The following is a 143,071-nucleotide window of genomic DNA, read 5'->3' on the forward strand; positions in this document are numbered from 1 at the left end:
TGGGGCAATCAGTGCTGGCTCCACTGCTTCAGGTAACTGAGGTCTCCTTCAGTTCTCCATTCAGCGAGATACAGAAACAGAAGCTGAAGGCATTGGCATGACTTTACAATAGTTTTAAATTTATTGCTGGTTTATAAAATCTACAACAAACCTGGGCAAAAATCTACAACAAAACCGAGTGGCAAAAGCCTGTTATCCCAAGTATTCCTAAGGACATAATGTTATGAATTATGCACGTGGGGGACCCCCAGCTGGCCAGACCAGGGTATCCCATGTCTGAGGGAAAACCTGCTGGGCAGATGCAGCGGGGGGTGGGGTGGGGTGGGGTGGGGTGGGGTGGGGTGGTGGGGGTGGGGTGGGGGGGGTGGGGGTGGCAGCGCGTGGAAAGTCATTCACCCAGGCGCTGCATCCACGTGGAGAGTTTATTATAATAAAGAGATGAAGAGAGATAGGGAAGAGAGAGAAGGAGGAAAGAGAAGGGAGAGAAAGCAAAGGTGTGCACACCTCCTGGGGATGGAAAAGGAGAGAGGGAGAGAGAGGAAGAGAAAGAGGGAGAGGGGAGAGAGAAGGGGAAAGGAGGGGGAGAGGGGAAGGGGAGGGAGAGGAGAGGGAGGGGAAGGGGTTTTTCCTTTACCTTAGGGTGCAGGGTGGCCCCAAGGGGCGGGTTTCCAAGGGGCGGGTCAGAATACTAACACATAAGATCCACCCCCAGAATAGTTACAGAATGGTTTTACATATTCTATATATGGTTGTATTTTTTTTTTTAAAGGAATCTAAAAACACACAAATACCCACAAAGAACCCACAAGGAACACGGTGATCTATAATATCAGCACTTGGGAGTCAATAAGATCGATGCAGGTTCAAGTTCAGCCTGGGCTACATAGTTTCAGGTCATTCTAGGCTACAGAGCGAAACCCTGTTTCAAACAAAGCAAAACAAAACCGAAAGGCATCTAAAAGAAACTGACTACCTCTGATTTTATTTCTATGTTGTTCAGGGTTCCTTAATGAAGACACTCATTTTTAGTAATACTTGTGAAATTTTCTATGAGGTGTGTGTAGGACAGTGGCAGACAGGGGAGTTGTTTTTTTCTTTTACTCCCCTCCCCCAGGAGCTATTTCGGCTAGATCAGCTGGCCACCCAGTCCCCAGGATCCCGGGAACTCACTCTGAGGACCAATCGGGCCTCTGACTTGAGGAATCCTTCGGCGTCAGCTTCCCAAGTGCGGGCTTTTCCAGGCAGGGCCCACCGCGCTTTGCTCTTTAGTTTTGTGAGTGACGATTCCTAAGAACGTTACAGAACGGCGGCGAATGTAAAGACGGGCTTACTGTGCCTGGACTGGAGATCTGAGGGGCTCTGACTAGGTCCTAACCCCTAGAGCTAGTCTGGAGAAGTTGATCTAACTGTATGCAATCCTCATTTGGAAAACGGGGAGAGGAGGGAGGTGGGAAGGACCCTTAGAGAGGGAAAGCACCAGAGACAAAACAACTCGATCTGGTCTTGTTCCTCTGATTGCGAAGACATCGCAGTCACTTCATTTTCTCGGTGAGAAATTCCCAGGGGCCGGGCGGTGGTGGCGCACGCCTTTAATCCCAGCACTCGGGAGGCAGAGCCAGGTGAATCTTTGTGAGTTCGAGGCCAGCCTGGGCTACCAAGTGAGCTCCAGGAAAGGCGCAAAGCTACACAGAGAAACCCTGTCTCCAAAAACCAAAAAAAAAAAAAAAAAGAAAAAGAAATTCCCAGGGAACCTGGAAAGCCCCGCCAGAACCGAGCTTCACAGTAAGGCGACTCCATGGCAGCCGGGAGGCGGGGCGGTCTGTTGCTCCCGCCCCTTTCCCCCGAATTCCGACAGCGATTGGTCGAGAGCGCGGCGAGCTGCGAATCCGGGGCGGGGCACGGGCAGGCTACTCCGCCATCTTGGGCTGTGCGAGCCGTCCGGAGGTTCCGGGCCGTTCCGCTGGACCCCGGGCTCCGGCGAGGGTCAGGTTGGAGCCGGGAGGCGTCGGGAGCAGCGGCGGCGGGGGCAGGATGAGCGCGGAGGCGGCAGACCGGGAGGCGGCCACCTCCAGCCGGCCCTGCACCCCGCCGCAGACCTGCTGGTTCGAGTTCCTGCTGGAGGAGTCGCTGTTGGAGAAGCATCTGCGCAAAGCCTGCCCGGGTAAGCGGGCTCCGGCGGGCGGCGGCGGGCGGCGGGCGGCGGCGGGCGACGGGCGACGGGCGGCGGGCGGGGTTGGCCACCCCGCTGCTCCCGGTCCCCGACGGCTGCGGCCTGGCAGGCGCGGCTGAGCCCACCTGGACCGGGCCCGGACCGCGGGCGTCGCCGCGGAGAGTCTGAGAAAAGGTCCAGACAAAAGCTTCCCCGTCTGCCGCGGTCCTCACAGCGTGGGGCGCCGACACCTGCCACGCGGGGTCCGGGTCGCTGGAGTCGCACGGCCCCCGGGGCTGGCTCCGGGAAGGGAGAGCGGGAGAAGCCAGCCGCTCCGTGCTGCGGAGCTTGCAGCCAGCCCCAGCCTTAGGTTTTTGTTTACTCGGGCAGGGCATTGTGTACTTCACTGTTGGACCCCGAATTAAAATAAAACCCCCGAAAGCAGGAACTGTTGAGCAATCGCCAGGTGGCTGTTGTGTAGGGATACCAATGCTCGCATGAATGTTACTGGGCAAGGACCATGCTATTTTGCTCTTTCCAGGCATTTCTGAAAAGATACAATGTAAGCTTTGGTTTGCTCAGCTCTAATCCAAATTTGGCCTTACTTGTAGGAGACTACTTTGTGAAAAGTTGGCATCATTAGGTAGGCAGTTTTATCACGTGTGTCTTAATGCTTGTAGCGCTTTCTTATTGGCACATTGTTTAGGGCTTGCAGGGTGCCAAGCCACTGTACTTAGCTCTTTATATCACTTACCTTACTTAATGAAGTCTTCATAATAGGTGATGTAAGGGGCATTAACCTCTACTTTTCATTGTGGGAAACAGCGGCAGACATAACTCAACAAAAGATCCTAATTGTCAAAACAATAGTTCTGCATCCTGCTTTTCTTTCCTCTAATTAGCACTGGTCCTATGGTGAACTGGGAACCTGTAATGGTTATTTCTTCCCTCTGAAAAGCTTTGTTCTGAGCTAATTATTTTGATCTCTCTCCGCCCACTAGCTCCTTCCAGTACTGGGAACTGAACTCAGGCAGCTTGCATATCAGGCCGGCTGGCACCCACGAGCGGCAACTATCTCATTTCCAGATGCTCCCCGCCCCACATGTACCATATTTTTTTTCAGGGTACCTCCATTACTGTTTGTATTCCTATGTGGTTAAAAAAAAAAAAAAATAGTACAGTATAGTGAATCATTTTTCTTTTTTGGTTTTTTGAGTCCTGGATGTCCTGGACTCACTCTGTAGACCAGGCTGGCTTCAAATTCACAGAGATCTGCCTGCCTCTGCAGGCCATACAATAGTAAAGGCCTGTGCCACCACTGCCTGCTACAGTGACTCCTTTTGAAGATTTATAAGGCAAACTTTAAGAATTTATTTTCTTTTAAATTTTAGATCCTGCTCCAGTTCAGCTTATAGTTCAGTTTTTGGAGCAGGCTTCCAAACCTTCAGTTAACGAGCAAAACCAAGTCCAGCCTCCACCTGATAACAAGAGAAACCGCATCCTAAAGCTTCTTGCTCTTAAGGTTGCTGCACACTTGAAGTGGGATTTAGACATATTGGAGAAAAGGTATGAAAGTTTAAATGTCATTCCATTCGGGGAACTGTTTAGATACTTTTGTTTCTGTGTATATGCTAATGATTTTCTGATAGTGTCGTAAATTATTTTTCTGCATGTTTATGGCAAAATATTCAACCATTTTAAGAAGGTATAAGAAAGTGTTTAAAACTAGAAGTGTGTGTAGTTGCAGCCTCTTGAGGCCGAGGCAGTAGATTCAGTAGAGCCCTCAGGTTAGAGACCAGTCTGGACAACATAGGGTTACTCAAACCATCCATCCCTAAACAAAGCAGGGACTACAGGATCATTTGAATAGTAGATAAATCACTTTTTAAAGTTTAAACTTTGTGGGAGCCCCTTCTCGGGTTCCTCATGGCTTTACCCAGCAGGTCCGAATAGAGGATGATCAGGACCACGGGCCTGAGTGCAGGTGTCTGAGATGGTCTGCACTTGGCTGTGCTGGGGGAGGAGGTCTTTTGCTCCACCCCTTGGCGTCTCTATAAAAACCCTGGGCCAGAGACAGTCCCGGCCCGTTGGAATAGGTTCCAGGCCCTCTCGAGGTTATCCTTTATTTTCTATCTGTTTATCTCCACGATATTCTCCGCAATAAATCCTTCTATCTAATATTTCCTCCTGATCGCACTCAAGAAAACTCTGGGGAACTGTGGGGGTGGTGGGTAAACGCCCCACAAAACTTTTTCCGTCAGAAATGAGGAAGCATTTCCCTCTCTCTTACTGAAAATTGAAGTCAGAGCCTCAGGCATCCTAGGCAGGGTTTTACTACTAGGCTGTAGACCAAGCTAATTAATATTACTTTAGGTGCTATAACAGGAGAAAATCCAGACTTCAAGTGCTTTAATTGTTTCAGAAAGTATTGGATGACAATGGATAAAAGTAGGTGATGGATGTAACGTATGATTTACTATTGAGTAATTCGCTTAATTTTTTTGGTCATCAGTCACTCCTTCCCCACACTGCTAATGTTACTGCTTGAATTGGCACTCATCTGCTTAAAAGCAGATACTTTCAAAGCTGTTCTTAGAGAGTTATTTGTTTTCATCCTTTCCCTTGTAATTTAAAACAGAAGGAAACACTGAGGAATTTAGAAAGACAGAAGTAAGGTTTTTGTGTGCTCTTTGTCCTGGTTTGCCCAGTGTTTTAACTTGTTTGCAGTGTCCAGAGACTGAACCTGAACCTCAGTGGCCACGCGTCAACCCTTCCTCCATTTTTATTTAGGAAAAAATTATTTATTTGTTTATATTTTGGTCTTTTTTTTTTTTTTTTTTTTTTTTTTTTCTTCGAGACAGGGTTTCTCTGTGTAGTTTTGTTCCTTGTCCTGGAACTCATTCTGTAAACCAGGCTGACCTCAAACTCACAGAGATCCATCTGTCTCTGCCTCCCATTGCTGGGAGTAAAGATGTATGCCACCACTGCCTGCTTGTTTAGAAAATTTATTTAAACTTTTTTTTTAGATTTACTTTATTTTATGGGTATGAATGTTTGGCCCATGCATGAACATACATATGTATGTGTACCATGTGAGTGGCTGGTGCCTTTATAGGTCAGAAGGTCAAGTTCCCTGAATTGGAGTTATAGATGGTTGTGAATCACCAAGTAAGTGCTGGGAATCCAACCCAGGTCCTCTGAATGTAATGTTCTGCCTCCAAGTGTGCCTGCATGCTGGAAGAGGGCACCAGATCTCATTACAGATGGTTGTGAACCACCATGTAGTTGCTGGGAATTAGCTCAGGAACCCTGGAAGAGCAGCCAGTGCTCTTAACCTCTGAGCCATCTCTCCAGCCCCTATTTTTAATTTTTTTGGTACCGGATCTTGTGTAACCCAAGCTGACCATGAACTGGCTATGTAACTGAGGAACATCTTTTTTTTTTTTTTTTTTTTTTTTTTTTAAGCTTTTAACTTTTTGATGAAGTGTTTGCTACATGTCAATTTCGCATTTTTCTTGGTCGAATTGATTATTCCTTCCTTCAGGCCATGAATATTTCCTATGTATGTATGTATGAGGAGGATCTTGAATTCCTGATTATCTTGACTTTACCCCCCCAAGTTGATGGGATCATTCATATCCAACTTCCTACATTTTTTTTTTTTTTTTTTTTTTTTTTTTTTTTTTTGGTTTTTCGAGACAGGGTTTCTCTGTGTAGCTTTGCGCCTTTCCTGGAACTCACTTGGTAGCCCAGGCTGGCCTCGAACTCACAGAGATCCGCCTGGCTCTGCCTCCCGAGTGCTGGGATTAAAGGCGTGCGCCACCACCGCCCGGCCCAACTTCCTACATTTTTAAATAATGTTATCATACCCTGTATAATGTTTTGATTTTTTTTTCACATAATGTAATATTAACTAGTTGGATATGGTGGTGTATAATCATAATCCCAGCACTTGGGAGGCTGAGGGAAGAAAACCAGTGGTTGAAGGTCAGCCTGAGCCTTATAGCAAGGACCAGTCTCAGTTCCCCACTCCCTACAGATCACCACACAGGGTCGCTAACTGTTCCTCCTTGACAGTAATGTAGTTTGTTGCCTCTGTGTGTGTGTGTTTTTGTGTGTATAGGTGGTTGTTGGTGTTTTTCAAGACAGGGTTTCTCTGTGTAGTCCTGGCTGTCCTGAAACTCATTCTGTAGACCAGGCTGACCTCAAACTCAAAGATCTGCCTACCTCTACCTCCCTGGAATTAAAGACCTCTGCCTCCCTGAGATTAAAGACATGTGTCACCACCACCTGTCCTTTTCATTAATGAATTTATTTTATGTATGTGGGTGTTTTGCCACCACATGTGTGCCTGGTGTCCTTGGAAGTCAGAAAAGGGCGTCAGATCCCCTGGACTAGAGTTACAGATGGTTGTGAACCACCACGTGGGTGCTGGGAACTGAACCTGGGTCCTCTGTAAGACTAGCCAGTGCTTTTAAAACCACTGACCCATCTCTCCATCCCCTGTTGCCAGTTTTTCGCCCTTTTAAACTCTAAGGTCTTAAATATTTTTACTGAAGCAGGAGTCCATTGGGTAGCCCAGGCTGTCTTCTCCTGTCTGCCTTGCAGTTGGATGTCACCACACCCAGCTTCTGAGAGTTTATACTTTAGTTAGCACAGTATTCCAAAATACTTTTCCACCATATGTTCTTCAGCATTAAATATAATTTTTAAAAAAAGTAAATTGAGGGACTGGAGAGATGGCTCAGCAGTTAAGAGCACTGGCTGCTCTTCCAGAGGTCCTGAGTTCAATTCCCAGCAACCACATAGTGGCTCACAATCATCTGTAATGAGATCTGGTGCCCTCTTCTGGTGGGCAGGGGTATATGTAAGCAGAACACTGCATACATAATAAATAAATAAATCTTAAAAAAAAGTAAATTGATTATTTTTTGGTTGTATGAGACATGATCTTTTGTAGCCCAGATTTGTCTCAAGCTAGGTAGTGGAGCATGGCCTTGGACTCCTGAGATCTTGCCTCTGCCTTCCGAGTGTTGGGATTAAGTGTGTGGTATCATGCCTGGCTTCCAGGATTTTTAATCCTGGCGGGGAGGGACCTGTAGGTTAATGGACTATAGAAACATATCTGCTCATGATCATGTATAGAGTGTTAAGGCTCATGTGGCTTATATGAAACAGTTGGAAAATTGAACACCTGCAGGATTTTTCTGGTGCTGGGAATTGAACCCATGATCTAATGCCTGCTAGAGAAGTAAGCTACCATTGGCTACATCTGGCAGAACCTCCAGTTGGTTATTTGATCATAATTAAATGTAAATTATTGATTTTTCTTTTTTTTTTTTTGGTGGGGTGATGGAGGTGTTGAGACAAGGTCTCACTCTGTAGACCCTGCTGTCTTCACTAAGAGATCCTCATGCCTCTGCCTCCATAGTACTAAGAAATTAAATTATTCCTCTGTGAAATTAATACTGTCATTTTGTTGAGAATTTACTTTTTGCACGTATGGTGGTATACACCTGTTAAGCTATCAGTTTGAGGCCAGCCTGGGTTGCCTGGGTTGTATTGTGTAAGTCCACAGTATAAAATGTCTTGGAATCTGCCAGGCAGATCTGCAGATGTGATCCTTGAACAATGTAGTTATTTTCCCTCATATTAGGGGTTTGTATTTTATGTGACTTGTGCAGCTAACATGCAGACATGCACCTTTGCTTTTCTTAAGCCTGTCTGTGCCGGTGTTGAACATGCTGCTGAATGAGCTGCTGTGCATCAGTAAAGTCCCTCCTGGGACCAAGCATGTGGACATGGACCTGGCAGCCCTTCCCCCAACCACGGCCATGGCTGTCCTCCTCTACAACAGATGGTGAGCCGCCTCCTTTACTTGCACATTAACTTTGGGGTCCTGCTTTTGAGGGTCTCCTTTTGCTCCAGGGATCTCTAGTATCTTTGGAACTGTGAGTCTGGAAGGGGACACATTTTATTTATGGCTGTGTAGATGAAAAGCGTGCTGCTGAAACTGTGGAGGGAACCTAACATTTGTTTAATTATTTTATTTATTATGGTTGAACTGACCTTTTTTTGTTTTCCTATCTTTTCTTTAGGGCAATTAGGACAATTGTTCAAAGTAGTTTTCCTGTCAAACAGGCAAAACCTGGACCCCCTCAACTAAATGTGTAAGTTGTAATGACCCTTCCTTGGGACGTTTTTCTCATTGTGGTCTAAGACAGCTCGTGTTACAGAGGTAGTGGAGCAGAGAGAGGACAGCGGGCCTGCACTGTCGTGAGTGGCTGTAAATGAAATTTGCTCACTCACACTTCAAGGAGAATAGACTTACTTATGGCACAGGTTTGCATGGTGAGCTGTGTCTTTGGGACTTAAGCCAAACTTCAGTTGTAGGAAGCTTCTTCAGGGCAGATGGTTCACGTCATGAGCCAGGATGTCAAGGAGAAAGGAGGGATGGTGCAGGGGCTAATAATGACCTCTGCGGCACCTCCCAGTGTTCTGCCCACATCCTGCTTGACCTCACTCCCCAGAGGTAACAGTACATCCCAGAAGAACCATCTGGGGAGCCTCCTGAGGAAACCGCCGGTATTCAAGTACTGGCAGCATGTTAGGACATAAAAAATAACACAGTTCTTTGTGGTATGACACATTCTCTATCGCTATTTTTTATTTTTACTTTTTGGTATTTTTGAATAGGATCTTACTTTGTAGCTCTGGCTGACTTGGTACTTAATAATGTAGACCAGGCTGGCCTTGAATTCAGAGATCCTCCTGGCATCCCCAGCTTCTATACCTATTTTTTTTAATATTTAATTTTATTTTATGCTGCTGAGAATTTTTCCTACATGTATGTAGTTGCACCATGTGTGTGCCTGATGCCTTAGGCCAGAAGGTCCAGATCCCCTGGAACTTGACTTAGAGTAGGTTGTGAGCCAGCATGGGGTGCGTGGAAGCGAACCCCAGTCTTCTAACCACTGTGCTCTCTCCAGCCCCCTTTGTGGCTCTTCTTCAAATAAATGAGCTTTTGTTGTCAGTTAGTTTATTGCTGTTTTTGTTGTGTTTTTTTCCTTTTTTCCCCTTTTCCTTTCTCCTTTCACTTTCTTTTTTTCCTCTTCCTCCTGCTTGTCCGACAGGATCTGATTTAGTTCAAAGTAGCCTCAGAACTCAGTTTGTAGTGTGATTGGTCTTGAAATTCTTAAACTTCCTGTCTCCAGGGCTCAAGTGCTGGGATTATAGGTGTGTTATGCCCAGCTAGCTTTACTTCGAAGTGGAAGTTTAAAGCAATTGAGAAGGTCCTGGTAAATTAATGATCATCATAATAATCTTGCTTTTATTTGTTTAAACAAAATAACCTGTTAACACAGTTTAAAAAAAAATGGTAAGCTCCATGCTGAAGAATAATAACCTTAAATCTAGACTTCTACAGTCTTATCTTGAGAGTTATATTTCAGTGATCTTGAATCATTTCTCTTTTTAGCATGAATCAGATGCAACAGGAAAAAGAACTAACAGAAAACATTTTGAAAGTGGTGAGTACAGTGTTAGGTTTTAGCATGGAGAAATCCATCTTCTAATCTTAGGTTTGTGAGTGTTACAAAGGTATAAGTACAGTGATGGAGTTCTGGTGTAAGCACGTGAGTCAAGTTTGTGTGTGTGTGTGTGTGTTTTGCTTTTATGAGATAGTCATAACATGAAGTGTAGCCCTGCTTGGCCTCAGATTTTCCATGTAGCCAAGATGTCTCTAATTCTTTATCTTCTTGCCTCTGCCTCACAAGTGACATGTGTTTCCATTACTTGGCCTAAATTGTACAGTTTTCAACACTGTTGGCACAATACTTTATTGTCAGTTTTTTTTTTTTTTTTTTTTTTGGTTTTTCGAGACAGGGTTTCTCTGTGTAGTTTTGGAGCCTGTCCTGGAACTCACTCTGTAGACCAGGCTGGCCTGGAACTCACAGAGATCCGCCTGCCTCTGCCTCCTGAGTGCTATTGTCAGTTCTTTTGTTGAATATTTCATGATATTTTAACAGACATTGTTCAGGACATGATTTTTTTTCCCCTAAGACAGGGTTTATATGTGCATCCCTGGCTGTTCTGGAACTCACTCTGTAGAGCAGGCAAAGACATGATTTTTACGGGACTGGTAGATGGGATGACTTAGTTGGTAAAGTGCTTGCTGTTGAAGCAAAGAACCGAGTTGGATCCTCAGCCGCCATCCATGTAAACACCAGATGTATCAGTGTACTTGCCTCTAATCCACCACTGGAGAAATGGAGACAGAAGGGTTCCTGGGGCTTACTGGCCAGTTTATCTGCCTGCATTGGTGAGCTCCAGGTTCAGTGACTGACTCATCAAAAACTAAGATGAGGAGTAATTGAGAGAGACTTCAAGCATTGCCCTCTGGCCTTGACATACTCACACTCCTGTGTGCATACAGTCATACATGCAGAGCCAAGTGTGGTTGTATACACTGAGCTCCCAGTACTCAGGAGGTGGAGGGAGGAAGATCTGGAATTTAAGGTCATTCTCAGGGATGTAGCAGGTTTGAGGCTAGCCTGGGCTACATGAGGCCTTGTCAACAAAACAAAACAGGGCTGAGGATATAGGTAAGTTGGTAGGGTGCTCGCCCAACCTGCACAAAGCCCTGGGTTTGATTCCCTAAGTACCTCATAAACCTAGTAGTGGTAGATATCTGTAGTCCTGGCACTGGGGAGGTAAAACCATGAGGATCAAAGTTTCAAGCTCACCCTCAACTACATAAGAAGGCCAACCTGGGCTAGAGACCCTGTCTTAAAAGAAAAGAAAAGAAAAGAAACTGTAAAAAAAAATCAAAAAGTTAAGTTTTAGGTGATATTATTATACTCTTTGTATTTCTTAAAAATTCACATCATGGCGGGAGGGACTGGGAGGAGAGGATGGAGGGGAAACTTTGGCAGGATTTAACAATAAATAAATTCACAGCAACTGTGTTTGAAAAACATAATTCTAGAACTCTTGACTGTGTGCATGTGTGTTTGCTAGGCTCAAGCCCAAGGCCTGCTCATGCTAGGCAGTGCTGGGCCGCTGAGCTCTGTGGTACCCCATAGGTGGGGTGGTTTTGTTTTTTGTAGGATTCTTACATTTTTACTGTTTTTCATTTGTTTGTGTGTATATCTGTTTGTCTGTGTCTGTGTGTGCATGAGTGCAGGTGTCTGCGAGAGGCCAGAGGGGTCAGATCCCCGTGGAGCTCGTTCCAGGTGTTGTAATCCACCTAATGTAGGTTCTGGGTCAAACTCAAGTCCCCTAGAAGAGCAATACATGCTTTTAACTGCTAAGCCAACTCTCCAGCACCCCATATTTATTTTTTAATCTCCTCAATGTAAAAGAAATGGGAGATTATCTGTAAATTACTTATAATCTCTGTAAGTATTTAACACCTACAGTGTTTTGGAGACAGGTAAGCTGTAAGTATTGAGGAGAAACAAATACACAGTGGGGTTTGTAGTATTTTGAATAGAGAAACACAAACCCTGTGTCATTTTATTGATGGAGTGCCTATTAACATGGCTCTGTTCAGTGAGGTCTACACAAATCCCTTGCATAATTAAAATGAAGGAGTGCAGGTCTTTCCTGTATTCTGTTTCTTTACAAAGGAACAGACTGTATTTTAATATTTAAGATCATTACTTCAACAAGTAATTGGACCTGTTAAATGTCTCCTAGTTTAGTACATAAAACTATTAAGTAATTTGTAAACATTTTTGTTGTTATATCCTGCTACTGTTGTTGCATTTTCATTTGTTTATTGAATTTTGTAGCTAAAAGAACAAGCTGCTGATTCTATTTTGGTCCTGGAAGCAGCCTTGAAGTTGAACAAGGATCTGTATGTTCACACTATGAGAACTCTAGACTTACTGGCCCTGGAACCAGGCATGGTGAATGGAGAAACCGAGAGTTCTGCAGCTGGGCTGAAAATCAAAACTGAGGAGATGCAGTGCCAGGTATTGACTTCTCACGGAACCAGTGCAGTGGGGAGTCTTGATGTCTTTAGTTAGATGTAGTTCTACTCTGGTTTCTGTGAATTAGAGTTGAGGGTCTTTTTTTTTTTTTTTTTTAAGAAATTTTTTTAAAGAAACACTTCTGCCAGGCAGTGGTGGCACACACCTTTAATCCCAGCACCCAGGAGGCAGAGGCCAGCCTGGTCTACACTGTGAGTTCCAGGACAGCCAGGGCTACACAGAAACCTTGTCTTGAAAAACCAAAACCAAAACAGAACAAACGAAACACTTCCATTAAATATAAAGGTTGGCCTGAAACTTGCTTTACTTTGTGACGAGGACTTTCCTTGAATGTGTGATCTTTCTTGCATCAACCTCCCAAGTGCTGGGGTTATTGGCATGCACCACCACCACATTGTCAGTTATATCTGAGAAGTTTTATAGGCCTTTACATGAGATTTTTCTAAAGAAAATGGAAGGAAAATTTTATGGAGCCTGTAATTTTTGAAGTAGTGTCTGAATTGATATGCAATATGTTCATATTAGGAATGTAATTAGATTCCCTCAAAGACAACAAAAACTAATATTGTGCTATGCTGAAATTAGGCTTCCAGAAAAAAATAACTGACATTTTAAGGGTCTTGTCTGTTTCTCTGACTTGGGACCATTAGTTCCTTTGACATTTTTCAGTTTTAGCCAGGTACGGTGTACGTGCCTTTAATCCCAGCACTAAGGAGGCAGAAGCAGAGGAAATTGAGGCTAGCATGGTCTACATAGTGAGTTCCAGGACAGCCAAGGCTATATAGAAAAACCCTGTCTCAACAAACCCTGTCTCAAACAAACACCCCTTGTTTGGTGCCATCCTGGGCAGGTGGTCCTGGGTTGTATAAGAAATTAGGTCGGGTGGTCGTGGCCCACACCTTTAATCCCAGCACTCGGGAGGCAGAGCCAGGCAGATCTCTGAGTTCGAGGCCAGCCTGGGCTACAGAGTGAGTTCCAGGAAAAGGCACAGAGCTACAAAGAGAAACCCTGTCTCGAAAAACCAAAAAAAAAAAAAAAAAAAGGAAAGTAGATTGTGGGCTGGAGAGTTGGCTCAGAGATAAGAGCACTGGCTGCTCTTCCAGAGGTCTTGAGTTCAATTCCCAGCAACCACATGGTGCCTCACAACCATCTATAATGAGATCTGATGCCCTCTTCTGGCATGCAGGCAGAACACTGTATACATAATAAATGAATCTTAGAAAAGAAAAGAAAAAGAAAGATGATTAAGCAAGCCAGTAGGCATCTTTCCTCCATGTTCTCTGCTTCAGTTCCTGCCTCCAGGTTCCTACTTTGAGTTCTACCCTGGATTCCTTCCTGATAGAGTATGGTAAGAAAGTTGTCAGATGAAATAAATACTTTTATCCCCTGGTTGCTTTTGGTTATAGTCTTTATTACTGCTATATAAGTCAAACTAAGACACTAGATTATAAAATACATTAGGTCTGTCTACCTACTGCAGCTTGTTTTTTAGTAAGAGCCTTGAGAACAATAGAAATTTTAAAACATTTATTGATTACCTTTTTAGGACCAAAATCCATTAGAGTACTATTTTTTTTTTTTGTTTGTTTGTTTGTTTTTCAAGACAGGGTTTTTCTGTGTAGTTTTGGTGCCTGTCCTGGATCTCACCAGGCTGGCCAGGCTGGCCTTGAACTCACAGAGATCCACTTGCCTTTGCCTCCCCAGTGCTGGGCTTACAGGCGTGTGCCACCACCGCCCCTGCTAGAGTACTATTTTTGTTCTTAAGATCTCTGTAGGTCTATGTAGCCCTGGCTGGAATGAAACTTACTATGTAGACCAGACTGGCCTCAAACTCACAAAAATATGCTTGTCTCTGCCTTCTAAGTGCTGGGATTAAAGGTGTGCACCACCATGCCTGCCTAGATGATAATTTTAAAGGCTGCTCTCTCTCTCTATGTGCACAAATAGTGTGCTTCTTTCCCCATTTGCTGTTCTGAAAAGAGGTGGAAATAGGACAGTGTTATAAAGCGTGTCTTTTCAGTTTTGGGAATAGCTGAAGTAATCATTTTTTCAAGATATGATGAAAATTTATGGGTTTAAGATATTAGCGTTTAAGCCTCAACTCTATGTCTCTGCTTTTTAACATCACTTCTCTGCCCACTGGTGTTCTAAGGGTAGCTTACTGGATTAAGTCTGGGCTTCTTTGAAGTCTATAGTGAGTTAAGGGCATCAGTCTAAGACAAGGTTCTGGGAGGCTGGTGATTCAGTTAAGTTGGTAGAGTGCTTGCCTCGCATGGATCAAAGTCCTAGATGTGAAAGTGGAATGTTGATGTACGTTTGTATCCCAGCACACAGATGTGGAAACAAAGTATCAACTTCAAGACTATTCTGAGCTACATACCAAATTCATATGTGCTTGATGGGGAACCGGGCACGGGAGGAGAGGTGTTCTGAATATGTACACATTCTACAGTTAGAAAATAACTAAAAAATCATTGTAATACTATAGTCCTTGCATGTCTCCTTTCAGTCTGTTAGGACAGACACCTGTCCCATCCCTTTTGTGGGCTGTTCCACCTCTGTGCAGCTGCACACTTTTTAGGTATTGCCTCTCTAGCTTTGTCTAGCTTGCAAGCAGGAGTGTTCCACAGGTGTATGGTAGACTTAGTTTAGACTGAATCAGGAGCTTATGAGTCAAGGAAGTGGAGTGGTACAGATCTGGCCAGCAGCAGCAGTGACAGGAAGTGTAGTTTCCAGGGCCAGTGATTGTATGGAGTGACGGAGCCTGTGGGGAACCCGCCTAAGCTATGGCATCTAGTGTGGAGACCGGCGACAGTGCTACTTGTACCCAGAGCAGGGTCGACCTGTTTTTTTCTTGTTCCTGTTCCTTATTTTTCCGACCTGATTATTTGGCCTCCAAATAATTTTGCGAGTTATCTGAAGTCTTTCATTACTTTTGTTTTTTTGCTTAAATCAAAGTTAATACCTATAACTATTTCTTTTGATGATGGTTTTTACTTGTCTTTTTTCTGTGTTTTCCTGCCATTATACATAAGCTTGAGCTAGGCATGCTGGGAAGCACCTTTAATCCCAGCACTCAGGAGGCAGAGGCAGGTGGATCTCTGTGAGTTTGAGGCTAGCCTGGTCTACAGAGCGAGTTCAGGACAGCCGGGGCTACACAGAGAAACCTTGTCTCAAAAAACAAGCAAAAAAGTTGATAAAACTCAAATTCATATATCCATTTATTTTGTTTGTTTTGAGACAGGGTTTTTCTGTATAGCCCTAGCTGTCCTGAACTCGATCTGTTCAGGCTGGCCTTGAACCCACAGAGATCTGTCTGCCTCTGCCTCCTGAGTGCTAGGATTAAAAATGTGTGCCATCACCATCTGCCCAATAATTCCTTAAGTTTATAAAAATTACTAAGCAAACTGGTATTTTGTTATCATTTCAGGTGTGTTACGATTTAGGTGCAGCGTACTTCCAGCAAGGCTCTACAAACTCAGCTGTCTATGAAAATGCCAGAGAAAAGTTTTTTAGAACTAAAGAATTAATTGCAGAGGTAAGTATGGTCATAAATGATACATAATATTTGGTCCCTTAAAAACTTAAAGAAAAGCTGTATTGAGTATCTGAGTGTAACTTGTTTGGTTTTTAAGATAGTTTCACTGTGTGGCTCTGGGTGGCCTGGACTCCCAATGTAGACAAGGCTGGCTCAAGTGCTGGGATTAAATGATATGTGACACTGAACCCATTTCGGGTGTATGGCATCATGGTAGAATGTGGTTTTAGCAAGCACAAGTCCTTTGGTTCAGTCCTGAGACCAACAAACCAATGTGCCTGTTGCAGAACATTTGGAAAGTTAAAAAGAAATAGTACAAACTAGTTTTTAAAGATGTGTATTATTTCCTCGTTATCTTAGTTTCTTTTCCTGTGGCTGTGATAAAATATCCAAAAGCAACTTGAGAGAACAAGGTTATTTTGGATAATAGTTTGATGTTCATTGTGCCAGGGAGTCACGGCAATAGGGACTGGAAGCAGCTGGTCATCTTGTGTCCCCTGTCACTAAGGAGAGTACTAGCCAAGTGTGTGTGCACACCTTTAGTTCCTGCCCTCAGGAGGGAGAGCCAGCCTGGTCTGTAGAACAAGCTTCTTAGGATTCAGATGATTGCATTTTAAAAAGAATGATTGCTTTGTTCAATTCTGGGTATGTGCACATGAGTCCTGGTTCACCAGGAGGCCAGCAGATGGTGTTTTGTCCCTTGGAGCTGTAGTTATAGGTGGTGGAGCTGTAGTTATAGGTGGTTGTGAGCCACCCAACATGGGTACTGGGGACCAAGCACATCCTCCGTGTGTGTCCTCTTAGGTACTGAGCCATCTCTCCAGCCTCAGATGATGGAATATTAAGTGTGTAACTATTTTTTTTTTAATTCTAAGAACATGGAATATTGTTTTCATTTCCTTTCCTCATTAGAAAATTAGTAGATACCCTCAAAGCTTAATTTATTCTCTATTCATCTATTTTTGTAATGCTAAGGCTTGACCCCATGGTTCAGTCTGGTAGCCAGGTGCTCTGCCAGGGAGCTGCATCTCTAGCCCTAGGCTTACTTGCTAGAGCTATTAGAAATTGCTAATTTTGTGGAATTTTAGGTGTAATTATTTAAGGCTCACTTGAAAATATCTTTAGAAATGTTTTTGGTAGTAACATTTCTAATATTTTTGAGAGAAGATTGTTCTTTTTACTATCTTTTAAATCTGCTTGCCGTATGGATTTTATGGTGTAAAGACTGGCTGTGAGCCTTGTCACTCACCCTAATGCCTTCCTTGTCACACTCACTGAGTGACAATAAAGAAGTAAGAGAAGTAAAGGGCCAAACAATAAATAGCATAGGTTTGGTGGACCACATTCAGACTCTCGGGGGTTTGTTCTTTTCAACCCTGACAAGCAAAAGCAGACCACAAATTGCACTTGGTCAGTGAACAGTGTTTTGCTGATCTTTTCTCAAAACATTTAACCTTGTCATTATTTGTGGTTCCTCTAGTTTTGAAATTTTCATTATCGTTTTCTTGTACTGTTAAAATGCACTAAGGAGTACTAGTCTGTTGTGTACATTTCATTAACGGATAATGATATATAACTCTTACTTTACAGATAGGTTCATTATCTCTTCATTGTACCATAGATGAGAAGCGGTTAGCCGGCTATTGTCAAGCGTGTGATGTTCTTGTACCTTCTTCTGATAATAACTCTCAGCAGTTGACTCCATATAGTCAAGTCCACATTTGTTTACGATCTGGCAACTATCAGGTAAGATGAAGTGGGATTATAGAGATGTAGTTGAAAAGTTTTAGAAACAAACTGAGTTCAAATCCTGCTACCACTGTTTGCCAGGTGTATGATGTAGAGTTAGTCACCTATGATGTCAGCCAGGCCTAAAAAATAATGTAATCCTTAATATTATTAGCTCATCTTTTAAGATGATCATGTGACTCGGGTGAGACATTATAATTAGTTGTACATGTATTCACTGTTACTAAGAGAAAAGCTTGCCAGTCTTAATCACTTCTCTAGGAAACTGTAGAACTCTCAAACCCAGAAAGCCAGGCTTTACAATCACAGATAGGGCGGGAGCTTTATTCTCACGGAACCCGGGGTCTTGTTTGTGTCTTAGCACAGCTCATCTACCATCTCAACCATAGAAGGAAGAATGTTACAGTTAGTGTCCCATTTGGGCACTTGTCCTTCGATATTTGTTTGTTTTGAGTCAGAGTGTCTGTTCTGTCTGAACTCACAGAGCCTGCATCTGCTGGGATTGAAGGCATATGCCACCACATCTGGCTTTCCTGTGCTTTTTAATGAAAGCCACTATCAATAAGAGTTTGTGGTGGTGAAGTCATTTTGAGAATGTTTTCATTCCAACAGTGTCAAGCTTAACTTGCACCAGTTTTTTTTTTTTTTTTTTTTTTTTTTTTCCAAGACAGGGTTTCTCTGTGTAGTTTTGCTGCCTGTCCTGGATCTCGCTCTGTAGACCAGGCTGGCCTTGAATTCACAGAGATCTGCCTGCTTCTGTCTCCTGAGTGCTGAGATTAAAAGCATGCACCACTACTGCCCAGCTCCCAGTTGAGTTTTTATCCCAGATTTATAATTTACTATCTTCATCTAAAATGTCATTTCTTTATCCAAAAATACATGAAGAGGAAGATTGTAACATGTATACTTTCTCCTTTTTCTCTTGTCCTTTTTGTTTTAAATCTGCTTTGTCTATGGGAGAAAATTAAATTTTGTGAGGTGAATGGATAGGTACTGGTGAGAATTAAAGTTGAGATATCTTTCAGTTCGATCTCAGCAACACAGGCTTATAGAGGGTTAGGCTCCAGTAGAGCGTGGCTCTCAACCTCTGGGTCTTGACTCTTTTGGGGAGTTGAACGACCCTTTCACAGGAGTCACATATCAGATATCCTGCGCATCAGTAATTTACATTGTAATTGATAATAGTAGTAAAATTACAGTTATGAAGTAACAACAAAAATAATTCTATGGTGAGGGTCACCACAACATGAGGGTCATAGTATTAGGAAGGGTGAAAACTACTGCTCCAGAGTAAAACAGGGATTATAACATGGCCCTTAAATTTTTTTAATTAAAAAAGATAATAAGGTCAGCTGGGTGTGGTGGCATGTACCTTTAATCTTAGCACTTGGAAGGCAGAGGCAGGTGGATCTCTGAGTTCAAGGCCAGCCAGATGTACATAGTTGCAGGCCAGCCGACTACGTATTAAAAGCCTGTTTCAGAAGCTCCTTCATGTGATAATAAGGTCTATGTAAATAAGACCTTCAGAATGCTCCTCCTGGCCACGTTCCTCTGACTGTGGATAGCGTCCACAGGATGGGTCGGGCGGCCGAGAAGGGGAGTGACCGTGGTGCAGCTCTGCAGTGGATGCGAGCTGCACCTATAGAAAGTTTGTATCCTTCAGATGTCGCATTTAGGGTCTGTTGGCTTTCCTTTGTTTATTTTCTTACTTATTTGCTTGTGGAGTCCAGGCTGGCCTTCACTTCTTTTTGCCTCAGCCTCCCAAGTGCTCAGTTAGAGGTGTATGATAGCACTCTTGGCTCAGGCTTGGTGTGGGTTCTGTTTTGTGTCTAGTTAGATGCAAAGGCTTCGTTAATTTGTTTCTCTCCTGTTTCTGTTTTGTGCTCCATGGTCTTTAACTTTGAAAAGGGGAACTATTTCTGTTCTTAATCTAATTTTAGAATTTTTCAAAGAAAATACCTTTCCAGTAAGATATTTGTATAATTTTCTTTAACTTAATGTATAGTTTAGGATGACATTGAGCTTCTAACTCTCCTGCCTCTACTCCCCAGTGCTGAGATGACAGGCATGTGCCGTCATCCCCCAGTTGTCTGTAGTCCCGGGCATTGGGCCCAAGGCTTTGTTGATGCTAGGCAAGCAAACATTTTGCCAACTGGAGCTACATCCTTACCCTGTAGAAAGTGTCTTAACGAAGCTGCCTTGGTTTTTACTTGGATGCAATTTTATATCTTTGTTCTAGGAGGTAGTGCAGATTTTCATTGAAGACAACGTAGCCTTCACTTTACCTGTTCAGTTCCGGCAGTCAGTATTAAGGGAGCTCTTGCAGAAAGCTCAACAGGGGTAAGTTGAAAAATTAGTGTTTATCTTTGAATAACAAGACAAGTGCTCTGTGAGTTATTAAATCACACTTGAAAAATGACATGTCACTCACATTATTTTCACTTTTGATATAAGGGACACATGGAGACATTTTTAAAAATTACTTGTTTTTATGTATATGGGTGTTTTCCTTGCATGGATGTCTGTGTATCTTGTACATGAAGGTGTTGGATCTCCTAGAGCTGGAGTTACAGACAGTTGTGAGGTGACATCAAACCCATGTCTTCCTGAAGAGCAACGACTGCTCTTCCTCACTGAGCCAGCCCTTTAGCCCAGTGGAGACATTTCCAAGTTCTTTGTCTAGCTTCTTCTCAAGTACTTAAAGTGAGAAAGTTATGTGGAGCACAGCTCTGTTCTTATGCTTAGTTTCTAGAATTAAACTAACCTTTTTGTACATTTTTTTGTGTTGGTATATGTTTAGTTGTGTACTTGAAGATACTAAAATATTACTTCTCAAGAAGAAATGATTCCATCCTTTGAACTTGTGTTTTGTGCTACTGTTCCCATTTTATAATAAAGGAAACATTCATGTTTCTACTTTTGTGTTCTGTAGAAATGAAGCTCTAGATGAAATCTGTTTTAAAGTGTGCGCCTGCAACACAGTACGTGATATTCTGGAAGGCAGACCAATTGGTGTCCAGTTTAATCAACTGTTTCTTAGACCAAACAAAGAAAAAATAGACTTTCTCCTTGAGGTAAGGCATTTGTTCTCCTGTGGAGACAGACCATTGCTTTGTTTTCCATGCCTGTCCTGGGCTCTGCTCTGCCTTAGGCCTTTCTTCTCTGTGACTATGTCCACAGTGCTAACAAACTGAGCAGCAGCTGCCTCTTCTGCCCCTTCTCCCTCCCTCCCTCCTCCTCCGCCTCCCCCTCATCCTTCTTCCTCTTCCCCTCCTCGCTGCCCTCCTCTCTCTCTTTTCCTCCCTCCCTCCTCCTCTTCTTCCTCCAGCCTTCTCTTCATCTTCCTCCCCTTCTCCTCTTCCTCTTTCTCTTCTACCTCTTACTGTTTTTCCCCTCCTCTTCCTCCTCCTCCCTCCTCTTTTTCCTCTGCCCCCTCCCCCTTTTTTTAAAGACTGGATCTTGCTGTTGCCCAGGCCTCAGAGTCTCTGTTCTTCTGCCCAGCTCCCAATGGTGAGGTAGGCACATCCATCACATTGTGTTTGGATTCATCTTCAAACATCTTTCCTCCTTTTCCTCCTGTCTCTCTGCTGCATCCTTCTTGGTCTTTCCCTAGATGTTCTGCTCTGCTGCACTTAACACTGCATCCTAAGGTTCTGGTTTTTTTGTTTTGTTTTGTGTTTTTTTTTTTTTTTTTTTTTTGGTTTTTCGAGACAGGGTTTCTCTGTGTAGCTTTGTGTAGCTTTGTGCCTTTCCTGGATCTCGCTCTGTAGACCAGGCTGGACTCGAACTCACAAAGATTTGCCTGCCTCTGCCTCCCCAGTGCAGGGATTAAAGGCATGCGCCACCACTGCCCAGCCTTGCTTTTTTTTTTTTTTTTTTAAGTGAAAAATCTGTTTATTTATTGAGACAATAAATAAATGTGTTTATTAAGACAGAGTCCAGGCTGGCCTCAAACTTAGAGTTCCACTTGTGTCTGCCTCCCAAGTGATGAGACTAAAGGCCTACACCACCACACTTGGCCTAAGATTCTGTGTGTGTCTGTCTGAGTTTATGTGCACCGTGTGTGTGCATGTGCCTACAGAGGCCATAAAGCATCAGGTGCTCTGGAATTGGAGTTATTACAAGCAGCTGTGAACTGTTCTGGGTGTTGAGAAGTAAACCCAGGTCCTCTGCAAGTGCAGTAAGTGCTCTTAATTGCTGAACCATCTCTCCATTCTCCAACATTTTGTTGCTGTTATTTTGTTATTTGAGGTTTTTTTTTTTCTTCTTTTTTATTAGACTCAGGGTCACTACAGTCTTGGCTGTCCTGGAACTGCCTATGTAGTCAGGCTGAACTCACGGAGAGTTCTGCTTATGCCTCCCAGGAGCTGGGATTAAAGGCATGTGCCACCACCCAACTTCCCAGCTTCAGTCCCTAATTATTAATTAAAAAGTATTTATTTTTAAAAATGTTTTTAATTATACTTATGTATAATTATTAATTAAAAAGTATTTATTTTTAAAAATGTTTTTAATTATACTTATGTATTTGTTTATTGTATGTATATGTGTGTGCACATGTAAATGCATGAAGGTAGAGGTCAGAAGACAATTTGTCGAGGTTGGAACTCACAGCTATATCAAGCTCCCTTGCCTGTTGAATCATCTTGCCAGACCTGAAGATTCACTTTATTTATTTATTATGTATCTGTGTGAGCATATGTACATAGGTGTACACACCTGTGTATGAGCTCAGAGGCCAGAAGACGGTATTAGGTGTCCTCTCTGTCCCTCTCCACTTAAGCTTGTGAGTCCAGATCTTGTTGCTGATCTTAGAGCTTGTGCTTCTCCACTCTGTGGGAGTCGAGTAGGACTTGTGCTTCTCCACTCTGTCTCTGATCCCTTGGAGCTGGGTTCGACGGCCTTGTTGTGTGAGTACTGGAGTCCGAGTTCGGCTCTTTAGAATCCTCAGAGCAACTGTTAAACAGTTTCTCAGCTGTGTTTTGTTTTGTGATAAAGGCTGGCTGCTTAGCCCGGGCTGTCATCAAACTTGACATCTTACTACCTTGGCCTTCTAAGTATTAGGATTGCAGGCATATGCAACCTTGCCTGGCTTTAAATGTTTTATTGTATGGACTTGATGCATTGATTAGAGGCATAATGAACTTTCTACATTTTTATCTCTAACATCATTGCTAATCTCTAAAAAGTTTTCCTTATCGGACTGGAGCTGTAGCTCCATTGGTAGAATGCTTTTATAGCATGAACAAAAGCCCTCAGTTCATCCCCATCAACATATAAAACTGATTGTGCTAGCACAGGTCTATAGTTCCAGTGCTGAGATTACTGCAGGAGAAGGAGAAGTCCAAGGTCATTGTCAGCCACATGACAGATTGGAGGCCCCCTGCAATATATGGGATCCTGTCTCAAAAGAGAGAGAGTGAAGAAAGAAAACAATGAGCTCATTTTACAATTAAAAATAGAAGACCCCCAAAAAGCATTGTCACTGTATTTAAATTCTCAGTCTCGCTTCTGATGTCATAGGTATTTGGACTCCTGCCTTTTTTGAGGGTGCTTGTCAATATTTTCCCCTCTTAGGTGTCAGAATAATTTCTGAAACTTAGTAGAAGACAGATCCTGTCTCCTATAATAGGAACTTAATGCCCCAGGTTATTCTTAATTCTATATGCCCGAACTTATGAAAATGGTCTGCCCCTCTTTCTTTAGTGGGTTCTTATCTTGACTCTTGTCTTATACTACTTAACCAAATCAGTGATTAGTGATTGTGTTAGTTAGGGCTTCTATTGCTGTGAAGAGACACCGTGATCATGGCGACTCTTATAAAGGAAAACATTTAACTGGAGTGGCTTACAGTTCAGAGGTCTAATCCGTCACCATCGTGGTGGAGTGCAGGCAAACATGGTCCTGGTGCTGGAGACTGAGAGTCCGACATCATGACTTACAGGCAACAGGAAGTAGTCATCTCACTGGGTGTGGCTTAAGAATATATGAGACCTCAAAGCCTGCCTCCACAGTGACACACTTCCTCCAGAAGGCCACACCCACTCCAACAAATACCTTCCAATAGTGCCAGTCCATTTGTGGGCCATTTCTTTAAAACTGCCACAGTGTGTCCAGGTATTTGGAGCACTGGAGAGATGGCTCAGTGGTTAAGAGTACTGGATGCCCTTTCAGAGGATTCCCAGCACCTACATGGCCGCTCAAAAGTATCTGTAACTCCAGTTCCAGAGAATCCATCTGGCACCACCTCTGGTCTCTGCAGGCATCAGGCACGTACATGTTGCACAGATAGACGTCCAAGCTAAACATCCATACACATTTAAAAAAAAAAAAAAAAAAAAAAAAAGCTGGGCAGTGGTGGCGCACGCCTTTAATCCCAGCACTCAGGAAGGCAGAGGCTGGCGGATCTCTGAGTTCAAGGTGAGCCTGGTCTACAGAGTGAGTTCCAGGACAGTCGGGGCTCCACAGAGAAACCCTAAAACCAAACTCTAAAACTTCCGTTGTTTGTAAATCTCAAAATTTCAAACTGAGATCCATATTCAAATGAAAATTACTCAAATTCCTAGGTATGTTCAAGATCAATAAACGTAGAAAAAGCTTCAGAGTCTTTGAAGGGAAACATGGCTGCTTTTCTAAAGTAAGTACCTTTCTTTTTCTTTCTCTTTTTTTTTAAAAAAAAACTTGGAACTTAGTTTTATGAGAAAATTTTAGTTTTTAAATTTGTATGTGTGTGTGTGTCTGTCTGTCTCTCTGTATGAGCACATGCCAGGGTATGTGTGGATATAAGTGGACAGGCTAAAGGATTCTGTTCTTTCCTTGTATCACGTGTGCTCTGGGAACTAAGCTTGGCTTAGCAGCAGCAAGTGCTGTGACCCTGTGAGCTATATTGCCCTCCGTGCACCTGTCGCTGCCCTACCCTGCTCTTATTTTTTGAGATAGGTTCTACTGCGATATCCAGTTATTCCGAAACTCGTTATCCTGTGACTTCCAGTCCTGGCTGCTGGGATTAACTGTGTTGTGTGTGTGTGTGTGTGTGTGTGTGTGTGTGTGTGTGTGTGTGTGTGTGTGATACTGGAGATCAAACCCAAGACTTGCACATGCTGGGCAGTACTCTGCTGATGGACTAGACTCACAGCACTTATTTATTGGAGACTGGAGCTCACCATGTCACTCCACTCCAGTTGGCCCCAAACTCTCACTTCTTCTCTTTTGTTTCCCAAATGCTGAGATCGCAGGTGTGCACTGCCGTGCCCATCTGGTTACATAATTTACATAATTTATGAAATGGTGGCTTTTTAAAGTGGCTTATGAATAGTAATTGGTTGATAGGAATGTTTTTCCCAAACCAAAGTTTACACTCTGTTTTATAATGTTTCCTGCTGCTTTAGGAATGTTTGTCTGGGGTTGGAGGATCTGCAGTATGTCTTCATGATCTCTTCACATGAGCTTTCCATTACATTGTTGAGAGACGAGGAACGCAAGCTGCTTGTTGATCAGATGAGGAAGAGATCTCCTAGAGTAAACCTGTGCATTAAACCTGTGACTTCATTTTATGATATCCCAGGTTAGCCCTGTTCTCACAGCTCACATTTTGCCCCTTTCAAGTTAATACTAAGATATTCCTAAGTCTGTCTTGGTATTTCAGTAGGTATTTGTGTGAGTAATTAATAGAAACTCAATCTATCTGCTGTGGTCAGATTTATGTGTGAACAGTTCTTGGTTCTTAGCTGAGCCAGAGGCTGGTGGAGATTTGGGCATAGTTCATAAAAGGGTTTAGCTGGGGATAGACCCAGACAGACACTACTGCTAGTATGTTCTTGAGGGTAAAGTGTGGATGGAGCAGGGTTGGTAAGGGACCACAAGGAATTGTGATTGCCAACCAGTACGGCGGTGCTGTCACCTGCAGGCTAAGCATTTAACTGTGAGAATGTCATTTTTATCTTACTTGACTTTTCTCCCGTTTGTGATCTTATCAATATGTATACAAAATACAGTTCTATAGTTAGTAAGAAACATTAGCCTAAAGCCTAAATCCACACAGGTTGTGAGTCATTTACTTGGTTTATCAAAAGAAAATGTTTAGCTGTCTTCATCATTGGCTTTTAGCTGTCTGAATGTTCAGTATAAAAAATGATATTAACACATAAAACTGCCAGGTATGTGTTATTGAAGGCTGATAACTGAGCTGAAAAATTAGATTTTTCGCAGTCATTTGGTTGTTTTGTTTTTGTTTTGTTTCTGCGCTGCGAGGATGGGAATCTCCCTTCCTCTTTCTTTCCCCTTAAAAAGCATACATCTGGGATGATAGGACGGTCCTTGTCACCAAGCCTGTTGTCCCAGTTCAGTTCCCGGAACCTGTGTGGTAGCAGGAGAGAATTGTCTCCTGCAGCTTGTCTTTTGACCTCCACATACATTCCTTTTTTTTTTGAAAGACAAGATGAAATTTTACTAGAAACCACTTTACTAATTTAAAACATGTGATTAGTACAATTGGATAAGAGAATATGTATGAAGTTCTCAAGTATTATATATCAATAACATGAATATTAACAGTCTATATTAGAGAAGAGTATGGTGGGGTGGTGGGATTGGCCATCTTGGATGCCAGAAGATCAGGCATGGGACTGGCCATCTTTAATTTCAGAAGAGCAGAGGCAGATGTAGGCAGATCTCTATGAATCCCATATATCTCCATATTCACAGAAGGTTACAGAGAAGTTCAAATACAAATGTGGTCCTTCTCATATGAAAGTAAACCTGGATTTCAAGCATGGATAACTTCAATGGCTCTAGTATAAAGAGACTCTGTCTCATTGGAAATCTCATTGTCTGGACAAGGTGTGCAATCATAGCAGCAAACAGCCTTGCCCTTGGGAAATTTTCCTGAATCCAGGCCCACAGGTCTCACTGCACACAGACTGAGGAATCTTAGTTCAAGAGCTCTTTTGGCCTTGGAGCTAAAGACAGTTGTGTGCCTCCACCTGGGTACTGGAAATTGAATCAAAGTCCTCTGGAAGAGTAGTCAGTGCTCCTAATTAATTGATGAGCCATCTCTCCAGCCCCATCATCCAGTCCTTTAACTACAATTCTAAATGGTAGCTTTAGAACTGGAGACAGAATTTACTTTCTCCTTCCTTGGTGATTGGAACATTGATGTGGGTGTTTTCCTTTTAAGCATCAATTTACTTTTTTTTTTCCTGATGCAAGCACATAAGCGTCCTTTTATTCAGGTTCAGCCTGGGCCACTGCACAGCAGAGGGAAGGAAATGTGGCGGTGGCCATGAGCCCAGGTGTTGAGAGGTTTTTTTTTTTGAGGGGGTGGTGGTGGCTGGTTTTGTCTGTATTTATTTGTTTGTTAGTTTGTTTGTTTATTTATTTATTCTATTATCAGCTTGATACAGTACAAATTCTTATCCTAATAGTGAAATGTTTCACTGAGGCTTGCCCAGTGATTGAGTAAAACCAAAACTTATTATAAGCCACAGTCATCCTAGGGTCCCCCTGCTATGTAGCCTCCCTGGTTCTGGACCTCCACATATATTCTGTGGCATGTGGGCACACACACAAGATAAGTGTGAGAAATGGATTAAGAAACAAAAAACATACTTCTTTAGTATTTGCTAATGATGATATCTTCCATACAAACTTTTATTAATACTTGTTCAAAAGGGAGAATCTATTTATATCAATTATTTCCATATGGTCCACAAATTCTGAGTGCAAGTTAGTTACTTTGTTACGTTTTTACTGTGTATTTTTTTTTTAAGATTTATTTGTTATGTATACAGTGCTCTGCCTGCACGTGTCCCTACAGGCCAGAAGAGGGCACCAGATCTCATTACAGATGCTTGTGAGCCACCATGTGGCTGCTGGGACCTTGGGAAGAGCAGCCAGTGCTCTTAACCTTTGAGCCCTCTCTCCAAGCCCTTTTACTGTGTATTTTGAAAGATGCATTCACTTTACTAAGTGCATACAAGTTGTGGTAGGTTTTCTGTGTGGGAATAAAGGTAGTACGTAATTTGAGTTATGTAAAATAATTCCATTCTCAAAATGGTTTCTACCTTTTTAACTTAAGACACTTCACACATTCCATTTCTCTCAGTTGTATCATATTCAAAATTTTATATTTAGCTTTGAGTTTAATCATTAGTTGAAATGGAGCTCTCTTCCTTAGCTTCAGCAAGTGTCAACATTGGCCAGTTGGAACATCAGCTTATATTGTCAGTGGATCCCTGGCGGATTAGACAGATTTTAATTGAATTACATGGCATGACTTCAGAGCGACAATTTTGGACTGTGTCCAATAAGGTAAGAAACTCTGTTAACAACAGGTATGAATTTCTTTGTTTTATACTATATTCTAGGAGAAATGCTATTCTCTGACTTTTTTTTTTAATACTAAAAACGCCTTTAGTAGGTTGACTTTCTCTCTCTCTCTCTCTTTCTCTCTCTCTCTCTCTCTCTCTCTCTCTTATTATGTATACATTGTTCTGTCTATATGTATGCCTGCTGGCCAGAAGAGGGCGCCAGATCTCACTGCAGATGGTTGTGAGCCACCATGTGGTGCTGGGAATTCAACTCAGGTCCTCTGGAAGAGCAGCCAGTGCTCTTAACGGCTGAGCCGTGTCTCCAGCCCCAAGTAGACTTTCATATGACCACAATTGTACCTTTAACATTGATGGTGGAAAGAAAAAAGGAAAACACACAATACAAATTCAGGAACATGAACACAGTTTATATTTCATTTGCTGTCTGAGCACCTTCATGCATTTTAAACCCCTCTGTAAATATGGGTAAAATGTGTATTATATTATATTATACCTTTATGGGGTTCAAGGCTGCTGTTGTTGTCTTTTTTGTTTCTGGCTCTGAGAATTGAACCCAAGGCTTCACTCACTCTCTGCAAGTACTAGGCCACTGAGGTATACCTCCAGCCCTTGTATTTTTTTTTATTTTATTAATATTTTTTGTTCTTTGAGAGTTTCATGCATGTATACAGTGTGTTTTGATCATATTTACTCCCACTCATTTCCCAACTCTTCCCAGACCTCCACTCACAACCCCCTCCCAACTTCCTTTTTTTCTTTCTTCATCGCCTCTTGAACCCAACTCCTGTTGGCCCATCTATTTGTCAGTGGGTTTGGGGCAACGTACTGGAGCGTGGGCTGGAAGAAAACTCACTGCCCTAGCAGCCGTCACCTACCAGCGCTTCCTCCCCAACCATGCTGGAATTCTGACCTGTTTGATCTCCTGCTAAGTGTTCTTACTTCTGGCCAGATGTGGTGCTGCATGCCTTTACTGCCAGCACTCAGGAGGCAAACGCAGGTGGATTTCTTGAGTTCCAGGCTAGCCTGGTCTGCAAAGTGAGTTTCAGGACAGGCTTTTTCCAAGACACCTTTTCTTGAGGGGGTCAGGGGAGTGGTTTTGCTTTTTAATGTTATCTTGAAATCTACAGGTTCCACTTTGGAATCAACTTATTTGAAACTTTTTTAATAATACTTATTTCTTTAAAACTTTCATGCATGAAAATAACTTTTAAAGCAGTGTTTCAAGCTGGGAACACAAGTGTGTACCTCTGCTCCCATTATGCAAGAAGCTAGGGTAGCAGCATCCAGAGTTCAAGGCCAACTTGCATTACAGACTAGGACCCTGTCTCAAAAATGTAGTAAAAATAAAAATGCATAAAATACAGGTGGAATGGATTGTAGTTTATAGGGAAAAGGCAGTAACCATAGGAAAAACTTGCGATAATTGGGCAGTGCTTTTTGCCAGATTTGGTTGTAAGCCCCGCTGTAACAGCTGAGCCCCTCTCCAGCTCTCTGGCAGTGTTTTTAACTGCATCTTCTTGGTGACACTGTTTACGAAAAGCCTGAAATACATTGATATTTTATAAGGCTTAAATACACAAATGCAGTGACATGGAAATTGTTCTAAATATTAATTGAATTCTTCTGGTATTTATGGTATTTATTGGTGTTAATTTGTTTTTGTTGTTTTTCTTTTTTGAGACAGAGTTTCTCCGTGTAACAGCTCCAGCTGTCTTGGAACTAGCTTTGTAGACCAGACTGGCCTTGAACTCAGAGAGATCCACCTGCCTCTGCCTCTTGAGGTTAAGGGTGCAATATTTATCTCTTAAATGCATTCGAAGGTCATTGAGAGATTCTCACCTAGATTTGCTTTCCTCTGTGTGTGTGCTTATGTATTTTAATTATTTATTTTTTTATTTTTTTAGTGGGAAGTACCTTCTGTATATAGTGGTGTTATCTTAGGAATTAAGGACAATTTAACAAGAGATTTGGTGTACATTCTCATGGCCAAAGGTTTACACTGCAGTACTGTTAAGGTGAGTGAAAATGTGCAAGAAACATTTGTTCAAGCCCTCTTCAGAGGTCGGGGAGATGATCAGTGAATAAAGTGCTTGGTGCATGGCATGAAGACCTGAGTTCAGATGCCCAGAACTCACATACAGTCAGACATGGCAGCAGGAGCCTGTAATCCTTGCACGCCTAGGGTGAGGTGATGTGGACACAAAAGAAGCTCCAGAAGTCTAGGCCCAGTTAGCTTGGTGTATTCAATAAAACCGGCAAAGATCTTGTCTCACACAAGGTAGAAGGTGAACACCAACCTGAAGTTGGCCTCTTGACTTCCACATACATGACATTCGACGTGCACCACACACACAAACGGGCACACACCACATACTTCTCTATCAGAACAAAAATCCTATTTTAATAATTTCAGGAGAAAGGAATCAAAGCTGATTGTTTCCTGATCTGAAAAAGATTTTTATTTTTAATTATATGTTGGTGTGTGTCTGTATGTGGACATGCACATAATGTGTGCAGGTACCCTTGGGTGCCAGAGGCATCAGATCCCATTACTTCAGAGTTACAGGAGGTTTTGCACTATCAGACGTGAGTGCTTTGAACTGAACGTGGGTCCTCTGTGAGAACACATGTGCTCTTGCCTGCTGAGCTCTCTCTCCAGTCCTTATTTCCTGGTTTTAATGTACAAGATGGAATCCTAGAGCAGAGCACCATCAGCTCGAACGGTGTGATAAGTATAGATACCACACAAATACAAAACAGGAAAAGATAGCAAGTCTGGAAAGATGGCTCATCAGTTAAGAGCACTTGCTGCTTTTGTAGAGGACCTGGTTTGGTTTCCAGTACCCATGTGGAGGCTTACCAACATTCTAAATTCAGTTCCATGGGGTCTAATGCCCACTTTATGGACACACCCACTGCTCATACATACAAACAAAACACTCATGCACAAAATAAAAATAGTCTGTGACTGGTGGTGGTGATGCAACCCCTTGTTTTAATGATTTATTTTTACTTTATATGCATTGATGTTTTGCTTGATGTATGTCTGTGTGAGGGTGTTGGATCCCCTGGAACTAGAGTTACAGACTTGTGAGCTGCCATGTGAGTGCTAAGAATTGAACTCTGTATTGAAAAACCAAAAGAGAAAGGTTTTGTTTGTTTGTTTTTGTTTTGTTTTTATTTGTGCTTTGCTTGTATGTATGTCTGTGTGAGGGTGTTGGATCCTGGAATTACAGACAGTTGTGAGCTACCATGTGGCTGCTGGGAATTGAACCTGGGTCCCCTGGAAGAGTAGTCAGTGCTCTTAACCGCTCAGCCATCTCCAGCCCCAAAAGAGAAAGTCTTTAAGGAAAAGAGAAGCATTTGGGTATGATGGTACATGCCTTTACTTCTAGCATTTGGGAGAAAGAGACAGATCTTTGTGAGGTTGAAGCCATAGTGGTCTGCATAGGCAGTTCTGGACAGCCATGGCTGCATCTTGCAGTCCTGTCTAAGAAACAAAAAACAAAGTGACTAGCAGGACACTGCAGTGCTGCCCCTGACTCCAGGAAGGTAGCTGCGAAGACCTTTTACTGTGAGGGCTGCTACTTCATCGTAATTGGGGAGTCACCGTGTTGGGACGAGAAAGGGATTGAGAGAGTGTCAATGCTAGTTTGCAGTGGGATGAGTAGGACACATAGATGATTACATTTGTGTGATTTATTAGGTAGTTACACAGTCGATATGCAAAGAGTGTGGAATGTGAAACCTACTTCAGGGTCTATGGTCAAATTCTGATATCTTAGGTGGAGAAGGGTTCTTGTCATAAAATTTTATACTTGTGGAATATCGTTCTTTGTTACTGTATAATTTGTGTCCAGCTTGTTGAGTAGTGCATGCACTTATAGTTATTTATTGTAATAAATCAACAGTAAAGAAGAAGATAGTCTGGCCTCACTCTCCTAGCTTCAGTGGTAACATTTCAGTTGTACCCTTCTCTTTTTCCCAGTGCCTGTGAACACACACATTACGTTGGCCCCTGAGGACTGACTCAGGCTATCCTCTTGTTTCTTTTATAGGACTTTCCCCATGCAAAACAGCTGTTTGCAGCTTGTTTGGAGTTGGTAACAGAGTTCTCACCGAAACTCCGCCAGGTTATGCTGAATGAGATGTTACTTTTGGATATTCACACCCATGAAGCTGGAATGGGACAGTCAGGAGAGAGACCTCCTTCCGACCTTATTAGTAGGGTCCGAGGATATCTGGAAATGAGGCTTCCTGGTAAGAGGAGGGCATACGTCCACAGGCAAAATTCTATACTTCACTGGGTATAGTTTTTATAGTTTTATAATTGAGGTGTTGTTGGGTAGGGATCTGTTTACCTGGCTTTATCTCTATTGGAAAATTTCTATCCTGGAACAGTTTGGGTTTGGAGGTAACTTGAGAACATTGGTGACAGGGGAGAAACTTTTCTTCCCTTGAGTTTCCATACCAGCCATTCAAACAGGGTGACTTCAGATGACATGCAAACCATTGCACTGCTGTGGACTAGACATCTGAAATCAGAGGGACTCAGCCATGCCTGGCTAAACCTTTCTAGCTGTGCCTGGCGATCTTTGGCATGCTTGGCTCTAGCTGCATCCTCTAGCCTGCCCTTGTTTCCATGTGCCGCTTTCTCTTAGAAAGGTCCTCCCTAAATCACTTGACCTCAGTTGGACTGATTATATATGTAGAAATCTTACTTCCTAGTGTAGTCCCATTCAGAAGTTGCAGAGGCAGGGGGTAGGAGTAGAATGTTTTTTTGGACTTTTCAACACATTGTGGAAACTAGGTGTTATCATTTTACTTATTTTCTAACAATGTTGGCCCTCTGGCTTCAAGTGAAACTTTGCCTTGGCTCCCTGAGTGTTTGGGTCTACAAGTGTGTGCCACTCTTCTGGGCTTACACTTGGGCCTCTTGTGCTCAGTTTCCCGGTGTGAATTGTCAATCCAGGTCTAACATTGCAATTTTATGATATCCTGTTAGAAGCTTGGTTTGATGGCAAATGCCTTTAATCCCAGCACTCACTAGGCAAAAGTACTCACTCAGAGCTCTGTGAGTTCAAGGCCAGCTTGGTCTACACAGTGAGTTCCAGGACAGCCAGAGCTACATACTGAGACTCTGTTTCAAAACAAACAAAACAAAAAAGTATAGTCTGTTAAAGGGAATGGGGAAGAACTGAATATAGATAATGGGCAGGAGTTGGGAAAGGAGACGATACAAAGGTAATTGTTTTTCTACTTCTAATTCTGTCATGAATTTCTTTGGTTTTGATGGTAAGTATATAAAATATATTTGACACTGAAAATGTCACTCAGGGATTATAGGAATAGCACTCCCAGTGCCTGGTCTAACTATACAAGCTCACAGAGCTGTATAAACTCTGGTTCTTACTAATTTTGGAGTGTGGTTTTTTTAATTATTTTTGTTTTTAATATAAAAAGGTATGTATATATGCTTACAAGGATACAATGTCCTGAGCTGTCTTGGTTGAAGGCTGTTGTCTCACTACTGCAATAAAATGTACTCAAACTGACTGAAGGGTTCCAGGAACTCACTTGTGGCTACTCACTTCAGGAACAGGGGTTGAGAGTCCACTTCAGATATTAAATATCTTACTCTGAAAGTGATCGTATCATGGAAACTGACATGGTTTTTAGGTACAGTGGTTTCTTATCTCATAGGTTTGAAGTGTAGTTGCAGAAATTAATGTATACGTTTGATACTATAGACAATGAACTTGAATTGTGAGGAAAGATGTTAACTATGCCGAAGCAGTAGTAATGACTGGTGGCCCTCTGGGGGATATGCGTAAGTTTAATGATTGCGTTGTGATTTCCAAAGAGACTTGTAGTTTTCAATGACTACAAGTTTTCAGCAGTGCGTGTTGGTGTCTTCCAGCCCTAGCTCCCCAGTGCTCTTTGCTAGCATGATGTTTGCTCTGGGTGGTCATGGGGACTGCATCCGGGGCCTCACATGCCAGGCCAGCACTTGACTGCCAGGCTGTAGCTCCTACCCAGGCTTTACATTGGTGAACTAATCCGGAAGTCACATCCGCCAGTTTCTCTCTTTTCCCTCATGGTGGATGTCAGTAAACACATAATTTAGGTAAATTCTTACTTAACTGTTCAGCAGCTTGTCCTATAGCTTATGTTATTACTGCTGTTTAGAATGAGAAGAAAAAGTTGTATTGTTTCAAATGTTTCGAGAAAAATAAGGAAATGATTTTTTTCTTCCCATGGGTATAGTTCCTATTTTTGTCTAAGCCATAATTATGCACTTAGGTGTTTGACTATAGCATAGACTGAATCAGCACCACTGTAAGCGTCAGAGTTGGTAGGCATGCTTGCTCTGAGGGTCAGGATGTGGGAGAGATTTGTCTAGTGTGTGCACATGTGAAATGGGGTGCCCTTGCAGACTCAATGAGAGACACTATCTCAAAAAGGAAAAGAAAAGAAAAGAAAAGAAAAGAAAAGAAAAGAAAAGAAAAGAAAAGAAAGGGTGGAGAGGAGATGGAGAGATGACTCAGCAGACAGGAGCGCTGGTTGCTTTTCCAGAGCACCAGGGTTCAGTTCCAAGCACCCACACAGTGTCTTCCAGCCATGTATAACTGCACTTCCAGGAGAGCCAGTGGCCTGTGGCCGCAGGCACCAGGTTCATTTGTCTCTCCATGACATTGTCTTGGCATTGTGATTTAGGATGCATTATATTTTTATTCCTAAAATACATTAAAATCTTGTTACTGCTTTGAGCCACAAAAAGATCACAACATACTTTGGTGTATTTATTTCAAAGAAATAATGGTTAAAGCAAGCTCTGGTGATTTTTTTCCCCCCTCACTACTTTTGTATTTTGAGTATGTATCTGTCCGTTCACTTGTTCATGGGGAAGGTCTTTTGTCATTTGCAGTTGCTGTGGAGCTTAGGGTCACCTTGAACTTCTGACCCCCTTGCCTCCCCAACCTTTGTCTCCTCACTTGGCTATTCCAACTGTTTCTTACTTGTTCTTTAGATATTCCACTTCGTCAAGTTGTAGCTGAAGAGTGTGTTGCTTTCATGTTAAACTGGAGAGAAAATGAGTATCTTACTCTGCAAGTTCCTGCATTTTTACTTCAGAGTAATCCATATGTCAAGGTAATTAATATTTAATCTAAAATGATTATCAGTGTTAGTATTTTATATTGTTAGTATTCTCTGTATTATTGCACCCATTTCATTCATTTCTGATACTCTGAAATTTGTCTGATTTCTATAGTACCATGCCAGTTAAGGCAAGCACTTGTCAGTTTTAGTGAAGTACAGTTTTGGGCTGGGGAATGTAGCTTAGTTTCTAGAGATCCTGTAGTTTAGATGATAAACCCTGTAGTTTAGATACTGTAAGCCACTTGACTTTGTCCTCTTACTGCTTCCTAGTACCCTATAACGTGAACAACGTACAAACACAAGTTGTGAGATCCAGCAAACGTTTTGCTACATTCTTAAAGTAGCAGGAGATTTGTTACCATTTCTTCTTTGAGTGCTAAGGTCAGACTCTTAACTGGCAGAAAACATGGCTTCTATCCATTTTCCCTTTTGACCGGTTACCCAGTTTGTCTTGATTTGTTGTGTAGCCAAGGGTAACCTTAACTTTTGGCCTTCCTGCCTCTGCTTCCTAGGAGCTAGTTAGGCATGCATATGAGCTCATTTGAATTCAAACCTTTGAAAATCTATCGATTCTTTTGTTTTCTTCCTCTTTGACAGTTCATGAATGTATTGGTATATTTAAATTGCCTTTGGGGTTTCAGCTATTTGTTATCTCTATAGTAAATTTTCTGGACTATGAGTTCTAATATCCAAAGTAACTTGATTATGTCCAACATTCTCCCCATGACCTTTAACAATAAGCTCTCAGAACTGTTTTTCCATGATTATTAATGTTTCCATTTAGAATTAAGTTTGCTGCTCATAGTTAAGACAGTACAGTAGCTCCTCTCTTGACTTCTAGCAGTCTTTGGGGTCATGTACCATGAGAGACAGGCAGGCACATGGCTGTGTGGAAATGTTTTTGGCTTGTGATGTGTAAGGACACAGGAAGTTGTGTATAGATTGCATAAGTTATCTCTCTGCCTCCTGCAGTCCCTTGATATAGCCCAAAAGAAAGAAGAATGTGTGGTGATCTTAGTACAAGGTAATTAATCAAGTCACCTAGTGATTAGGTAGTTAGGCCTCACTCCATAATTGGCCCCTTTCTCGTTTGATAGTAAGGAAGAAGCAGAGGTATAAAGTGAGAATTATGTTTTGACAGTATGGTTTGCAGCAGTTTCTCCCAGTTTTGGTTGGGATATGTGTCTGTAAAAACATGGAAAGATTAGGATGTACTGTCTGTCTCTGAGGAGTAGGACATTGACTTTAGTGATGTTTATGTTCTTTGTTACACGTTTGCTTTGTTTTTGAGACAGTGTCTCTGTATGTGAATCTGGCTGCCCTGGAACTCATGAATTTTCTACCTCAGTTTTCTGCCATGTGCTGAGGGTATAGATGTGTATGCGGCTTCTGTCCCACAACCCCGCTCTGCTTTCTTTTTTGACTAGAAATTGTCTCTTAATAAAAGCATTCCTGAGAATATGACTTGGCTAGTGGGCTGAGGGTAAAGACCATGTTTTCTTTGAACACATTACATATTATATAATCAAAGGGAAGGGACAATCTTTGCCAGATGACTAATATTCCTTTTTGAAATAATGCAAAACTATCTCATCCGCTCTCTGGGCCAGAAAGGGAGACGTTGTGGTATAGTGGCACAGCACAGGGTTCACAGCACAAGGTTCACAGCACAGGTTGCTGTCACTCCAGGACAGTTGGTGAGGAGGGTCTTAGTGGCAGCAGTGCTGATCTTGTAGGAAAACAGCTCCCATTTGTCTGGGTGCTAAGAACCACTTTATTTTTATTTTTTTTAAGATTTATTTATTTATTTATTATGTATACAGCATGTATGCCTACAGGCCAGAAGAGGGCATCAGATCTGATTACAGATGGTTGTGAGCCACCATGTGGTGCTGGGAATTGAACTCAGGACCTCTGGAAGAGCAGCTAGTGCTTTTAACCACTGAGCCATCTCTCCAGCCCGAACCACTTTATTTTATGTGTAAGGGTGTTTTGCTTGCTGCATGTCTATGCACTTACATGTCTGGTGTCCTCTAAAGTCAGAAGAGTGCATTGGGTCTCTTGAAATTTGAGTTACAGGTGGTTGTGATCTGTTATGTGGGTGCTGAAATTGTAGTTGGATCCTCTAGAAGAGCAGCCAGTGCTCTTAAGGGCTAAAACATCTCTCTCCTGAGATTTTTTTTTTTTTTTTTTTTTTTTTTTTCCCCGAGACAGGGTTTCTCTGTGTAGCTTTGGAGCCTGTCCTGGAACTCACTCTGTAGCCCAGGCTGGCCTCGAACTCACAGAGATCCACCTGACTCTGCCTTCCGAGTGCTGGGATTAAAGGCGTGCGCCACCACCGCCCGGCTCTCTTGAAATTTTTTAATCTGACCTACAAGGCTTTTTTTTTTTTCCCCTTTTGGTTTTTTGAGACAGGGTTTCTCTGTGTAGTTTTGGTGCCTGTCCTGGATCTTGCTCTGTAGACTAGACTGGCCTGGAACTCGCGGAGATCCGCCTGCCTCTGCCTCCCGACTGCTGGGATTAAAGACGTGCGCCACCACCGCCCAGCCCTACTGGACCATCCTTTGGCCCTGAATTTGACTTAAACTTGTACTCTCTTTATTCCAGAGTTGGTCCTGCATCTTCGGGCCTTCATCAATTTTAATTAGACCAACCAACCACCTTCTGTAATCTTGGTAATTCTATCTTGACTGAGGCCGGTGCATTGCCTCAGCTTAAATATAAAAGGTGCTTTTCACCAGTTCTGACAACCTGAGTTTGATCCCCAGAACCCATAGGGTAGAAGGATAGTTCTCAGACATTTTATTGAATACTGAGCATAAATGTTTAAATGTTTGTCTAGGTTCCTGTCATTCCTCCAATGTGCCCTTATAATAAAATTGTCATGTGAATTAGATTTTCTTTTATATATTTTTGTTTTTGTTTTCACATTACAGCTTGGACAGCTTTTAGCAGCCACCTGCAAAGAACTTCCAGGCCCTAAAGAGAGCAGGCGGACTGCTAAAGACCTTTGGGAAGTGGTTGTTCAGATCTGCAGTGTGTCTAACCAGCACAAACGAGGAAATGATGGCCGAGTTAGTTTGATAAAGCAGAGGGAGTCCACACTAGGCATAATGTATCGGTACGTTTCTCTCCGTAATAGTTGTGCATTCAGATTTGTTTGCACTGCCTGTACTTTGTCAAGAACATCTTTATCCTAAAGGTAGATAATCTCAGGCTGTGATGTAGCTGAGTGGGGGAGTATTACCTAATGTTCACAAGACTGGGTTCATTTCTGCAAAACAAAACCCCAAGATGTATAATTAATACATATAATATATACATATATACAATAATGTATAATAATCTTTTTTTTCTTTTTTTTTTCTTTTTCTTTTTCTTTTTTTATTATATATTTTATTTTACAATACCATTCAGTTCTACATATCAGCCACGGGTTCCCCTATTCTCCCCCCTCCCACCCTCTCCCCTTACCCCCAGCTCACCCCCCATTCCCACCTCCTCCAGGGCAAAGCCTCCCCTGAGGACTGCGATCAACCTGGTAGACTCAGTCCAGGCAGGTCCAGTCCCCTCCTCCCAGACTGAGCCAAGTGTCCCTGCATAAGCCCCAGGTTTCAAACAGCCAGTTCATGCAATGAGTGTATAATAATCTTAAAACGCAAGATTTTAATAGTTCTGGAGATGGGTATAGTGGCCCATGCCTTTAATCCAAGCACTTGGGAGGCGGAGGCAGAGGCAGGTGGATCTCTGTGAGTTCAAGGCCGGTCTGACCTACAGTGCGAGTTCCAAGACAGCCAAAGCTACATAGTGAGACCCTGTCTCAAAAACCAAAAGAGGAAACAAAAAGAATTCTGGGCTGGTGAAATGGCTCACTGGGTAAAGGCATTTCCACCAAGTCTGATGTCTCAAGTTCAGTTCCACCTCTATGCTAGAGGAAGAGAACTCACACTTGCAGGCTGTCTCCTATTCTCCCCAGGCACACTATGCCCTGTGTGTGTGCCTGTGCGCGCGCACACACGAAATGAATTAATATATTTAAAAGAATTTGGAGGTGTTCCTCTCCACTCCTGGAAATAATATCGTTTTGTTGAAGAAGACTGTCTATCAGCAGTTTAATTATTTATTTGTTTGCTTTGCTTGGGGGTGGTTGCATGTGGGGAGTTCAGAGGACAACTGGACAAGTTGTTTCTTTCCAATTCAGGTCCGCAGGCTTGTCAGCAAATGCCTTTCTCCATCCGGCCATCTTGCCAGCCCCAGCGGTTTTATTTCATCTCTGTGAAATTAAAAATTCAAAATCAGTTATGTCTGTAGTTGGATCACATTGAGGAATTCATGTGATTAAAATAGAGAATAAATGTTATTGGATTATGACAATGGGTATAGTAAACTTCTTTTTGGTTTGAGACAGGGTTTCTCTGTGTAGCTCTGGCTGTCCTAGAACTCACTCTGTAGACCAGGCTGACCTTGAACTTACAGAGATCCATTTGTCTCTGCCTCCTGAGTGCTGGGATTAAAGACGTGCACCAGTATGCTTGGCTAAACATACTTTTCATAACTAAAAGAGGAGAGTAAATCATTATATCATTTACATTCTTTATCTTATTTTAATGTCTGATATTAAGTATATTTACCAATTTTTTTGTAGGAGTGAACTGCTTTCTTTTATCAAAAAATTACGGGTAAGTTTTTTTAAAAATGTAATTACTGAGTTTTTTTAAAATATAGCTTATTTATTTTATTTGCATTGGTGTTTTGCTGCATGTATGTCTCTGTGAGGATGTCAGATCTTGAGTTACAGACAGTTGTGAGCTGCCATGTGGGTGCTGAGACTTGAACCCAGGTCCTCTGGAAGAGCAGTCAGTGCTCTTAACCCCTGAGCCATCTTTCCAGCCCCTAATTACTGAGTTTTATAAGATTTCAAATGCTGGTTTAATCACTAACATGTTTGTCTGGAGTCAATTTTATTGAACATGGAATAATCTGAATCAAGAAATGAATTTTGCTTGCTGGTTTTAATAATATAGTAGTACCTTTTTTTTCCCTTAAACTTTATTTTTTATGTGCATTGGTGTGAAGGTGTCAGATCCCCTGAAACTGGAATTGCAGACAATTGTGAGCTGCTATGTGGGTGCTGGGAATTGAAACCAGGTCCTCTGGAAGAGCAGCCAGGGCTCTTAACTGTGGGACCTTTTTAAACTAAGTCTTAGGCTAGGTGTGGTGGCATATACTTATAATCCAAGCACTTGGGAAGCTGAGATGGGAGGATTTCAAATTTGAAGGCAGCCTGGGTTATATAAGGAGACCTTGTCTCAAAAAACCATACAAACATAAAGTCACCTATCACACATAAGTCTCCATTAACGTGTGTTTACTTAATGGTCATAACCTAGGTTTCATCTTTTAAGTATCACTTTAAATGAATACATAGTTCAATTTTGGGAGTAGCAGGAAGTCTTGGAAAGATATCAAAAGTCACATAAAGGGAGTGCTATGGGAGGGTGCATTCAGTGGTGGCTGAGGGTTTGCTTGCTCAGGGGTTTGGGTTCAATTTCCTAGCATTGCTCTCCCAGAAATGGGAAAGAAAAGAAAGATATACTGGTGATTATAAGCCAGGGATCTAAATGTGATGATTTTCATGTATAGTATGCACTGTGATTTTGCTGTGAGATTTTCTGTTTTCCCAAGTAGAGGCCAGATTCTCACCTGACAGAGTTCTCTCGTAAGAGAGTACGACTTGATGCCTCTGAGATTGGCAGGACACACAAGCACCAGCACACACACTTTTTAATGTTCTTCTTGTGTTTTCTTTCTCATAGGAACCACTGGTTTTGACTATTATTGTATCACTCTTTGTGAAGCTTCACAATGTTCGGGTCAGTATCTTGTAATTTCATTAAAAAATTATTTGAAATAAATTGTTAAAAATCATGCTGATTAAAAATAAAAAACACATTTTTCTTTCTAAAGGAGGACATTGTGAATGATATCACAGCTGAACACATTTCTATTTGGCCATCTTCCATTCCTAAGTAAGTAGTAGTATATACTTAGAATAAATTATGTATTTAGAAATCATCTTGTTTGGTATAGATACCCTGAAGTAATTAAAGGCCACAAGTAGGTTCGATTCTACAGACATCTTTGTGGTTTTCTGTTGCCGTTGTTACCGTCCTAACAATTATAAAAGGGATTTGCTTTATAATTTGCTGTAGATCTGTTCTACTCCTGTGGTTTTATGGGTCTCCCAGCCCTTTTTAGCAGTCATAGGACCAGTTCATCCATTCACCTGCCTTCCTTTACATGGGTTTCTTTTTGTAGTCTAGGCCGGTCTGGAACTTTCAGTCTTCCAGCTCAGTCTCCCTAGTTACTAGGGTTACAGAAGTAGCATCATGCCAGTATTATGGCCCAAAGTTTCTTTTTCAAATTTCTGCCATCCCTCCTAAGCTTAGTATGTGCTTGAAGGACAGGTTCCCAACGTTATATTTTCAATCTTAGTGACATCTTTGAAGAAGAAAAGGTTTAATAGGTAGAAAGATAATACAGTGAATTCCATCTCTCAGCGATTGGAAGCAGCAGTTCTGGTGGTGTGCTTCCTGGGCTAGAGCCTGGGACCTGGGAGGGTGGAGCTGATAAGTGAGGGGACTAAAGTCCATGCAATAGTCATGAGCACCAGACAGTTTGTCCTGGGAGGGATACGAAGAGTCAAAGTAAAGTGTCCAGTCACAAGGGCAAGCTGTCTGTGGCAGGCAAGTCGTAAGTGGCAAAAGCATGCTTTTCCATAAAGCCATATAAACAATGGCCTGTTGTAATGAATAATCCAAAAACATTTTCATGTTTGTGAAGAAACTGGGGTCACAGACTCTTGTCTTGGTTTCTTGGAATTTTCTTACACACACTCAGAATCAGAAATCTCCTCAAACGACTCCATGTCTCGACAGTGGTGCATGCCTATAACTGAGGCAGGGGGACCATCAAGCTTGAGGCCAACTTGGGCTACATAATGAGGTCCCCTGTCGCCCCCCCCCCCAAAAAAAAAAAAGAAAACAAGAGAGGGAGGGAGAGAGGAGAGCAGCTGTGTTCTGCACAGCAGCCTGGAAAGTCAGAGTGGCTCTGTGGCCTCTTTCCGCTGCTGGCCCCCAAAGGAGCAGTGCCTAACTGTCCACGTGCGCTGGCACCATGTGCATGTGCACCCCGGCACCCAGGCTGCAGACTGGACCGTGCATGTTTCTGATTTTATACACAATTTGCTATACGACACAGCATTCCAAGAGTCAGAAGTTTTGAATGGTCCGGGAACTGAACTCAGAACCAGTGCTAGGCAGGCATCCTGCAGCTGAGCTGCATTCCCTGCCTCTGGTTTTCTTTCTGACTGGTGGCTTCGGGGATTGAATTTATTACCTCTGTCACGTCTTTGGCTTAAGTTCAGACTGTCACAGTCGATTTCCAGTCTATGTTCTTATGAAGCAGACGGGGCTTATATCGGAGCCCTGAAGCATGTTCTTCGTGCACTAGGTATGTGACCGCAAGGAACTTGCTTTTATGCTAAATTCTTCATCTCTAAAATGGGTATAAAAATAGTATATACCCTTGACATGTGAGAGTTAATAAGTTAGTGAGGGCTTAATTGCTGTCTTTTATGATGCTAATACTTTAATGTAAATTGATTCTGAAAAAAATAAAAGGTTTGACCATATCTCACCTGACCAAGAGTCCTTATGGATTCCTAAGATGGCAATCCAAGAACAGTGTGGGGGGCACTGGATTAAGTGTTACTATTGAATACGGTTACACATAGACAGGACTCTCAGACCTGGTCACGTTTTATAGATTCAGTAAAACAACGTAAGCCAGTTTCGCTCCTTTCACACTGGTCACTTGCTAACAATACTGCAGTTTCTTCCTCATTGTACTGGGTGCAGTTGTGGGTCATGAGAAAGTCTAACCCCTTAGGCCAACAGAAGTGCTTTGTCCTGCTCCCTTGTAAATGGCCTTGACACATGAGCCTCATCAGCTTCTGAATCCGAGACCTGGGTTCCTCTCACTACGCTTTTGGTTTCTAGGAAAGAGGAGCAGTCGGCAGTTTTCTTGGGTGCTGGCCTGGCTTTACTCAGGCCAGAGCATTTGGACTTCTCCCTGCTGTTTTCTTGACTGTGTTGCCGCACTGAAATGGCGTATGTGCCACCCCTACCCTGCAACCTCATTAGGGCCAGTGAAACACTGGATCGGAGCACACTCTTGTGAGAGGTTTTGGGTAGATTTAAGGTCACGTAGCAGTATTTGTTAGTATTTGAGCCTTTGGTTTTTTGTGGCTTCTAGAAAACAGAATTTTGTTGTTGCTGTAAGTAATGCTAAACAGAGGTAAAGGTTGTATTATAATGTGGCTACTGAGATTTTGGCTGTGTCTTTTGTTTTTTTAATAAATGCATGTATAGAATTTGAAACAGACTTTGAAAATAGAGATTAATGTGTGATGTTTTCCCGCAGCCTCCAGTCTGTGGATTTTGAAGCTGTAGCAATCACAGTGAAAGAGCTAGTTCGATATACACTCACTATAAATCCGAACAACCATGCTTGGTTAATTATTCAAGCAGATATTTATTTTGGTAAGTGAGATATTTATTGCTTTATGTTTTATTTGTGTCAGGTCCTCTGGAAGAGCAATATGTACTCTTTCTTAACCATTGAACCATCTCTCTAGATCTGGTCATATGAGTGAGGCTTGTTTGTAAAATTCCTGCTTAACAGTTCTAGCCTGGGCCTGATGAGGTGCCATAGTAGGTAACGGTACTTGCCACCAAGCCTGATGTCCTGGTTTCAGTATCCAGGACCCCACCTGGTGGACATAGAGAACCAGCTCTGCAGAGCTGGCCTTTGACCTTCATATGTGCGAGGGTATGTACAAACACAAATAAATAAGTGATGTAAATAAATGTAAGAATTCTAATGGGGGGGAGGGCAGGGGAATCCATTATAAAATAAAAATATTAAAACAAAGTTCTAACTAAGTGCGGTTCCTCATCCTTGTAACCTCAGCACTTGGAGGACTGACATAGGGAGATTGGTACAAGTTCAAGATACATAGGAGGAATATCCAGGCCAACCAAGGCTACATGCTAAGACCCTGTCCCCAACTGGGGAGCATTTGTGTGTGTGTGCACATGCATGCACACAGGGTTACATAGGTAGTTCTAATCTGTATTCTTGGAAATTAATGTCTATAGGGGCCGTAAATAATTCTATGTCATAGGATTTCCAAGGTAGTATGGAATTTCCAAAATTCATCTTACTATACAGATAAAATTCCTGACTGGTATCATTTTTGGGATCAATGTTTTTAAAACATGAATTTCAAAATTTAAAGGTACAGAGATAATAAAATGAACTTTCATGTATCTTCTGGGGATGTCTTTCTGTATGCAGTGAATGTATTGCTCTGATTGATTGATAAATGAAAAGGCTGATTGGCCAGTAGCCAGGCAGGAAGTATAGTATAGGCGGGATAAGCAGAGAGAAGAATTCTGGGAAGTGGAAGGCTGATCAAAAGACAATGCCAGCCACCGCCACCATGAGAAGTAAGGTATAAAGTACCGGTAAGCCACAAGCCATGTGGCGACTTATAGATTAATAGAAATGGGTTAATTTAAGATATAAGAACTGGATAGCAAGAAGCCTGCCACAGCCATACAGTTTATAAGTAATATAAGTCTCTATGTGTTTACTTGGGTTCAAGCGGCTGCAGGACTGGTGGGTGAGAGAGATTTGTCCTGGCCATGGGCCAGGAGGGACACAGGAAAGCCTCAGCTACATGCATTCAGTAATTTTTAGGGGGTGTTGTAAGGGTTGAGGTAGGGTCTATCATAGCCCATTTTGGCCTGGTATTCATGACTTAGCTGAGGATGGCCTTACATTCCCATCATGATGTCTCGACTTCTCAAGTACTAGGGCTATAGGTGTGTACCACCACAGTCAGCTAATTGCTTGTTTTTAACAGTTTTTACCCTAGCCTTCAAAAGAATGCATTGCCAAATCTGAATTGTCTAATTGCACACTGGATATGTAGATTCTAAAGTACCTTAAAAATTAGGAAATATTTCTAGTCTGGATATATGGGAAAGAAAAATCTCCATTATAGTAAATCCTGCGGTCACTGGGTGGTGGTGGCATGCACCTTTAATTCCAGCACTCAGGAGGCAGAGGCAGGTGGATCTCTGAGTTCAAAGCCAGCCTGGTCTACAGAGAGAGTTCCAGGACAGCCAGGGTTACACAGAAACCGTGTCTTGAAAAACATAACAAAGCAAAGCAAAGCAAAACAAAACAAAACAAACGTGTGTGTGTGTGTGTGTGTGTGTGTGTGTGTGTGTGTGTGTGTGTGTGTGTTTAGTATAGGAGATATACTATATATATATGTATATATATATTACTATATATATCTCATATACTATAAATTTAATGAGAAATCTGATCTAGATTTTGGTTAATGAGTTTTAGGAGGTAAAGAATTTATTGTATCACTTTGAAAAATTTTTTTTTGTTTTTTTATATGAAGGCAGTTTTTCACAGTGTTATCCTGAATAAAATGTATTATCACTGCTTAGCCAAATACCAAGTTCTACCCTTTTTAAAAATAATATGTGTGTGTGTGCACATGGCATACTTGTGAAGTTCAGATGACAACTTGTGGAAGTCACTTTTCCCTTTCTACCTTGTGGGTCCCAAGGATCAAACCCAGGTGGTCAGGCCTGGTGGCAGCACCTTCGCCTGCTGAGCCTTCCTGCTGGCCCAGCATTTTCTCTTTAACTTATTGTTTGAATCTGTGTCAACTCTTGTATTTTAACAGCAAGTAACTCTTCACTCGTGTTTTCTTTCCTAGCAACAAATCAGCACTCAGCAGCTCTTCACTATTACCTCCAGGCTGGGGCTGTCTGCTCCGACTTCTTTAATAAGGCCGTGCCCCCTGATGTGTACACAGATCAGGTAAGGTGCTCTGGGCTTGCTTGCTGCTTGCCTACCTTCAGTTTTCTTCTTCCTGAGCCTCCTTAGGTGGAACTTAGCTATTGCTGTGTGTGATGGTAACTCTCAGGTAGATGGCTTTAGACCATGTTGCTCTCCATTTGTTGGTTTTTGGCCTTCTGGAGATGGACTTGATATGTAGCCCATATTAGTCTTGAACTTGTAGTGAGTCACCTTCTTCAGCCTCCCCACTTGTAGGATTCACAGGCATGTGCTCTCATGCCCAGCTTGCATCTCCTTTTCAGGGCTAGTATCTACAATGCTTGTTGCTGCTTTGATACCCTCACCCACACCCCCAAACTCCTGATTCAGCCCGTTCAAAACTGATTTCAGTGTCTGTCTTTACAGGGTTCTCGCTTAACAAAATGACCCTCCCTTCCACAAGGCCCTCCAAAACACCAAACACTTTTAGCCATTTGAGGTCCCTAAGCCCCAGTCCTGAGCAGTCCCAGTCCCGGTCTGGTTTTTTCCCCAACTAATCTTGTTAGAATACCCACTTAGTTCTCAAATCATCTAGATTTTATTGCCTACCCCCTTCCTTATGTGTGTTTATGACATAAAGCATGTTGTGATACACCTAAAAAGTGGTATTACAGTAAATGTACATTGCCTTCCATAGTTACCCTTTGGTGATAGGAATTCCTGAAGTCAGGAATCAGCTGTTGTGGTACATATTTATGATCCCATCACTTGGAAGGCTGGAGCATCACTACAAGTATGAGGCCAGCCTGGGATGTGATTGATAGATCTAAAAAGCAAACAAAAAACTCTAAAATCCACTTTCTGTTGTTGTTTCTGTTCGTTTTTGAGACAGGGTCTCTGTGTAGCCCTGGCTTGCCTGAAATTCACTATGTTGACCAGGCTGGCCCTGAACTCAGAGATCTTCCTGCCTCTACCACCTTAGTGCTGCATTGAAGGTGTGCACCACCTGCCTGGTCCGTGAAATCCACTCTTTCTAGATTTTGTTAGTGCACATTACACTTCCATTATGGTTTTTATAGTGTTGGGGTCTCACATAGGACTTGGTGTGTGCTACTCAAGAGCTTTATCTCCAGCCCTTCAAGACAAATTAACTCTTCCTCATGCTGGCCTTTAGCTCTCTAGATGTATTCATCTTGCTTGCTCATACCTCTGACATACTTTTCCCCCATCTCTACCTCAAACCAAATTCTGCTTTGCTCTTTTAATATATGTGGCTATTAAGTCTGATTTAGACCACTAGTATAACATAACATGAGAATTTTCAGTAGTTAACAAATTTTAAAAGTAAGATTTAAAGATTTTTAGTAGATTATTTCTTTATAGCATTTTAAACTAGCAAAAGTGAATGGGATGCTCTGAATTCCCACATAGTTACTGACATCTTGTACCAGAGTGATTAATTTATTAGTCAGTGCTAGATAATTTTTGAAAATAATCATTGTCTTTTGTAGGTGATAAAACGAATGATTAAGTGCTGTTCTTTGCTGAATTGTCACACACAGGTTAGTTTTTGACACTATAGTATTGGCTTATGGTCATGCGTTTATATGTAATTGTGTGGTGGGAAGTAGCTTTTATTTTGTATCAGAAGGGCTGTTAGTAAGTAGCTTAGTATATTCCTTAAATTTCTTAGTAATTTATATAACTGAACTAGATGTAGGTAGGAATTAGTAAACATTGACCATTACACTTAACTGGAAAAGAAGCACATTATACTTTTTTATATTTATGATAAAATATGTATACTAGTCATTGGGGAAATGCAAATCAGCCAGGGTTGTAGAAAAATTGGAAATCTCATGCTGCTAGGCACTTGAAAAGGTGCAGCTTTGGTAAACTGTTTGGCAGTTCCACTTCTAATTAAATACCCAAGAGAATTAGAAAAGGTTGTCCTTGCATGTTCATAGAGGCAACGTTCACCAGAGCCACATAATAAAGAAAAAAAATCCCAGTGTCCATTAAATAATGGATGGTTAAGTAAAGTGTGATGTATTTATATCTCAAAATCCTGCAGCTGTATAAAGGAATGAATTACAGATGCACTACAACATGGGTTAACTGAAAAACTGCTAAGTGAAAGACAGGGCTATATATAATTTTATTTGTAAGAAATGCTCAAAATGGGCAAGTCTGTAGAGACAAAGCATGGTTTAAGCTCATCAGAGGCTTGATGGAGAGAAAATGGGGACTTCCTGTACTGAACATTGGATCTCTTTCAAGGAGGATAATGAATGGGCTTTAGAACTAAAGGGGATTGTCACACAATTCTGTAATGACACTAAGACATCTGTGGGTTTTTTGTTTGTTTTTTTGTTTTTTCAGACAGGGTTTCTCTGTGTAGTCCTGGCCGTCCTAGAACTCGCTTTGTAGACCAGGCTAACCTCAAACTCAGAGATCTACCTTCCTCTGCCTCCTGAGTGCTGGAATGAAAGGCATTCACTACCTCCACTGGCCTTTTGTTTTGGTTTTGTTTATTTGTTTTTTGAGATAAAGTTTCTCTATGTATCTCTGGCTGTCCTGTGTTTTAGTTTTTGAAAAGCATAATTTTTATGGCATATGAACTAATGCAAATTTTTTTTTTAATTAAAATTTTTTTATTTGATTCAAGACAAGGTCTCTGTAGCCTTGGCTGTTCTGGAACTCAACTATGATGACTAGGCTGGTCTTGAACTCACAGACATCTGTCTGCCTCTGTATCCTGAGTTGCTGGGACTAAAGGCATGGGGTACCACGTCCAGCTTTCAGTTTTTTTAAAAAAAAACAGATTTGTTTATGTGTACAGTGTTCTGCCTGCATGTATACTTAAACACACCAGAAGAGAGCACCAGATTTCATTAGAGGTGGTTGTCAGCCACCATGTGCTTGCTGGGAATTGAACTCAGGACCTCTGGAAGAGCAGCCAGTGTTCTTAACCTCTTTACCATCTCTCCAATCCCTCAATTTTTATTTTTAATCTTTGCTTTTTCTAATCCTTAAGATTAACCCTGATCCTCACAACATTCCCAGTTCACTCCAAGATAAGCATTCAGACCTATCTGCCTGATTGAATTTGATGCTTTCTGTGTGGCGTATGTATTTTAAAAATGACCTTCTATATCTGCCAGTTTTTAAGGGTACAATGTTTTTATGTCCTTGAATGCTAGGGTATTTGCTTGGCAGTTTCCACCTTTGGGTTCCCATTCAAATGAAGAAATATCTAAAACTGTGATTTAGGTCACTGATGAACTATTTTGTGGTTCACATAGACACAAAAATCTTGGGTAAAGGTTTTTGAAACAAAAATTAAATGGGATCCATTAATATGAGATGACTTTATCCAGCATGATTTGAAATTTTCCTAAAGAATATATTTGTGAGGCTGGAGAATTGACTTGGTGTTTAGGAAAAGTGGCTTCTCTTCCAGAGGATCTGGGTTCAGTTCCCAGCCCCCACATGTCAGTTCATAGCCATCTGTAACTCCAGTTCTGGGGTATCTTTTTTTGTTTCTTCAAGACATAGTTTTTCTGTATAATAAACAGCCCTGGCTGTCCTGGAACTCTCTTTGTAGCCCAGGCTGGCCTTGAACTCAGAGATCCACTACCTCTGCCACCCAAGTGCTGGGATTAGAGGTGTGCTCCACCACTGCCTGGCAGTCCTGGGGGATCCTATGCTGTCTTCTGGCCTCTGCAAGCCCCAGGCACACATGTGCTCAGATGTACGTGTAGACAAAATACTCACTGACAAAGAATAAGATAAATTGAATAAATAAATAAATAAAAATTACTCTCAGACCAGAAGGCTTATGTTACCTTTTTCAAATATTTGTTTATGTAGGTGGCAATTTTATGTCAGTTCCTCAGAGAAATTGACTACAAGACAGCCTTCAAGTCATTGCAGGAACAAAACAGGTATGGTTTGTTTGTTTGTTTTTTCTTTTCTTTTTTTTTTTTTTAAACATGAAGCTGAAGCTGTTCTGCATTAGTAACGAGACTCTGTTTGCAGCCATGACGCTATGGACTCCTACTATGACTGCATCTGGGACGTCACTATCCTGGAGTACTTGACTTGTATCCTTCCGTCAGTGCCTGGGATGGCACAGCAGCTCATGTCTGTGATCTAAAGTATTTCCAGAGGCGGTGCTGGCGGCACGAGCCTCTAATCCAGCACTTAGGGGGAGAGGCAGGCGGATCTCTGTGACTTCCAGGACAGCTGGGGCTACACAAGGAAACCCTGTCTCAAAAAAAAAAAAAAAAAAATTGGAACATATTTTCCAAGCTAAAGTAGAAAGAGCCTGGAATTTTAAAAATATATTACATATATGATTGTGTGTGTGTACATATTCTGCAGTGTGTGAATATCACACACACTGAGGGCAACCTTGAAGTCAATTTTCTTCTGCCATATGGGTCTTGACGGTTGAGCTCCAGTCATCAGATCTGGCAGCAAGCTCCTTGACATGCTGAGCCACCTCCCCAGCCTCAAAGAGTTGAGATCCCATCAAGATATAATAATCACTTTTATTTTTCTTAACTGATACATTCAGATCTTCATCATAAAAGAGGAGAAACAGATAAGAGACAGATTGCTGTAAGTTGCCTTACACCTTTCTTCAGTGATGTTTTCCGAGTATTAAACAGTTTAGATTTGTGCCATTGAGCAAAGACTGTTTGCCCATTTACTGCCAGAATTTAGTTATCAATATTTGCTTGTAATGTTTATTGAGTTTAAAATATTAGATAGAGCATTGTATATATCTGGTCTAAATCTTCCAGTGATTTTTCATCTCACAGGATCCTTACAGTGGCTTGCTGACTTGGTTTTCCCCTTTGCTTAACATCAGTACAAATGTCCCCACTCTTGTTCAGATATGTCAAGGACAGTAATTCTCCAGGGACCTTTGGCATTTTCTTATCCAGGAACATTCATGTTCCTTCTGGTCTTGTCTTTGCTGTTTCAGTGTTTAGCCTTCCCTGGACATCTTACAGACTAACATGCCTCCTACCACCCTCTGTTACTCTTCTTATTCTCATTCTCCTTCTAAAGTTTTTCTCTGTAACACTCACCAACATTGGACATGCTATATATTTACTGTTCTGTCAGGACTTGGCTTGTTCATAGGTAACTAGAATGGTCCCCAGCAATTACTGAATAAGTAATTTATTTGAATTTGACTCATCTTTTTTGCCCCCCTCACATTTCTGTGTGTGTATTCTAAAGGTCAGAGGACAACTTACATTAGTCTGTTCGCTCCTTCTATTCTGTGAGATTATGTCAAAGATTGGAACTCAGGAGATCAGGTTTGGCACCAAGCTGTTTTCCCCCTCCCCACCCCCAAACCATCTTGCTATCTGTCTTAGGGCTTTATTGCTGTGAAGATAGACCATGGCCACAGCAGCTCTTACAAAGGAAACATTTAACTGGTACTGGCTTACAGTTCAGAGGTTTAGTTCGTTATTATTATGGTAGGAAGTATGGTGGCATACAGGTAGACATGGTGCTGGAGAGGTAGCTGAGAGTTCTACATCTGAATCTGCAAGCAGCAGGAAGTGCCTCACTGGGCCTGGCTTTGCGTTTCTGAGACCTCAAAACCCACCACCAGTGACATTTTCCCCACTACATCACATCTACTCCAAAAGCCATATCTGATAGTGCCACTCCCTGTGAGCTAATGGGAACCATTTTTTTTCAAACCACCACACTGGCCTGATGTATAAAATTTTACACTCATTACATGTGGTAAATCAGTATTACTGCCGATCTTTTCTTGCTTTTACTCATTAATAAATGTAGATGCTTTTAGCACTTTTTTTTTTTTGACCTGAGGATCGAACCCAGGGCCTTGCGCTTGCTAGGCAAGCACTCTTACCACTGAGCTAAATCCCCAACCCACTTTTAGTACCTTTTAAGATGTACTCAGATGAAGTTATAGGACTATTTAGATGAAACAGACTTTTAACACCATAAATAGTGAAATAAAGAACATGAAGTTAGCCCAATTGATTGAATGCCATACTTTCTCCCATTTCTTTCTTCCCTTTTAATGATGTTTAAGTGTGGGGACATACGTGCTGCGTGTGATGCATATGTGGTGGTCAGGACAACCCTTGGCATTGATCCTTGCCTTCCTTCTACCTTGGCATTGCTTGGTCCATTAGACCAATGGGTCTGAAGGCTTCTGGGAATTGTCTTCACTTGCCATCTCTCCATAGGGACATGCTGGAATTACAGATGTGTGCACTGTTGTGGCTGGCCTTTATGGTGGTCTGGGAACCTGAACTTAAGTCAGGCTTGAGTGGCAAACACTGCCTATTGAACCATCTCCCCAGCCCCTATTATGTTTCCTTTTGATTATTAGTGCATGTGTATCATGTGTGGATGTAGATGTGTGTGTATCACAGTATACACGTAGAGTTCAGAGTTCAATTTTGGGAAACTAGCTCCACCATGGCATCAGGCTTACATGGCAAGCAGTTTTACCAATGAGCCATCTTGCTTATGCTCTCTCATTCCTAATTTAGCTGAGGCTGGAAGGCAATATTCTTAGTGTTCCCTTAGTATTTTTATACTGTATCATTAAAAAATCAAACATTTGAGAGTATATCATTTTTCCCTTCCCTTTCCTCCAAGCCCTCTCATATACCCTTTCTTAAATTCATGGCCATTTTTTAAAAGAGGTTAATTGTTACATACTTATATGTGTGTATATACAATAACTAGTAACTAGTTGGGGGCTCTTCCCTGGACTTTTTCTCCCACTGTTAGGATTAAGGACTTGTAAGCTTTCCCCTGTCCACTTCAGCATGTCTATTGTCCTTGTTCAGCTCACTTAGTATTTATGGGCTTCTGACATTTCTAGGAGATGCAATCTCACAGCAAACTCCCTTAACCTCTGTTTTTTTTTTTTTTTTTTTTTTTTTTTCCAGACAGGGTTTCTCTGTGTAGCTTTGCGCCTTTCCTGGAACTCACTTGGTAGCCCAGGCTGGCCTCGAACTCAGAGATCCACCTGCCTCTGCCTCCCGAGTGCTGGGATTAAAGGCGTGCGCCACCACTGCCCGGCTTAACCTCTGGTTTTTAAAATCTTTAAAACTCCTCTTCTGAAATGATCTCTGAGCCTTAAGTGTAGGAGTTATTCTACAGATATAAATACTTACTTACCTTCCATCTCTGGGAGGCAGCCAAGGGCAATTTAGTAATAGCCCATGATGTCTTTGTTTAATTTTCTGAGACAGTCTTACTATGTAACCCTAGGGGGCCTGAACTCACTGTGAAGATCAGACTGGCTTCAGATGCAGAGATCATTAGCCTCTACTTACTAAATGCTCCTGACCCCCAACTATATTATTTTAAGGCTTCTAACTACATATCCATTTAGCCTCCTGACTCTTCTAAGTGCATCCACAGGTATAGGCTTATCTCTTATCCCCACATTAGAGGCCTCTCAGCCAGTTTTAGTCACTACTTTCTACTCTGTGCCAGCTATCTATACTGTTCTTATGTCAAGTGCTTTTCTATGGTCTTATTACTATAACCCGTTCTGCCCATAGCCTCTTCTGACCTCCTTGTTTCTGTGTGGGTTTGTGACGACCCCCACCCCCAATCAGCCTCTTCCATCTACTTTTTCTCTCCTGCTCACCCATAAGCATACAGGAATTTATTTCATGTAATAAAATGTCCTTCAGATAAGTATAAACTAAATCTTAGTAGATCGATGCAATAGTTATATTATTTTTTTCTGTAGCTCTTAAATTTTAAAATTTGATTATTTTTAACTTTGACTTATGTGTACTACTAGGAAGACTTATAACACTTTTCTGTTTTCAGATCAAAGCCATTGGCCAAACAGAATTGAATGCAAGCAATCCTGAGGAAGTATTACAGCTGGCAGCACAGAGAAGGAAAAAGAAGTTTCTACAAGCAATGGCAAAACTTTACTTTTAAACAGTTAGTTAATTTTTTAAACTTTTATTTTTTAAACATGGGCTAAAAGTAAACAGTATTAAAAGATTAAGTTTATATAATACATATGTACAATTTAGTGGTGTTTTCTTTTCAGACAAAAACTGTACAAAAACTTCACACATTAACAAAAGTTTACAATTTCTTCAAAGAGAGAAAGGGTTCACATGTCTGGTAACCTGGCAATCTGGTATCACTTTTTTTCTAATGAAATTGACTTTTTTAGGACCAAATTTCCTTTTCAAAGGCTAACTTAAAATATTTAATGCATAAGTAGCTATTCTATATACAATAAGTTTAAATAAATAGATTTCTAGGAGTCAGTATACATTTAATATTTTTTCTGCCATAGAAAATAGAAGTTTAGGTCACATGCTAAGTCTTTCCATGTCGACACAGTCCTCATAATATGGGACTTAAAAATGGACTGCCAGTTTTGCAAACATAAAGCCTTAGTCACACTACATTTCAAAAATACTTAGGGGTAGATTAGTGTAATAAAGTGACTTTCTTATATAGTTTGAAAAGGCATTAAAGTTTTACCCAGATTGTGATATGAAAAGACTATAAAGCAACCCTTAGATGAAGTAAAACCCCTGTAGAAGCCAAAGCATTTATCTTGTTTATAATTTCTTTGGTTCTCCCATCGTTTAGAGCACAGTTTAAACATTTGGTTCAATGCCTTACTGATTGAGAAATACGATGGCAAGGCAAACAGACTAGTTAAAAACAGATTGAACTTCACACCATTTGTAAAAATTCAAGTTTTATCATTGTTACAAAACAACTTCAGATAAATTAGTCACTTTATTACAAAACAATCTTTGTAAATAAGTTTAAATTTCATTTTCAAAAGACAAATTGCACCATTCAAGAGTATAGGAATTTAAGAATCTAAAAATGTAGATTCAAAGTTCTGTGTCAGCTAATACATCTTTTAAGTAGCACTAGTTTAGTCCATATTCCAATGATAAAATTCCTAGTTTATCAAGAGAAACACAGTAACACAGGAACTTAAAGAAACACAGAAACAACTGCTACAGCATGAATTGTTGCTGGCTTCTATCCACTGTCCTTGGGAATGAAGCCACCTCTGTAAACAAGTCCTCTTTTCTTTTAAACAGCTAGAGGAAATTTCTTTAGTGCCAATCTTTTTTTGAAGTTTTTTTGTTTTGTTCTTTTGTAGTGCTGGGGATTGAACCCAGGGCTTCATGCATCCTAGGCATTTAGTGCCAAATTGATGTAGTTTTTAAAGAAAAGAATGGCAGTGTAACTCCTCAGCGGGCAAGGACAGCCATAGCACTACTTTATGTAAAACTTACTCATGTGTATAAACTCTATCCAGCATCTGCTCAATTCCAATGTGTTGTTAACTTCAGTGCTTTACTGGTGGTTTTTCAGTACTCTTTGGGGGTGTCATAATGCCGCCATTACACACGGGTGACAGCTGCCCTCCTTTTCTGAAGGTGTTCACATAGTTTACTTCATTCTGTACACATGAAGGAATAATGCAATAATTAACAGCTAAGATAAAACAAATACATAGTAAGGTGAAACCACATATCTATCTACTTGTTTGAGACATCCAAGTCTATTTAAGAGTCTCTATCTTAGGCCAGTTGTTTAATCCTTATCACTCAGGAGGCAGAGGCAGATGGAGCTTTATGAATTTGAGGCCAGCCTGGTTTACATAGCATATTCTAGTAAGGCCCTGTCTCAAAACAAGCAAATGGACTGCTGGTCTTGATTTTGAGTAATATTTTTCTTAAGACAGTCTTACTATGTGGCCCATGAACTCATGATCCTCCTGCCTCAGCCTCCCCATTGCTAAGATTATAGGCCTGTGCCACCAAGTCTGCCTTAATTGTTTTATCTCCTTTACATTTTAAAATCAGCATGACTATTACCTTCCCCTTTATCATCTTATGTAACTGTCTAAAGTAGTAATACACAGTATCCTCTCTATCAGTTCTAGGACTTAACTAGATAGCAAGATTTTAAAAAACAGTGAAAAGATCTTAAATTAAAAGAAAAATAAACAAACCCCAAAACCAAAAACCATACCAGCAAAGCCAAATAATTTGTGTGTGTCTGGATATTGTGTCTGTCTTCCATGGGTATCTTCTTAAAAGTCTTCAGCTTCACTGGACTTACACTTTTTACTACACTGACAAAAGGCACCATCCAGTCTACACATTCTGAAATGTCATCCCATTCCAAACCTGAATTAAAAAAATTAGTAAGATGTTAAAGTTATACAATAGAAACTACCAATCTGCCCAATGTTCTTTGCTCTGCTTCCAAGTTTTAAGTCATTTAAAAACTCAAAAGAAATGATTACACATTTATCAAACTGTATATGAACTTAAAGCTGAAAGAATTTAGCTTTCTGGAAGCTCATTCTGTAGCCCAGGTTGGCTGTCCTCCTGGTTCAGTCCCCCCAAGTGCTGAGGTTACAGGCTTGTGCCTCCCATCTGACTCTTTTCTTTTTAGGTTTATAATTATGCAAGTCTGTACACAAACAAGTGTCTACAGAGATCAGAAGAGCATATCAGATGCCCTGGACCTATAGTTACAGGTGGTTATGTGCCATTTGCTATGGGGGCTAGGAACCAAACTGGGTGTTCTCCAAGAGCAGTATGTGCTCTTAACCATTGAGACATCTTTTTAGGCCCTCTTCAGCTTTTTAACCAGCACATATTCATACAAGGTAGAACTGTGCTTATTTGCTTCAAATGAATTTGATACACTAAGGACTGTAAAGTATTTCTAACAGAAAAAAATTGAGTAAATTATTCAATTGTGTGCTCGATAAGATATTAAAGTTCCCGTACCATTGAAAGTGAACAAAATAGTCATACCTGAGGCTTTCTTAACCACTTCAATGGAGGTAAAATGGCATAAGGCTGCAGCTGCCAGAATTCTGTATTGGAATTCTAATGAGTCAACGGCTAAGATGCACAGATCTAAAAGCTAACAAGGAAAAAGCAAAAGTGTTAGTAATTTAAAAGAAAGATGAGTATGTCCCTGCTCTATAGAACATATACCATCACTGCTAACTCTAAGGCAAATAACCACCACCTAGTTTCAGTATTGCAGGGGAGGAAGGAAAAGCCAGGACAGCATTGTAGGAACACAGGGAGAATGTATTAGCAGGGTGTGCACTTCATCTGGATTGGAAAAAGCCAGAGAAGGCTTCTAAGTCAGATAAGCTAGGCAGGAAGATGGGTGGGCAGAGAATGTTTGAGATAGAAGAACATTACCAAAGGTAATACTACTTAATTATGAAATAAGCAAGGAATACCTTCCTTCCTTAGCCAAGGTGAGCAGTTGAAGGCAAGGAAAGTAGAGGTAACCTAGTTAAGTTATAAATAAAGGCCCTTTAGAAGTTAGAGCGCTACTACTGAAGCTTATTAAAACTACTGTAAGATTCTAAATCCAGGAAAGTTACACTTTAAAAAGGGCATGGTAGACAAACTAGAACACAGTAGTCCTAGCAGCAACTAGATACAACTGGTAAAGGAGCAGTTGGAACGGTGTGAAGGCTAGCTAGATTTTCAGGGGTTAAGGCGATTCCTGTTCAGTGAATAAACCAGTAAGTGGTATAAACTGGAGGAGTTGGAGGTGAAATACTACCAGATTAAATATTCTTTGAGTAATGTATGAGATCCCCTGGGAGTTGAGATTCATGTGAAAACTTGATTCACTTACATATACCTCATATACATATATATGCATTTGATTTTATAGAATATTTTTAGTGTGCCTGTTCTTTTTGACCAATTACTGAAGTCGTGTGGAATTTCTCACATTCAAAAACTCTAATTTTAGAGTATTTTCAAACTTTTGGAATAGGGATATTCAACAGTATTTACTAGAAACATTTTACATCTTTGTTGGCTAACAGATTTTAAAACACAAGGTCTAACCCAAATGATTTAATACTCATCCCTAAATTCCAATTTCACATCCTACATAGAATAAAATTGAAGATTTTCTTCACATTTATATATGGTAGGATTTCACCCTTCAAGTCTTACATATATGCAAAGAATGGGATTCTCAACCTCTGTAGTTACTCTGTTAGAATATGTTATATGCTGGTCTAGGAAAGTTTAATTTGAATAAAGTAACAGCAGGTTGGGCATAGTGGTTATATTCCAGCTTTAACCCAGCACTTGGGAGGCAGAGACAGGTGGATCTCTGTGAGTTTGAGGCAAGCCTAGTCTACATAGTGAGTTCCAGGACACTCAGAGCTACATAGTGAGCCCTGTCTCTGAACCCCACCACCACCAAAAAAACACAAAACACTCTGCTAAACCAACAACAAAACCTTTTTAAGACAACTAGCTGAAAACATTTTTCTCCATTTTATATCCAAAAGGTATTTTACTCTAATCCAATCCCTAAAAAAAATGGGAATACCCATAAAAGTTTAAGGTTGTTTTTCTTCTCTAAGTTATTAAGCAATGTAAATACTAGGGACAGGATTTTATGGGTCAAAAGTTATTTTGTCAATTAAGATTTAACTCAGTATGCCATTTTGTTTTATAGTCCAGGACTTACGTGGTGTGTGTGTGTGTATGAAACAAATCTGTAATTGTCAATAATATTAGCTATGTTCAGTAACAGGGTCAGTACCTGTGCTATCTGGATGAACGTCTCCTGAGAATATTGAGGTAGAAGAACCTTAGGAACATCTTTAACAGCATCAACTTGGAGAAAAACATTCAACCAGGAAATGACTGTTACAGGACAAAGTTCCCATTTTAATGCCTGTCAACGAAATTTTAAAATGCCCATTAATAACTACATATATATTACCAACCATCAATCAATATCAATATTTTACTGCATTAACCTTTTCTATGCTCAGACTAAAACATCAATTTTGGCTTTTTAAAAATTTGTTCAAAATTATATTTATTTCGGGTATAGGTACATGCTGTGACTTGCATATGGAGGTCAGAGGACAACTTACACCATGTATGTCCCCCAGGAATCAAAATGTTGTCATGCCTCCCTGGCAGTGAAATGCCTTTAACTTACTGAGTTGGCTATTTGTTATATCAGAAGTTCACTCATAACTATTGTATTAAAAAGTTGCAACTAGGAAAGTACATTATTATTACCTTTAATATATTGAGTTCCATCTTTAAGATATCTACTTCACTGCAAGCACCATCAGTGACATAAGCAAACTCTTGGAGTTTTGGAGCGTAGATTTCCTTTAATTTAGAAAATTTTTATTAAGCATTTTAAATAAAAGCAAAAAGAATTAGATACAGACTATATGTATATTCAGTTTTAAGGACAGTTTCACAAAGTGATGATAAATCAAAACTGTGTCATATTTTCTTTCTGTATGTAGGTATCTGTGGCTAGCTACTGTATTGATTTTCAAGTTTATTTTTCTAGAGTTGACTTTGTATCTAACAATGCATATCTTAATCTGTTATTTCAATTAAGAAACAATTAACAACCTTTATAATACCTTTTTGGTCTGGTGGTCAGACCAAAACAAGACACTACAAATAAGTTCCAGTGTGGCTCATTTGGTTGAGCGCTTGCCTAACGTGTAGGAAATCCTAGCACTGCATATCAAAGTCATCTACCAGCTGCAGACTGAGTTCAAAGCTAGCTTGGGCCACTCAAAAAAGCAAAAATAAGGTCTAGAAACCAAACACATTAATTTAATATGAAAGTATTAATTGGCGCTGGAGAGATGGCTCAGAGGTTAAGAGCACTGACTGCTCTTCCAAAGGTCCTGAGTTCAATTCCCAGCAACCACATAGTGGCTCACAACCATCTGTAATGAGATTTGGTGCCCTCTTCTGGCCTGCAGTCATACATGCTGTATACATAATAAATAAATCTTTAAAAAAAAAAAGTATTAATTATCAAAAAATACTGGGCTTATGCTTGCTTTGGTTACACCTATACTTTAAAAAACAAAACAAGGCCAGGTGTAGCAACACACATTTTTTAAATCCCAGTAGTCAAGAGGTAGAGGCAGGCAAATCTCTCTGGGGTCTATGTAGTAAGTTACAGGCCAGCTAGGACTACACTGTTAGACCCCTGTCTCAAAGTGCTGACCAAGGATGGGCAAGGCCCTGGGGCTTCAATCCCAGTATAAGCAGAGGAAGAGGAGAGAATTGTGTTTTGGCTGATGGCAAATTTGTCTTAAAAGTACCAAGAATTAGAAATTATTAGAGGGTTAGATAAAGCTGGCACATGGCAGCAAACTAAAGATCATTATTTCAATACACAAAGATGCCTGAAACAAGAGGACAGGCTGACTCTACAAACTGATGTGCTGTATGCTGCAGAACTGGGAGATAAGTTAAACAGCTCAGATGGCACACTGGAAGAGAAAAACATACTTTGGGATATTAATGTGCTCATAATCCCTCAAAATGGTACCAGCCTCAAAGAATATTGGTAACAGTCAACAGTGTGTTAAAAAGTAATGGGTGAAAATTATATATTTTTGAAAGTTTGCAGCAAGAGTTTTCTTCTAACATGACACCAACCAACACTAGACAGGAAAAAGTAGGTCTGACAGGCCATTATCTTTAACCAACATAACATTTCTTTCATTTGATTGTTTAGTGTTTAAAGACCATTCTTTTGAATCCATGTGCTGTATAATTATGTAACAACACCATTAGTTTATCTGGTGAAATGAGCCATACAATTCCCAGCATCTAAACTAGAGACTAATATAAACTATGTAAGCTAGAGACTAAAATAAAGACCTATGATAATTTCTTCTTCCATCTATATAATAAAACAATTCCTATTCCCTAAAGATTTAATACAGAAAATGTTAGTATCCTGAGATTAATATGTTCATTTAAAAACTAGGTTTATAGTAAATTTATCTGGATGAAATTTAAGAACTTACCTCAAGTTTAGAAGCAATGAATAATGCAGTAATCCCAATGAGTTGAAGCATATTTTTATTTATATCTTTTTGTGTCAACATATATCTGTCAAAAAAGTCTTGGGCAAGGTAAAATGTCTCCCTATGAAGTGTGTATACTTCACATACCTGAAGAACCAAATATTCAAATATCACCTTTAGAATTTATCCAAGTTACAAAGTTATCTTTATTATAAAGGCTAAACTTCTTTAGGATGCCAATATTAACATAAAGGAAGGATTAGCATGTACTGATAGAGAGCCTATGATCCTTATCCTTAGTTTTACAGTTTTTTACTTTCATATCTATTGCAGGCTAATATAAAAATCTTTCCATGTTTTTGATTTAATGAGCATTACCCTCATTTTCACTATTGTTAATAATATTGCCATTCCCATACTTAAAGGAAAGTTTCTAACTTTCAACCTTACTCCATGAATTGGGTGCCATTATCTCCTTTTTGGAAATGAGAAAACAGGAACAGTAATAGATGAGTTTAAAACAAACACTGAGTATATTAAAGAACTATTCTGGCCGGGCGTTGGTGGCGCACGCCTTTAATCCCAGCACTCGGGAGGCAGAGCCAGGCGGATCTCTGTGAGTTCGAGGCCAGCCTGGGCTACCAAGTGAGCTCCAGGAAAGGCGCAAAGCTACACAGAGAAACCCTGTCTCAAAAAAACCAAAAAAAAAAAAAAAAAAAAAAAACTATTCTGCTCCTATCTTATACTGTTTTAAAATCAGACACCTGGTGAGTGGTTCAGTAGCAAAGAGCTTGTACTGGTTCCTAGCACCAGAATCTAGCAGCTCATCATTGCTTATAACCTTAGTGCCAGGAGATCTGATGCCCTCTTCTGATCTGGGTACCTGCACTCAATTTACACATAATTAAAATTCTTAACACCAGGAATAGATGTTGGTTGTATTTCCAAGACATCTTTCCTATGTGTTGACATTTTAAGATTTTTCAATCAGTGAACTTATTTTTACATTCAGATTGAAAATAAGTTTGTCATCATACAAAGTAAAAACTTTTAGTTAACATAATTCTGATGCATTGATGCTATTATCACTAGATATTCAGAAATAGACACGATGTTCAATTTTCAGATCCTCCAATGAAAACAGGCAAACCCAACAACTTTCTTGCTTTGCGCCTTTCCTGGATCGTGCTCTGTAGACCAGGCTGGCCTCGAACCCACAGAGATCCAACTGCCTCTGCCTCCTGAGTGCTGGGATTAAAGGCGTGTGCGCCCCGCCCCCCCCTCCCCTGTCAACGGATAATCTTTAAGGACCTGATAACACAACTTCCTCTTATAGTCTTGGAAACATTTCTGAGATCTACTGAAAGGTCCACCCAGTCTTCCTCCCTTAGAATGAATCTACACCTTTTCCTCAGTATTAGGGATTAAACACAGGGCTTCACTGTGTGTTAGGCAAGCATTTCACTAAGCGACATATACCTCACCTGCCCCTTATTTATTTTGAGATAACATCATTGTAACCTGTACTGGCTTTTGTGAAACTTGTAAATCCTCCTGCCACAATCCATCATCTCCTGTCATACTATACAGCAAATATCCAGGGTTGTAAGAAAATCAGTTTAGCCGGGCAGTGGTAGAGCACACCTTTAATCCCAGCTCTCGGGGTGGCAGAGCCAGGGGATCTCTGTGAGTTCAAGGCCAGCCTGGGCTACAGAGTGAGTTCCAGGACAGGCACCAAAGCTACACAGAAACCCTGTCTCGACAATTTAAAAAAAAAAATCAGTTTAACATCAAGTAATTGTTTCCTCAGCAATAATTTGAGAGATTTACAATAATCCAGAGAAAGGGAATAGACCCAAATAAGAAAAAGAAGTTTGCATAGATCTATAGATTTCAGGCTCACTGATACTCCTTAAATCGATGATATGATGTGTGTGTATATGCAGATATGTTCTTTACAATTATTTATTTTTTAGACAAGGTTTCAGTATGTAATCCTCTGATCTGCACTTTCTATTAGTCCAGTTTGGGTGTAAAGTCCCAACGTTCCTGCCTCGACCTTTGTGGATTGCAAGCATACACAACACCCAGAAGTAGTGTATTTCTGAAAGGGACAGCAGTATATTATAAAGGAAGCTAAATGGGATTTAGAGGGCTTATGATATAAAATCAAAATTCATGATTTGGCTTTGATAATGCAGAAAAAGGATGTCTGAGGGCTTGGAAGCCTAAGCTGGTTCTTTGCTTGTATTCACAACCTAGTCAACTAACTATACATTCTATTCACCTTCAGTACCCTCAAGTAGAACCAAACCTTGCATGTCAGGGATTTCTGATTTTGTTTTGGGTTGTAGAAGACATGTTCTTAGGATTTTACTCTCTGCTTTGGTACTGAGGACACACTACCAACTCCTGATTTTACTCTTTAAAAAGTTGGTTTGGTCTGGGGTTGTAGCTCAGTGCTGGCCTAACACACACAAGGCCCTAGGTTCAATCTCCAGCAGTACAAGGGAAAAATCAAGTCATATTCTACTTTAGGTGCCACAAACTACAGTTTGTGCCTCACAAAAGGTAGGTTTCTGGTCATGGACAGCATACCCTGAAGTCACATGGAAAGCACATACCCATCTAAACATTTTTCCATTGTAGACACAAAAGAAATTTCTATTTTTAGAACATACCTCCAAAAGCCAGTCTAAAAGTATTGACCTCATCTGTGGTTCCAGGTCAGAATGAAGAACTTCAAAATGTTTGTCATGTACGTATCTGTTCTCCTTCTGTAGCATGTTTTGCCAAACCTCCTGTGAACATCCCCAGCTACATGGCAGGGGGAGGAATAATTTATATTTTGTCATCTATAAAAGTTCTGTTTACAATAACAAAATTCCATGTTTCATTCACACATCCCACTTCAACTTCCAATTAAAAATTTAAAAAAGTAGCTCCTGGAGTAAACTCAAAAGATTTCTGCTTTATTGGTAAATTTCAGGAATTCTGTATAATCAGTCCTTTCTTAGAATTGATAAAAGTTATGGTTTAAGGAAATTCTTAAAAGCAAACTAGAAAAATATTTAAAATATACGATTACAATGATAATGAAGTCCCAAAACTTGAAAGTATGTCAGCAGCATCACTTATGTAGCAATACCATTTATAACGAGGTTAAGGTGAACAAAGTAGCAGGCGTGGGGATGAGCTATTTAAGTTAAACGTCAGTTACTACATAGATGTTTTCTATAAGCTGTACCTCTTGGTCATATCACAACCAATAGTAAGCTTGATAAGGAATGAGTGGGAGAAGTCAATTGAAAATGCTGCCATTAAAAATGTTTCCATTTTAATTAGAGAATTATTTAAGCTACATTTAAAAGATAGTTCAGTTCTGCTAAGTTTGTAAGCATTCAACAAGCAAGTGAAAGAGAGTCTGGGTTTTAAATATATCATTTGCTAACACTTGCAAATAATGTCTCGTGTAGTAGGATGCATGTTTCTCAGTAAGGGAAGTATTAAGAAATACATGGTATTATTTTAAATCTACTGTTTTAACCTTTGATATTAAATTACTGAAAAAAAATTTTTTTACCTTAAGTCTGGCAGAGGCGAAGGATTAATGAAAAGATTTTTAAATCTGTAATTTGTAAACCTAGAGAAGTCACTTGTTTCTATTTCTTTATGGGGTGTTTCGATGATAATGCAAGGACTGATTCCTCCAGACAGGACAGGTGGCCAACAATTCTGTCATTTCAAAACAGAATAGAAAAACTTATTAGTGTATCAAGAAACCATGGCTTTTGTTCTGCATCTTCAAATGATAGGCAATTTGATATTCATACCTAATTTTAAAGCCATACAATTCATACCAGTCTTCATAAATTAGATAATTCCTAATAAGACATTAAGTATTGAAATAATAACGAATGCATTTGTAGTGTAAAATAAAATAATTTTAAAAGAAATAGCTGCAGTTCTCTGAATTTAGAAATTTTAGCAAGGATACTTTTTTTTTTAAAAAGAGCTCTTTTTTAAAAGTGTTTTCTAATAGTTGAGAAAACTTGAATGCAAAAAACTTAAAAATTCAGTCAAGTGGAGTCACTTAGAGGATCTTTTCAAAAGAATTACCATCTCCAAGTGAAGATATAAGAAGGAGTAGCAAAAGGCTGGGTGCCAGGCTGTCAGTGATCTCACATCCTTTTTATGCCAACTCAGTAGCTATTAGGACCCTCCACTGCAGTCTCAGTGAACAAAGAGCGGTGTATAGGCGGGCCCTGGTGTACCAGCCAGCTCCAAGAGGGAGAGGGAGGGATTGACAGACAGGAACCAGCTGCTTCTAGGCCAACTGCACTGCAGCTGTAGGACTCAGGCATCTATGAAGCTCCTTCCTGTTAACCTCTACGATCATTAGGAGTGTCAGAGAACTCTTCCACTGTAAAGCAGCAACACACACAACTCTACTCAGTCCAGGTCTGCATTACCCTGATCTCATACTGATGCTTCTTGGTGATCTCCTCTTGTCTTTTTTTGACATCCTGGAGAACAGAAAAGACCACTGTAAATTAAGCTCTCAACGAGGAATTTCCTCCCTTCCTCCCTCATTTTCCTTAAATCACCTGTGCCGTTTTTCTCTTCTTGGCCTGAATTATCTGGGCTTCTTCTAGTGGAGAGTCTGGGTGGCTGGGCTGGGCATGCTGCTGCTTAGCTTGTAAACGGCTACTGTGATGAATTTTAGGAAGTTTAATTAGTAAGTCATGTATTCAAAGGCAGCAGATAATTTTGAAACACATCTCCAAGACTAACAGTGTTACCTGCGTCTCGACATTCTCTTCTTTGAGGCCTATGAAACCTCTAAATGGGGGAGAAGAAAAACCACAATCAAGAACATAGTCATTCATATTCTCCAATTGCCAATCAAAACCGATTCAGAAATTAACAGCTAATGTTACCAGGTGGCCTGAGCCTTTAAAAACATATCTTTTGAAATATATTAATTATCTCATAGTCATTTTACATACATGCCTTCATTTCCTCAAATGAACGTACACTCGAAAAGAAAGTGCGTTCAGAAATGTGCAAAGTACCCCAGCACCCTTCAGATGAGTTTTTTTCGGCCATGCATGCATTTCCCTGAACAACCAGGGTGGGAAAGGCACATCCCGGCCTCGGCCCGCCAGGCGCCTAGACGAGCCTCCAAGAGCGGGCTCTGGAGAAGCCGGTTCCGCGCCAATTTGGAGAGCCGCAGTGGCGGGGAGCCGTGGGTGGAGGGAACCGAGTCTGGTGTCACGTCCTGCAGGCTCCCTTCCCTTCTTCCCAGCCCCACCCGGCGGGCAGTGCCGCTTGCAGGGGCGACAGGACCCCAACTCCAGAAGAGCAAAGGGGGGGGGGGTTAAAGGTGGAAACTCTGTCCAAGAATTCTTCCCCCGTAAACGATCCACAGCTCCATCCTCTCGCGCGGGAGACCGTCCCCAAATGAGGGTGGACCGAGGGGCTTTTCCGTGGCCTCTCACTTAGGGGTGCCCTCCATCCCCCGCTTCTCCTTGGCCCCCTGACAAGGATTCTGACAGGGACCGACCTCGGGAACCCATTAATCCCAGGCTCCTGGTTCTCATCCCCCCACTTCTCCTCTCCCATGGCTCCCGCCAGACAAGGTTCCCTTCCCTCCCGCATCCCGCCTGGAGTCAGCACCTCCTCACCGCCAGACCCTCTACAGCTCGGCTCAGCTGGCGCCGGCGCCAACTCAATATATAGGCCTGGCCCGGCCCGCCCCGCACGCATGCGCCGCAGACTGACACCTCGGACGGCGCCTTCCCCTCCCCCGCCCGCCCGCCCGCCCAGCTCGCCCGCGCGCGCCGCGCCCTGCCCTCAGTGCGCGCGGGCTGCCGGGCGGGCGCCGAGTGGCCGCAGGGCTGCCCTCCCGGCCCCTGCTCCTCCGCCCCGCCCGGCGCTTCACCTGCGCGCGCCTGCGAGCCTCCTCCCCGTGCTGGTGTCCCCCCACCGGCTCCCGCACGCCGTCCAGCTCACCCCGTCCCTCCCACGGTGGCGCTGGGATCTCGGGGTGTCAGACGGCCGCTCGGCGCGGCCTGGCCGGGGAGGGGCGCGGCCCCGCCCAGGCCTCGGGGAACCCGGGTCTTCCCCGCGACCCGGGGCGCGGGAGCCGAGGGCCCGCCCCTCCGGGAGGAGCGAGGCGGCGGCTGAGGGGCCGGCCAATGGCGAGCGAGGACGGCGGCGGAGCCGGCCAATGGCGAGCGAGGACGGCGGCACAACGTGGAGCGGCCGCAGAATGTAAACACGCCGGAGCGCGCGGCCCGCCACGTGCGGAGCCGGAGCCATCCGCCGGGCGACGAGCGGCTCGCTCCCTCCCCCAGCCCCGGGCGGCCGCGCACAGGAAGGCGCCGCGGCCCCGGGATGAGGTACGTGTCAGCCCTGTCCCCGCGCCCGGCCGACCGGCCACTCCGCTCCTGCCCGCGGCCCCCGGCAGACCCCGCGCGGGAAAGCCTTGCGCCGCGCCCTCCCCTGCTGGCCCTAGTCTGGCGTCCCGGCCGCTCACCGCCCCTCGGGACTGAAGCGGGAGCTGTCCCCATCCGCACGGGTGCGGGGGGCCCTGCCGACCCGGCCGGAGGGGAGGCCAGGACGGTGCGCACCACGTGCGCGCCCGGGCCGCGCGCCCCGCCCCGCCCTGCCCCGCCGCCAGCGCGCCCTGCGGAGCCCGCGCGAACCGCCTGCGCGGGAGAGCCGCCCGCCGGCCAGCGCCGCTGGGACGTGGCGGGCCGCGCCGCGCCGCGCCCGGAGCCGGCCATCCGAGCCCGGGGCTCCCGCTACCTCGGACGGCCTGCACATCCACCGGCCGGCCGTGCGGGGGACCCTCCGCGCACAGCCCCCGGGCGGGCCGCCGCCCCGGGAACAAAGACCCCCGGGCCGCGGGAGCCGGGGAAGACTCCTGGAGGCCGGCCGACGGGCGTCCCTCCGTCCGCGTCCCGGGGGAGCGGGTGCCAGGGCGCCAAGGCCGCCAGCCGCGCGGCCGGCCCTTCCCGAGATGCACCTGGGGGCGGCCCCGCGCCGACCTTGTGTGCCGCGCTGCTCGGCCGCCCTCCGAGCGCGGCAGGGACCCCCGCCTTGCTCCCGCACCGCACCCTTGGCATGCACTTTCCGATTCTTAGGGTGGTCTCCGACCCCGGCAAAAGCTCACGTCCCCGGATTTACACGGAGCCGACAGAATCAGAGAAAGTCCTAGGCCTAAGAAAGCTCCAACAACCAGTAATGCTTATCATGGCTCCAGAGAGGGCGGGCGGGAGCTGCCTCCTTTTACGGTCGCTGTCATCTTGTACGGCTTAGAGACCTGACCTGTGAGGGCAAGAAAGCAGAGGGGTGCGAGTGAATGTCTTTCAATAAACGTGTGTTAAATGAATATAAGCAGAGCGGATGGCCTACAGCCTCGGCTCCATAATGAGTTCAAGACCACCCTAAGTTATATGAGACACTGTCCTAAAAAACCAAACTGGTGGCCAGTGTGGGTGAACTTGATCAAGATATACTGAACAGGAGGGATGTTGCCTTTGAATATCACATGCCAAGCCAAATAAATTAACGCAAATAAGTCATTAGAAATGTACTATGGGGGGCTGGAGAGATGGCTCAGAGGTTAAGAGCACTGACTGCTCTTCCAGAGGTCCTGAGTTCAATTCCCAGCACCCACATGGTGGCTCACAACCATCTGTAATGAGATCTGGCACCCTCTTCTGTATACATAATAAATAAATAATCTTTAAAAAAAAGAAAATAAATAAATAAATTTAAAAACAAAAACAAACAAACAAAAAAAAGAAATGTGCTATGGCCGTGTCATTAGTTAGTAAGTGAGCAGAGTAGCTGTAGTGAAAGCAAAATTACAATGATTCTCTTGAGCATACACCCAAAGGAACTGAGTCAACATAAAACAAAGGTACCAAGCTGGGCAGTGGTGGCACTCGCCTTTAATCCCACCACTCAGGAGGCAGAGGCAGGTGAGTCTCTGTGAGTTCGAGGCCAGCCTGGTCTACATAGTGAGTTCCAAGACAGCCAAGACTACACAGAGAAACTGTCTCGAAAAACTAAATAAATAAGTAAAATAAAGGTATCTACAAGTGTTTATTATGACATCGATATTCACAATACATAAGTTACAGAATCAGCTTAGGCGACTGTCCACATGAATGGATAAAGAAAATGTGCTAAATTTACATAATCGTGTATTATTCAGTCACAAAGAACAAAGTTATATTTGCAAGAAAATTGATGGAACTGGGACATAAAAGGGAGGTAAGATTCAGAAAGACAAGTATGACATGTTTTCTCATGTAAAACCTAGATTAAAATTAAAGACACCGGAATAGCTCAGTGGTAGAGCCCTTACCTGTCATGAGTTTGATCCTCACCACATGTTGAGGGGGGACATGAAATAGAAAGGGGCCTGTCTATAAAGAGAAACTGAAAAGAATGGAAATGGGAGATGGGTATGATCAAGGTTTTATGCAGGCATGTAATGTCTTGGTGAAACCTTTCTAAACAGCTGATATGTACTGATAAAAAAGATTAAATTTGGTTATGTACAGAGACTCCTTCCATATCAGCTAATCACAGAATTGATGACCAATAAATACAAGCCATTCTGGCTCTTATATACCCCCTCCTCCTTACCAGAAGTTAAACTTTTAGCTCTCTGTCAGGGTGGCAGACAAAGGCCTCTAATCCTAGCAATTGGAAGGCAGAGGTAGGTGGATCTCTGAGTGAGAGAGAGCTCAGTCTGGTCTGCAGGGCAAGTTCCATACTTGCTGGGTATTTCCTTAAGCATCATCTTAAGTATATCATCTTTCATATTTTAAAGTTCATTTTTGGTGCCCTTTCCCCCAGTCATTCTAGTTTAACATTTACCTGCTTTAAAATGTATAAAATTCTGACAGGCATGGTGACCCACACCTTCAGTCTGAGCAGAGCAGGAGGATCTCTTGATTCCAAGCTGGGCTGTGGTGGCACTCAGGATCCTAGCACTCGGGAGGCAGAGGCAGGCAGATCTCTGAGTTCAAGGCCAGCCTGGTCTACAGAGTGAATTCCAGGACAGCCAGGGTTATATAGAAAGAGTATAAAATTCCTCTATACATTTAGAAAATTTGGCATTTTCTGAAGAACCTATTGTGCATGCCCTAAAATCTGTGGCTAATAAACTGTTAACCTCTACATTTCTTGGTGTAATTCATTTTCAGGGAGGGGAAAAAAAAAAAAAAACTGCAAAGGTTCTTGAAGGCACAGATCTCTATTTTCCAGTAAGCCAGGTTCAGGGTTTATACCTGTTGTTCTGGTTACTGATAAACGGAGGCATGATTGTTTGAGCCCAGGCTCCCAGGCTAATCTGGGCAGGGTAATAAAACCCGGTTTCTTCGAAATAAAGTCAGACCCAGCCAACATATCTCTGTTCCTGGGTGTTTGTCCTGCCCTCTGTATGTAGACCTCCCAAATCTTCTGTACTCTGTAGTTCTGGCCTCTTAACAAGACAACAGTTACTGACTTAAGCCCTGAACCTAGAGCCTCCTGTATAAATTTTTACTTTTTACTTTTTGAGATAGGGTCTCAGTAAGTTGCCTGGGCTGGCCTTGAGTTTGCAACACTCCTGCCTCAGCGTCTGACACAGCAGGGATTATGGGCCTGCATCACCGGGCCTACCTTTGTTCACCTTTTTATACTTAGTTAACTCGGTGGTTCGGAGACATATGCAGTAGGACCTTGGTAATGTTAATTTGATAGATGATGGGTAGGAGAATTAACTAAACTGCTTTTGTCAGGGCTGTGAGACAAGAGCTCACTGTAGCCCATTGTTTGTATCTAACTATTTTATGTAACTCAGCACTTAATCTTGTGCAAATAGTATAAAGCTTTGATCTTTATGTTTTTAATACTTTTTAGGTCATGAAGCAGATTTGAAGCTAAGAAAAAAATGAATTATGCATAGTGATAATTAGATAATAATGCATAATGATAATCTCACATAAGAAAAGACAAGCCAGGGCTGGGATATGATTCAATAGTAGAGTGCTTATTTAGGACCCATACCTGTACTTAACCTCCAGCACTGCCTGGATGTGAAGGGAACCCATCTAATAAACCCTGCTGAGCTGGGCATAATCACACATACTCGTAATCCAGGCAATCAGGAGGTAGAGCAGGAGGATCAGAAATTCAAGGAAAGCTAACAGACAAGGCTTCTAGCACCTCCCTTTGCAGGAAGTCCAGCCATGTGCTGTTGTCCACAGGCTTGCCCTCATGTGCCTCCCTATTACATGTAGTTTACCTCCATCAATGCCCTTGCTGGCCTGCTCAGAGCAGGACTGACTCTTTCATGACCCCAGCACTCATGAGGTATCAGCTGTCAGCAGAGGTGTCTGCACTCTCCTGTGAACTAAAGTCCATGGAAAACTTGGTGGCTGGTCCCTCAACAGGATCATCAGTGTCTTGTCCTCTAAAGGCAGAGCTGCTCCTGACATCTGGGGTGACAAAAGCCTGGCCTTTTGATAGGCTCTGTGGACTTGCCCTAAGAGTAAAGGCTGAGAGTAACTCCACTGCCTGGGAGATGGAGGCAGGAGGATCAGGAATTTAAGATCATCCTTGGCTACAAGGTAAATTCCAAGCCAACGGCAGAAAAAAACAGAAAAAGGCAGACAAGAAGGCAGGCCTAGTGAGGCAAGAGCTAGAGCACAGTCCAGGGACAGTGGGTGTGCTTCCTCAGCTCCTCAACACTCCGTGGTGAGATGTGCAGTCTGGGTAAGTGGGTATTGTGAATCCAGATGCTGCAGGTAGACGCCCACATGGACAGGGTGCCAGCTTTCTGCAAGAGACATGGCACTCACCAGTAAGTGATCTCAGGGCTAGTGAGATGGCTCAGTAGAATAGGTAAAGGCCCCTCCTGGAAATCTGACCACAGTTCAGCCCTCAGGTGTTACACGAATTGCTAAAACGTCTTACTAATTAAAAAAAAAAAAAAAAAAAAAAAAAGCCGGGGCCAGATACTGGGATGAAAGCTGAACAATCAGAGAAACAGAACAAGCCGCAGCCAACCTCACCTCGCCAACTCCTCATCTGATCCTGTTTCCACGAATCCTCAGACTGAAAGCTTCTGAGTCTGCACCCGAATGGATCTCAGCTGAACTGCTATAAGCTGGTTCTCACACCTTATACACCGTTCTGCTTCTTGCCATCACTTCCTGGGATTAAAAGCATGCATTTTTCCCAAGCAAGACATGAGATCTCAAGTCTTGGGATTAAAGACATGCCACCATGCCTATCTCTGTTTCCACTGTGACCTTGAACTCATAGGGATCCAGATGGATCTCTGACACGGAATGCTAGGATTAAAGGCAAAGGCGTGTACCATCTCTGTCTGGATTCTATGTCTAATCTAGTGGCTGTTCTGTTCTCTGACCCCAGATAAGTTTTATTGGGGTACACAATAGATCACCACACAGGAACCAACTCCCACAAGTTGTTCTCTGATAGACGCATGTATGCACACACAAATAATTTGCTAAAGAATAAATGATCTCTGGGAAGGTGACAGAATAAGTGGGTATCTATTGCTAAGCACTAAGGAAAAAATTAACAATGCTTCTCAGAGTGGAGTGACCTGGGAAGGAAGCAGAAATGTTTCATTCTTGAATTCATTACTACTGCAGATGCTAGTATATTGTTTTTGACTGCTTGGGACACAGTTATGGTCAGGAAAGGGTAAGCAACAGAAAAAGACAAACATGTCTGGTGGTCGTGACTGAGGAGGAAAGTAAAGATAGGATGAGGGATGTGCTGTGTTGGATGCTCAGTGAAGATGACCAAGTCATCATGAAGTGAGGAGGACTATTCAGGTCGAGAAATGACAAGCCAAGGGACCTTGGCATATTTTTTTTTTTTTTTTTGGTTTTTCGAGACAGGGTTTCTCTGTATAGCTTTGCGCCTTTCCTGGAACTCACTTGGTAGCCCAGGCTGGCCTTGAACTCACAGAGATCCGCCTGCCTCTGCCTCCCGAGTGCTGGGATTAAAGGCGTGCGCCACCACCGCCCGGCAAGGACCTTGGCATATTTAAACAGGGAGAGCGATATGATGTGGAGGTGGGCAGAGGAAATGCAGTGGGGAGACTGGTAAGGGTCTGCATTGTGTGAAGCATAGCCCCAGGGACGAATAAGAGCACAGTGGGCTCTAGTTGGGAGACTGGTCCAGTGAGGGCGAGGGTCACTGGGCAATGGTGACGTGCCCAATCCAGTGTATGTGTCACAGGTAGGGCTGAACAGCTGTCCTGAGAGAAGTTGACCCCAGAGAGAGGTGTCAGAGGCTAGTCAGGTGAGTAGCTTGTCTCTTGCTTGGAGGAGGAGCTATAGGCATGATGAAATCAAGAATTTGTTTAGGACAACTTAATTGTTGAAAAGTTTTGTTTGCATTTTATTACAGAAAGTTTAAAATGTTTAGCAGAGGTGAAAGGATTTTGTAATGAATATCCATGTACCCACAACCAGAATTCATCATTGCCACTTCTCTGTGTTTACTTTATAATCGAATCTTCCATCTGGTCTGTCTTATTTGGGGGAGCATTTCCAAAAATAAAACAAAAGATTGTACACTTACCTCTAAATATTTCAGTATGTATAATATTGGGAGTTCAGTATTTTGATTAGCTTTTCTTTTGAGGTAAAGTTTAATATCAATATAAAGTATAAATTTTTCAGTGCTGGGGATTGTTTGGACATGCTAATAAGTATCTACCATTGTGCTGTACCTTCATTCTAAAAAATATAAAAAGTATATAAAGCTTTTTGAGACAGGGTCTCATGTAGTTCAGGATGATCTCAAACTCAATGTAGCCAAGGATGAACTTGAACTGATACTCTTGCTTTTACATCCCTACTGCTGGAATTACAGATGTATATCACCCTATCTGATTTTTTATTTAATTTTGTTTGTTTTTTTTATGAGGCAGGGTTTCTCTGTGTAACCTAGATGTTCTGGAACTCCCTCTGTAGAACATGCTGGCCTTCCATTTAGATCAGCCTGCTTCCACCTCCAAGAGCTGGGATTAAAGTGTGTGTCACCATGCCTGGCTTAAGCATGCCCAGTTTTAAGGGTGTGTGTGTGTGTGTGTGTGCGCGCGCGCGCGCGCGCGCGCACGCGCACATGTTTACATTTGTATAGAGGCAGTCAACTTTGGGTGTCTTTCTCAGTTGCTTTCCACCTTTTCCCCCATTATATTAACATTTATTAATTGTACAAAACAATGGGTTTCATTATGACATTTCATGCGTGTATACTCATACTTTTCTCAGTTACACAGCATCACTAGTACCCCAGTAAGTTTCTTTTCCGTATTAATCCCCGCTTCCCTTCCCTAGAGGCATCTGTAATTCTGTTTTTCCCATCCCAGATTAGTGTCACCAACACTAGAGCTGTATGAGTGGAGACATACATCTGGTTTTGAGTATCCATTCTTCCGTGTAGCACAGCTGCCCCATGCTGTTGCACAGGCGGCACTCCGTTCCTTCTTTTTTTCTTTCTTTGTATACAGTGTTCTGCCTGCATGTATGCTGCGGGCCAGAAGAGGGCGCCAGATCTCATTACAGATGGTTGGTTGTCAGCCACCATGTGGTTGCTGGGAGTTCAACTCAGGACCTCTGGAAGAGCAGCCTTTGAGCCATCTCTCCAGCTCCACTCTGTTCCTTCTTTATTTATTTTATTTTATTTTTTGGTTTTTCCAGACAGGGTTTCTCTGTGTAGCTTTGCGCCTTTCCTGGAACTCACTCTGTAGCCCAGGCTGGACTTGAACTCACAGACATCCGCCTGGCTCTGCCTCCCAAGTGCTGGGATTAAGGGCGTGCGCCACCACCTCCAGGCCTCCACTCTGTTCCTTCTTATTGCTGGTTGATGTGCTGGTGTATGATGCATCATGGCTTAGTTTTTAGTTTTTAGCTATCATGAATAAAGATGGCTATTCTTTATTTATAATAATGTTCTGTATATCCACAAGGAAGTCCTTTTTTTGGGCATTCAGATTCATTTCTTTAGTCCTTAGAGTGCAATTTGAGGATCATAGTGTAGGCAATAAGTTTGAGTTTTAGGGTGTAAAAAAAAAAAGGAACTGTCATACCTCTTTCATAAAGGTCCACCAACAAAAGAATGTATGAAAACATTGTGATGTAGTTAAAATAAAGCAAAGCCAGAAGTACAGATAGAGATCAGTTTCAGAGACCGCTGAATGTGATAGCCAGTCTCTAATCCTAGCACTTGGTAAGCCAAAACAAGAGAGCTACAAGTTCAAGGCCAGCTTGGGCTATGTGAGACTCTGTCTCAGAAAGCCAAGAAGGGGCTGGAGAGATGGCTCAGTACTTATAACACTGACTGCTCTTCCAGAGGACCCCGGGTTGATTCCCATGTAAGTTCAGTTCCAGGGGATCTGACACCTTCTTCTGACCGCCAGGGCCAGGGCCAGGCATGAAATGGTACACAGACACACGTGCAAGTAAGACACCCATGCATAAAAAAGACTATACATTGAAACATTCAGTATAACCGGTTGCATTTATATAAAATTAGAAAGCATGTGAGACTACATACTTACGAGGTAACAGCATGTTTGCAAAAGTAAGTCTTTGATGTCAGGACAGTGGAACCTCCACAGCGGGTGACACATGGGACTAGAGGGGCTCATAATAGTCTCCAACTAAATGAGTAAAGTTGCATTTCCTTAAAGGCATTAGAAGCAATTATAGTAAAATGTCAAGATTTGATACTGATGAATGCATATTCCACCACAGGTGTTATGCTCTGAGCTTTGTGGATTTCTGCTTGCTGATTTAGCTCCCAGAGATCTTCTGAACTGTTTATTTACCACTTTAGCCCTATCCTGCTCCTAGAGGTGACTGAAGCTGAGTGGGACTAAGAGGTGGGGCACAGCCCTGTCCTCTCTAGGCTACCACCTTGCATGAATAGCTCCTTGGGGGCTGGGACAGAGCACCTCTGACCTGTTCCTAGCTACTGCCTCAAGAGAGCCAGAAGGCAGGCCTGCCTTCCCTTTGGACTTCCCTGCATCTTGGACTGACCTGGTGCTGGGTGAATTTAAGGCACATGTTAAAATATTTGTTCCCCAAAGGCTGAGGGACCCCCAGCTGGATCAGGCCCTCTGAATAGGTGGGACAGTTGATTGGCTTGATCTGTTTGGGAGGCAGCTAGGCAGTGGGACCGAGTCCTGTGCTCATTGCATGAGTTGGCTGTTTGAAACCTGGGACTTATGCAGGGACGCTTGGCTCAGTCTGGGAGGAGGGGACTGGACCTGCCTGGACTGAGTCTACCAGGTCGATCTCAGTCCTTGGGGAGGCTTTGCCCTGGAAGAGGTGGGAATGGGGGGGAGGGGAGGGGGTGGGAGGGGGGAGAACAGGGGAACCCGTGGCTGATATGTAGAACTGAATGGTATTGTAAAATAAAATAAAAGGAAAAAAAATATTTGTTCCCTTCCATTGTTTTGGGTCTTTTTCTTTGGTGACTTAGCATTGTATTTATGTGTTTTCAATCTGCCCATCTTCTCTGTCATTTCCTATCTATTAGTTTTAAAATTTCCCCATTCTTCCCCTTTCTTATTTCATCTTTCACAGAGGGTCCTTAAAATGCTACCACATGTCGGGGCGGGGCGGGGGTTGTTTTTAAATTGGTTTTTCAGCTCTGAAGTGTGTGTGTGTGTGTGTGTGTGTGTGTGTGTGTGTTTTCCTTTTCCTTTCTGAGCTCCCGTTCCTGGTTCAAATACCGCCTATAGCTTCTGCTCTCTGGCCAGCCCTTCCTGCTTTTTATTGTGCTGCATCGTCTTCCTGCATAGCCATTGCCTCATTACATTTTTAGAGTTCATAATGGAACACTGGTTTAAAACTGTCTTCTTCCCATGGTGATGTTTTTTTTCTGTTCCTTTTCCATTTGTTTTGTGGCAGTACTTTGCACAGACTCGTTTTATGCTGCCTTTGATTGGATCCTGAGTTACACCTTTGTCTTAGTTAAGGTTTCTGTTGTTGTGGAGAGACACCATGACCACAGCAACTCTTATAAAGGAAAACTTTTAATTGAGGTGGCTGGCTTACAGTTCAGAGGTTCAGTTCATTGTCATCATGGTGGGACATGGCTGTGTGCAGGCAGACATGGTGCTGGAGAAGTTGAGAGTCCTATAATGGGCAGGCAACAGGAAGTAGTCTGGGACACTGGGTGTGGCCTGAGCATATTTGAGATCTCAAAGCCCGCCCCCACAGTGACACACTTCTTCCAACAAGGCCACACCTCCTAATAGTGCTCCTCCCTATGAGCTTAGGGGGGACAGTTACATTCAAACTACTATGACCTTTTATTTTGAGGTGCATTATATATTTTCAAACCAGCAGCCAAACAATCCTATCATGGGGTGAGGGAGTACCTTCCTTCTCCTCTTCCTCCTAACCAGCCATCTCCAGAGAGACCAGGTGCGTTAGCCCACCTGTGACTCAGCAGTGCCACTACCTTGGCAACAGTGATGTTTCAGGGAAAGGTAGATGTCTAGGGAGGACCGGTCCTTTCTCTGGATCTTCCCACTGACTGACCGAGAAGCCCACTCTTGCTTGCGGTCACTGTCGTGGAATGTTTACCTGGAGAGACAGTCCACCTGCTAAAGTGCTAAAGAGACTGGACAGAGCAGAGAGACCGTCAGCGTGTGACACCACCCATTTTCCATGTGTTCTCATACAGTAGTTGGAGTCTGTTTTGTCATGTGCAACTGAAAGGACCCTGACAGACACGCCTCCCTTGTTCTCACACAGCCCAGCCACCCTGACTGGCCCACTCCACCCTTTTTGTGGACACTGACTGCTTTTTTCATTTGCCTGCATCTCCCACTAAAGCACTTCACCGCTCATGTCTGCTACCCTCGCACTGTACCTGGCCAGCACTGGGCAGGGAAAAATTCAGTTGAGAGCCAGGTATGGTGGTGCATTCCTGTAAACCTTAGCATTTGAAAGACAAAGCCAAGAAGTGTGCTGCAGTTCCAGCCAGCCTGGCCAGCACACCAAGTTTCAAGCCAGCCAGGTTTACATAGTATGATGGCTCTTCTTGGTTATCAACTTGACTATATTTGGAATGAACTATAATTCAGAAATGGAGGGCACACCTGTGATCCAGATCTTGAGGCAAAAAGACAACATACCTTTGATCCTCTTCTTGAGGCTGGAAGGCACACCTTTAATCCGGGCCATACCTTCTGCTGGAAGTCTGTATAAGGACAAGGGAAGAAGGAAGGGGTGTGTTCTTCCTTTGCTGGCTTGCCCTGCCTTGTCAGCACATCCATTCCTTACTGACATTGGAGCCTACCTGTGGAATATTAATTTAAGATGTATTACATTCGTTTATGCTGTGGAACACTTGTCTAATGATGCCAAAGACATGTTACATTTGTTTGATTAAATAGAATTAACCTGGGATCAGGAGGCTGAGTCAGCAACTAGCTGACAGGATGTGGTAGGGAGGAACCATGTGTAGCTGAGCAGAAGGATGCCCCGTTTTGGGGGTGCTGTGAGGTAGGAGTGAAGATTAGGTACTTGCTATTCAGACTCTTTGAGTGAGCAGAAGTTCACCTCAGCCTTTGAATCCTGAGTTTGACCGAGGGATAGAGATCTCTTTAGCGGCTGTGATAGAGCAAGTGCCTGAAGGAAAAGAATTCCTGCCTGGCAATGGCTGGCCAGGCGAACCAATACTGGTATCTTCAGAGCTGCAATTGCTGATCAGGACAGAAGTTGCTTAAGGGCAGCTACTGAATTTAATGAAAAACAACACCTACTTCTTTGGAATTCTGGCATAAACAGAAGACTGTGGGACTGAGCAGCTACTGGATTCTTGGACTTCCCATTCACATCTAGCCATTGTTGGACTGCAGCCTGTAAGTCATTCTGGTAAATTCATATATATGTGAAAATTTATTGTGTGTGTGTGTGTGTGTGTGTGTGTGTGTGTGTATGGAGAGAGAGATGTTCATTCCATAAATTCTGTGACTAGAGAACCCTGACTAATACACATAAGAAGGCCCTCTCTTGAACTAACTAAACAATAAAAAGAACAGGGCCAGGCACAGTGGTGCATGCCTTTAGTTCCTGCATTTGGGAGGCAGAGACAGGCCTCTCTTGGGTTTGAGGCCAGCTTGTACTGCAGAGTGAGTTCCCTGCCTGCTAGGCAGAATATGTTTGTCTCAAAAAATAAAAGAACAAAAACAGTAAAACAAATTCAACTGAAGGTGTTTGTACAGAGCAACCTCTCTCAAGCGTTGTCTCTTCTACTCTAGTAACTAGTTTCGCGTGGCTCAAGTGTGGTAATTTTTTTTAATAAAGAGAAAAGTTTTGAGAGAATAGCTGACATGGTCAAAGGGCTATAATCTTTCTCTTTTTTTTTTAATTTTTAATTATTTTCAAGACAGGGTTTCTCTGTGTAGCTCTGGCTATCCTGAACTTACTCTGTAGACCAGGCTGGTCTCGACCTCACAACTCACAGAGATCCGCCTGCCTCTGCCTCCTGAGTGCTGGGATTAAAGGCATGTGCAACCTCCACCCGGCTATAGAGTACTTTGTATCTTTTGATGTTTGTCAGGTTGCTTCAGTTCAGTCTTGTCTGTAAGGGTGCTTCAGTTCAGTTTTGTCTGTAAGGGGACGATATGTATACCTCAGAGCTCTAGACTAGGGAAGCAGAGCATATGGCATATTGTAATCCTTCCTGAAGGTGCTGTATTTTTCTCGACACACAATTTGGTGGGGTATTAATTAACACATGCAAAACTAATGGGCTCTGCTGCTGGCGCGTGCTTTCCTGATTTTCTTGTCTTGACCTTGGCCCTCAGCAGGTAGATTTGTGCGGACAGTATCAGGAGGTAATGTCTATTTCCCTTGAATGCTTTTAGACTAGAGTGAGAATAATAGTCAGTAGAGCCTTCGCCCTTGAGGGCCTGTTTTCCTAGTACTGTAATTTATAATAACCCAGCTGAGAAGTGAGGAGGAAAGAATAGGGCATCTGCTAAAACAGCTGCCTGAAGTCCCAGCTTCTACCAGCTCATTTGCTCCTGGTTCAGACAACCCAAGAAGCCTTCCCAGCGTCTGTCATTACCAAGGATGCAACAGTAGGCAGCCAGAGAGCAGAAGTGGCCATCTGGACTGGACTCCGGGGCTTAGGAGACTGTCTGAAACAAACAGAACCCTGGAAGCCAGATGTTCACTGTGAATTTCTGCTCATTATAGTGATGCTACTGCTTTACTTTGACTTTGTAAAGACCCCTAATTACAGTAGGACACCATCCAAAAGTATTTCCATCAGGTGTGCTCATCTTTCAGTCTTGTTGTTTAAAAAGTAAGAGATAGGTAGGCAGGGGTGTATGTGTGTGTGTGTGTGTGTGTGTGTGTGTGTGTGTGTGTGTATTCGTTCAAGAACACAACACAATGATCTGGGTACCACAAGAGAAAAGCACAGTTCGAAACCTCCTTAACCCACTGTGTGCTCATTTTTCTGTTTGTTTATTATGATTATTGGGAGTTGAAACTAGGGCCCCAGTGTGGTAGGTAAGCACTCCACCACTGAACTGGATCCCCAGCTGTCCTTCTTGGTGAGGAGATGGATTCATGCATTTAATTAGGACAAACAGTCCAGCCACACAATAAAATAAACTTGGTGGTCATAGGCATCTATCACTTCTCAGAAACAACTGTGCATTTAAAGTGAAGATATTAGGGTTTCTTCCTATACACACCCATAGCCACTCGTAGTTGATTGAGTAGTGTATTCTAATGAATAGGCTGTTAGTTACAAGTATGTTAAGACTGTATAAGACAAAAAGAATGTGAGATCTTCTGTTCGCTGAGAATAGTGGCACAGCACAGGTAAGGGAGGCTGGTACCCTCCAGGCACTTCTAGCCTGGCCCTCTTTTTCACTTGCTGTTTGGAGACAAGGTCTCACTAAGTTGCCCAGACTGGCCTTAAACTGACTTTCTTACCCAAGCAGATCTTGAATTTGGAATCCTGCCTTAGCCTCTAAAGTAGCTGGGACTTCAGACCTGTGCCACCAGCCCTAGCTGCTCTCTGAGGAAAGGTTTACAATCTGTTACCCGGAAATTTGGAAGCTGGGTAAGTTTTAGAATTCAGAATTTTTCAGATGTCTTGAAAGAGCATGCATGAATGTATTCATGCCATGTTTCTTGACAGCCCAGCAGGGCCTGAAGTAATGTTCCCATAGCCAAACATAACATTCCTTTAAATTTTTTTAATGAATGTGTTTATTGGGAGGGATGTGTCTATGTAGAAGCCAGAGGTGGAGGTCAGCTGTCTTCCTCAAAAGCTTAGTTTTTGAAACAGTCTGTCACTGAACGTAGAGCTTGCCAATTTGGCTAAACTGGCTGGTAAGCCAGTGGGACCCTACTATCCCACCTCCAGACATTGGGGGTCACAGGTGTCCACTGCCATACCCAGCTTTTGTAGGTGCTGGGGATCAGCTCAGATCCTCATGTTTGAATGGTAAATGCTTTACCAAGGGAACCATCTCTCCTGCCCCTCCTTTTCTGGTTTTCTTTCTTTTTTTTAAATTGGGTTGCATTGTGTTTTCATTTATGTCTCTGAACAATACATATGCAGTACCTTCTGAGGCCAGAAGAGGGCATCAGACCCTCTGGAATCGAAGTGACTGGTGGAGTTGCTGTTGGGATCTGAGATAGGTGTATGGGTGCTGACCTAGGTGCTGGGAACCAGACCTGGGTCCTCTGGAAGGCTGGCCAGCGCTCTTAGTGGCTGAGCCATGACTGTCAGTGCCCTCACTGAATCTTTGATTCTATTTGATACTTTTAGGGTTACAGAAAAACAAAACAGCAGCACAGTATCAGCACATGGGTGAGGCATTGGACAGACTGCTTGGACAGCTGAGTCTTAGGTCAGTTAAGACAGGTTTTTTGTTTGTTTGTTTTTGTTTTTTAACTTGGGTAATAAGTTTGGCAACAAACTTGGGGGGTACCTTAGTTTTAAGGGCTTTTCAAGTGTTGCAAATAAAGAATTATGGACTGAATTATATTTTTATTAGTATGTATGAGAAATTGTTCAAGCGGAGCACACTTGCGGCAGTCAGAGGGCAGTGTTTAGGAGTCTGTTCTCTTGTTCCATCATAGGATCCAGAGATTGAGATTCATGTCATCAGGGATGCATAGCAAGCATTTTTACACACACACACACGCACACACACACACCACCAGCACCAGCACCACCACCAACAACAACAACAACAACAACAAACTGAAAATCAAACACTAAAATCTACAAGAAATGGGTTGCTCTTGTTACTGCTCTTTGGCAGTGCTGAGGATTCTAGTCAGAGCCTCCATGTCGTAGGAAAAGACTGACCCACCACCAAACTGTATCTCCAGTCCACAGGTCAAACAGTTTGGTTAGAGCAGAAACAGTCTGCTTTGTCAAGCCCTTCATGATGTCACGCCACAAGGCCTAATTTTTACTAGTCTGGTTCTGGGACAAGGTGGACAAGAGCAACTCACATCATTCTAAGAATTGGAACTCCTGATCATCTTCTACACTTCCCCAGACCCAGGATTCAGGCAAAACACCATACCCAATTTATCCAGTGTGTCCAGGCTTCACGCACACTAGGCGAGCGTTCTACCCCATGCAGTTTGTTTAAGTGTAAGAACGTAGGTGAAGATTCTTGAGGCCAGCAGTCTCTTAGGCATTTCTAGGGCTGTATCTGCATACATCTCTAGGGCTGCAAAGTGGCGTTCCCTAGTACGTTTGTCCAGAATTTTCAGGTCAATAAGGCTTCCTTTTGAGTTAGATGTAGTACATACCTGTAAATTCCAAGTAGAGGCAGAAGAGTGCCACAGGTTTGAGGCTAGCCCAGGCTACATACTGAGACCCTGCCCAACTGTCCCTCCCTAAAACAACAAAAATATTTTTTTGAAACTTATTAAATTTCAATACTTTCAACCTTGCTGGAAGTGAGTTTCTGATTTTTAGAATGAAATATTGATTGACTCCTTAACACTCAGAAACTTTGTATTCACACAGGGTCCTATGTAGTTCAGGCTTGCTATTATCAAGGATGACCTTGAATCCCCCATCCTCTGACCTCCTTCCACCTCACAATCCTGAGGTTTGGAGGCATGTACCACCAAACCCCATTGACAAATTTGTTAGCTTCTTAGTTTAACAAGGTATTCAACATAACCAGTGGCTCCCTTCCTGAGGGACGCAGTCCAGGCTCCTCAAAGAAAAGGATACCCTCAAACAATGACACTGACCCTCTGAATGCTCTGAATCCCCTGGGATTTGTGTCGTGAGTGGCCTTGACCTGAACCCCTCAGTGTTTCCAGACGTGCCGGTGCAGAGTGGGCCTGGGCCCTGTGCCACCAGGTCAGGCTCTGGTGATTTCAGAGGCTTGGCTTATCTCAGAAAGAGCATGGCTAACTCTTCAACTGCTAGTCATTTTCACGCTATACATTTCCCCAGAGGCTGGCTTTAGAATATAAGATCACTAAATAAAATATTTTGATTTTTTTCTTTATTAACTCTTGAGTATAGTTACCAAAAATTTAATGGGTAATTTTCATCCCGTGATTTGCCATTAAAGGGCAGGCAGAGAGAAGTACACAGGGCAGTGTGCTCTGCTTGTATCCCGGTAGCCTGCACTAGATGCGACTATCCTTTGCCTCCCTCCTCTTAGTACCCTCATCTCCACTCTAACCCAGTTAGTTACACACCGCTTTCTGTCCCCACAGTCTGTAGCGTCCTGCTGCCTCCAGTGTTTCATCTTTGGAGATAGAAAATCCAGAACTGATAAAATGGGTTTCTCCTTTTTTTTTAATTTGGATATGTATGATGGATTTTAATTTAGATGTTACATTTTACTTAAAGCTTTTAGACCAAGGTTTATTGAGGTAATTTTCAAACACATCCTTTTTGACAAAACCACTCAACAAAACAAGGCTCCGGGCTAGGAATACGGCTCAGAGAGTGAGGCACTTCGATGCAGGCATGAGGACGGGACTAAGAACCCCAGCACCTACAGAACGGCAGGTGGGTGTGCTGGGCGGGGGATCCTTGGAGAGTGCCCTGGCTAGTCCAACTCTTGAAGCAATTCAGAGCTCTAAGTCCATGTGACACCCTGCCTGAGCAAAATAAATCGGAGAGCCACTGAGGAAGACACCCAGCAATGACCTTTGGTGCTGGGGCTTCTCCCCACACACAGCATGGATACACAGAAAAACTTCATGTTAGCAGCAAACTCGTCTCTTTTAAAGGACTGCCCCCAAGTACAAGTTTATTTCTACCTTCGTTTGAAAAATAGCAGATCAGGAGGATCAGGAGTTCAAGGCCAGCCTGGGTTAGCTGATACACTGTCTCAAAAAATTAACTTTGGGGCTGGAGAGATGGCTTTATGGTTAAGAACACTGGTTAATCTTCCAGAGGACCAGGGTTCAATTCCAAGCTCTTCTTTGACAGCTCACAACTGCAACTCTAGACCCAAGGGATCCATCACCCTATTATGGCCTCCATGGGCACTGATGCACATGGTACACAGACATACATGTAAAACCCATACACCCCCCCCAAAAGAAAGAATAGATTGGTTAGAGGAGAAAGTACTAGTTGGAAATAACCCTTAAATTCCTTTATTTAAATAACTGTTCACTTTAGATGGAAAAACTTTATATAAATAAGCTTTATCTATATAATGTGTATTTGTATGTATAAACAAAGGCTTTTTATTGTTGTTTTTCAAGATAGGGGTTCTTTGTGCATCCCTGGCTGTCCTGGAACTCCCTTTGTAGACCAGACTAGCCTTACCTAGCTCTGCCTCCTGAGTGCTGAGATTAAAGACATGCACCACCACACTTGGCTAAACAAAGGCTTTTTAAAAAAGAAGACGGGCTGGGCAGTGGTGACGCACACCTTTAATCCCAGTACTGGGGAGGAGAGCCGGGCAGATCTCTGTGAGTTCAAGGCCAGCCTGGTCTACAGAGCAAGTTCCAGGAAAGGCACCAAAAGCTACACAGAGAAACCCTGTCTCAAAAAGCCAAAAAAAAAAAAAAAAAAAAGAGGGGGGGGGGCTTTGCTGCGTAGCCCAAGCTGGCCTTATACACGCAGCAATGCTCCTGCCTCAGCAGTTCTTGAGTATGCACCACCATGCCTTTAAAATGAGTATTTACAGTGCATATTAAACAACTTTTTGCACAAACAATACTAGACAGCAAGTGTTTTAAGTAAGTTGTATTACTTTCGAGAGAAAAGACGATGAAGACAAAAGAATCCAACCCATGTTAAATTAAAGGACGTTTTATTTACTGACAGATTAAACACCGTAACTTCCGGCAGTGCAAAATGCACTGCTGAACCCATGACAAAGAACTGGTGTTAATACACAATGTTTAAGCAATGCTGCACGGGCTTTTGGCAAAGTGCTGTGCTCTTCATTCCGTATAAAACTGACCATCTGTGACCCAATCAGTATAAAAAATGTATAAAAACAGAAAAACAATTAGATAGTGGCTCAAGAAAACAAGCTGCCGTTTATGCATAGATTGATGTACAGTATATATATACCCTAACCAAAATGTCCCTTTTACGTCTTCAAGTTGATGAGAGAAACAACTGTGCCATAAACACATTACAAAGGCACACAGCACAACCTACAATACTTCTTCTCATACCCTGCCTTCAGAAGGCAAATGTGTTCACAATTTTACTAGAGGAAAGAAATAAAGCCACTTCTTAAAAATAACACACACACAATTATTGACTAAAGTTCAAAGCTGGAGGAAAACAAAACCACACACACACCCAAGGCCCCCAAATACACACCTAACCTCACTAAGCACTGGTTTTTACAAGTTCACCTAGAAAACAATATTAAAACAGGAAAGTACAGAGCCAAACTCATTTAACAGACATTTTTCAATATCACAAGAAAACTTATCAATGATACACAGAACATCACTTAAGTTGCCTTCCTCTGAATAGTAACTTCTCTTCCACATAAAGGATACTGTTGCCAGTGAGAGAAGACACTTCCTGGTGCATCTGCACCTACTCCTGGTGTCTCTCTGCACCTGAGCTGCTTGAATTGGTGTCACATTTCAAGAGAAACTGGCCTATGACAAAGTGGACAACACTGTCATATGTATAGATTTGTTAAATAGACAAGCATCCGTGCCAAATTTCAACATGAGAATAAGTAGGTAGAGTTGCCATTTATAGTGCATCAGAGGCTGATGGCATGGAACTACCTAAAGAATTTAAAACAAATAGTATCTATAAGCCTTATAAAATAAAAAGATAACTTCAAGGCAACAATAGAAACATAGTAGTATCTCAGTACAAGGAGCAGTCTCTTCATTGTCTCTACAATAGAAAGAAAAAGGTAGAAACTTTCCCCACTAATCTATTTAAATGTGTCTTCTAGTTGTCCTTCATTCTTAGTTTTTTTCCAACTCAAAAAAGAGAGAATAGAGATGATACTCTCCCTTGCTTTTCTGTTTGTTTGTCTTAAGAATATACAAAGACTGTATGCTTCTGTGAGGACAGAGCAAAACAGCAAAGCAATTCAGATTTCAACAGAAGTGAAGACTAATAGCCAGTGTACAGATTTGAGAAGCGAAAACAACAGGCAGGCTTATGAGTCCTGGCAAGTTTTAAGTAAACACTCTTCTCACTAGAACCAAAGAACTGATAAGATAGGGACAATCTGCATGGGAATTGGAAAAATATACACAAAGTTAATGAGTTTGAGATTTTTCTTTTTTTTTAACTTCCTGCAATGGGAAGTAAAAATCCAATCTCCTTGCATCTCTGCACCTAATCAACCATACAAATACAAATAGCCACAAGATAAATATGGCGAGCTAAGCATCTACATACAGGGCAGAATATAACTCAGGAAATAGTAATTAACGGACTACACGCTCTAAAATGTTTAACACAAAACACAAACTTTGAGGAATGTGGAGGTCCACTGTAAAAGCTAAAAAACATACTCCATGTGTATGGCAGATACACACCATGTATTCCAGACTTTCCAAGCAACATCCTAGGCTATCAGTTTAGAATGGCCAGAGCTCCTAAATTCAGGAGTCTCATTGTTTTGTTTGCAGTGCTGGGATGGCACTCAGGACAGTGCACACACTAGACAAGTGCTCCCCACTAAGCTACATCCCCAGCCCTTGGGGTCTCTCTTCTTACTGCCTGCACTTTCAATGAGGTACATTGTAAACCACTAGTAGTTACAACAGCAAAAGGAGGATAATCAGTGAGTAATCAACTCAGAAAATGCATTTTGGCCATGTTTCAAAAAACATTTTGTTGTTTTTTGGTTTTTCAAGGCAGAATTTCTCTGTGTAGCTTTGGAGCCTGTCCTAGAACTCACTCTGTAGCCCAGGCTGGCCTCGAACTCACAGAGATCCGCCTGCCTCTGCCTCCCGAGTGCTGGAATTAAAGGTGTGCGCCACCACTGCCCGGCCAAAAAACATTTAACAGGTTAACATTGTTCTTTGTTATTAGGCTTGTGTCTTACACACAGTAGTTGCCTAACATGCACTGACCAAAAATTTCAATTTTTCAATTCTTATATGTGCCAATTTTAGACATAACTTTAGATTCTCACACAGGAACCACAGTGTGCTACCTACTGTAGGTGATGTGGTTGGTAATCTTAACCCTGAAGGAAAAAAAAAATCGCAGTAATTTATGTTTGCTTGTTATTAGGACCAAGGCAAAAACACTAGGCACAGACAAGGCAAATGAAGTCAGTAACTGAAAGAGATGTAAATGTACTTAAGGGATGAACAAATCTAGGGGAAAGTTGTTTAAAAACAACAACAAAACCACTGCAGTTTAATACACAAATCAGTTCACGCTAGCCAAACAAATTCTAATGGCTGAACTTCCGGCTTGTGGGACACAACTTGCATGTGACGTAAGGGGGTAGGAAAGGCTTACATGTATTTAGAAGCTTGTGTCCAGAAGACACATAGCTGGTCTATTTTCAAGTTACCAGCAGATGATCCTATAACAAACATGGTGTAAAACATGCAAACCTTTGTGAAAACAAATGACTTCTCAAATGACTTCTCAGTTTGACAAGCTTTACAGACTTGGCCCCTAATTAGAAAACAAATAAATAAAGGGGGAAGTCAGTATGGAAAGGTTTAAGGAAGGATGAGGAATCTAGATTCCTGTTCTAAGAGAGACATCCTGGCACTTGTTTCAGCCAGTATAAGACCCTCCACTGTCTAACTGCCACCGCTCTAAAAGCCTCGCCTTGTCAGAGGAGCACAGCTCTTCCCTGAAAGTCTCCCAAGGTTCCCTGCATCAATCTGCTACAGGGATAATACTTCACATAACAGTATGCTGCTTTTTTTCCTTGAAATTATTTCATAAACAAGTGTTTAATTAGGGTTGCAGAGGAGATAGGGAAATGCGCTCTTTGATTATACAGGTAAGGATATTACTCTCAGTAGAATATGCTTTAAGCTGTAAATGGGTTTTAATTTTCCAGAAAGTTGTTTGCAAGTGTGGTTGGCTCATTAAAACCCATCAAAACTGCTTTTAAAAAGAAGTGACCAGTTAGAGGTAAGAAAATGGACTTTCCTCTACATCAAGTTACATCACTGGCCTATGTGAGTGGAACCCTGCACCCTGGTCTCATTAGCACCAACCCTGAAGAATAATCATGGCAGAAAGTGTGCCATAGCCTCCCACCACTAGGCTCAATAGAAAGGCCCTGGAAATTCACACAAAGTTCAGTTCTGACAGCTCCACTTGCAATTAGTATGCAGTCCTCACAACTTTGTGAGGGAGGTAAGTATTATTACTCCCCTGCTGTGGAGGAAACAGAGGCCAAAGTGGTTAAAGATTTTGTGAAGTTAAAAAATGAAAGCTCAAGGAAACCAATCCATCAGTCTTCACTTGGATGCTGTAAACGCGCCACCAGAAGTCCCGTCTCCCATGCTTTCCCCTTGGGAGAACAGGCTCCATGTCTGAGGAGTTACCTTGCTTAAGGGCAGACATGAGCATGCAATTACCAAGTGCCTGGGCAAACACTTGTGCATTTCCAGCTGAGCTGGCAGTTAAGACTCTAGACACCTCCAAATACTGACTGACCGCTCTGTGGGTTACCTACAGACAGACTGCAAATGTCATCTCACAGGTCTAATTTTCCCTTTGCATATGAGACAAGTGCTTTTGTCCATGACAGCTGTAGTATCTGTACCATATTGTGGAGTCACATCAGAATTGTTGAATGCATTTGTACCTGAATTCCACAATAAACTGCAATGAACAATCTGGGAAAAAAAGAACCATACATACAGAATATGTCAAGTTTTCTTTCAGAAGTAAGTTCAGCCATTAATTCCATTATATCCATGGCAAAAATCACTTGTTAATGCTCATGTTAGTGTATAAAAATGTACTCATTATATACAGAAAAGACTTATCAAGTACTGGTCAATAAAGTATATGGCTGACCCTGAGAATAAATTTTTGCTTACACAAAAGATTAAATAATACAAAATTGATAGATGAAATTTGTAAGATACTAACTCATATATACCTTACTATATTTAAAGACCTCCCCAAACACTGTAACTGTATTGATATGTTTCCAAAAATATTCTGAAAAGGTTATTTAAAAGTAATTGTCAGGAGCAAGGCATTATGTGATACAAAGCACAAAATATGGTGGTGATAGTGTCTAGACACACTAGGCAGTTGGTCTTCAGTTGGCTGGAAGGAGACAGCATTTTCAATGTATGCACACACACATCCACATACATGGGCACAAACCCATGGAAACCAACATTCTCAGTAATTGTACTGGCGTGGGCAGGGCTGGTGAACCACCCAGCCACTGTGCTTCATCTGTCGAGTATGGCAATCCCTGGTAAGGTTCTGGCGACGAAGGCCATTTCTGTTCAGAGACTGTCTTTCACTCTGTCCTTTTATCCATTGGGAAGGGCGGAAGCTCCTGGGTTGTTCCAGAAACGCTGCCTGAGCAGCAAGAGCTGCAACACAGCAGTGAATGTGCTCCCCCATTTCACTCTGGGCTTCCATTCTGAAACAGACCAAAGTGGAGTGTGTCAACAACTACTAAACAGGCTACTTCCTTAGGAATTTGGTTTTCTACATTTATTTGTCTCTGGTTGGGTAAGAACTTAGTGCCTCCTGGCTGATGGACAGATTTATATTTTGTGACTGTATTTGCTGCTAGTGGTAGAAGGGAGAAGCCAACTTTTTGTTTTTGTTTTTGCTTTTGAGATAGTGTCTTGTTATTGATCCCAGGCCACCCTCAAATTCACCATTCTCCTGTCTCAGCTTCCACGTTTTGGGATTAGAAATGTGTGTCATAGCTCCTAGGTGAAAAGAACTTTTTTTTTTTTTTTTTTAAGACTTATTTATTTATTATGTATACAGCATGTATGACTGCAGGCCAGAAGAGGGCACCAGATCTCATTACAGATGGTTGTGAGCCACCATATGGTTGCTGGGAATTGAACTCAGAACCTCTGGAAGAGCAGTCAGTGCTCCTAACCTCTGAGCCATCTCTCCAGCCCGAAAAGAACTTTTAATAGGAATGTAGCATATAATCCAGAGATGACTAAATGGGCTGTATATTAAAACTGTGCTCCATACTCTGAGTGAATTTAATATGGTTCTCCAGGAGGAGAACTGATGTTTACTGAACATCTGTGGTTCGGTTTAGTATCTAAGATAGAATCTCATGCAGATCAGGATAGCCTCAAATTTGCCATGTAGGCAACACTGGCCTTAAATTACTGATCCTCCTGCCTCAGCTTTTCAAGTGCCGGAATTACAGTGTGAGTCACCACACCCAGCTTTCAGCTGTTTAGAAGATATTATCTATTTCATTCTTACTATAATATTAAAATAAAATAAAATTCTCAAATTTGACTAATCAAAAAGCATGTACATCAACAGCACCTTCACAGATGATTTCTGGCTACAAGTAAAATGTCCTAGGTAGCATATGAATCAGTATTTCATAGAAATGTACATAAGGACATTCCTTTAACTTTACATTTTCTAGATAAAAAAACAAAAGGAAACAAAAAAAAACAATGCCTATTACATGCATCATTTTTTTTATTTATACCACAGGAGGGCATATTTTGGAATGGCAATTACACAGCAGTGTTTCAAGACCCTTAAAAATACATATATTGGAACATGGTTGTATACATTAATAACAAAGTTAATTTTCTGCAGTGCTGTGTATTGATCTCAGGCCTCTTGCATAATTGACAGGTGAGCTACATTCCCTCCACAACTGTACTGATGAGGATGAGGACTGAGGGTCTCTAATACAGGCTGGTTTCAAGCTCCCAATGTATCCAGGAATGACCTTGAACTTCTGATCCTCCCACCTCTACTTCTCCAGGACTAGGTTTACAGGTGGGCACCACCAAGTCCAGTTTATTCACTGGCAACTGAACCCAGGTTTTCTTGTGCACCAGACAAGAACTCTACAAACTGAGCTATATCCCAGTTTGAGTTTTAAGATTTTTACCAGTTATTTTATTCAGGAAGGCAGTTACATGTTTTACCTAAAATGGTGGGAGGAAACTGTCTTCATGCATGCACACACAGAGAACTAAAACAGATCCCATTGAGAAATTAACAGAGGGTTGGGTGGCAGTATAGCTCAGTGGTAGAGTGCTTGTCTAGTACGTACAAGGCTTGATCCCTAGCAGTAGGGAAAAACAAAAACGAAACAAGCAAATAGAAAGAAGCTACTATAAACGCAATGGTTTTTAGAAGGCAGGCATTTGGGTTCCTGGTCTCCCTGCTTAGACTGATAACACAGATCATACAGTCTCAAAATGAACATACTTACTCTGTGCCCATGAGTCTTATAAGCAGCTTTTCCTGGCCCTACAAATGTTAAATGGTGAACTATTAAATCACTAGTAAGATTTAAAATGCCATTTTAATTTTACTACTAGGACATGGTCATTTTTCTTTATTAAGACTGATTTACTATGGGCAAATTGAAGACATTACTTAAAATTATGGTATCATAAACATTCACAAACAATGTTTATAAAGGCTAAGATGCAATAAAATGTACACTCTAAAGCCATTATAAGTACTTAGCATCATACTCATGTGGTTTGTACTAATATCCCTGAGGACATACAGAATGGAAGTAATACTGAAAAGCATGGTTTATTGCTTGCTTGGAAAGCAGACTGTTTGCTACATAAATAGTCTTGCCATTTTGCTAACACCTAATTCTACCTTGATTTAGAAATACAAAAACACACTTCTTTTTGAGACAGGGATCTCACTATGTATTCCAGGCTGCCCTTAAACTACTGTTCCTCCTACCTCACCCTCCTAAATGCTACAAGCATGTCACCATGGTTGGCCTTTGATAATTTATTTATGAAAAGTATCTGTTGATCCTACATGTCAATATGTATGATACAGGAATGCAAATCCAATTCCTGTGGCATCTAATATCAAACACTTAACCCCTAAATACAGTTTGGATAAAGATGATGATTTGGATAAAGCTGAAATACTCTAGAGCTAGGCTCTTCAGGGGAAGATTAAAGTATGATTTGGTAAGAAGATGAAGTGGAAATTTGGTAAAACACGATGATGAGTATCATGTCTAATAAAATAGTATAGAACCCATTGGATTCAAAGTAAAGATGACAGGTATTGGAATGAGCCCATACAGTAAAAACAACTTAGGACATGCCCAGGGTGTTAATAGTATTCGTCTGTGGGTCATGAGGGATGCCATTTCAAATTTTGAAATTTCTGCATATTTAAATTTTTGGCAATGTATGCTATAACATTACTTTGCAAAACTGCCAGTTACATCATGTGTACTTTAAAAATATCAAATGCCAATAAATAAACTTATAGTGACTATGTCAGATTAATCATGTTAGATTCTTTTCTTGAAAAATTTTTTTTGAGATTTTACTTATTTCTATTTTGTGTGTATGAATGTTTTGGTTGCATGTAAATAAATCTGTGCACCACGTGCCTGTAGTACCCATAAAGGCCAGAAGATGGCGTCATCCCCAGGGCCTGGAGTTATAGTTAGGAGCTGCCATGTGGATGCTGGAAATTGAATTTGGGTCATCTCAAAGAGCAGACAGTGCTCTTAACAACTGAGCCATCTCTCTAGCCCCTAGTCATTCTTGGGTGGATTCTTCAGAGATGCAATCAGTATCAGTAGGGAAGAATTTTTAAGAACTGAAGAAATCTGCTTAAAGCCAATGTAAAGCAATTAAATCACCATCACCTCCAAACAATTTATATTTTATGCTTGCAGGTCAGAAGAGGGCAAACAAGTTATATTTTAAATGTTTGTTGGGACGCTGAAAAACACTTAACTCAGCAAAGTTATGGCCTTCAAAAACGTGCCACTTGAAGTCCCAGTTTATGCCTGGTATTACGTAACTGTATAAGAACATGATTTTTGGTTTGGTACAAGTAACAGGAAATGTATTTAGCCTTGCTAAAGTGCATCTGTAGTATTGAGACTTGGGAGAGTAGCAACTCTGGAAAGGTTAACGTTGCCTGGGCTTAGTTATTTACTCCATAGATGGGAAACAAGCTATATACAGTGGGCCAGTGGAGTCATGGCCTGAACTATCCAAAAAGAGCCTTTTGGATGACAGTGAAGTACTCCAAAGGACCCAGGGAAGGCATAAGTCAGGGACAATCCTCACAATGTGGTTTGCTATTACAGGCATGTTCCACTGACATGCATGACTGATGGGCCAGGCTCTAAGCGAGTGAGATGGAGAGGTAGGAATTGTCTCAGACGTACTGCTGAAAATGTTCTCTTGATAAAAGCCACAGAGTATCTGGAAGGTTGATTTGTGACACACTAATCTTTACTGACTTCTCTTCCCTGAGTTTACTGGGCCCTCAACTCTCCATTTTGGACTGCCATATAACAACATCACTGCAGTGTGAAATCTGAGGACAACCCTTGGAACAAATACTTGGATTTTCTAGGTTAAGCACCATTTAAGGTGGTTAGCTAAGATATGTGGAAGAAAATAAATTTTTGAGACATATTTTAGGTGAATTTGATACCCTAAATAATCGAGTCTATAATATACCAGAATTATATTCTAATATACTTATCAGAAATACTAGTCTTTTTTAATTTCCCTTCAGTAGCATAATTTTGTAAGTGAGGTAGTTCTCTTTTATACAACTGAGCCATGCTATAATTAATAACCTTATAAAACTCAATCCTGACCTACATGCTGCAATTATAGCCTTGACCATGTTACTTAAGTAAATCTCTAACACAATTACTTTTTTTATCTTCCAAAGCCTTCGCTTTGTACTGTGCAGAAATAAACTTTTGCTTAGCAGACTGCTGTGCAGAGATTAGGAAGTGCTTGCAACATACCTGGGGCTGCTCGAGTTGTAGTCCTCATTCCCACAGCTGGCCTCACCGAGACCTGGGCAGGGGTTGTGAACAGCGTACACAGACATGCTGGGGTGTTCAATGAGAAGGTTTTCCATAGGACTTGTTTCCACCTTGATAGTGGTTAATCCACCTGCTGTAAAACATGGGGGAGGGGTGATGAACCAGCTCTCCTCCATTGGGCAGGACTCAAACTGGAGGAAGCAGGAGTCACTGGTATCAGCCAAACACTCCAGAGATGCAGGTAAACAGGAGAAGACTGATGTGTGCTCTGCTGGGGACTCTTCACTGATGTCATCATCTTCCTCCTCTTCCTCGGCTGAGAAACCAGTGCAAGTGTCTAGGTTGTGATCCACATTGCACATGGGAGGATGAGCAGTCAGTTGTGGTAGAGTCATCCAAGTTCACAGTAGAAGAAAGGACAATATTATATTAGAAGATGCTTACAAAGGCAATTTTTGCTTGTAACAATTATAAATTCATTTCCAACCTGTCTGTGTATAGTTATACTGGCACTAAGGAATGGCTTTAGGACTTGATATTCTGGCAGATAAACACAGTATGAGCCCCGTGGGTTCCTGTTGCTCATGAGGGTTTCCCATGAAAGTGCCTCTGCTTGCACCAGGCTTTGGGAGTTGCAAAACTGCAAAGTCTGACGTCAGTCAGTTTCACTGACTGGATTGTCTGGCACAAAATGTTTCCTGAAAGTTTTTGGAATGTCCTTATTTATTTACTCTTAAACCTTAAAAATTACATTTAAGAGTTCACACATTCTTTGTATATATGTACACATCCATGTTTGAGTGCACATGAGGGTGTGTGTGTGTAGAGAGAAGCACAAGTGCTTGAGCCAGGTATGGTGGGGTGTGTCTAGTGAGGGGGCAATGAAGGCAGGAGGACCAAGAGTTTAAGGTTAGCCTTAGCTACATAGCTTAGCTTGCTGGATGCCGCGTGTGTTGTGATGATGAATTGTTGAGTACACCTTACCTATGAAGTCAACAAGAATCCATTCATCATCTTCTTTCTCACTAAATTCTGGTTCTTGGTTGGAAGTAGCAACTTCACCTACAAACATTTTGTTCAGTCTCTGAAACATTGTTAAGGCAAGATTGAGACTTTGGCTGGAAAACTTGATAGCTGAGATTTCAAAACCCTGTCTTCAGTTGGCCTGATGGCACAGGCAGGAGATTAAAGTGCAGTGTTTCTCCAACTTAGGTGAAGAACACGAGTCGTCATCCCTAAAATAAAACAGAAAAAGTTGTTTATTTGTATTTGTTGTGAGGGTTTTTGAGACAAGGTTGGCCTTGACTCCTAATCCTCTCGCTTCTACCATTGGTGCGAGGTGCTCATCCTCCCCACCCCTTATCCTGCTGTTTTGTGTTCTTCGTGTATGACTTCAAGCCTCATATTTGAAATCTATAAGAATAGCATAGTTTAGCTCTGGAAATAACTGTTACCGGCATGGGGAAATTCACACTGTAGAAACCTAACTGCAAGACCTGGGGCTGGCAACAAGCGTCTCTGTGGGGAGGTTCAGGAGTCAGTGTGTATATGGGACTCAAGTCCTGGTTCCCCCTTTCACTGTACAGCTTAGGCAGATGGGGCTGCAGGGGTAGAGATGGTTAAGATCACTGGTGGTTCTTGCAGTTCAGTTTCCAGCACCCACATGGCCATTTACAACTCTGGTGGTTAGAATGAAAATGGCCCCAGGCACAGGCTCATAGGGACTGGCTATTGGGAGGTGTGGCCTTGTTGGAAGAAGTATGTCACTGGGGCCAGCTGTGAGGTCTCAGAAGCTCAAGTCAGGCCTAGTGTAGCTCTCATTCTTTTCCTGCTGCCTGCAGATCCAGATGTAGAGCTCTTAGCTACCTCTCCATCACCATGTCTGCCTACACACCACCATGCTTCCCACCATGATGAAAATGGACTGAACCTTTGAACTGTAAGTCACCACCTCAATGAAATATTTTCCTTTATAAGAGTTGCATGGCCATGGTGTCTTCACAGCAGTAGAAACCCTAATTAAGACAACAACCATCTGTAACTCCAATTCCAGGGGATCTGACAGCCTCTTCTGACCTTAGAGGGCACCAGCATATACACAGTACATATACATACATGCAGGCAAAACACTTACACATATAAAATAAATAAACCCTAAAACACAGAAACTTAGGAAGATGACCAGTGAGGTGGCTCTGTGGTAAAGGCACCTGCTTCTGAGTCTAGGATGTAAGTTTGATCCCCACAGGTGGAAGGAAAAAAACAACTTACACAGGTGATGCTCCCACCTCCACCCATGTGACACACAGACACACATTGTCTTTAAAAAGACTTAAGAACAGTTTCAGTTGGTTATGGCTCCTGCCTCTGGTAGTTCTGGTAAGCTCTAAATAGGAAACCCAGCTTGTTTTATCTAAGCACAGAGTTACAGATATAAGTGCCTATATCTGCCTGGCTACCAATAGCACAGTAAATGGAAAACACATCAAGAAGCATTTTTAGTTTTTTTTTCCTCGAGATTATCTTTTTTTGCTACCTCCTACCAGCTCTGAAGCCACTTGGTCCCTTGTCCAAACTACCAGCAAGTTCTGTGGACTCCGGCTACACAAATAGCCTAAATCTACTTGCTATTCGTAACTCTCATTCTACTCCAGGCCACAGCATTCCCTGATCTACTCTTGTTAAGTGAGATTATACAGGCAGCACGCTTAGTACGTCTTGACACAGAGTTCCCTGGATAGGGCAACTGTGGTTCTACAAAGAGTGAGTGAGTCCCTCTTACGTCTAAGGCCTAGTGCTGAGCACAGGGGAACAGCAGTGAGCAAGAACCACACAGGAAGTGAACCAGTGCGTGCAGTTACTGAGGGAGCAGAGAGAATGACCAGATGGTCCTCAGACCTCCCTGGTGCAGCTCTCCAGTAACATTGGATAGCTGAGAAGATCCGCAGTGGAGGAGGAGCCGACAGACACTATGGAAGCCTACGTCGAGCATGGCATTGCCCAGATGGCTCAACATCCAGAGGGTCAAAGGGACAAGCTGGGACCATTTCCTGCAGGACCTTATAGGGAAGAAATTAAGAGAAACCCGTAGGGGGGGATGGGGGCGGCGGCGCACGCCTTTAATCCCAGCACTCAGGAGGCAGAGCCAGGCAGATCTTTGTGAGTTCGAGGCCAGCCTGGGCTACAGAGTGAGATCCAGGACAACCAGCGCTGCAGAGAAACCCTGTCTCGAAAAACCAAAAAAAAAAAAAAAAGGAGAAGAGAAACCTAGGCATGGAAATACTATCTGTAACCACAGCACTTGACAGACTGACAAGAGGATCCATATTCCTTGGCCAGTTTGGGGTACATAGTGAAATCCTTTTTTTTTTTTAAAGCTCAGTGGTTACAAGCTCTTTTTTTTTTTTTTTAAGATTTATTTACTTGTTTGTTTATTTATTATGTATACAGCATGTATGACTACAGGCCAAAAGAGAGCACCAGATCCCATTACAGATGGTTGTGAGCTGTCATGTGGTTGCTGGGAATTGAACTCAGGACCTCTGGAAGAGTCAGTGCTCTTAACCTCTGAGCCATCTATCCAGCCCGTGAAATCCTATTTTTAAATAAATAAGTAAAAGGGGTGTATCATCAGGAAGAACCAGATTCTGGATAAGTTGAGTCACAGTGGGACCATTTAGAGGGCAGGGATACCACACCAAGTACAGGATGGATGCTACTATGCTGAGTTAGGGGAAGTGCATGGTGACACAGCTAGAGATGTTAGGCAGGAGAACACAAGTTTGGGGGTGTGGCTTGGCTAGCAGTGCAAATGTAGAAGCTGTCAATGCAAGAGGAATGACAACGGGCGCTTGTCTTTTTTTTTTTTGTCAACAGGTTTAGCCCAGGTTGCCTTGGAACTCATAGTGATCTTTCTGCATCAGCTAGCTAGGATTACATACATGAGATACAAAGCCCAGCTCACTTTCAAAATCATTTTCACTTAAGAGAATAGTTGAGTTGCTGCTAATAACCTGGTGCCATTCTCTATGTATAGAATAGACTGCCACAACTATTTGGCACACAAAGGTAAAACATCTCAAACAAATGACATTAAGACACTCTGTGGTTGTAATGCACCATCCTCAGTCATTAATTATTAAGTGTGGGTAAACAGGAAATGTCACTTGCATAACCAGTTTTCTTGAAACCTTCTGGGAAACAGCATGCTCAGATCATGAGGGCTGCATGCTAAAAGGAGAAATTAATAGAAAAGGTGGACTGTGCAGTCTGCCTGAAAACAAAGGATGAGTCCTTATGAGGTTGGGTGCATGTGAAGGGTTTTGAGCATGTAAGAATGGGGACTAAAGATACATTTTCAAGCATTTCCAGTGTCTCTTCGGTTATGAGGGCAGACAACAGCCCAAGCACAGCTGTGCTGCAGAAGCTTAGAGAGCCCTCACCATTGTCCTGAGTGTAAGGCTCCAGCTGTCTGTGTGCTCTCATTAGCTAGAGCTGCTGCAGAGTGGGGGGAACTTCACAGGGGGCCTCTTCAGTCATCCTGAGAGAGAGCCTTGTCCTCCACTTACCTGGGGACAAGGCACTGGGACTTGGGCCTTATCAGTGGCTACAAGCCACAAAATGTGGCTGGGTCAAGGCTACTGGGGCAGCTGCAATCTGCCCCCTTTGGCTACAGCCTGTAGTATCTGGACTCTGCCACAGACAGGCTACTCCTGAAGATCTCTGTGAGACACAGCACACAAGTCACACGCTTGTTGTCTTGATGTCAGGGGTCACATTTCTCTCCAAGGACCGGCAGTGGGAGGTAAAGAACTTGTCTTCCGCTCATGGAGTCACTGCTGGTATTTACTGGCACACCTGGGAGCCTTGAGAAGGACTCAGAATGGAGTCCTGGGAAGAGGCGAGGGTGCTAGTCTAGGATCCAGCAGGGGAAGCTCTGGCACTACCCTGGGTGGCTGGAACTGTGTGAATTAATCCTTGTGAGCCTCAGTCTCACTGAGAAAAACAGGAGGAATGGACAGGATTGCCTCCACAAGGGTCCACAACTAATATAATCATAATGTGAAGATGCTCTAACTATATATGAGGCTTTCTGGCCTACCTTCTGTGTAGGTATTGCCAGGGACAACCAGGTGCTAGAGAGTGGAACCCTGGACACCAACTCCATCAAGGCTACCACCAAATACATCAGATAAACCATCCTATGTATTTTACTTCTGTGACCAAGACACTGAATTTTAACTTTTAAAACTGTTCTGTTGGGAAAAAAGATTTTTAATTTTTTTTGGGGGGGGCACTTTTTTTTTTTTTTTTTTTTTCAAGACAGGGTCTTACTATGTAGCTCTGTTTGTCCTGGAACTCACTATGTAGACTAGACTGGCCTTAAACTCACAGAGATATGTCTGCCTTCTGCCTCTTAAGTGCTGGGATTAAAGGTGCCACCATTGCCTGGGTAAGATTTTTAGTTGTTAATTATTTGTGTCCACAAAGCCATAGGTGTGGGATCCTCCTGGAGCTGGAGTTGCAGGCAGTGGGCAGCCACCCTGTGGTTCCTAGTAATCAAACTCTGGTCCTCTGGAAGAACAGTATGCTCTTAAAAGCTAAACTGTCTTGCTAGTCCCTCTTTTTTTTTTTTTTTTTTTAAGAGTGGGCTTTATTATGTATGTAGCCCTGGGTAGCCTGAAACTTTCAGTGTAGACCAGGTTAGCCTCAAACACACAGGAGACCCATCTATCTCCGCCTACCCAGTCCTGAAATTAAAGGTATACACACCATACCCATTACAAATTTTAAATTTTGCTGGGCGGTGGTGGTGCACGCCTTTAATCCCAGCACTCGAGAGGCAGAGCCAGGCGGATCTCTGTGAGTTCGAGTCCAACCTGATCTACCAAGTGAGATCCAGGACAGGCTCCAAAGCTACACAGAGAAACCCTGTCTTGAAAAACAAAAACAAAAACAAATTTTAAATTTTAACCCACTTAAATAAACTGATATTTGAGTCAAACTGCAGAAGACTTTCAGTAATGTCTAGAACAAGTACCATATGTGAGCCTTCTTTTTCAACTGTAAACTCTGGTAACGAAAAGCCAAGTCAGGCAGGGAGTACTCTCGCTTCTGCCAGCCAACTTCTCCTTTGTGTACCCAGTAAACTATTCTTTGTTTGTTTGTTTTTCGAGACAGCATTTTCTCTGTGTAGCTCTGGCTGTCCTAGAACTCACTCTGTAGACCAGGCTGGCCTCAAATTCACAGAGATCCACCTGCCTCTGTCTCCTGAGTACTGGGATTAGAGGTGTGTGCCACCATTGCCCAGCTCAATAATCTATTCATAAAGCAAAAATCTAAATATAGTTTAAGTATTTCCAGTGAGGACTTTGCATCTGATTATGCTACTCATATAAGGTATATATTGGAATGTACTTGAAAGATTTTTGTACTGAAACATTATCTCAATAATTTTACATCAATTACATGTTAGTGTAATGATGTTTTGATAGTTATGGTTAAATAAATTATGCTAATAAAATTTCATTTCCCCTTCATTTAAACATAGCTACTAAACGGTGGTGGCGCACACCTTTAATCCCAGCACTCGAGAGGCAGAGCCAGGTGGATCTCTGTGAGTTCGAGGCCTGCCTGGGCTACCAAGTGAGTTCCAGGAGAGGATCTGAAGCTACACAGAGAAACCCTGTCTCGAAAAACATACATAAATAGATAGAAAATTTAAACATCTACATAGGACAGTGCTATTGTAAAAAAGAAAAAAAAATTCCTAGGGGGCTAAAGAGATATAGGTAGGCAGTTAAGAGTGTATGATGCCTCCCAAAGGGATTAGAGTTTGATTCACATTGCTCACATCAGGTGACTCACAGCTGCCTGTACAGATGGCTCCACACCTTCTTCTGGCCTCTGCAAGTGCTTTCATGCATGTTCCCTGTCTCCGTCTGTCTCTGTACATGTGTGTGATAAAACTTTTTTTTAAAAGTCTTCCAAAGCTTTAACACCCTATCCTCCCACCGATGACCCAGAGAATGTCCTTCATAATTGTCACTATTCTTTTTACCTTAATACCTACTAGAGATGTTAGCTCCCGAGGAGAGCAGGTTCTATGTGGAGACAAATAGAAAAAGCAGGGCTTTAGAGTTTCCCCATACAGTCAGTGACACATTTATAACTCTAGGGCAGTAGTAAAACTACAATGAAAGTTTCAGAGAAAACATGAATCCCCAAGAGGACAGACTGACAAATATAGCTGTGGAATTTAGCGAAAAGGCCAGAGAAGCTGGAGGAGGCAGCCTGCTGCTCTGAGCTACTTGGAAGCCTCTGGGTAGGAAAGAAACAAATTTGGGCCCAAGTATTGATCAAGGCAGATTTACCCATTGCTGCTTGCCTGCTTTAAAATACCTCCATCCTCATTCCAAAAATGGTATCTTTTTCTTAATAAGATGAACAAAACCACATCATAGAAGTTGAGAAAATGGGGGTGGATTCTAGTCCACCACCTTGTTCAATCATTGCTAGCATCTGGCCCTGTTTCTCTTAGTTGCCCCCCCCCCAGGCATAATAAAAAAAAAAAAAAGTCATCTTTGTTTTGTTTTGTTTTGTTTGAGACAGGGTTTCTCTGTGTTAACAGCCCTGGCTGTCCTGGAACTCACTTTGTAGACTAGGCTGGCCTCCAACTCAGGGACATCTGCCTACCTTTGCTTCCCAAGGGCTGGAATTAAAGGTGTTCGCCACCACCATCCTGCAAGTCATTATGTTTTCAATTTAACATTTTGTCCTGTTTTTCACATCATATGAGTAGAAACCGTTTTGTGGGCAGAGAAAGTGGCTGAGTTTACTTGTGGGTAAGAATGTTCTCCTTTGAGAACTTAGAGTGGAGCTGTTAGCTTGTAAGGTCTTGCTGGCATGCCTTTCTCATTTGAGATGCATTCTCGGGGAAAGAGTATGGTGTGAACTTAACTGCTGGTTTTTGAACTTGGTCCTTCTACAGCGTGTGGATTAGGTATTTACATGCCTCTTGCTGCTTCAGTTTTCCCATCCTGAACATGAGAACGACAGCTACCCTCTTCTCAGGAGCAATTTCACAGTAGCAGCCTGGTGAATAGCAGGCAGGCTCACGGGGAACTAAGCAGGTCAGTTATAGTATCTTTGGGTCTGGAGTTTTTTCCTCTAAAGGCTCATATATATGTGTAGGACTAACTAGTCTTATACTAGTTAACTAGAATTACAATTTGCAGAATGTTTTATGGTATGTGATAGGCAGTTGAAATATTTGTCTTGTGATAAGAAACCGAGCCCCAGAAATAAAAATCACTTGCTCAAAAGCAAGAGAGCTGGTATCCAGAGGCAGTGGCAGGGTAGGAATCCTTCCAGCCCCGTGCCTTTTCCCTGTACTTGATCTCCAGCTCCTTCTGTCTGTTTCTAAAAACTTCACAGACACTTTTCAGTTGTTTCGGCTGCCAGCAGGCGGCTCCAAAAACATTTACAAATTAACAACAACAACAAAAGCACCCACAAGTGTGAAGAGTGCAGTTGTGGCTCCTTGGCAGTTTTGAAATACTAGCTGGCTAAACATATCAGTGGAAAGCATCCTAAAACTACTTCTCTGGGGCCAGCAGGGTAGCTCTGCAAGCATCTGCTGGCAAGCCTGATGACGGGAGTTGGAGCCCCAGAATCTACATGGTGGAAGGAGAGACCTACTAGTTCAGGTGCTAATACAAGTGTTTGCTCTTTTGGCCTGAGACAAGGGCTGGCCTTGAACTCCTGATTCTCACACCTCCACCTTCCCAGCACTGGAATTACAGGCGTGGGCCACCAAGCCTTGGCTTCGGTTCAAGTAATTTAAAAATCAATTTTGAACTAAAACAAAAAACAAAAAAAACCACAACAACCAAAAACCCACCAAGCCAAGAACGTCGTCTTGGCTCGTTCCACCTCGACTCTATTTAGCTAATTTACAAGATTATTCCCCTGTGGACTCATCGCCTCCTGTCCCAAAGTCTGAAAGACAGTGGGCAGAGAGCAGTTAGGTTGGTAATTCACTGCTTGTTAAGCTTGACTTGAAAGCAGCCATTCTCAAGAGAAATACACTAGGAAGCAGAAAAGAATACAAGACTGGAGGAGAAAACAAAAGACCTTGATCATAAAAATTAGGCCGTGGTTTCCAGCAGGGCCTTTGAAAATTATAGTTTCGAATGATAGTGGCTGAGACTGAAAAGGCCCTGGTGTTTTTCACACCTGCCAATGAAAAGTATTACAATCACCAAGCATGTGATTGCGGGATCTTGGACATCTGTAATGATGTCGGTTCAAAAACCCAAGAGTCACACTCCTCTCTTTAAACTGCTAAGCATTCTGAAGGGCTCTTTCAGCCAGGACCGCCGAAGTCCTTAGGAGTTACAGGTGGAAAGGGGTTCCTTCTCCCTTAATCTACTCTGGACTTGTACACGGAGTAAACGTACCATGAAAAGAGACGCAAAAAGGAGGAATTGCACGTGAAATCCCTCTGCAAATAGTAAACACCGTTTCCTTTTAATTGGCTGTGTGGCCATAAAATTACTTAATCTCCCTGTGCCTCCAAGTTTCCTCCGTTTAAGTAAGCAAAGCTGGCCTCACGGGGCGGTCGCGACGGTCTGAGATGAAGTGTTCAGAGGCCACCGCAGTCCCGGCACACCCCAAGTGCCAGCGACCACACTGACCGGGACCGGGGGACGGGAAGTGCTCTCCCTACAGGTGCGGGCGGGCTCGGGGATGCGCGAGGTCAGGAGGGGCCGGGGCGGGTCTCGGGGTAACGGAGCGGGTTTCCCGTCACCCGCCGGTCCCCGGGGTCGCCGTGCGTCCCGGCAGGGAGGGGGTGGTGGGGAAGGCAGGGAGCGGGCTCCCCTCCGCCGCCGGCACTTACGTGAGGCGGGCGGACGGCGGGCCGACGGCGGGCGGGCGGGCGGGCGCTGAGGTAGCTGCGGCGGGCCGGCTCCTGCGCTGCGGTGGCTGCCCTGGCGGCCGCCGGCCCGTCCGGGTCCTTTTGTTGTTGTGCAGCTCTGGGAACAGCTGATCGGTTCCCGGCCCCGCCCCGAGCCGCGCCAGCCCCGGGCCGACCAATGGGCTGCGCGGGGGCCCCCCGGGGCCGCTCTGCGAGAGGTTGTCACTAACGCACGTGACCTGGCATCCGGCCCGCGGCGCGCCCTGGGCAAAAACAAGCCCGGGCAACAAAGCGGGAGCCCGAGCTCTCGGGGCGAGTGGGAGGAGGGGAGAGAGCGGGGGCCGGGGAGTGGCCGAGATGGGAGGCAGCGAGAGCGAGGGGAGCGAGGAGGGGAGAACCCGACCCCCCAGCCGCTTTGGCGGAGTGAGGAGCTCCGAGGGTGGGCACGAGGCACTCAGCCCCCCTTTTCTCTGAGGGGTGGTTGGGATACCAGTTGCTCCTCTGGCCGGTGTAGAGATAAAACAATAGCCGTGGTGCTGAAGGCAAACCCACCGCTGGGCCTCAAATAACGTGGGATGCGGGTGTTCCACTCATCCCCCCCTTAGTGAGACCAGAAGCCAGGGCCTCATCTGTTTTAGGAACTTCAACGGGGCGCTCATGGTCTTGCCCCTAAGATTCTGCCTATGGGCAAGGCAAAGCCTGGCAGAGGAGGCCCCCAGTGGAGGCCTGAAGGCCTCTAGCTTCCGAAAAGAGAATTAGCTCAGTGTCTTCTCCAGGGGTATGCATCTCTCATGTGACCTGAGGAGGTTATGACCTGTCTTGTTTATATGCCTGAAAAATGTAGACATTCACATGAGACCTACCTACTCACCAGCTATTTATAGTGAGAAGGAAATGAGACACTGCATTTATAAAGGGTTTCCAAAGCAAAGCTCCACTGCGCATATATAGGCGGGTTAACTGGCAGTGAGAGTCATGTTGATGTGAGCCCAAGTGGTCTGTCTCTAAGGACCAGCAGCTAGACCAGTGGTTCTCAACCCCTTTGGGAGTCCAACGACCCTGAAAGGGTCCCCTAAGACCATTGGAAAACACAGATATTTACATTATGATTCATAACTAGCAAAATTACAGTTATGAGGTAACAATGAAAATAATTTTATGATTGGGGGCCACTACAACATGAGGAGCTGTGTTAAAGGGTCACAGCGAGCCAGACAGGCTATAGATAGATAAAGAAGGCAAATGTCTGACTTCTTCCCCTTCTCTTGACCTGAGACAAAGACCCGGTGTGCTTTTTCTCCTGCCCACAGAGCTTCCCATCTCAGCGATTAGTCCAGGCTGGTCAGGTATGTTCAAGGTTGGTCCTGAACATGTTTACTGGAAACTGTGGTCCTTTCAGCTCCCCTTTGTCTAATTTACCAACCCAAAATTAGAGGAGAGGGACCCATTCCAGGCCACCAAGAACATTTAAAACATCCAGCCTTCCAGGGAAAATGGATTTTGATCCACAAGTCCCCTCTCTGCTCTGCGGTGAGTCAGGGAATTGTCTGGTACTCAGGTAATGATCAGTATGTGTTGGTCATTTGACCTTACATGCTTCAAGGGTGTAGTCTGTGCAGTCTGCACTTGAGATTTTAGCAAATCAGGTTCTTTTCTCTCAAATGCTATTGATACGTTAGGAGCTCTGTCATCTCTTGTTTCCTGTTAAGAATCCATCTAGAGGTCATCTTCCCATTTAGAACCAAAACTTACTAACAATGATAAAAGTCTAGTTTTTTTTTTTAATCAAAAATACTTACTTTGTCCAGCTTAATAAGTTTGTTACCCCTAAAGGCAGTGTATCAAAGCATACAATACCTTATTAGGACAGAGTAAACCTGAGGTAAATGATTCTAACAGAGGTAGCCATCATAACATCTCCATCACGAAATGGAATCTGTCCTCCACCCCATACACATACACCTTGAATCTGGGCTAGCTCTGTGACTGCCTTGAGTCACACCGTAGACTATGATGATTTCCAGGACTTACACTTCTGAGCAGTAAGAAAAGCTGGCAGTCTCTGCTTTCTAGTCTAGAAGACAGCCATGTGACAGGGCAGACGTCAGTCGTGCTGTGAGGAAGCTCAAACTAGCTGTGTGAAGAGTCACGTGGTAAAGGATGCCTGGCCAGGCCCTGGGTACAGTCCATCCAAGCTGAGGTCCAGACAGGAGAGAAAAAGGCCATGCAGGCAATCCCAGCCTCAGCATGCCACCATGTGAAATGTGGAGATAAGCTGTCTCCACAGAGTCCTGCCAAAATGGTGGAATCCTGAGCAACAAAGGATTGCTCTTCTTTCTTTCTTTCTTTCTTTCTTTCTTTCTTTCTTTCTTTCTTTCTTTCTTTCTTTCTTTCTTTCTTTCTTTCTTTCGTTCATTTGTTCTCTCTCTCTCTGTCTTTATTTATTTTATTATTTTTTTTAGAGTCACTTGTAGCCCCAGCTGTCCTCCAACTCACTGTGTAGCCCAGGCTGGCCTTAAACTCCTGATCCTCCTGCCTCTGCCTCCCAAGGGCTGGGGTCACAGGCATGTGCGACTATACCCAGCAAATGTTTAAATGCAGGAGGTTTGCTGCTTCACTTTTTGTTTTTCAGGATTGAAGCAGAGCCTTTTTCTTAAGATAGGAAAGAAATCTACCTCTGTATCTGTGAAGGGGCCCCAAAATAGCTTGACCACACAGCAGCCATGACAGGCTTAGGGGCCCAGACACAGCTTCTGTGACAGGCTTACTGGCAGGCAACACCCAGATCCAGGAAAAGCCTTAAGCTGATACCACCCAGGGATCTACCCCGGGTGAGGAAGCCTGACATCCCAAACATTCCAACCATTGGATAAGGTGACCAGATGTCCTTGAGTCTAGCACACACCTATTTTTTGTTTTACAGATACCCCTAGACAATTGTCAGCCAATCAGGGTCCTGGATCCTGGAAATCACCTCACCCCAACCTCTACCATGATAAAAACTCTGCCCCACCTGAGCTCAGGGCTCATCTGCTCTCACTGCTGTGTTGGACAAACAGAGGGACCAAGCTCTGGAGCTTGAAATAAAGGCTCTTTGCTTTTACATGCGGGATTTGGTCTCCGTGGTGGTCTTTTGGGGGTCCCCGAGATCTGGGCATAACAATATCCCCAGCCCTTGGTGCAGTTTTTAAAACAACAGATGACCAAAATCGAAAATGAAAAATCAGAAAGCCAGTAGAGAGGTAGCACACATCTGTAACCTTAGTGCTTGGGGGGTGGAGGCAGTAAGGCTAGGAGCCCAAGGCGGCTTCCAGGTCGAGGTCTATCTGGTCTACCAGAGGCCTTGTCTCAGACAGCCAACAAACCAAACCCAAGCAGAAACAGCAGAAACCCTACAGCCACCAACAGCAGCACATCCCCAAAAGGCCCATCGCAGGCTCTCCATCTCAAACTTAACAAGTTCTTTGTTTTGTTTTTTCCATCAGACCCAGTATGTTAGCAAGGCCCTGGGTTCAACACCCAGCACCGCAGAAGAAAAGCAAATCTTATCTCAGGCATCTCATGCTCCGTTTACTCTTGCTGATTTATGGTTGTTTGTGGAAAGTGTCTATGTCTGTTCCTGTGAGGGAGGAGTACTTTATCACCGACATTGTCTGGAAGTGTGGGGACTAGATAATACTAAAAGGAACTAACAAGAGAAATCACCAAAACCCTTCACTGCCTACTGCCCACACGGGGGTGGGGGTGGGGGTGGGGATGGGGGTGATCGTTCCTGCTGCCTCTGTCCTTGGAACTCTTCTGGTTTGCATACTTAAATGAAGTAAGACACACAGAAGTAAGGTCACCTCCACAGCACAGGACTGTCTGCATGCAACTGAACTCAAATCACACAATAGAAACACAATCTTTTCTCTGTTGGCTGACAAAAGACCTGGCCATTCCCTGCCTGCACAGACCCCATGAATGCAACCATCCTTTAATTCATAGGCTAATTCTTAGAGTGTTGCTATAGTACCCAGTTCCAGGCTCACCCCCTGCTGTGGGGAGACTCTGTCCCCATCTGTCAGAGTACCCTTGTCTGTTTTCCATAGTGCTCAATACACTCCCTTATCTACTGGAACAAAAGAAATTCAACCTCAAGTTTTGTTTGAAGGATCACAGAGCTGGACCACATTTATGCCAGCATCCAGATACAAGTAATGCTCCTGCCTCCTGGTCACAAAATTAGGCTGTGGCTGTCACCCTGCCAACCACACTGAGATTGCTAAAGAGTATTGTTTCCTTCCAAGCCACAAAGGAGGACCCTACAGGCCTTTTTCCAACATAAAGCAACAAGCTGTTTAGCTATACTGTGAAGAATCCCAAAGTGAAGTGGCTAGGTCATTTTAAATCTATCTACCAACAGAGAGGGTCAGCTGGGCTTTGACCATAGACCAGACTATTGCCAGGTGTCTAGAAAAAATGCATTTAAGATCAATCACTTAAAATTCCAGTGAAATTCATTATCCCAAATGAAGAGAAAGAGTCAAATTGGACAAGAAAGCTTGGAACAGAAGTGTGGTTTGAATAAGGATGGCCCCCATAGGCTTGGAGATTTGAAGACTTGGTCACCAGGGAGTGGCTTTGAGAGGAATTAGGAGGTTAGCCTTGGTGGAGGAAGTATGTCATTGGGGTGGGTTTGGGGTTTCAGAAGCTCATGCCAGGCCCAGATCTGCTGCCTGCAGATCAGGATGTAGAACTCTCAGATACTGTCCAGCACCAAGTCTGCCTGTGCTGAGCTTCTGCCCTGATGACAATGGACTAAACCTCTGAAACTGTAAGTAAGCCTCAGTGAAATGCTTTCATTTATAAGAGTTCCTGCTGGGCGGTGGTGGCCCACACCTTTAATCCCAGCACTCGGGAGGCAGAGCCGGGCAGATCTCTGTGAGTTCCAGGCCAGCTTGGTCTACAGAGCGAGTTCCAGGACAGGCTCCAAAGCTACACAGAGAAACCCTGTCTCAAAACAAACCAACAAAAAACAAAACAACGAAACAAGAAGAGTTGCTGTGGTCACAGTATCTCTTCACAGCAACAGAACACTGACTAAGACAGAAAGGAAGAGGTTCAGTGAACTCTACTTGCTTTTTAATTTTTCAAGTTTTCATTTATTTTGTGTGGGTGTTTTGTCTGCATATGTGTCTATGCCCCATATCCATGTCTAGTGCCCACAAAGGCCAGAAAAGGTTATCAAAGCCTACAGCTGGAGTTAGACAATGGGTGCTGGGAACTGAACCCAGTCCTCTGGAAGAGCAGCCCGTGCTCCTAACCTCGGAGCCATCTCCAGCCCCTGTTGTCTTTGAGACAAGGTCTCACTGTGTATTCCTGGCTGGCTGTGGTTTGCTGTGTAGACCACTCTGACCTGTGTCAGGCTTGCTCCTTCTGCCTCCCAAGTGCTGGGCTCACAGATGGAACTCTGCTCTCTAAAGGAAACACTGAAAACAGCTTTTTCTTTTTTCTTTCTTGCTTCTTTTTTTTTTTTTTTTTTTTTTTTTGAGACAGGGTTCTCTGTGTAGCCCTGGCTGTCCTCAAACTCACTCTGTAAACCAGGTTGGCCTCAAACTCAGAGATCTGCGTGGCCCTGCCTCCCAAGTGCTTGAATTAAAGGTGTGTGCCACCACCTGGCTGAAAGCAGAACTCTCAACATGCTGCCAGTTCTCTCCTTAGAAAGATGTCAGGGAGTGAGAATTACTCCAGGACTATTAAACACAAGAGTTTCTGGGCTGGGGATGTAGCTCTGTGGCAGAGCTTCCGCCTGACATGCGTAAGGCTTTAGGTTCTAGCCTTTGTACCCTGCGACCTTTGTAACTTGTAATTGTCTTCTCGGTGCTTGTTTTGTTCTGTGTTGTGGGGCTGCAGCTAGAACCCAGGGCTTTCTAAGTGTTGTAAGCATAGGCTGGACCACTGAGCTACACCTATGTCTCTTCAAACCCTCTTTCCTTATGGTGATTAGGAATAAAATCTTGGGGCTGGCACCATTGTTAGTTTTATGCGGCACAATGTTATTCATTAAGTGGTGCTGTTTTACCGTGCGAGAAAAGCCACGAGGTAGGACAAAACCCACTGTAGGAGTTTATTAGGAGAAGGGAGGGACAGGAAAGATGTGCATAGGCCTATTTGGAAGACATGTGCTGAAGGAAGAGGAAGAAGAGGGAGGAGTCTGTGACCTGCGTTTTATGGATTCCCCTGCACATGCGCATGGGCTTACCTAGCCATGTCACTCACGCGCATAGATTAGGTGATCACACAGCACACGGATTACATAGGATGTAAGGGATGACTGAGCCTCTGGCTTGGCTACTGGACAGCGCATGTGCGGTCATGTAGCAACAACGATGACTCAGTGGGTTAATGCACTTCCCACCAAGCATAATGATCTTCATTGGATCCTTGAGACCCTCATAGTGAAAGGAGAGAACTGACTCGCACAAATTGTCTTCTGGCCGGCGGTGGTGGCGCACGCCTTTAATCCCAGCACTTGGGAGGCAGATGCAGGTGGATCTCTGTGAGTTCGAGGCCAGCCTGGACTACCAAGTGAGTTCCAGGAAAGGTGCAAAGGTAAACAGAGAAACTCTGGCTCAAAAAGCCAAAAAAAAAAATTGTCTTCTGACCTCTACACTCTTCATGCACAGGCATGCACACTTACACACACACACACACACACACACACACACACACACACACGTAATAAAAAATTAAAATGTAAATAAAACCTTCATACTAGGGAGGTTGAGGCAGGAGAGTATTTGAAGCCAGTTTGGACTATACACGCAGACTAGGTCTCAAACAAAAAATTCTTAAAAAGGAATTATGTATGCACTAGAAGAGGACAAGAAATTACTGGGATGTGGGGCATGCTGGAGAGAAGCACCCTCAAGAACTATGGGCCTCATGCTGGGCATGATGGGCCATACCTGAAGTCCCAGTACTCAGGAGGTTGAGGCAGGAGGATTACCATGGGTTTAAGAACAGCCCAAATTGTATGTTGAGTTCCAGGCTGGTGTGGGCTGTAGAATGGGACTGTCTCAGACAAACGAGCACAGGGACTTAGGGACCTGATGGGACCTCATGTCAGTGACTGGCTTCAGTGAAGCCAACCTCACCTTTAGACTCCTTGGTTTCTGGGCAGATAAATGCACAGATGAGAATCCACTGCATACAGTAGTACCAAAACTCACTCTTGCAGTTGGGGGTGGGGGGCAAGATCACCCCTAAATGTTCTCCAGAGGCTGAGTTGTTTTCTTTGTTTGTTTGGGTTTGGATTTTTGAGACAGGGTTTCTCTCTAGCCCTGACTGTCCTGGAACTCTCTCTGTATATCAGGCTGGTCTCAAACTCAGAGATTCACCTGCCTCTGCCTCCTGAGTGCTGGAGTTAAAAGCATGTGCCACCACTGCCTGGCTCAGAGTTGTTTTTGTTTGCGTGTTGTGTTTCTTTTCCTGTGGGGCCTCTTATTCCTCCTTTTGGCAGGAGTAGTTCTTTGTTTCCCGTTATGGCTTAGGTAAGTAATGTAGTCCTACAAAGGGCATTCATCCAAGCAGGTCACAGAGTGCCCCTGGCATTCCTTCATCCATTCAACATTTTAAAATGAGCACCTTACACTCTGCCACTTACCAGGACAGCAAAACATTCTTGGTTCTCCAGAACTTTGCTTCTAGTGGAGGCGACATGGTAAGTCAGTGACTATATATGTAAAATATGCTGTGGAAAAAAACCTTTGTTTTTTTGTTTTTTTAAGACAGAGTTTCTCTGTGTATCCCTGGCTGTCCTATAACACACTATGTAGACTAGGCTGGACTCAATCTCACAGAGATCCACCTGCCTATGCCTCCTGAGTGCTGGGATTAAAGGCGTGCGCCACCGCCACCGCCACCACCACCACCACCACCACCACCTGTTGGAAAAAAAACAAAAACAAAAACAAAAAACCTTTTAATTGTAAAGGTTTTAATGGCCTCTGAGAACTTTAGTCTCAAACCTACCTGAGTGAAAAACCAAAGGTCATCATTTTTTTTAGCCTATTAAAATAAGGACCCATGAGTAAATGTATATATCTACCAAATATATAAGATATATAATATTATCTACCAAACTCAAATTTTGTTCCTTGTTGTTGTTGTTTTTTGTTTGGTTGGGTTCTGTTTGGTTTTGTTTATTTGTTTGAGACAAAGCCTCACTCCATAGCTTAGGCTGCCCTTGAACTTGTGGCAATTCTGCTTTAGCTTTCCAAGTGTGGGGTTAAAGGCATGCTGGGCTCTGACCTGCACCTTGTATTATCTGACTGTCCCTCCCCAGTACACACTATTGTACCTAAGTGACTTTACCTGCCTAAAAGCAAGTGTGATAGAAGCCATCAGCCCTGGAGAGCCGGCTCCTCGGAGCCCAATTACCCACAACCCAGGATAGAATTGAACGTGAGTAGTGGTTTAGAGGGCTAGTTTTGGACCTTGCATTTGACCTCTCTTCACTTTAGTATTTTGATTTATAAAATATGGATTTTTTTGAAGGCCCTCTCAAAGGTTGTTCTGAGGGCTAGCTGAGATAGTAAATATGAGTATCTGATACAATGTTTGGCACATGGTTTGCTTGTAACCTGAGTGTGCTGACTTCTCTGACCTTCCAGCAGGTGCTAGGTGACAGGAGGGTTTCAAGAAAGACCTCTCCAGGGGGTGAGCTTTGAGCAGCCCTAAATGACCCAAAGAGGAGGGATGAGTCTGTAGGCCTTACCGCCACCGGCTCACTACAGAAGACTGGCAATATAGCCAGAGGACAGCCGGACAGGGCCACTGCCAGAGGGAACTTGCAAAGCAGAGCAAATCTGCATTGTATTCAAGATGTGGTGAGAGCCAGGTCTGGGTGTGGGTCTCTGTCATCCCATGGCTCAGAAGGATAGGCAGGAAGATTGCAAGTCACACAATTTAAGACCATGTTTCAAAAGAAAAGGGTTTTATGAACTAAGGGTAGGAGATGCAGCTCAGTGACCCACCACTTGCCTACCAGGCACAAGCCCCAGATTCCATCCCTAGTATTGAAAAAGAAATAAACAAATAAACAAGTTGATGAGACATGAATAGGCTCAGGAGTCAGCAGGGCCCCTCAGTCAGGATGAACCCAGAGGTGAGGAGGGATGTGGGAGGCAGGGCCGTACTGTTTGTTCAGAGCAAGGTGGCAGCAGCAGATTTGGGTTAACGGTGGAAATCGGGGTTTGTTTTAGGTTGAGCTGAGGCTGTTACGTGAGCTGAAATATGTACGGGGTGGTGGGGAGTGGGGGATGCTGGGACTCTAACTTCCCTGGTGAATGGACAGCACCAGGAAAGGGAATGGGAAACTGAGGCAAGATGGAGGTGGGCGTTGGACTGGAAAAGCTCTGTAGGTCTTTCAGTGGGAAAATCCAGGGCCATTGGTGGCTTGGTCTGCAGCTCCAGGGAGAGGTGGAAAGGCTGAGGTATGGGTGTGACTCCAGTGTTTTTGTAATATTTACAGCCACAGAAGAGAGTGGGAAAATGAGAGTGTCATGGTAGTCACTGAAATAGCTCCTACCGGGGAATCTGAGCAGCTGCAAGGAAGTCCCAGAGGTGGCCCAGTGACTTAGGACCTGCTGGATAGTGTCAGTGGTGACCTTGAAACAGCAGTTTGTGGGGACCAGTGAAATCCTGCGTGGGAGAGGTTAAAAAGAGCCTTAGAAATAGAAAATCTAACTGTAGGGCTGTCTGGAGGGATGGCTCAGTGGTTAAGAGCACTTACTGAAAAAGACCTGGGTTTGATTTCCAGCGCCCACATTCCCAGCTCACTACTGTTCATAACCCTAATTCCAGGAATCCAGTGCCCTCCTCTGTGGGCACCAGGCTCATGTGTGTGTACACAGACATACATGTGAGCAAAACACTCATATACATAAAATAAAATAAGTAAAATTTAAAAACAACATTTAAACAGTTCGGCTGAGCTGGGCATGGTGGCACACCTTTAGTCCCAGCACTCGGGAGGCAGAAGCGGGCAGATCTCTGTGAGTTTGAGTCAGCCTGGGCTACAGAGCGAGTTCTAGGGCAACCAGGACTGTTACACAGAGAAACCTGTCTCGGGGTGGTGGGTGGGGGGGTGGGGAGTCTAACTTTATTTGTGTGCTCAGCCTTAACCAGGTCCCCAGAATAGGCAGGTACAGAACAGCTGATATGGTGTTGCCTTTTGGAGGGTAGAAACCTGAGGTCAAGCAAGCAGATGGGTACCTACCCTAACAGTCTCTTTCTAACTTATCACCTTTCCAAATCTAGCCACACTCTGAAGCACCAGAGGCTAGGCCTCTAATATGAATTTTGGGGAGGGGCACAATTCAGTTCAAACAATTATGCAACAATCCTTTTAAGAGTATTTTAATTTTAAGTGCTTAAGTGTTTGCCTGCATGTGCGCGTGCGTGCGTGCGTGCGTGCGTGCGTGCGTGCACGCCTGGTGCCCATGAAGACCAGAAGAGGGTGTCACATGTCCCAGAACTGGAGTTACAGTCGAGAGATGCTATGTGCTGGGAAGTGAACCTGGGACCTCTGCAAGAGCACTATGTGCTCTTCATCATCAAGCCCTCTTTCCAGTTCCAAGAAATCCTTTCAGAAGGAAATTTGAGCCAGGCATGGTGATATCCACCTTGGGAAGTAGAAGCAGGATGACCACAGGGGGACCAATCTCAGCTACATAGTGAGTTAGAGGCCTGTCTGGGATATCCGAGACTCTGTCTCAAAAAACAGAACAAACGTGAAGAAAAGGAAAGACAGAAAAAGGAAATGCTGGAGAGGAGGACACAGGGCGGCCAGGGGGAGTGAGAGGCGGGAACTGTTGGTTCCTTCTCAGATTTCTCTCCTCGAGATGACACCCAGGCATTACTGATGAGAAGGGTGTCACAGAGAAGCTGAGACTGCTGGAGGACAGGCGGGGTAATTGCAGCAGCAGAGTCTCCCTGAGAAGGGGTGGATCGGAGTGTTAATGACACCTGTATCACATAACCTGTGAGTCACTGGGGCCTATAACCTGTGAGTCACTGGGGCCTGCACCTGACCTCGGGAATCACCGTTCTGCAACTGTTGGGAGCCTCCAGACTACACTTTAACCTTTCTTTGAGAGGCCCTAATCCGAATTCCCCTTCAGGACCCAGAGGAAGAAGCCTGCTCGTATATCAAGTGAGAGCTGCCTGGCGACCTAGGCCCTGATACTCGAGGCTCCTGAGGTGAAGTAGGTCAGTGGGTTCATGGCAGGGCTGGGGAGGGAAAATGGGCCTTGTTTGCCTGTCTGAAAAACTGAAACGCCTTAGAAAGCAGGTCCAAAGATTGAATGTTTTGAAACTATGACCCAGCCTTGGCCTCTTTGTTTGAATTGAGCTTGGTCGCCTTGATGGTGAACTTGGCGGGTCTCCCCCAGCCGTTTCAGAGGGTTACATCATTGGATTTCCATATGCAGATCATAGCCTCTCCAGTGCCAAGGAATGTGTGGGTCTGCAATGTTGCTTCTACAAACTCTCTTATCATACCATTGCGAGTTGCAGCCCGAATGTTAAACAAATCAATCAATAAATAGATCTTGGCTTCACATTTTGTACAGACCAATTGAATAGACACATAGACAAAGTCTCCTGACTACTCCACAGTCTCCACGTAGCCAGGTCACGCCCTGCCAACACTTCCTCCTCCTGGACACAGGCTCACCTGAAGAGACCGGCCAACCCCTCGCTCAGGAGGGCCATGCTTGCAGTCATGGCAGTTTCTAGGCCTTGTCTAAGTTTCCTGGAGGCAAACCTAGACACGACTGGGTGCCTCCTGGAAGCTGAGGACTGATCTAAGTTCACCCAGTGAAAACGGCTCCCAGGGCCGTTCTGTGGGCCTCGTAGAGGAATGGATAAACAAGGGAGGGCGTGAGCAAGCTTTAATACACAAGGAGTGGGTGCCAGACTTGGTGTTCAGACAGTAGCATCTCGGGCTTTTTAATCCCCAAACAAAACATTAAATCCCTCCAATGTGTTTCCTAGCTTCTCACCCACCTTCTTGTGTGTGCTCCCTTCTAGTGCCCCCTTCCAGTACGCTCCAAAGTGTTTGTTATGAAGCCTCCTGTGCCTTCTTGCTCTTCTGGAAACCACCTGGAGCAGCCACCCCAAAAAGCTTGTTTTGTGATGGTGCGCTTCTGAGTTTCTGTGGTTTCGGTTTCTATTTCTGTCTCTGACTGTTGTAACTTTTCTATCTCTTTAGACCTTTTATGGGTAGTTTTGGGTTTCCCAGGCATTTGTACTCTGCCCATCATGTCAGCTACATAAACTGTTGACAAAGGTATGGCAAAATCCTGCTGTCATTATTGACCCCGGAAAAAACCATCTGTGAAAGACTAGAACTCAAGCTAGGTGTGCTGGCACATGTCTGTAATCCCCTCACTTGGGAAGCCAAGACCAGAGACTCTCATGTGAGTTTCGAGATAGTGAACTCCAGGCCAGGCTGAGCTACGTAGTATGACATGAGACCCTGGCTCAGAACAAAATAAAGGAGTGTAATCAAATGCCGCACCTCTAGGAGTCGATAGAAGGTGTGACCTTGTATTGATCGGCCACTTGCAGTTCTCCTCAAACATGAGATTTCGTCAAGGGAGTTTCCCTTGTCTGAGATGTTGACCCATAATGCAATACAGATAGCACAATGGCAGTCTCTATCCTCCTGTGTCAGCCCTGGCTCTTTGCCGATGATGATAGTCACCATTATGTTCTTTCCAGTTTTATTTTGTCCCTGAACATCAGACCTAATTCATTCAGAACCTCTCCTTAGATCCATTCAAAAATCAAAACATTTGTGCAGGGCAGTGGTGGCACACACCTTTGATCTCAGCACTTGGGAAGCAGAGGCAGGTGGATCTCAAGGCCAGGCCGGTCTACAGAGCAAGTTCCAGGGCAGCCAGGGCTGTTACATAGAGAAACCTTGTCTCGAAAAACAAAAAAATCCAAAACAAAAACAAAAATCAAAACATTTGCCTAATGATTTATAGTTTCCAATGTCTCCATCTACATTATTTAAATTGGTCACCACAGTTTATTCAATGAAATCATGTAGCTATTATCCCTCCCATTTTATAGGTCAGAAAACTAATGTCTTCTGGTGAACAAGTAGCAGAACTCCACAAAGAAAACAGGTGATATGTGTACTAGTCCAGGGTTCTTTTCATACCACAAGACTGACTCCAATGGGAGCTGGGGGAGTAGTGTAATGTAAAGTGTGATGCTTACCTAGCATGGAGGAGGCCCTGGGTTTTATCCCCAGCAGTCCATAAATGGGGTGTGGTATCTCACACCTAAATACTAGCATTCAGGAGGTAAAAATAAATAAATAAACCAAGAATTCAAGGTTTCCCTTGGCTACAAAGCAAGTTTCAGGCCAATCTGGAATACATGAGACCCTTTCCCAAAACAGAGACAAATAAACAAGCCCCATCATACCAGCTTCAGATATATCAGAATCTTCCGGAAGTCTGTTACCACATAGATTGCTGGTATTCATGACATAACCCCAGCATTTCTGATTCAGTAGCTCTAAGGTAGGGTCTGAAAAGGTTCTCATTCACATCCTCTGCTTTCTCCCTTGCCTTCCCCATCTCAGCTCCCCTTGCAGCTCGGGGAGGTCATCTAACCTAGTTCTGGTCAATGAGATGTCAGAAGTTTTCAGGGAAAAACTTGTGCTGGATTAGTATTGGAAATATAGCTCAGTTGTCTAGCGTGGGCAAAACCCCGAGTTTGATCCTGAATACTGAAACAAAAAAGGAAGGAAGGCAAGATTAACACTGGTCCAGCAGGGTCTTTTCAGGTTCTTGGCCTCTTATTCAAAAGTTCACACAAATATGCAAAGTAGCAAGGGGATTTTATTCAAAGAAAAATGGTGGCAGAGATGTGATACACTGTCGGGAGTAATGGTGGGACATGTGAGTGAGACAGCTCAGGGTCCCAGGCTACTGCTTGGAGCCATTGTAAATGTTTTGTGTATCCCAAAGGTGGGGGCACGCCTGACTGACATCTTGAAGGAATCATAGAACCAGTGTGGCTGGAGCTGAGTCAGCAAAGAAGCTTGAGTTGGACAGACAGGTAAGGAGGAGTTATGAAGATCACCTGACAGCCAGGAAACAGTCAAAACAAACAAACAAAAAAAACATTCTGGAAGGTTCTTCGTGGTGGTGAAACATGATCTGCCTCATCTTCAAAAGATTGAAGTGGGTCAAATAGATAAGAGAAGGGCTAAGAGAGGAAGGATGGCGGCCCCTGGACGCGGCTGCGGTGGCAGGTGGCCCCTGGACGTTGAGACTTACATTGAAAGTGGGGGAAATTGGTTGGACTCCAGTTCTCTTTATTAGGACTTCCTGGTGATTCAAAGCATGACAGGCAGGAGTCAAGGATGACTGCAGACCCTTTAAAATGAGCATCCCTAGGATTCAGGGTGCCATCTGGGTGTCAAGAATTTGAAGCCAGACATGGTGGTGAATGCCTTTGATCCCAGTCAGAGGCAGGCAGAGCTCTGAGTTTAAGGCTAGCCTGGCCTATAGATCAAGTTCCAGGACAGCCAGGGAGAAACCCGCTCCCAAAAATTAAAATAAAATAATTTAAAAAAAAAAAAAAAGAACTTGAAGCTGGTCATGGTAATGCTTGCCTGTAATTCAAATTGGGAGTTAGAAGGTAGAGGCAGGAGGATTAGGAGTTCAAGGTTAGTCTGGGCCACATGAAACCCTGTCTCAAAACAAACAAAGACTTGGACTTTGATATGAAGGCCATATGTGATGCTGAATTTTCATTGTCAACTTAAATGGGTTTTTAAATCACGTGGGAACATACATTAGGGTATTTCCAGAGAAGTTTAACTAAGTAGTGAAGACCTACCCTGAATGTGGGCAGTAGCATCCCATGGACTGGGGTCTGGTGAGTAAAAAGGAGAAAGTGAACTGAACATGAGAATTCATCCTCCTTCTCATTCTAGACTTAACAAGAACAGCCTCACTGAGTCACCTGCCTCCACAGCTGGAGCCTCTCTGAGCACACCTTCCTGACCATCATGGATTCTACCCTCCAGCTGTGAGCCAGAAGGAACTCTTTCTTCTTTCAGTTGCTTTTGTGAGGTATTTTGTCACAACAGTGAGGAAAAGGAACTGCTTGGGATTCCTGTTGGACAGCCAAGAGGAGGTGCCACATCGGAAGCTGGTATCTGGAGAGCCCTGGGCAGGGGTCCGGACTGGCAGTAGAAACTGGGTGGGGTCAAATCAGAGTCCCGCGCTAGATCAGCTGTTGGCTAGGGCGTTAAAAGAGATGAGAAGACATATTTGGACTGAGCCCAGGAGCCCTCAGAACCTTTGGAAATGGGGAAATGGGAGTGATTCTGTGAAGGGGAGCATTGGATAAGAAAGGGCAGATCATTCTGCTGAAGCCACCTTGTGTTTTTAGGGTCACTTCTCAAAAAGAGGAGGAGGAGGGAAAAACTCTTAAGTTGTGAAAAATATTTGTACCAACAAACAAATACTCTAACATTGAAATTCAGACCAAGAAAGATGTTAGGATTAAGACAAAGGCTAGGGATTTTATGGTGAGAAAGAATACAAATTAATGTGAAAAATACTTAGACCCTAACAGGAAACATACAAAGGATATGAACAGACAGTTCACAAAGAAGGAAGTAAAACTAGTAAACAAAGGTTTAGAAAACGTGTGACATCATCAACAAGGAGAGAAATACAGATTAAAACTACAAGATGATATGTTTTCAACCATTAAATGAACAAAAGGCTTTTCATGCCAGTTTACCCAGTAATTCCAGTTCAGGGAAATCTAAGAAACTAAGTAAAAATGTGGATGAAAAACTTGACCACAATTTTATCCACAATTATAGAAAATAATTCCAGTGCTAGCACTGAGAGACTAGCTTTGAAAATTGTGGCATAGTCATACTATTACCTGTGGTGATTTGAATGCAAATGGTGGCCCCATAGACTCACATATTTGAATGCTTAGTCACCAGGGAGTGGCACTACTTGAGAAGGATTAAAAGGATCGAAGGTGTGGCCTTGCTGGAGTAGGTGTGGTCTTAATGGAGAAAGTTTGTCACTGGGCTTTAAGGTTTCAAAGCCGATGCCAGGCCCAGCTTTTCTCTCTCTCTCTGCCGGCCTGCTGGCCTGCAGATGAGGACGAGAACTCTCAGGTACTGCTCCAGCGTGTGTGCTGCTGTGCTCCCCACCATGATGATCATGGACTAAGCCACTAACTGTAAACAAGCCCCCAATTAAATGCTTTCCTTTATAAGACTTGCCTCAGCCATAGTGGGTCTTCACAGCAGCAGAACAGTGACTTAAGACTTTACTAAATTATTAATATTAAACTACAGAGATGTATAAAATATCTAGGAAGAATTTATGGTAATGGGAAAATGTATATATTGCGTTAATCTGTAAGAAGGATTGGGGTTGTGTAGATGGCTCAGGTGCTAAGTGCCCATCACATAGCGTAAACACTCTCACTAGAGCCCACATAGAACTAAAAAGCCAGGAGGAAAGGGAAAACCAGTACGTGTTTACCCATAGTCACACAGGAAGGCATTCTTTCCTGCAGGGCCCCTTTGTAGAGCCCTGTACTGAGTATTGGGAGTACAGAGATAACTCAGAAAGTTCTGCTCTGGGTCTAACTGAAATTTGGAAACTGATCTGCCTTTAGCCTCCCAAACCTGAACATGCTGATCTCATCTGAAAAACTGTGCCTCAGAAGTAAATAATACAGTCTGAAAGATGTGAATATAACGGGGGTCTAAAAAGAACACAGCAAAATGAAGCTCAGTTTAAGGTGGCGGCTGGCTGCACAGCTGGGCCTCCCATGTCCCTGCTCATGTCTGCACCCTCTGCTGAGTTCTTGGAGAGCCCCCTATAGGAAGGAAGGTGCCCTGAGGGCAGGAAGTCAAGGCTGGGGTGTGTGTGTAGGTCCATGGTATAGTTCTTACTGGATAGGTTTGAGTAAGGTGCTAAGTCAGTGTTCTATTGCTGTGAACAGACACCATGACCAAGGCAACTCTTACAAAAGAAAGCATTTGACTGGGGACTTGCTTACAGCTTTAGAGGGTTAGTCCATGGTCATCATGGTGGGCAGCACACAGGCATGGCGCTGGAGCAGTGGCTGAGAGCTTCACATCCTGATCTGCAGGCAGCAGGTAGAGAGAACCTCTGGGCCTGGTAGAGGCTTTTGAAACCTCTAGGGCCACCCCCAGTGACACACCTTCTCCAACAAGGGCACAGCCACTCCTTCCCAAACAGCTCATGGGGCGTAAGCACACATATAAGTGTGCCTGTGGGGGCCGTTCTCATTCAAACCACCACAAAGGCCTGAGTACCAGAGAGGTGGGGGGAGGGTAAGGAAAGCAGAGGGGAGGGGTGGGGAGGGGAGGGGAAAGGAAAGGAGGAAAAGTAGAGGGTGAGGCTATTGGTTTTTGACTTCCTCCTAAAAGGATTTTGGTGGTACTGTGCCCCCGCTCAGCCTGTGGTCAGCCACCACAGACACACTCCCTGGAGGAAGCTGTTCTGCCCACCTCTGTGACAAAGACTAGCTTGGAAGCAAGCGCTTGCTTCTGTGTCAGGTTCAGCCTGACGGGCATCCTGTGCCCAGGCTGCTCACAGGTGAAGGAAAATCCCACCTTCTATCTCCTGAGTCCCTGCATAGATTGACATAGTCACGTGTCAGAGGCACCTCAGCCGTTGGTCCCGGGTTTCTGAGACCTAACAACGTGCCCACCATGTGTGTTTGGGTCATCCATGGACTGCAGTTACAGTGAAGGTGAAGAATCTGATTGCCTAGCAATTCCATAAAGTAACGATTACTCACATGTGCATCACCGTGATCCCAGAGTAAGCAAACATGCTTTGCTGCCCATAAGGTAAAGGTCTAGCAGGCTGCTGTGTAGCTCAGTGGCAGGACACTTGCCTACATGTGCAAGGCCCTGGATCTCATCCCCAAGACTAAAGAAAGAGGAAAGAGAGTGACACAATCATACAGTTATATGTAGGGCATGACCCTTACAATAAACAACCACGTTGTAGGTTTATGAATTTACTATAGTTCACTTTTCATATTACTTTACAGTACATGCCTATAGTGCATAATGCTGGAGCTCAGAAGGTGGAGGCAGGAGACACATATTCAAGGCCAGCCAAGTCTATATGTTAAATTCCCAGCCAACTCCATGGTGAGACCTATTCTCAAAAACAACAACAAAGAACATGGCTAGTGAGACATCTCACAAGCCTGCTGACCTGAGATCTGTCCGGAAGAGAACAGACTTGAACACATTGCCCTCTGACCTCTCATGCCTTTCAAACAGCAGTTTCTCAGGAAAATGTTCTCCCTAGCATGATCTAGTGTCTGAAATAGTGGCAGGTTCATGTGGAAGGAGGGAGGTACATGTGGGACACACACACAGCCACACACATACATACACAGAAACAAATGAATGACTTTTTCCAAGTTTCTGAACTTCGTTTAAAAAACAAAAACAAACAAAACCATGTATGATGGTGCATGCTTTTGATCTCAGCACTCACACTCAGGAGGCAGAAGCAGGAGGATATCGGTGAGTTTGAGGAGAGCCTACATGGCAAGTTCCAGGCCTGCCAGGGAGATTCTGCCTCAAGAAGCAAAACCAAACCAAACCCCAAACAAATAGACAAAACCCCTACACACTATTCTCTGCCAGCAGCAGCCTCACAGGTCGGGTGTTTACTGTGTCTGTTGGTTGCCTGGAGACCTAGATGGACGATCCATCTGGTCCTGTGTGCGTGCATGCCTGCATTCTGTGATGCTCACATAAAGATGAAAAGGACTCAGGCTGAACTTCACAGGTCCCGTCTCCATCCTTATCAGTGCATGGCTGTTTTGAAGAATCCTGACTCACAGTTACAGAGTGGTGCAGAGGCTTAAGAGACAACCAGCCGCTTTACTTGTTTGCCGGCGTCGGCGTCGTCTGCTGCGTGTCTGCCTTCTCCCCAAACTGCAGCTAGATCAGATGCTAGGTCAGGTCAGAAAAAGAAGGTGCTGATGTGCCAAGAAGGCCTCTGGAAAATAGGCAGAAGAGTCTGAGAACTTAGGTCTTCAGCTGAGGCTGAGTGTCGAGAATGTAGCTCAGTTGGCAGAGTGCTCACCCAGCAAGCCCAGCACCCAGGGTTTGATCCTTTGAACATCATAAAACTGGGGCGATCGCTCACATTTCTATTTCCAGCACTCTAGAGGTGGAGGCGGGAGCATCAGAAGTTAAAGGTTATCCTCAGCCACATAGTGAGTTTGTGGCCTGAGCTTCAAGAGACCTTGTCTCAAAGAAAAGAAAAAGATTAAATGTTTTGGTCAGTGGCATAGAAAGACAGTATGAAATCAATGTAAAGGAAAATGAATTTCTGAGTGTAGAAATAAGTGCAGGCCAGATGTGATCCCAGCCATCAGGAGGCAGAGGCAGACAGATCTCTGAGCTCAAGGCCAGTCTACCTGCATTGTAGGTTCCAGGCCAGCCAGGGCTACACAGTGAGACCCTGAGTCAAAAGAAAAGTACAATTTGAACATTGATTTCAAATAACTCTGTCTTCAAAGTGGGTGGGGGAAGTGAGCTATGGTTATGGCTGTAATCCCAGGACTTGGAGGTAGAGACAGGAAGATCAGAGTTCAAGGGCAGCCTATTCTGTATGAGAAAAGAAAATTTATTTCATTTTGTTTTGTTTTGTTTTTCAAGACAGGGTTTCTCTATGTAGCCCTGGCTGTTCTGGAACTCACTCTGTAGACCAGACTGGCCTCGAACTCAGAGCTCCACCTGCCTCTGCCCCCCAAGTGGTGGGATTAGAGGTGTGCAGTACCACCAATCGGCTAAAAGTTTATTTCTAAAGAGGAATCCTAAATGACTACCATGTCATTAGGATTTCAGTATCTAAACATGAACTGTCTGTGTTCATTCTGGCTTCGCCTCTCACCAGCTACATGACCTTGAGCAAGCTATGTAATTTCTGGGGGTGAGAGTGTGTTGTTCATCTGGGGAAGACTGTCTTAATTTCTTTTCAAGTGTGATAAACTACTCTGACCAAAGCAACTTAGGGGAGAAGGAGTTTACTTTGGTTCTCAGTTCCACGTTGAAGTCAGTTGGCCACATTACATCGATAGAAGAGAGAAATGGGAGCATGCGTGCTAGTGCTCGGCTTGTTTTCGGCCCAGGCCTAGGGGATGGTGCCACCCACTGTGAGTGCGTCTTCTCACCTCTGGGTGTTTAGAGGCCACCTCCCAAGTGATTTTAGGTTTTGTCAAGTTGATGATTAGCACTAACCAGCACAAGAACCTACTTCACAAGGTTGTTGTGAACACTAAACAAAACATCTCTGAAGAGTACCTAGCCCATAATTCCTCAGCTATAAGTGGTTGTGAAACACCATATTAAGAAAGTAAAATGAGAAGGTAATCTTTTTTTGCTGTCATTTGTTAAAGCAGTCATCATAAGACCAGCATGTAAATAGATCTGTGTCAACAGGGCATGAGTTGGGGGCTTTTTAGAAACTATGTAGTAGGACTTTCCTTGGGCCACCAGCTCACAAATAATGACACAGAGATGTATTAATTATGAAAGTTCAGCCTTAGCTTAGGCTTGTCTCACTCTTATAACTTAAATTAACCCATATTTTTATTAATCTAACTTCTACCATGGGCTATTCTCTCTCATTCTGTGTGTCCAACTTGTTCTGCTTTTCTATGGCTTTTTCTACTTCCTCTTTCTTTGCCCGGAAGTCCCGCCTATACCTCCTGCCTAGCTATTGGTTATTCATCTCTTTAGTAAACCAACCAGCGCAATATATCGTCATATAGTGTACAAATATCCCACAACATTATTATATTCATTTGTTTTGTGTTTGTGTATGTGTGGGTATGCACGTGCCTCCTTCCCCTGTCAAACTGGTTATTTCACAGACACTAGATCCAGTTGTTTAAATACGTTATGAAAATAAGTTATACTTATGAGATCTGCATACTACTCTGGTAAAAATTTTTATGACATAAAATTAAGAAGTAGAAACATGTTCAAAAGAATCTCAAGAATATTAAAAAAAGAGTATGACAAAAGATGAACCATATTTCATAGGAGATAGACTGGAAGGAAATGCCTAAGAAATAGTGGTCATGTAATGCAATGAGAATAGAGTGTAATCTTTAATTCTTCTTGTGTGTTTATGTTTTTTGTACATTGTCTCACACTCACATAGCAGTTCACAACTGTCTGTAACTCCAGTTCCATGGGATCTGGTATCCTCACACAGACATATGTGCAGGTAAAATCCCAATGTACATAAAGAATAAATAAATCTTTAAAAACAAAAGAGCTTGATCTTTTATGGTATATAGGGAAAGTGAACCATGATGTTAGACTGGTTCAGTCTGCCTCAGAAATTACCCATTGTAAGAACTGTTGTGTGGGAAACACAGCTCAAAAGAGCTGACTGGGGCAGATCCTGAGGAAGGTGTGGCTGCAATGTGCCTATTGTGAGAAGAAAAATGACTTTCCTGAATCAGACATGAAGTCTCATGGACATTTGTTTACCTCCATTATCTTCCTTTTTTTCCGGCGATTGCACCTGCCCTGGTTTTGTTTTGTTGTGTGGGCTTTTGTTGTTGTTATTTTTATGTTGCCATGATAAAATGCCCTGTCAGAAACAACTCAAGGGGAAAGGAGGAGGAGTGCTGCTGCTGCTGCTGCTGCTGTGGAGCTTCCTTTCTTCAGGTCTGGGATCCCATCCAGGGAGTGGTGCTGCCCATAGTGGGCAGGTGGTTAACTAATAATCAAGATGATCCCGGACAGTATGCCCAGAGGCCTGTCTCCCAGGTGATTGCACATTCTGTCAAATTGACAGCAACCATCACTGTGCCTTTTGTTTGGGCTTCCTCTCACAACCCGTGAAGTTCCTTGGACTTCATATTCTTCTCAAGAGAAGCATCACAGTACCATGTCCATGTCAGTCAGCACACCATGTTCCCTGTGCCTGGTGATTGGCTTGAAGGAGCAAGTAATGGAAACCAGTTGAGCTGAAGTCACTGCAGTGAGACTCACCCCACCACCATGTTCTTGACCCTTGATATACTTGAATATGAAACTGCTTAGACTGAGGATCAGCCAAGGGCCTTGTGTTTGCACATACTTCTCCACTGAACTAGGTCCCAGCAATTGAACTTGAAAGCTGCTGACAGGAGCAGCTTTTTCAATCTTGCATCCATGTGGAGCCTAAGAATGCATCAGCAGGTGAAAGGGAGCAGCCATCTGCATTTAGCCAGTGCAGAGGAGCACTAATGATCAGTCGGTGTGCTGGCAGAGGCAGGAGAACATTGCAAGTGTGAGACCAGCGTGGGCTACTTAGGAAGATTGGTCCTAAAAGAGCAGGGGCTGTAGCTCAGTTGGTTGAGTGCTTGCCTAGCATGCATGAAGCCCTGGGTTCTACCCCAGCACTACATAAACTGAGCACAGTTATGTATGCCTGTAATCCCAGTGCTCAGGAAGTGGAGGCAGGATCAGGAGTTCAAGATCATCTTAACCTACAGGGCAAGTTTTAGATCACCTGGGCTACATGAGACCCAGTCTCAAACAAAACAAAAACAATGTAAACGTTTGCTGACTTTCCATTCTGATAATCCCGGCATTCCTGCCACCTCTGGTTGGGTCCTCTTCAGACTGTGTGTTTTGTTTGTCATTGTTGCATTTTGAGATGGTCTCTCTGTGTAGCCCAGGCTGACCGTGAACTTGCAGCAATAGTGCTCTGCTCCAGAGTACTAACTGTGCAGGTGGGCACCACCACACCCAGCTTCCAGATAAAGACTTTCGTGGTTTAGTGTATTATCCTCTCAGTTGGGGACGGGATGTACCAGGTTAAAGGAACTGCTATAAATAGGCCTTTCCTGTGTGGTGGCGCAGCAGGGAGGGGGTGCCTTCTGCAGTCCCGTGTCAGCATCAATGAGCCCGTGCCTCTGGCTGTGGACTCCACACATGTCCCCCAGGGGGACAGGGTTAGTAGAGGGGTCTGGAGATGAGTGTTCACTCCTGCAGACTGTCTGCCTGTGCTGAGCCAGTCTGTCTCCAGGGGACCAATTCTTGATGGTAGGTGGAGCTAGCTCAGGAGAGCAGGGTGCTCAAGATGGCTCCTTCCTCCAGTTCCAGGAAGCAAAACTCACAAAAGCATGGGATTTCTGTAGAGTGTTGAACCCACAGGCGCCCCGTCAGCACCGAGATGCCAGCATTTCATCCCGCCATCCCCTGCCCAAGTCTTCCTTGGTGAGCTGCACTCTGTGTTCAGCTGTGAGGAAACAGCACTCGCCTGCACTTCCTGTGCGGCTCAGAGGGCAGAACAGTCCCACCTCACTCCCTGGACACAGAGAACCTGTGCAAGCTCCCCGAGAGACCTCAGAGAAGAGTCAGCATTTGACAGAAGACTAAAGGCCGCATTGGGAAATTCAAAGGCTTAATTGGGAAAATGGTGTTTGAGTGCTATCTTTGAAAGAGGATCCTATGTCTAAAAATGCTGAGGACAGGAATGGACTCCCAGGCTGAGGGAACCCCACTTACAAAGGCATGCGGTAGGGGAGTACCTGGTGATCTTGGAGTTATGTTTGCAGTGGTGTTTGTGATGAGTGTGGTTTTAACAGCTGCATGAGTCTTGAAGATGATGTCACAAGACGGGGTTAGAGGTGCAGATGCTGTTGGCAGACAGACCAGTCTGGGCACCTTCTTCCTTGGGAACAATGCTGGGTGCCATTCGTCATGTTTTCCTTACTGGTGGAACCGCCTCTCCTCTAGAGGCTGGAGATGCTAGATAATCGTTACCTGCCTTATCTTTCAACAAGGATGTGGCTGTGTGAACCAACTGTAGTCAATGGGGTTCGAAGCAAAATCTGCAGAGGCCTTTTTGGAGTTTTCTCCCTAGTCCTAAAAGACTCTAAAATGAGAACGAGCATGGTTGTGCGGCTGTGAGAAGTGGGCTTGCAGCTTTCGTTTGTGTCCTCATGATCACAGTAGAGTTGCCATAGCTCAGCACTTACACTAGGAGCCATTTTGATAGGCCTAGCCACTAGTTTAGCATCAGCTCAGGCGTAGAAAAGAAAATAAGCAATTATCTCACCTGAGACTATCTTCTTCACAGCCTTCTTACATTTCCCAAAAAAATAAATACTTAATTTGAGCATGGTAGCTCACACCTATAATCCCAGGATTTAGAGGCTGGAGAATTGCCACAAGTTCTAGGCCAGCTGTGTATAATCTATAATCTGCGTAGCAATTCCCAAGCCATCTAGGGACACCTAGCAAGACCTTAGATAAACAAACAAACAGACGAACAAACAGTAAAGGGGCTGGAGAGATGCTCACTGGTTAAGGGACAGCCTAGGGCTAAGAGTGCCTCTTGCTCTTCCAGAGGACCCCAGTTCAGTTCCCAGCACCCACACTGGGCAACTCACAACTGCCCTAAAATCAGCTCCAGGGGATCAAGTGCCCTTTTCTGGCCTCTAAGGGCACCAGCACACACATGGCACATACCCAAAAAGACACAGACATAGACAGACACATACATATAGAAAATAAAAGTAAATCTTCAAGAAGAAAAGGAGAGGAAAGAAAGAATTGTCTAAACTTGGTGGTGCACACTTGTAATCTCTGCACTTGGAGTTGAAGTCAGAAAGATCAAAAGTTTAAGGCCATCCTTGGCTACATAGCAATTCTGAGGTCAGCCTGGGTATCATGAGATCATTATTTTAAAAAGGATGGGAGGAGAAGAAAGAAGATATTTGAGGATACAGCTCAGGGTGGAGAGCTCAGGTTTAGTACACAGGAAAACCTGCACTCAGTCCCTAATAACCTCCCTATATTGGGGAACTGCAGAATTCCTGTGTACCCTGGGTGTGTGACAATGTTTACTGTAATGGTCATTAGAATTTTCAATTAAAACAATATTATGAACTGTATTAGTTATTCTTCTGTTGCTGTGATTAAACACCATGACCAAAAGCAACTTGGTAGGGAAGGGCTTATTTCATCTTATGCTTCTAGGTAACACTGTCAGTGAGGGAAGTCAGACAGGAACCTGGAGGCAGGAACTGAAGCAGAGGCCGTGGAGCAGTGCTGCATACTTGCTGGCCTGCTCCCCTGGCTGGCTTAATCTGCTTTCTTATACAACCCAGGACTGCCTTGTTGGTTTTAAATCGGGCACTTTTACCTGTAAAGAAAGGTCACGAGGCACAACAAAACCCAGTATCAGAGCTTTATTGGGGGCGGTGTGTGTGTGTGTGTGTGCGCGGTGGGGGGTGGGGGGTGGACACAGAAGAGAGCATGGCCAGGCCTGTGAGGAGAAAGGGGTGGGGGAGCTGAAGAGAGGGGAGGAGTCTGTGACCAGCTTTTTAAGGATTTCCCTGCACATGCGCATGTGGGCTTAAGGAGCTATGCCACTCATGTGTGTGACCACGCTGCGTAATCACAAGGCACACTGATGATGTAAGACCCTTTGCTTAGCTACTGAACTTCGAATATACAGTCATAGCTGGAGGAGTGGCAGAATCCAAACACACCTGCCCAGGGTTGTCACCACCCACAGTGGGCTGGCACCCTCCACATCATCATTAATCAAGAAAATGCCCTACAGGCTTGCCTACTGGACAGCTTTTTGTTTGCTTTTGGTTTTTGAGACAGGGTTTCTCTGTGTAGCCTTGGCTGTCCTAGAACTCACTCTGTAGACTAGGCTGGCCTTGAACTCAGAGATCTGCCTGTGTCTGCCTCCCGCTGAGTGCTGGAAATTTTAATGCAGTCATTTTCTCAGTGAGGTTCCTCCATATCTAATGACTAGTTTGTGTCCAGATGACAAAACTAAACAAAACCAGCACAAGTACAGACAGTGCTCGCACTGTCTCCACCACAGGCCTGGCATATGTGAGGTAGGCTTACGAGTGAGACTTCTGGGCCGGCAAGAAGGCTGAGCAGGTAAAGGCAGTTGCTGCCAGGCCTGATGACTTGAGTTTGGTCTCCTGGGACCCACCAGCTAGGAGGAGAGCAGACTCTTGCGGGTTGTCCTCTGTCGCATATGCACACCCACCACCCACTAAATACATAAATACAATTTTCAAAATGAACCATTAGTTCTCTTTACCGGCCACGCCCAAAGCCTTGGCTGGCCACCCAGAGCCGCTGACTCTCCAGGATTTACTGTTCACATCTTTCTCTGGCTTTTCTAAATTTGGATAAATCCCTGGAGACACATAGTTTCCAGCGTCTCCGATGGCACAATCATGCTGTTTATATGCACGGTGCTGCAACTCGCATTGATTGTGTCTTCATCTTAAAGTGGCCCTTTCCTGCAGAATGCAGTTCTCTGCTGCAGGGGGCCCCTGTCCACAAGCACTTCACCACCTCTGTCTCGGCCATCACCAAGACCTGCAGTAGAACAGGACTGAAGCAGGGCACGAGTCCAAATTTTTTAGAATTCTGAGTACACCTGACTATGTATTAGAGTCGCCCATCACCAGGGACAGTCCTGGCAGTAGATCTGCCCAGTTGTCAGGGGTTAGTCTAGGATTCCTGAATTAGAAGCCCCACCTGCTTCTATGAAGCTGAGAACAGAAAAGGAAACCAGAGATAGACTACAGAAGTCCCCCCACACACACCCCCAGTTGTTGCAGCCCCGGATGCTTGCACAAGCTCAGACATGGCTTTCTTGTTTACTTCAGCCTCTCTGCCTGATGTTGAATCTCACTCCTGAGTTAATTTTGTCAGTTGTATTATCTTTACTGTAGCTGCCTCCTCTACCCCACCCAAGGGCTCATCTAAGTGTGTAACAGTGTTGGGGAGACACAACTAATCAGGCCTAGCATATGTGAGGTAGCGCTTGATATCTGGTAGTGAAAAACCAGCCAACCATCAACAGAGAGCCCCGAGGGGTTCCCGAGGCTCTGGTGTGGCCTCTGCATTCTAGGGCCCATGCTTCGGCCCTACAAGTCGGATGGCTGTTGGCCTCCTGTGTTCTACCTCCATAAGGAGAACCGATTTTCTCTGCCCCTCTCGGTTCCTGTGGGCCTTGGCTTGACTTGACACTTGGCTTCTACAGAGAGAAAACAGAGGAGAAAGAGAATCTGAGAAGGGGGTGGGCTGACAGTCTGCTACCTTCTACAAAGATTTTTTAAATTGAATTCTTGCCATCTTTGAAATGTTTCTTCTCTTTGTCTTCGGAAGTGGGCAAACTCTCATAATGCCAAGTACCCAGAAAGGTGGCCTAGCCCACACTGCATTTGCATTTTTGAGTTTCATTCCTGTTTGCAAAATTTCTTAGGCCAATGTGTTGTGAAAGTAGATATGAATCTGCGTTTTTAAATTACGGGCCTCAGAGGCTAGAGAGATGGCTCAGTAGGTAAGAATGTGTGCTGTACAAACGACCTGAGTCCAGATCCCAGCACCCACCTAAAAAGCCCGTGCCCACTCACACCTCTAAGGCCACACTGTAGGAGGGCAGAGACTAAGCTCGCTCAGGCTGCCGGTTGCCAGTCTTGCTCCAAGAGCAATGAGGAACTATGTCTCGGGAGGAAGGTGGAGGATGAGAGAGGAATCTGATGTCCTCTGACCGCCATTCAAACATGAGCACACACACTTGTACACATATGTGTGCACACATAGGTATATACACACCACCAAGAAAACAAACAAACAAACAAACAAACAAGTTATGGAGCCCAGTGTGTCTGTTTAATGGAGTGAGGACTGAAGTGAGAGCTAAGGACAGCTGGCTTTGTACGGTCCCAACCCCCAACCTAATTATGTGCTTCAGTTTCTTCACCTACATGATGAAATACCACCACCGAGGGACAGATAAACCATGCAACACTGTGCAGGTACATGGCTCAGCACAAAGGAATGAGGTACTGACACTTCCGGCAACATGGGTGAGCCTGAAAGACACTGTACCACGTGAAGGTTGCCAGACACAAAAGCACACCCACTGCATGATCCAGCCTGTAAAATGGATAGGACAACTGATCCACACTACAGGCAGTAAGATGGGTAAGTTAATTAACGAAAATGTTCTTAAATTATTGTTTTCCTTCAAGACCGAAAATACTAAAAATAATTGCAGGTACATTTTAAGTAATTAAATTACATGGTGTATGATATATATCTCAGCCGGGCGGTGGTGGCGCACGCCTTTAATCTCAGCACTCGGGAGGCAGAGGCAGGTGGATCTCTGTGCTTTTGAGGCCAGCCTGGGCTACAGAATGAGCTCCGGGACAGGCTCCAAAGGTACACTGAGAAACCCCCTGTCTTGGAAAGCCAAAAAGAAAGAGAGAAAGAGAGAGAGAGAGAGAGAGAGAGAGAGAGAGAGAGAGAGAAGGAAAGAAAGAAAGAAAGAAAGAAAGAAGAAAGAAAGAAAGAAAGAAAGAAAGAAAGAAAGAAAGAAAGAAAGAAAGAAAGAAAGAAAAAGAAAAAAGAAAAGTATATCTCATTAAGACTGACATGAAAATGAAAACATGGAATGGCAATTTAAACTTTTTACTATTGTTATTGGAGGGTGCACACAGAAGCCACAGCACAGGTGTGGGGGTCAGAGGAAGCTCTGTGGAGTTGGTTCTCTTCCACCATGTGGCTTCTGGGGATCAAACTCAAGTCGGCAGGCCTGGCAGCAAGCGCCTTTCCTCATGGAGCCATCCTGACAGCCCTGGAACCTGAGGCGGGGGCTGTGAGCCTGGCGCTGTTGGTGACTGGGGCTTGGGCGCTCACTCCAGTGCAAGAGAGAAGAGAGACTTCTCTCTTGGGTGTCGTCAATCACAATGCTCTTCTCCTTCAGACTGCAGAGGGGAGTTCTGTTCTCTAAGACTCAGTGTCATGAGCACCATCGGTGGTGTGCCCAGCAGAGGCCTCTAGGACTGCAGCAACCCAAGGCTTGGTTCCGGAGGGACTTGGGGGCGGCTGAGAAGTCTGTTTTACCCAAGACCAGGATAAAGATTTGTGGCTACAGCAAGGGTCTGTGTGGGTGTGGCATCCTGAGACACTGGACAAAAGTCACCAGCTCTTGAGAAGGAGTCGCTGGATCTGTGTCTTCGGTTTTGTCGGGGAGGGGGGGGGGCTCAAGGGTTAGAGCTAAGTAGTAGGGACCCCAGAGACACAGTCCCAACTTCACTAAGTAGTAGGGACCCCAGAGACACAGTCCCAACTTCACTGATGCCAAATGCTGAGATCCCCGATCCAAATCCCCGAAGTCCCTTTGCTGGGCAAGGTGAAGTGCGCCTGTAACTCCAGCCCTTGGGCTGAGGCAGGAGGATGGTGAATCCAAGGCCAGCATGGGCTACCGAGTGAGGTTATACCATAAATAATCACAATCCTAAAAGAATAAAACCCTGAATTCCAAACATGCCCAAACACACAATTCTGTTTGTTAAAAATGCATAGAAGAGGGGCAGAAAGCCAAGTTCTGGGGTGGGGCGGAATGCATTTGGAGTCGAGGTAGGATAGAAGCCTAGTGTAGACATTAGTGTGGGGAACTGAAGTAGAGAAGGCCCAGGTTCCTGTGGGGTACTGTCTATTTGCCCAGGGCCCCGAAAACATCAGATACAGAAGGCTAGCCACTCTCTGTGGGAGCTGGGAGCGCTCCCAGCCTCGGGGCTGAGGGTTGCGTGGTTGGCTTTTCCAGATTTGGCTCCTTGAAGAGCTGTGTGTGTGGGAGTGACTCGCAGCAGGATATGGCCAGGTGCCTCCCCCAACACACACACACATGTAGATGTAACCAACCGTCTTATTAAATAAGAAACACAGAAACAATGTAAAAGAGAAAGCCGAGAGGTCAGAGCTCAGAGCTAAAATCTCACCCTTCCTCCTGCTGTCCCAGCTTCGCGAAAAGAGACCTACCTCCTGTCGGTTCGTATTTTTAAAGTATGTTGTTCTGCCTTCTCATTGGTTGTAAACCCAAACACATGACTGCCTCGTCACTGTCTGAATGTACAGCCCCCTAGGTCTTAAAGGCATATGTCTCCAATGCTGGCTGTATCCCTGAACACACAGAGATCTTATGGGATTAAAGGCGTGTGCCACCACCGCCACACTCTTGCTATGGCTCTAATAGCTCTGACCCTGAACACACAGATATCTATGGGATTAAAGGCGTGTGCCACCACCGCCACACTCTTGCTATGGCTCTAATAGCTCTGACCCTGAACACACAGATATCTATGGGATTAAAGGCGTGTGCCACCACCGCCACACTCTTGCTATGGCTCTAATAGCTCTGACCCCCAGACAACTTTATTTATTAACATACAATCAAATTAATATTTCAGTACAAATCAAAATAATATTTCAATACAATTAGATTACCACCACATTTCCCCTTTTCTATTTTAATAAAAAGAAAAAAAGCAAAAGGTTATGACTAACAAAAGAAAAACTATATACAAAAGTACAATAACTATATACAATATATACAAGTAATAAATACCTAAACAGGTATTTGACGAATCAGAGAAAATAATTCCATTATCTATCCTATTTTGATAATTCCAAGATGTATCTAATGTACTTTCTATCCTAATTAATTTTCAACTATAACTAACTAATCTTCAACCATAACTAACTAATCTTCAACTCCCTCAGAGACCCAAGAAGGGAATAATATTAGCTAACAAAAATAAAAACAGGAAGTGCATGCAAGCAACTTCCAAAAAAATTTTGTGAGTTGACAGAAACAGCCAGCTGCCTGGGCAGTCACCTGAGGTTTCTCCGCAGTGTTGGGGCATCATCTTCAGCCTATAGGCTTAGTGTATCTGACAGACTCATTTGTGAAGTAGGATGTACACAAGGTCAACAGTTCAACCTCACATTGGGTGAGAGCAGTCCACGTACCAAAAACACCTGAATTCCACTAGTGTCCTGTCATGATTCAGGATTTTAAATTCTGGAAATTGTTGACAGTTTTTTAATTCAGCTGTCCATTCTTCTTGGCTGTGTATATATGGCTTCATCTCAGCATCCCCTTCTTCTCCACATCCCTCTATTAAATGCCAGTCTACTTTTGAGAGGCATGAGCTTTCAGCTGCTGTTCCATTGAACAACAGAATCCATCGGCCCTCTGCCTGTTAAGCTGCCTTCGAAGAAAAGGGCACTGTACCTTTTCCGGATGCGAAGGCCACTTCAGGGATGGGGCCATATTGTCCTGGCCTCAGAAGATGCCTTTTGATAAAGCCATAACCACACTTGTTTTGGCAAGAATCAGTAGTCCCTTGTTTCGTGATCTGTCTGTCCATTTTGTCCTGTTGATTCGAGGATACTTTGTTGTCCAGTGGCTAACTTTTGCCAGAATGAAAGTTGACTCCATATGCAGTTTCTTCAATGCCCATATTTTCTCTAAAGTAGATTGGTACTGCCAGGAGCCGACATGTCTCAAAAAAGAAAAATTTTCTAAGTTATTAAAACATTTTAAATGCCATATTCTGTAGATCTCTGAAGGGTTTGAAGATGACCTGTCTAAAACATCTCTGCTCAATTTTTAAAACATATCTAATATGACTACAAGTTCTATGATAATGTCTAACTACTAGCTTTCATTTCTTTATATCCTGATAGTTGATAATAATAACATTCAAGGATCAGAAATTTGCATTACATTGTTAAATGGATGGAATAAATACAATTAGAAATATACATATAGCATTTTCTAACAATATCAGTTTCAAATTTGTGTACAATATAAAACAATTCAATCCAATGTAAAGTATTTAAAACTAGTAATTGTCTTTCTCTTTTCTTTCTTTTTTTTTTTTTTCTTTCTTTCTTTCTTTCTTTCTTTTTTTTTTTTTTTTTTTAAACAAGAACCTTAAATCTAATCTCCTTTGCTTAGCCTTTTTCCTAACCCTTGACAATAACTTGTAACCAACCCCCCTAAATACTGAAAATTATCCCAGACCCAAAACCCATTAAAAAGACCAAAAAACCACCCGCCCCACACCACCTCTTTGGGAATGTGGGCGTCGTATTCTTAAAATTGCTTCCTGCTGGGTATGGGCGAAGTTTTCTTTATCCTGAAAGAAAAATTTTAGGTTAATTGTCAAATTCTAGGAGAGGTAACTATATCCTTCATTATCCAGTCTGTGTATAATGCCAAAGTTTAGGGTTTATCTCAAGTCCTTATTCAAGTAGTCTTTGAGACTGAATCATCTCAGCTAGTCATCTCAAAATTGCTCTGAGCATCTTGTAGTTCATAGCTGATCTGTGGATGATGTTTGTCAGCTTAATATTATTATTGTCCACGTGGAATTGTTGTTGTTGTGGGGCCCCATCTTCTTTCTGGAGACTTCAGTTGATGTTAGGCCAGGCTGTGATTTCCTGCAGAAAACTGATAAGAGACTCGAACACAAAAACATATATATGCAGCTAGCCTTTTTTCTAGAATTAGTTAGTACTCTATGTGACCATTCATATCTTAACAAAGTTTAAAATGTATATATATATTAATATAATATATATTAATCTTGTAAATTTTGATATAAAATTTATACTTTGAGAACAGTTTAAAGAATCAGAATAGAATCAAAGAGTTGAGATTAGTAATAGAATAGTCCCTTAATTAATTTTGCTTTTGTCCTGTACCATAGCAGAAAATGGCTCTTATTCTGGCATGATACAGGGAGTTTGCATTTTCCTTTTAACAACATGCTTGATTTTAAAGAAGGAGAGAGCCATTCTCCAACTCCAAAGTCAGCTTTAAATTTTAATTGAACTGGGACTGTTAGAAGACCAATAGTGTTAAATCTTTAGAGAAAAGCAGAAACAAACATTTAGGAAGACATAAAATTTTTTTTTTAGATAATATATACCCATACACCGTTTCACTCTGTTTCTTGGGATAGATGATTTGTCCCTTTTCTTCAGTTGTCTCATTTGTCCAGTGTTCTTCAGATTCCTTAACCTTCATTCTCCTAAAAGACAAAAACAAAAACCTTTCCCCAAGACTAATTTTGGGGATGTTTCCTTTTGACAAGTCATTATCAGATTAAATGAAAAGGCATGTGTTATTGATACAAGTTAGTTTAAATTGGATGTTCATGCTGGTTGATGAACTATCACCTCCTCTAATTAAGAGGTCTCTCTTGTTCAAATCGAACCTTTATCAATTTTGATGGTACCCACAGCTTATCTTCTCCTGTAGAAATAAAAGCAAAACCACGTCCCCAATGTAATACATACCCTGGTTTCCATTCTGAGGTCAGCACATCCTTAAAGTATATAGGCTGATTTAATTCTGTAGTTTTTTCTATTATCCAATGTCTCTCTGCAGCTGTTGTTCCTTTCTCATTGGCATTCAGAAAATTCAAAGTTAGAAGAGCATTATGCAGTCTATTTCTGGGGGTTTTTGTTACCCATTTCTGTTTATTTAGCATATCCTTTAGAGTTCTGTTTGATCTTTCTATAACTGCTTGACCTGTAGGATTATGTGGTATGCCTGTAATATGCTTTATATTGTAATAAGCAAAAAACTGTTTCATTTTAACAGAGACATATGATGGAGCATTGTCAGTTTTGATTTGTGCAGGTATACCCATGATGGCCATAACTTCTAGCAAATGAGTGATTACAGAATCAGCTTTTTCAGAACTCAAAGCAGTTGCCCATTGAAATCCTGAATAAGTATCGATAGTGTGGTGTACATATTTCAATTTTCCAAATTCTGCAAAGTGAAACACGTCCATCTGCCAGATTTCATTTCTCTGAGTACCCTTTGGGTTACATCCTGCTGGTAATGGCGTCTGATTGTAGAAGGAACAAGTAGGACATTTCTTTATTATTTCTTTGGCTTGTTGCCAGGTTATGGAAAAATCCTTTTTTAAACCTTTACTATTAACGTGATGTTTTTTATGAAATTCTGAGGCCTCCAGCACATTTCCTATCAATAATTTATCAATCTCTTCATTGCCTTGTGCTAGAGGGCCTGGCAGACCAGTATGGGATCGAATGTGAGTTATATATAAAGGATGATTCCTTTTCCTGATTGTATCTTGTAATTGAATAAATAGTGAAGTTAATTCTGAAGCATCAGGGATAAATTCTGCAGTCTCAATATGTAACACCACTCTTTCAGCATACTGAGAGTCAGTTACTATGTTGAGAGGTTCTGAAAAATCCATTAATACCAACAGAATAGCATACAATTCTGATTTTTGCACTGAATTATACGGACTTTGAACCACTTTACTTAAATTTTCTGATTTGTAACCTGCCTTTCCTTCTTTGTTGGCATCTGTATAAAATGTACGAACTCCAGATATGGGTTTTTGCCGTACAATTCGAGGCAAGATCCATTCAGCTCTCTTTATAAGATCAATTCTATTGCTTTTGGGATATTTGCTGTTAATTTCTCCCAAAAAATTACTGCAAGCTCTTTGCCAAGGTTCACTTTCTGTCCATAATTTTTCAATGTCCTCCTTAGTTAATGGTACGACAATTTCTGCTGGGTCTATGCCTGCTAATTGACGAAGTCTCATTTTTCCTTTGTAAATCAAGTCAGAGATTTTTTCCACATAAGTTTTTAATTTTTTATTTGGTTTATTTGGTAAAAATATCCATTCCAATATAATATCTTCCCTCTGCATTAATATTCCAGTAGGAGAACGCCTAGAAGGTAAGATAACCAAAATGCAATCCAGCTTTGGATCAATACGATTCACGTGTCCTTCATGCACTTTCTTTTCTACCAAGGCTAATTCTTTCTCAGCTTCAGGTGATAATTCTCTTGGACTATTTAAGTCCTTGTCACCTTCTAAGGTTTTGAACAAATTAGTCAGTTCATCATTTTTTACCCCAACAATAGTTCGTAGATGAGAAATATCTCCAAATAATCTTTGAAAGTCATTAAGAGTCTGTAGTCTATCTCTCCGAATTTGCACCTTTTGGGGTCTAATTTTTTGTAGCTCTATTTTATATCCTAAATAATTAATAGAATCTCCTCTTTGTATCTTTTCAGGAGCAATTTGTAATCCCCAGCGAGGCAAAATTTTCTTTACTTCTTCAAACATTATTTCTAAAGTATCTGCATTTGAGTCAGCTAGTAAAATATCGTCCATATAATGATAAATTATAGATTTAGGAAATTTTTTACGTATCACTTCCAATGGCTGTTGTACAAAATATTGGCACAGAGTTGGGCTATTCAACATTCCCTGTGGGAGGACCCTCCATTGAAATCTTTTAACTGGTTGAGAATTATTATAAGTAGGCACTGTAAAAGCAAATCTTTCTCTGTCTTTTTCTTGTAAGGGTATTGAAAAGAAACAGTCTTTTAAATCAATAACTATGAGAGGCCATCCTTTTGGTAACAGAGTAGGCAAAGGCATCCCAGATTGTAGAGAACCCATTGGCTGAATTACTTTGTTAATTGCCCTAAGGTCTGTTACCATTCTCCATTTACCAGATTTCTTTTTAATAACAAATACAGGAGAATTCCAAGGGCTGGTTGATTCTTCAATATGCTGAGCATTTAACTGTTCTTCTACCAGCTCTTCTAAAGCCTGGAGTTTCTCTGTTGTTAAAGGCCATTGCTGGACCCATACAGGCTTGTCTGTTAACCATTTTAAAGGTAGAGCTGTTGGTGTCTTTGGAAGATCATCAGTTATTGTGCCCTGTTCTTGTATAATATGGATGGCTGGTGACCACTCATTAGAACAATATCTTCTAATATTTCTCTCAGTAACATGTGCTAGTTTATGATTTGTTTCTGAGATTGGAGGGATGTTAATCTGAGTATTCCATTGTTGCAACAAGTCTCGACCCCACAGGTTCATAGTTATGTTAGCTACATATGGTTTTAATTTTCCTCTCTGTCCTTCTGGACCTATACATTCGAGCCATCTTGCACTCTGTTTCACCTGAGATAATGTCCCAATTCCTAACAGTTGAACGTTTACCTCCTGAAGAGGCCAAGTTGGATGCCAAAATTCTGGTGCAATTATGGTAACGTCCGCACCTGTGTCTACCAGACCAGACAACAAAACACCATTTATTTTTATCGTTAATTTTGGTCTTTGTTCATTAATAGAAGTTTGCCAAAAAATTTTCTTTATGTTTTCTCCTGAATTTTCTATTCTCTCTGTTTCATCATTCTGACCAGCATGATTTATTCCAATAGGCATTTGGTTATTTAATCGCTCTCCAGAGCAGGCATTTCCTCTATGGCTGCCGGAAAGGTTTGAACTGGATTTGCACTGGGGGCCTGCCTGAGGCCCCTCTGGGAGTTTCCCGAAGACTGAGGCAAAGGATTACCCTGTCTGTCCTTTGTTGATCTACATTCGTTGGTCCAGTGTTTTCCCTTACCACACCTTCTGCATACTCCAGAAGGAAGGGGCATTCTGTTGCCATTGTTCCTTGAAGAAACATTGTTTCTGGAAATGACCTGTCTACAGTCCCTTTTCAAATGTCCTTGCTTTCCACATCCAAAACATCTAACACTCCTCAAACCTTTTGAAATTACTTCTCCTACCCATGTATCATCATGCTCATCAGCTTCAACATTAATTGTTTCTCTAATCCAATCTTCCATAGGTGCAGATCTTGCCCTTAATGGCCTGATTATTCTTTTGCATGCTGCATTCGAATTCTCAAAGGCCAAAGATTCAATTATTGCCTTACCAGCTTCTGAATCCGAGACCGTTCTCTTTACTGCTGAAGCCAGTCTTTGTAAAAAATCTGTAAAAGACTCTTTTGGGCCTTGCTTCACCTTTGTAAATGACTCAGATTTTTTTCCTGGTTCCTCAACTTTGTCCCATGCATTCAAGGCTGCCGTTCGACATAAAATTAGGGTTTGGACATCATATAAACATTGTGCTTGTGCTGAAGCATATTGGCCTTCGCCCATAAGCTGATCCTGGCAAACTTGTACTCCTTTATCCCTCCACTGTTTTTCTATGTTTTTAGCCTCCTCCTTAAACCAAGTCAGAAATTGAAGTCTCTGGCTGGGTTCCAGAACACCTTGTGCGAGGTCCCGCCAGTCCTGTGGTACTATCCTATTATATGTTGACCAAGTGTTTAACATTTGCTTTACATATGGGGAATGCATGCCATAAGATACTATTGCCTCCTTAAACCTTTTTAAATCCAACATTTCAATTGGAGCCCAAGTATTTTGTGTAGCTATTTGATCAGGCATCTGCTGTACTGTTACAGGATAAATTAAGGGTGACTGTGTGAAAACAGGCTTTCTTTCTGCAACCTTATGATCCCGACTTGAAACAACTTCACTGTTAATTTCTTCTGTCTGAATTTTTACAGGTTTAACAAGTTCTTCTAACGCTGTTATCCTGGCACTTAAATGGACTATCTTTTTAAATATTAAAATGTGGATTATTATAGTGATGAGGTGCATAATTCCACCAATACTAATATTATATAGTTGTTCCATTGCCAGACTGCCTAAAATTTCGAACAAAAACCAATTTTCTTCCAATGCACACATAAAACCCATTTGTTTTTTAATGTGGAAAAAAAATTCTCTTTTAGATAGTTTCCTTTAAAATATCTGATATATTATGACTTACCAAATCTGCGTAGAACAGTAGAAATCCGAGGGGATTTTCAAAGCAGCCACCTAGTGTCCCAGGTGTAAATCCAGAGAGAGAGAGAGAGAGAGAGAGAGAGAGAGAGAGAGAGAGAGAGAGAGAGAGAGAGAAGAGAGAACGCACAAGAAAGCGTAGCCGGCTAAAGCTTAAATGCAGCCACGTGTTCCCTCTTGTGCCGAGTCAAGGCTTGGGTCTGGCTTCCTTAAGCTCCGACCACGTGCGTTGGCTTTACAGGCAGGGCAGGTCTGAGTTGTTTGTAGCACCGGCTTTAGGCAAGCTGCTCACAGACCTAGGCCCGGGCTAGAAGTTGCTACCCGGACTAGGACGCCAGCAGCTCGGACTAACAAGCCGATCGCCGCCGGCCGCCGTGTGCCGCCGCTGCCGCCGCCGCCGCGGGCCGCCTGCCGCCCTTGCGGGAAAGCGGACCTGCCGCCAAGCCAAGCAGTTTTTAATGGATTCTTGTCACGTTGGGCGCCAGATGTAGATGTAACCAACCGTCTTATTAAATAAGAAACACAGAAACAATGTAAAAGAGAAAGCCGAGAGGTCAGAGCTCAGAGCTAAAATCTCACCCTTCCTCCTGCTGTCCCAGCTTCGCGAAAAGAGACCTACCTCCTGTCGGTTCGTATTTTTAAAGTATGTTGTTCTGCCTTCTCATTGGTTGTAAACCCAAACACATGACTGCCTCGTCACTGTCTGAATGTACAGCCCCCTAGGTCTTAAAGGCATATGTCTCCAATGCTGGCTGTATCCCTGAACACACAGAGATCTTATGGGATTAAAGGCGTGTGCCACCACCGCCACACTCTTGCTATGGCTCTAATAGCTCTGACCCTGAACACACAGATATCTATGGGATTAAAGGCGTGTGCCACCACCGCCACACTCTTGCTATGGCTCTAATAGCTCTGACCCTGAACACACAGATATCTATGGGATTAAAGGCGTGTGCCACCACCGCCACACTCTTGCTATGGCTCTAATAGCTCTGACCCCCAGACAACTTTATTTATTAACATACAATCAAATTAATATTTCAGTACAAATCAAAATAATATTTCAATACAATTAGATTACCACCACACACACACACACACACACACACACACATACACACACACACACACACACCATGGTTTTGAATCCTAGCCTGGAGCTTCAAGCTAGATAGGCAATGCTCTTCATTGGGCTACGTTTCCAGTCTCTGCCCACAGCTTCTCAGTTGTCTGCAGCGGTGAGGCTGGATGTGCTCAGCCAG

The 143,071-nt window shown here is 43.2% G+C and overlaps 4 protein-coding genes across 16 annotated transcripts; 2 read left to right on the forward strand and 2 right to left on the reverse strand.

The window, feature by feature from the left end:
* The first annotated feature begins 1,885 nt into the window (after positions 1-1,885).
* On the forward strand, positions 1,886-53,913 carry Ints8 (integrator complex subunit 8). Its single transcript, XM_006974932.4, has 27 exons — positions 1,886-2,161; positions 3,541-3,715; positions 7,869-8,009; positions 8,248-8,319; positions 9,627-9,678; positions 11,944-12,126; positions 15,575-15,682; positions 17,273-17,428; positions 19,671-19,771; positions 20,364-20,505; positions 23,998-24,068; positions 24,820-24,995; positions 27,606-27,739; positions 29,664-29,774; positions 31,818-32,019; positions 34,790-34,911; positions 37,857-38,041; positions 39,566-39,599; positions 40,737-40,793; positions 40,888-40,949; positions 43,405-43,523; positions 45,791-45,894; positions 47,364-47,414; positions 49,726-49,799; positions 49,894-49,958; positions 50,435-50,478; positions 53,713-53,913. The coding sequence occupies exons 1-27, from the start codon at positions 2,032-2,034 to the stop codon at positions 53,827-53,829; spliced, it is 2,988 nt and encodes a 995-aa protein (XP_006974994.1). The 5' UTR covers positions 1,886-2,031; the 3' UTR covers positions 53,830-53,913.
* On the reverse strand, positions 53,838-67,747 carry Ccne2 (cyclin E2). 12 transcript variants are annotated; one of them, XM_076563902.1, is made up of 12 exons: positions 67,568-67,747; positions 65,557-65,596; positions 65,362-65,464; positions 65,227-65,280; positions 64,338-64,489; positions 63,436-63,571; positions 60,755-60,901; positions 58,980-59,075; positions 58,489-58,623; positions 56,709-56,820; positions 55,912-56,069; positions 53,838-55,336 (listed from the first exon to the last, which is right to left on the reverse strand). In XM_076563902.1, the coding sequence occupies exons 2-12, from the start codon at positions 65,568-65,570 to the stop codon at positions 55,223-55,225; spliced, it is 1,221 nt and encodes a 406-aa protein (XP_076420017.1). In that variant the 5' UTR covers positions 65,571-65,596; positions 67,568-67,747; the 3' UTR covers positions 53,838-55,222. The 12 variants fall into 12 exon arrangements, with proteins under 12 accessions (XP_076420017.1, XP_076420022.1, XP_076420020.1 ...); XM_076563907.1 differs by having other exon boundaries at positions 65,362-65,461; positions 67,568-67,722; XM_076563905.1 differs by lacking the exon at positions 67,568-67,747 and adding an exon at positions 67,296-67,416.
* LOC107400982 (uncharacterized) lies at positions 65,866-119,332 on the forward strand. Its single transcript, XM_076563591.1, has 4 exons — positions 65,866-66,025; positions 66,584-67,158; positions 118,221-118,311; positions 119,195-119,332. The coding sequence occupies exons 1-3, from the start codon at positions 65,866-65,868 to the stop codon at positions 118,257-118,259; spliced, it is 774 nt and encodes a 257-aa protein (XP_076419706.1). The 3' UTR covers positions 118,260-118,311; positions 119,195-119,332.
* On the reverse strand, positions 85,099-104,298 carry Tp53inp1 (tumor protein p53 inducible nuclear protein 1). Of its 2 annotated transcripts, XM_076563901.1 has the most exons (5): positions 104,167-104,298; positions 95,250-95,500; positions 94,245-94,602; positions 91,689-91,726; positions 87,575-89,888 (listed from the first exon to the last, which is right to left on the reverse strand). In XM_076563901.1, exons 2-4 carry the CDS (start codon positions 95,356-95,358, stop codon positions 91,705-91,707), a joined length of 489 nt encoding a protein of 162 aa, XP_076420016.1. In that variant the 5' UTR covers positions 95,359-95,500; positions 104,167-104,298; the 3' UTR covers positions 87,575-89,888; positions 91,689-91,704. The 2 variants fall into 2 exon arrangements, with proteins under 2 accessions (XP_076420015.1, XP_076420016.1); XM_076563900.1 differs by lacking the exon at positions 91,689-91,726 and having other exon boundaries at positions 85,099-89,888.
* Positions 119,333-143,071: the final 23,739 nt, after the last annotated feature.

Source organism: Peromyscus maniculatus, chromosome 2 (genome assembly GCF_049852395.1).
Source record: "Peromyscus maniculatus bairdii isolate BWxNUB_F1_BW_parent chromosome 2, HU_Pman_BW_mat_3.1, whole genome shotgun sequence".
Lineage (NCBI taxonomy): Eukaryota > Metazoa > Chordata > Mammalia > Rodentia > Cricetidae > Peromyscus > Peromyscus maniculatus.

Coding starts and splice junctions, on each gene's coding strand:
- Ints8 (XM_006974932.4), top strand. CDS start 2,032: ATGAGCGCGGAGGCGGCAGACCGGGAGGCGGCCACCTCCAGCCGGCCC. Junction 8,320..9,626: donor GGACCCCCTCAACTAAATGT/GTAAGTTGTAAT, acceptor TTCTCTTTTTAG/CATGAATCAGATGCAACAGG. Junction 34,912..37,856: donor AGAGTAATCCATATGTCAAG/GTAATTAATATT, acceptor TTCACATTACAG/CTTGGACAGCTTTTAGCAGC.
- Ccne2 (XM_076563902.1), bottom strand. Junction 56,821..58,488: donor CGTTCATCCAGATAGCACAG/GTACTGACCCTG, acceptor TTTCCTTGTTAG/CTTTTAGATCTGTGCATCTT. Junction 55,337..55,911: donor CAAATTATTTGGCTTTGCTG/GTATGGTTTTTG, acceptor TCATGTGTACAG/AATGAAGTAAACTATGTGAA.
- LOC107400982 (XM_076563591.1), top strand. CDS start 65,866: ATGCATTTCCCTGAACAACCAGGGTGGGAAAGGCACATCCCGGCCTCG. Junction 66,026..66,583: donor GGTGGAGGGAACCGAGTCTG/GTGTCACGTCCT, acceptor CCGCCCGCCCAG/CTCGCCCGCGCGCGCCGCGC. Junction 67,159..118,220: donor CGCCGCGGCCCCGGGATGAG/GTACGTGTCAGC, acceptor TGTATCCCAAAG/GTGGGGGCACGCCTGACTGA.
- Tp53inp1 (XM_076563900.1), bottom strand. CDS start 95,358: ATGTTTCAGAGACTGAACAAAATGTTTGTAGGTGAAGTTGCTACTTCC. Junction 94,603..95,249: donor GATTCTTGTTGACTTCATAG/GTAAGGTGTACT, acceptor ATCACAACCTAG/ACACTTGCACTGGTTTCTCA. Junction 89,889..94,244: donor TACAACTCGAGCAGCCCCAG/GTATGTTGCAAG, acceptor GGTCTGTTTCAG/AATGGAAGCCCAGAGTGAAA.